This window comes from Ochotona curzoniae, unplaced genomic scaffold (genome assembly GCF_017591425.1).
Source record: "Ochotona curzoniae isolate NIBS_2020 unplaced genomic scaffold, NIBS_Ocur_1.0 scaffold_2587, whole genome shotgun sequence".
NCBI classification, from domain to species: Eukaryota; Metazoa; Chordata; class Mammalia; order Lagomorpha; family Ochotonidae; genus Ochotona; species Ochotona curzoniae.
In genome coordinates, this window is record NW_024467096.1 from 5711074 (window position 1) to 5853729 (window position 142656).

Consider the following 142656-nt stretch of genomic DNA (forward strand, 5'->3'; position numbering starts at 1 on the left):
AGTAGAAGTTCGCATGTTGTACACAATAGTTTTATATTTACCAGAGACATGCCAACCCCCCTTCACTCAACGCATAGGGGAGTGAGTGACCTGTGTTTATCTATCCACAGCGGCAAAAAAGGAAGACGCTACTGATACCAGCAACAGCATGGCTGAAGCCCAAATGCTTTATGCCAAGTGAAGGAAGCCAGGGTTCGAAGGCCATGAGCCCATCTAGATGAGAGTTTGGAAAAGAAAAAGGTATAAGGGCAGAAAACAGGTCAATGACAATTACCAGGGGTCACAGTAAGGAAGAGAAGTTGACTACAAAAGACCCTGGCAGAATTTCCTGGGGTGCAGGTTGTGGTGGTTACAGGTGCATACACTTGTCAGAACCTAAAGACTGTACACACTCAAAAGGGTCAAATTTTACTGCATGTCAAGTATTTCTTGATAAACCTGACTTTTCTACCATGGCTCCCAGGTTCCACCACCTGACCTGGGCTTTTATAGTTTGGTCATGCCCACAAAGTCCACCTAATTGCCCGAGCCAGCTTTTTAAGTTTAGACCCTCTGCCTCTGCAGGGTCAGCACTATGGGTCCCTCACCTGCAATAGCCAGCCCTCCTAAGTGGCTCATCCTGAATGTCTGTGCTGGCCCAATGAGGTCCAGGCCTCAAAATAACTTGCACACAGGATGCCCCAGGTGCAGGCACCCAGGAGGGGGGCAAAATTTGTGTCTTTAGGAGCCAAAACAAGAAGGACCACGGTGATAGCACTCTCAGGGCCAAGGGCAACAACAGAGGAGCAAGAGCAGACATCTTAGGGAGTGGGGTCAGGGTCTCCCCACGGGCTGCAGGTACCTTGCCCTCGTAGGAGCGCTCAGCCGCGCTCACCGACTGGGACTGGATCATCAGCAGCAGGAACAGCGGCACCAGGAATCCTGCGGCAGGCACAGCCACAAGGATGCTGCAAGGTGCTAAGGAGAGGCTCCAGTGCCCGGCCAGCCACCCCAAGCTAAACCTCACTCCATCCGGCCCCGCCTCTCCTGGCATCTGCTACTCTCTGATTCTTCAGGCTTCCTCCTGGCTTCAACCCTTCCCTGATCCCGCCCCCTTAACCTTCACCTAATCCCAGATCTGTCCTCCCACAGGCCCATCCCTCTCTCTGGCTTCCTCCTTCCTCCCCCACCCCGGACTCTGCTCCTCCCTTGGTTGTGTGCGAGCCCCAGCTCCCAACGTGGCCTGTGTGTTGGATACGCCATTGCCTTGTCAAGGCAGAAGGGCAGATGGCTGGTGTGCACCAAGAAGAACAGGCAGGTGGCCAGCAAGGCGCCCAAGTAGAGGCAGAGGGACAGCACGAGCAGCATGAAGTAACGGAAGTTGCGCTGGCCGATGCAGTTATTGACCCACTTGCAGTGATGGTCAAAGTCCTGGGTGACAGAGAATACAGGCAGATCTCAGGATCTGTGGTCTGGCCCGGCCTCCATCATCTCTAAATCCTACTGCCTTCCACACCCTCTTTAGAACACCTGCCCGTGCCTTTCCCCACCCTCACTGGCTGATGTCCTTAGGAAGAATACCATGAAATCTTTGGTATGAGTATTTCTGCTGTTGGAGCACAGTTAGGGGCTCTATGGCTCCGAAAGTGATTTGTCCCAAGACGTTCCCTGTCTTCTGTGACACACAACCTACTGTAACTTGGTGGTGGTGGTGGTAGCAGTGGGAGCAGGGGAAGGGCACAAAACCCCTTGGAGACTCTACCTTGTGACCTGTTGGACGAGGCTGAAACTGTGGCCTGGGCAGGTGAGCCTGTGCAGAATGTGCTCATGGGAAAGGTTGGGCGCTCAGAGCTCAGGAGGCCCAGGGAGACCAGGCTGAGCTCCCCAGACCAAGATGCAGCCAGCCCGAGGGCCTTGGGTACCGACCAGCAGCAAGCACAGATGTGAGTGCCGTTTGTGCAGGCAAGGGTTAGCCTGGCATGGCAGATGTAAACACAGACGCAATAACCAAGGAAGCCTGGGTGTTACTGCCCTCTTCGGCCTTTTGCTCTGGGAGATGGTTTTACTTCTGCCCTGACTGAAGTATGTTGGGCATGGGTGGCACTCACCTCCACGCAGATGTTGCACCAGGGACAGTGGCAGGCCCGGGGCGGGCGATGGAAGCAGCATTTGGGGCACCACTGCAGGCGGAAGGCTCTGTGGTTCACCCACACCACATGCACTGTCATGGGACTCTGCTCCACAGAGCCTGGGATGGGAGGAGGGCAGGAGAGGGGAATGTTGAGTAGTGTCACAGCATCACTGGGCACAGGAAGGATGTGGAGATGGTGGCAGAGGACTCTGTCCCCTGGGAGCAAGCTGAGCCCATTGAGCAAGGCTGGAGGTCAAGGGAGAAGATGCTGTAACTCGGGTCTCTGAAACAGTGATCCATGCTTCTGGGCATGAGTGTAGCAGCAATTTTTAGGAGAATGCATTGGCTTCTTTCCCCACCTCTTGTCTAGCTCTCCCCTTAAGGCAACTGGTAAACCTTTAGCACTATGTTTATCTATACCCTGGCAGACTGGGAGATGGTATGCCAGGACCTGAGCAACAAGTGTAAGGGGGTGAAAGTGTGCTGAGGCCAGAGGAAGAGTGGTAGGGAGAGCACTCTGGGAGTCATCGCTGCAGACTCCAACCCCTAGGGCAGCTACCTCCTTCTCCCAGGAGACGGAGGCCTCACCTCGATGTAAGACGCCAGGGTCTGAGAAGTTGAGCCAAACGAGGCTAAAGAAGGTAGGGATGAAGAGGAGGCCTGTGACAAGGGCAAAGGCCCAGTTCCCATGCTGAGCCAGCCACCTGCAACTGAGACCAGAATCAGAGTCAAGCCTGATCTGCAGCAGCCCGAAGCTCCCCTTCCCTGACCCAAGGGCCTGGCTTACAGGGGGTCGGCATCCACAGGGGCTCACTAAACATCTCCAGCAGTATCAGCCACCTGCAAGGTAGTTCCCCAAATGTGAAGTCCCCTGCCTCCATGTGGAATCTGTTCTGGGCTCCCAGGCCGTGCCCCTGCCTCCCTGCTCTCATGAGCTGTTCGCCCCACAGTCTGTCAGTGGGAAGTCTGACAGCTTGCATGGGAGACTCACGGGAAGGCGAAGAAAAGGCCGCTGAAGACAACCAGCAGCACCACATTGAAGGCGGCGAACAGGCTTGGGAGGAACCAGCCGAGTGGGCCTGGAGGCAGATGCTGCAGCTCCTTCCCCATGGGCACCGCCTCCTTCAGCAGTGGCATGGCTGGCTGTCCCGGGTCCCCAGGGTAGATTAGAGTCACCAAGCACCCTTCCGTCTGATGGTGCCTGCAGCCCCATGACCACAGCAGCCTCGGAAGCCACAGTCCAGGCTAGAAGGAAAGGAGTGGGTCTGAGTGTGACATCATAGAGGCTGAAGAATGGGGGCTCTGGCTGCTTCCAATGCCTTCCAACACCAACTCCTCTGCTCCCTCCTCCCAAGACACATACACAGAGGAAGACGGCCTGCCCCTGTGAGTTTGGCTTCATGACTGACTGCTAGGATTTGTCCCCAGGAGGTCCACTTGGTCTTCAATGCATCCATGTTAAGAAGTCACGGATGAAAAATAAGAAAAAAAAAAGATTTAAGAGGTAGTGCGAGTCCTCTCACCCCCAAGGAGTGTGGTTCCCATGAGACCTCCTTCCTGGGAGACTAGGTTGTTATGGAAGAGCAAGATAGCTCTTGTGTGTGTGTGTGTGTGTGTGTGTGTGTGTGTGTGTGTGTGTAATTCACTACTGCTGCTGGAGCATGCCTGGGGTGCTTGTTCAAAACTCAGATTTTAGTCAGATTGAGCGTTCTCCTAGGTGGTTACCAAGGAGATCCAGCCATCTACCAATCAGGGGGTATGTTTTGAATAAGACATTTCTTTTACCTCTTTCTCTCTCTTTCCCTTGCTCTTCAGTCGCTCCCCTTTCCTTCCTTCCTTCCTTCCTTCCTTCTTTCCTTACTTATTTGATGTAAGCAGAGAAGCGACTAGCAAAGAAGAGCCGAGGTTGTCAGTCCTTCCCATTAACCCTACCTGCTCCCAACTGCCCCACCCCTCCACGTATCAGACCTTCAATGTTAACACTGTCCTTTAGACTTGACCTTGGCAGTAGGAAGCATCAAAAATGATCAGAAGTCCCTGACTTCCAGGCTTTCATGGCACTCTCCATAACCCTCCCCAGAGCTGATGTTGCACTATCAAGTGGCCCTCCACCAGCCAGGGTTCCACCACCCCAAGCTCAGCCTGTCCCATCCCCAGAATCACCTCTAGAGGGTGCTACGTCCTCTCTGCTCTCCCAAGCTCTGACCACTCCCCCCCACCACCACGCCCAGTGTGAAAGCTAGCAAGTGTCCCTCCAGGGGAGGACAGCTGGGATCACATGCAGTGGGGCCTGCTGTCACCCAGCACAAGTAAGCTGTGTCCTCAGAGAGAGGTGGTTAGCAGAGATGCTGGGACAATCTCAGCACATGTGTGCTTGCCCATGACGGCCCTGCATCCATATTTAAAAAGAGAGAGAGGAGGTTTGCAGATAGTCCTATGAATCTGACTGAGGAGTTTCAGGCCCCAGCTCTGGCCTTCAGCCCACAAGTAGTCACAGAGCTTCATCCTTACTGTCACTGAGTTCTTTGTTCAAGAACTGCTGATACGGCATGTATGTGTGCAGAGACACGCTTGAGTGAGCATGTGCGTGGTGATGTTCTGCTCGTGCTGGTTTCCTAGAACAGTGCCTGGCACATAGGATCACGTCATGCATTTCTGTGGAATAGAAGGATGAGTTAAAATGTTAATATTTATTTAGCCAAATTCTAGTAATAGACATCTAGGTTGGTTCATCAATTCCATTGTTTACACTACTGTAATTCGGAATCTTGTAAATTTACTTTTCCTTATAATTCCAATTATTTCCTTACAATGGATTCCTTTTTATTACTTCTTTATTATTATTATTATTATTATTTTATGATACAGTTCCATAGGCCCTGAGATTTCTCTTCTCCCCAAATGCCCTCCCAACCACTGAGTTCCTCTATATTATTACTACAGTATAGTTCTTCATAAACAGTCATACGTCCATCTTACAATGGATTCCTAATGATAGGATTTAGGTAGCTCAATGCATAATTTCCACAAGTTTTCCAGAAATTTTATACAAGTTTATACACCTATTCTAAGCATACCCATGTTATACTGCTAATAAGTAATTAAAGATTTACAGGTGACAAATGATAACTTTTAATTTAATTTCAATTTTAATCTTTTAATTTAAATTTCTCCTTATTTTTGAAATTAAATGTTCTCATATACCCATAAGTCATTTTATTTTGTTTTGTGAATTGTGTTTTTTTATTTATTTTTGTTGGGCAGGCAGGTCTACAGAGAAAAGCATCTTTTGTTTGCTGGTTCACTCCCCAGATGGCTGCAACTGGAGGAACTGAGCCAAACTGAAGCCAGGAGCCAGGAATTTCTTCTGTGTCTCCCATGTGGATGCAGGTTTCCTAGGCTTTGAGCTGCCCTCCACTGCTTTTTCAGGCTATAAGCAGAGAGTTGGAAGAGAAGTGGAGCAGTCAGGATTAGAACGAGCACCCATGTGGGATCTCGGTGTATGCAAGGTAAGGACTTTAGCCAGGCCCAAGGTGTATTTATTTTATTGGAAAGGCAGATTTACAGAGAGAAGGAGAGGCAGGGAGAAAGAGCTTCTGTCTGCTGGTTCACTCCCCAGGTGGCCGCAGCGGCTGGAGCTGAGATGATCCAAAGCCAGAAGCCAGGATCTTCTTCTAGGTCTCCCATGTGGGTGCAGGATCCCAAGGTTTTGGGACATCTACTGTTTTCCCAGGCCACAAGCAGGGAGCTGGATGGGAAGTGGAGCTTCCGAGACAGGAATTGGTGCTCATATAGGAACCTGGCGCATGCAAGATGATGGCTTAGCCACTGGGCTATCATGCCGGGTCCCTGAATTGCCTACTTATGTCTCTGTTCACATTCCAATGTTGAAGATTTGGAGGCTTCATTATCCTTTCTTAACTAATCTTTTTTCTGCATTCAGCAAGTTTCACTGTTAAAGTCACATAAATGAGCTGACAAAAGTACACAATCGAAGGACATCACTGGCTTGACTCACAGTGTAGCACACGCACAGAGGACTGCTGGGGAGGGTGGAGGTTATCAAGAACAGATGCTTCCAATTAGTAGCATAGGCCAGTCACAGTTTACTCCCCAGTGATGTGAAGCAAGTTATCTACATGCCTGTTTTTTTAAACTTGGGGGGCAGAGTAGAGTTATTTAAACATGTGTTTAGCTAAACCCTTCCCAAACTTTGTGGGGGTTTTTTTTTTGTTTGTTGTTTTAAAAGTAATTTTTGCTTCCATTTGGGGAGTGAATCAGGGGAGAGAAGCTCTCTCTCTCTCTCTCCGTCTGTCTCTCACGGCTTTAATGTCTCCATAATGGCCACAATGGCTGGAGCTAAGCCGATCTGAAGTCAGGAGCCAGGAGCCTCTTCTGGGTGTCCCACACCGTGCAGAGTCCCAAGGACTTGGCCATTCTTTCCAGACCATAAGCAGTGAGCTGGATGGGAAGTGGAACAACTGAGACACGAATTGGTGCCCATATGCGATGCCAGCACTTGCAGGTGGAGGATGAACCAGCCCTAGCAGCTGTTTGTTTCTCTAGTTGAAAATGAGTCTAGAGATATGTTGAGGCTACCATTTTGCATAGCATTACAGTATGTTTAGGAAGACAGATTTGGGCACTCAAAATTAATTCGGTATGTTTTATATTACAGGTGATAGAAAAAAATACAAACCTGTGCTTCCAAGGGCACTCCTAAGAGAAGGTGGTCAGGAGCTTAAAATGGTGACTATGGAAGTTGAGGTGAGGCCAGACATTGTCTTGGTCGGTTCCCAGGTGATGTGATCTTTCAACAGGCTCTGTGATGCAGGAAGCGTCTCCTGTGCCTTAAGGATCAGCTCTGTCTCCAAGCCAAGGGAGGGAGAGCGATCCACAGTGCCACCTTGGGCTCTCCCCACAGAGCCCAGTCAGACCTCAGTGTTCACGGCTATGACAACCACACTCACCCTGTAAGAAAAGATTAAAACCTGGAACCAAACTCCAGCCTGTGCAACAATGCATTCAGCTCTTTCCAGGTTTAACTTGTATATTCCACCCATACTTTTACTATTTCAGGCAACAAAAGTAACAAGAGAACCCATGAAGTGAGAGAAAACCCTTAGCGAATCATGTCTAATAAAGGATTGTGATCTTGGGCCCAGCACAATAGTCTAGAAGCTAAATCCCTGCCTTGTATACTTCAGGATCCCATATGGGCACAGGTTTGTGTTCTGGGGTCCCACTTCCCATCCAGCTCCCTGCTTGTGGCCTGGGAAAAGCAGTAGAAGACAGCCCAAAGCCTCAGGACACTGCACCCATATGGGAGACCCAAAAGAAACTCCTGTCTTCAGATTGGCTCAGTTCTGGCTGTTGGGGCCACTTGGGGAGGAACCCAGCAGATGGATGATCTTTCGCTTTGTTTCTCCTTCTCTCTGTATTTCTGACTTTCCAATTAAAATAAATAAACCTTAAAAAATAAAAAAGATTGTGTTCTGGGGCTGGCACTGTAACTCAAAAGGCTAACCTCTACCTACAAGAGCTGGCATTCCATCTGCACATCATTTGGTGTCCTAGCTGCTCCATTTCCCATCCAGCTTCCTGCTTATAGCCTGGGAAAGCAGGGGAAAAAACGGCTCAGGTCCTTCAGACTCTATACCCACGTGGGAGACCCGGAAGAGGCCTTGACTCCTGGTTTCAGATCAGCGCAGCACTGGACCGTGGTGGTCTATTAGGGGGTAAGCCAGCAGAAGGAAGATCTTTCCATTTCTACTTCTCTCTGTGAATCTCTGTTTAAATTAAAAATAGTTAAATTCATTTTTAAAAAAAGGACTATGGTTCATAATATAGTCAAGACCTCCTGTAACTCCACAGTAGATCAGTAACGCTGTTGCCACACTCACTATGCCTTCTTCTCCCTCAGTAGTTGCCATAAGCCAACTGCTAACCTTGTGTCCGATGAGACTGTTTCTGCAACCGACGCTGGCTCAAGCACATCATACACAAGGAAGGACTTTAGCACCACCAGCTGAACACATCCATGCCGAACACCCCAGAAGCCTCCATCCAGGGCTCATCACGTGAACCCTGGAAACCTACACCCTTCCCAAACTGTCTTCTTGCCAATTTGTGAATGCAGAAAAGCTCTTTAGAGAGTGCCAACATGAAGCCCCATGAATAAAGCTGTTCCCTTGTATCAACTCTTTTCTTGGGGGAGCTGGCAATCCGATCTTGAACAGCCCAGACCTGATTTTTAAAGGTATCCATGTTAGCCAAAAAGTTAAAAATTAGCCTGTGTATGAGAAAGGGGCCTCCAGAAAACAAAGTATGGAAAGCAAGCTAGCAGCCTCCAGCAGCCTGGGAAACTGCAAAGTCCTGCCCAAGTCCCAATCTTTTTTTTTTTTTTTTATAGATTTATTTTTATTTGAAAGGCAGATTTTACCGAGATAGAGAGAGAGCTACCATCCACTAATTTACTCCCCAAACAGCCAAAATGGCCAGAGCTAAGCTGACCTGAAGGCAGCAGCTTCCTCGGGTCTCCCACCGGGTGTAGGGGCACAAGGACTTCAGCCATCCTCTGCTGTTCTCTCAGTCCATTACCAGGGAGCTGAATCAGAAGTGGAGCAGCTGGGACAGGAACCCATGCTCCTACGGGATGCTAGCACCACAGGGCAGATTACTCTGCTGTGCTGCAGCATTGTCCCCAAGATCCCAATAACTTTATAGGTGTTCCTAGCCTCCTTGCCCCCAAATAAGAACTTCAGGAAGTTCTTCTCTGCCCAGCACCAGGAAGGCTCCCTAGTCAAAAACACTGCATAGTAGAAACTCAGGAGGAATTTTACTTATTGCACACCTGCCAAATCCTTCATCTGGGAGAAGAGGGCGAGGTAAAAGGAAGGAGACATAGCAACAGGATGAACTGAGCCCTCTTCCCACACAGGCCCCACTCAGAATGCAAACTGTGGCCTCAGCTCTTTTCTAAGCTTCCTGCCCAGCCTGGCATGTGCACTCTGTCTATGGCGCTGTGACCCTGCTTGGCACAGACTGCATAGCTGAGTACTCACTCTCAGATGCTGCCAAGAAGGGCGCCCATCTGTTCTTACGGGTGCCCTGCCCCACTGAACTTTGCCACCTGGTTTACCACTCCTCTCTGGGTCACGCCTCAATACTCCCTTGTGTGAAGACATGAACTTCTGTTCTCGCCACCTCTCCTAACATCAGCACAAGTTTGAAGCAGGCCAGAGGTTCAGGTGCACATTTCTCCAAAGATAGGACAGGAAAAGGTGCTCACAGCCTCCGTCATTAGAAAAACACAAATCAAAACCAACATGAGATACCGCCTCCCAAATAGTAGGATGGATAGAATAAACACGGCAAAATAAATTGCTCCTGGGAACGTAAAATGGTTCTGAAAAACAGCTGGAGGGCCAAGCACTGTGGCCTAGCAGCTTAAGTCCTCACCTTGAGCGCACCAGGATCCCATTAGGACGCCGGTTCTAATCCCAGCAGCCCTGTTTCCCATCCAGCTCCTTACTTGTGGCCTCAGAAAAGCAGTCAAGGACGGCCCAAGGCCTTGGGACCCTGCATCCACGTGGGAAACCCAGATGAAACTGCTGGCTCCTAGTTTTGGATTGGCTCAGCACTGACAGTTGCTGCTCCTTAGGGAATGAATCAACGGACAGATCTTCCTCTCTGTATCTCCTCCTCTTTGTATGTTTGACTTTCCAATAAAAATAAAATAAATCTTAATTTTAAAATACTGAGAATGAAATAACTTTAAAAGTGATAAAACCTCAAATGTTTTTTTGATATTTCAAAAACAATCCTGAGACATAAGGGGGTGGGGAACTTTTTTTCTGCCAAGGGCCATTTGGATGTTTACAGTATCACCTGCAGGTCATAGAAAATGAGCAATTTAGAGATCAGCCTGCTGTGCAAGATTTATTGAACTCAAATCCCTCCTGTGGTGGCCTGGGCAGCCCTGGGCTGAAGTCTTAGGTGTCGTATGATGCCATCGGATCATTTTGTGGGAAGACTTAGCCCCTGAAACCAGAAACGAAGTCAGAGCTACAGACTCTGCTGTCGCCCAGCTCCTCTCTGCCACGCCTCTGTCTTGGCCCAGGGCAGCACCTGCCGCGGAGCTAGAGCCTTCCTCCTTGCTATTGCTACTTTCTTTGGCCAGCGTCCCTGCGAGGAGGGACGGTCCCCTGGGACATCACCACCTCCCAGCCCCAGTCACGCAGTGCCCGCCCACGGAGGGCCCCACCCACCCAACTGTTCCTTCTCCCACTTGTGCCCCTCCCCTACTTCCTCAGGGCCCAGGAATCGCCTCTCTGCAACGTTATCTGCTCCCTGGGGAAGTCTAGAGTTCAGGGCCCAGGGCCATTAAACCCAATGTCTCTCACTGGGCTAGAGAGGAATGACCCAGGGGACGTTCTGCACCAGCGCTTGGAGGAGGCTGAGTCAGCCTGTGCCTGCCAGGGAGGGGCTGGGCTATTGACCCTCTGGGAGGCAGTGCCCCTGCCTTCCTCCTCCTGCCCTTACCTCCACCTGAGGGGTCATCAACCCCCCAAACTCTCCTCACATCTAGCCCCTAGAGGAGGATTCCACTGGATCCTGACGGGACACTGGAGCAGGAGGCGGGAGTTCTGGTGGTCCTGGAACTGTCTCCTCTGCTTGCATCCACTCCGCAGTTCCAGAGGGTCCCCCTTAGGGGCCGGGGTCTCACCATCTCAAGTCTTCACCCGAATCTACCACAGCCCTCTCTCAAGTTCCTATGTCTCTCTACATATTCCCACAACTCTCTAACTAGTTTTGTAACCATCTAGGCTCCATTTTTTTATCTGTGAAATGGGAGTACAGAGGGCCCTTCACTTGAGAGCGGTTGTGAATTTAAATGAGATAAGGAACAGCTTGCACTTCCATGATGTTTGTGCACAAAAGCATTCACTGCTGCCCTGGCTTGGATTTTCCCATCTCAGTGTCAGGAAGACAAATTCCAATAAGCATATGGCATGTGTCCGCCTCCCCGCCTGGAATTTGTGAGTGCTGTAGTACAAGATCCCATTTGTCTGGCCAGCGTAATGATTCAGTGGCTAAATCCTCACCTTGAACGTGCCAGAATCCCACATGGGCACTGGTTCATGTCCCGGCTGCTCTACTTCCCGTCCAGCTCCCTGCTTGTGGCCTGGGAAAGCAGTAGAGGACGGCCCAAAGCCTTGGGACCCTGCATGCGTGTAGAGACCCAGACGAAGTTTCTGGCTCTAGCTTTGATTCAGTCCAGCTTTGGCCATTGTGAACCTTTGGGCAATCAATTTGAGGGCAGAAGATCTCTCTCTTTCTGTCTTTTCTATGTCACTCTTTCAAATAAAAGTAAAATAAATCATTTAAAACTACATTTGGTTGGGCTTGGCACAGTAGCTTTTTAAGTAAAATAAATAGTTATTGATTTTCTTTTTTGTTTCTTCAGTGACACGTTAGTCATTTAGTAGCATGTCATTTAACTTCATGGCATTGTAAATTTCTATTTTTCTTCCTGTTGTTGATTTTGTATTGTGGTTTTTCATATAAGGGGATGTATAGTAATTGTGTAATGGAGATTATCATATCCAGATGTGAGGATACAATGTAGTATGCATGTCTACTTCCAGACAAAGATGGACTCCCAATGAAACTGTTTACCATATCTTTTTTTCTAGAAGATGTATTTATTTTTATTGGAAACGCAGATATATGGAGAGGAGGAGATACAGAGAGGAAGGTCTTCCAACCAATGGTTCACTCCCTAAGTGAGCGCAATGGCTGAAGCTGAGCCAATCTGAAGCCAGGAGCCAGGAGCTCTTCCGGGTCTCCCATGCGGGTACAGGGTCCCAAGGCTTTGGGTCATGCTCAACTGCTTTCCCAGACCACAAGCAGGGAGCTGGGTGGAAAGGGGGGCCACCTGGATTAGAACCAGCAACCATATGGGATCCCGAGTGTGCAAGGCGAGGACTTTAACCACTATGCTATCGTGCCGGGTCCTGTTTACCATATCTTGACAATAGGATGCTGGACTCTGTTGTTGTCCATGCTGGAAATGATGGACATATGACTGTGTAGGGAGAACTATACTATAGTAATGATACAGGGGAACTCAGTGAGGGTAGAGGGAATTGGGGAGGGGATAAGGGAAATCCCAGGGCCTATGGAACTGTATCATGTAATGATAATAATAAAAAGAAGTTTAAAAATAATTAAAATAAAGAAATTAATATTTTTAAAAGAAGAAGAAGGCCTGGTGCAGTAGCCTAGTTGTTGAAGTCCTCACCTTGCATGCACCAGGATCCCATATGGGTGCCAACCGGTTCATGTCCTGGTGGCCCTGTTTCCCATCCAGCCACTTGCCTGTGACCTGGGAAATCAGTCGAGAATGGTTCATATCCTTGGAACTCTGCACCCACGTGGGAGACCTGGAAGAAGATCCCGGCTCCTGGCTTTGGATTGGCTTGGCTCCGGCCGTTGTAGCCACTTGGAGTGTAAATCGTCAGACAGATCTTTCTCTCTATCTCGCTTCCTCTCTGTAAATTTGCCTTTCCAATAAAAAAGGAAATAAAATAAATCTTTGTAAAGATTCTATTTGGTTGGAAAGAGAGAGGGAGAGAGAAAAGAGAAAATACCAGCCAATGAGATAATTTGTAATCATCTAATTGGGCAATTTTCCAAACCCTGTCAAAATGTCCGGAAGCTTCATCGGGTAGCTCTGACTCTTAAATGCAGCCTCTGCTACGCTGTGAATTCAGTCCTGGCTGTGGGCTGGGTAAACCCTCATGAAGACATGCATGACAGGCACTGCAAGGTAGCCACCAGCTGTGACACTTGGCGTCACCCATCAGAATCTTAGTTGGATCTCAACTGCTCCACTTTAAAAAAATATATTTATTTATTTTTATTGAAAAGGCAAATACACAGAAAGGAATATCTTCCATCTGATGGTTCACTCCTCAAGCGGCTGCAATGGCTGGAGCTGAGTCAATCTGAAGCCAGGAGCCTTTTTCGGGTCTCCCACACACGGGTGCAGGGTCCCAAAGCTTTGTGCCATCCTTGACTGCTTTCCCAGGCCACAAGCAGGGAGTTGGATGGGAAGCAGAGCCACTGGGATTAGAACCGGCATCCATATGAGACCCCAGCACATTCAAGGCAAGGACTTCAACCGCTTCGCTATTGCACTGGGCCCAGCTGCTCCACTTTCAACCCAAGCTCCCTGCTAATGTGTCTGGAAAAGCAGCTCATGTGTTTGAGCCCTGAATGGGGGTTCCTGGTTGCTGGTTTTGGCCTGGCCCAGCCCCAGCTATTATGGTCATTTAGGGAATGATTCGGCAGAAGGAAGATCTTCATCTCTATCAGTGTGTGTGTATATCACAGTGCATTTCAAACAAGACCTATTTTTTCAAAAAATATTATGATGGGCTTAGGCTTGGGAACCCACGTATTTTTGCAGTCTTCCATTCCTCTTTTCCAGCCAGTCCTTCATTCCACATACAAGCCAAACACAGCAGCCCAGGCCAGGGCCTCAGCCCTGCTGCCCCCACCTCCAGGGGTCCAGAGTCTAGGGGCTGCTGACCAGGGGACACGGCTGGGAAGAGCCAGGACTCGGTTCCCTCCCTGGCTCCAGATGGTCAGACTTCTGTCTTGGCTACATCCAGGCCTAGAAGGCTCCTTAAATATGGGGTGTTGAGGATGAAGGCAGGCTAGGGACAGTGAAAGCAAAGGACATTTGTCTGGAAGAGCTGGGAGGAGCCACACCTGTGGGCAGGGAGGGTTCAGGAGCCCGGGAAGTGAGCCAGCCCAGAAGGTCAAATTCCTCTGGGGTGAAGTGTGAGACAGAAGGTTGGCAAGAGAGGTCTGAGCAGCTGCGAGAGAACCAGACGGAGGGAGACTAGCTTTTGCACCTGAGCTCAACTCCGGAACCTCTCTTTGGAAGAGGCCGGCAGGCAGTCAGGCAGTGCAGAGGGGCTGGGCAGGACGCTCTCTCTCAGCCTCCACCTGCCCAGCCAACTGCTTGCCTTCACCCTTTGGTGCCAGCTGGGAGAGCCAGAACAGAGAAGATGGAGCTGGGCAGGACTCACATAAAGCTTGACCCCAGGTAAGTGACGAGAGCAGGCCCTGGGCCAGGAGTTAGTTGCTAAGCAACAGTGGTCCCTACTTACTGCACCTGCCTGGCTCTCCCTTCCTCTCTCCAGGAGCCCTTTGGCTCCCAGCAGCCAGAATGGGACAGGGACTGAAGAGGCTCTGGTGGTACCTCTAAACCTTCAGATGTACTATGTGCCAGATGTACCAGGGTCTGAACTTTGGTTCTGAATCTGGGGCTGTGGAAGGCATGCCCAGAGGGAATGTATAGAGGCCCTGGCCACTGGGGAGCCAGCCCTGGGGGCAGAGGCATATTTCTTCCTCTGCCTGATACTTGGGCTGCCACCTGGACAGCAGCAAGGACAATTGGCTGGGAGCTCTTTGGACATACCGCTGACCAGTAGACCGGGTGCCTTACCACGCTAGACTGGAGCCCTGAGGGGAAATGGAAGATCTCTCTGCATCCAGGAGTGTTGCCCGAATAGTAATTAACTGTGGTCCAACCTACTGCCGCCACCAACTGCCTCTAAGTCCTCCAGTGTTCTGAACACGCACTGGTATCTCCCCAGGTACACGGCGGAGCTCGTGGAGGTGCTAAAGACCAACTACAGCATCTCTTCTGCCTGCTTCTCTTACCCGCCCTCGGCTGCCCAGCTCCTAAGAGGTAAGCAGCGGGGTCCACTCCCCAGAACGACCCCCAGGGAGATGCACAGCCCCAGGGGGCAGTCGGGGCAGCCAGGGAACCTGGAGTCAACATCTGGGAGGAGTCAGAGGGCCCAAGGCAGGAGGCCGCTAACATTCTAGGGACTGCTAATTATGAGTGGTGGACTGTAACCATGGGCGAGCCTGGGAGAGCACCGCAGTGTTGGCCCCACAAGATCCTGTTCTGGCCTGGTTTTGAACGTCAAAGGCATTGGCTGTGAGACTAACCTAGTCCCTGGACACTCAAAGCACTGAGAGTCAGATGGCCGCATTGTCTTTCTGCCCAATAGGACTCAACACGTGTAGTTTATTTTGTTTTCCTGCTCCGCAGGGACCTGCCTCTGAGATGCTGACCAGGGATCGGCATCTCAGTGGTACACTCCTACCCAGCCGGCCCTGCCACACGTGGTCTCCTCCTGGGACAGTCCCAGTGTGAGCGGCAGGACACCATCAGCACACTAGGCATGTTAGGAGGCAGGTATGGGTCTGTCCTGCCTGCCAACAGCTGCAGGTGCTCCAAATTACAGTGAGTGCCACATGCTGATGTGTCACTTCTGCCCATCAGTGGCAGTGGATGCTGCTGCCTCATAGTTGGCAGCCCAGGAGCTCTCAAGCCAGGGGATAGCTGGAGACAGTTGTAGTTGCACCAGTGGTGGCTGCCAACTTCCTCCAGGACCCAGGGCAGCCCCTCCTGCCCCCCTAGCAATGAGCCAGGCCAGTTCCACACAGCTCAGGTAGAGAAGCCTGACCATATAATATCAGAGTGGCCCTTGTGTTGTTTTGTTCTGTACAGAGTACACACATAGAAACCTAGAGACTCTCAGAGTGTGCGATGGCCCTGCCAGTGAAGGCAGCTGCTGTGTTACAGCTAGAGTGGGTGGGATTTGGGGAGAGTGCAGAAGCAGGCAGTACACACTCCTGGGGCAGGGATAATGGTAAAAGAATCCGATGAAGCCTCCAGACCCTGGGCAGCTGGCTCTGGTTGGATTCAGAGTTAAGAGTCTGGGACCCTAGGGAGGGCTGGACTGGTGAGGTAGGGCCTGATGAATGTCGGGCCCTGGAGCTGTGCTTTATCCTGCAGACAGAAAGGGGTGCAAGAGCCATGAGGGCTCCGAGGTGGGGAGGAGCCAGCTGAAAGGAGACTGCAGGATCATTACTCCATAATCAGAATGGGCTGCCCGGAGAAGCAAGCACAGAAACCAGAGGCTATTCCCCAGACACTGCAGGGCTGAGGCAACCAAGGGAAGCAAGGACTAGAAACCACACAGGCAACCCAGAGAGCAGGCAGTGCAGTAAGTGTGTCCACACTGCAAGGGCAGGTTCTGGGCAAGGGTGATGATGACACAGCCAGGACTAGAACCAGGAAGTAGATGGAGGATAGATGGCAGAAGTCCTTCCTGTTTCCTTTATGAATCCTTTTGCTCTTAAAGAAGATGCTACTTAAGAAAGCATTGTTCTGGAAGAAAAACAGAATCTTTCACTCATCCATTTTTGAGATGTCTGGGGTAAAATTGTGATTATACTCCATCCAGGAGTTTTAAAAATGGACTGAACAAAAAGTGCATACAGATACATAGAGGGACCAAGAAAACCCAAGACAGCTTTGAAAGGGAGGAAGGATTCCCTAGCTGAGATTAAGGCTTCTGAGAAGACAGTGGGAAGGTGAGCACTGAGGTGCTGATGGCAAGGCCCTGGTGGAAGAAACATAGAACAGTGAGAGGGCTTGGAACCTGAGTGTTCCTACTGGAGGACTGGACCTGCAGAAGGATGCTCCCCACGCTGGTGGAGCAGGATGGATGCTCCCCGGGGTGGGCTACAGGTTAAGCCACTGCTTGGGGCACCAGCACCCTAGATCAGAGTGCTAGTATGAGTTCTGGCTTCTCTAGTTCCGGTCAAGCTTCCTGGTAATGTGCCTAGGAGGGAGAAGAGGACAGCCCAGCAACCTGAGTCGATTCCACCCATATGGGTGACCACACGCTGTTCCTATTTTCTGGCTCTGGCTTGGCGCAGATTTGGATGTTGGGGTCCCCCTGGGGAGGGAGCCAGGGGATGTAAGATCTCTCTCTGTTTCTTTCTCTGTCACTCTGCCTCTCAAATTAATAAATTTTTTTTAAAAAAGCTGTGAAACAATTGCCTTTCCCAGTAGCAAATAAATATATGCAAAAATAGCTCCGAAATAGCTCTAATCCAGACAGATTAAATGCCTCAATACAAAAGGCAAATATTTTCACAAAAGAAAATATGGAAGGATATCTGCGTGATTGGGAACAGAAAAAATTTCTTAAACCACAGGAAAGCATGAAGGTGGATCACACAGAGTAAAAATCTTTTGTATAAACTGAAAGTACTGGGGGCCATACTGTGACATAGTTAAGCCTCTGCCTGCAGTGCCAGCATCTCATATGGGCACTGGTTCAAGTCCTGGCTGTTCCACTTCTGATCCAACTCCCTCCTAATGTAACTGGAAAACAGTAGAGCATGAACCAAATGTTTGGGACCATGTACCCATATAAGAGACCTGAAAGAAGTTTTTGGCTTCTCATTTTGGACTGGCCCACCTCTGGCCAATGCAGTCTTTTGGGGAATGAATCAGTGGGTAGAATACCTCTCTCTCAATCTGTAACTCTACCTTTCAAATAAACAAAATAAATCTTTAAGAAAAAAAACCACTAAACTAGGAGTAGTACAAACAAAGTTAAAAGCCAAGCTACAGAGTAAGAGATATTTTCAGATCTCTAGCCAACAAAGGATTAGTAATCAGCACAAGAAAAATTAAGCAATAAACATTGAATAAAATATATGAGCAAACAATTTGTGGACGGAAAACTCCAAATAGTAAGTACTCAAAAAAAAAAAGTTTGCCTTCACTAGTAATCAGGGAACTATGAACTTAATAATACTAGTTGCCAAATAAATAATTATATTTGCAGTGGTTAGACAATCATTTCCCAAAGTGCTATTAAACCAAAACTCTTGAGACTGAGGGATCTCTGAAACAAAAGGATTTATTGAAGAAAACACAGACAAAAAGAAAAAACCAGAACTGGGACTGGGACAAGTTAAGGCTGGATAGGAGCGGGGGAAATGTCTGCTACAGCCAGGTTGTGAATGTCATAGTCTAAGATTGCAGAAAGAGGAGTGGGTAGCAGGTGCAGTGGACTGAGATGCTACTCAGGATGCCTCCATCCCATCCTGGAGGGACAGACTGTGCTCAGGATCAAGCTGCACTGATGATGGCTCAGGGACTTGGGGCTCCACACCTGAGGAGCATACCTGGGTTGAGTTCCTGGATCCTGGGTGTTGCTTGGTTCAACACTGGCTATTGAAAGCATTTAGGGAAATGAACCAGTGATTGGGAGATTCTCTCTTTCTCTGTTACTGTGTGTCTGACTTTCAAATTTTTAAAGATTTATTTATTTTTATTGGAAAGTCAGCTTTATGGAGAGGAGGCAGAGAGAAAGATCCTTCATGTGCTGGATCACCCCCCAAGTGACCACAGCAGTGATCTGAAGCCAGGAGCCAGGAGCTTTCTCCAGGTCTCTCATGTAGGCACAAGGTCCCAAGGCTTTGGACCATCCTCTACTGCTTTTCCAGGCCATAAGCAGGGAGTGGATGGGAAGTAGAGAAGCCGGGACACAAACCAGTGCCCATATGGGATCTCGGTGCATGCAAGGCGAGGACTTCAGTCACTAGACTACTGTTCTGGGCCCTGATTTTCAAATTTCAAAAGCATATTCCTAATTCAGCGAAAAGAAATAAAAGTTATCTAGGTAGATCCTACACTGGCAGAAGATTTGGATGCCTGTACAGTACAGAGCGAGGGAAGCATGGGGTGGGACAGTGTGTGAGGTGGACCTATTGGTTGGGATCATGGGCAGGAAGCAGTGGTGTCTGTGTGGAATCATGGTGGGAATGACATTGGGTTGAAGCCATCTCAGAATGTCACTTGTATACATGTCTTCCTGGAAATATTAGACGGGATGGTGGTCCCCAGGAAGCATGCTGATAACAGTTCTGTGAAAATTTGTCATAAAAGTTACATTCCATGGCCAAACTTTTGGAAATGAGCAATGCAAACGAATGAGTAAATTGAAAACTTTCTGTGTGCTTTGCAGGAAGGAACCATGTTCAACTCTGTTTAACGCATAGTCGGAAATCCTTCAGCCATGGATGCTTTTAACCCATAGTAACTGCTGGGGGAAACTGAGTTAGACCATGCCGGTAAAGGAGGGGTGGCCATTTAGGAGTAGGATGAAGAGAGGCCATATCAGGCCATGAGTACCCGGGAAGCTTCTCTCCTTTCTACTAAGAGTTTGTGGTATGGGCGTGGTTATAAAAGCCTGGAGCTGCTGCCAGAACCAAGCACAGAGAGCAGCAGTTACATGAAACACAGAGGCACTTTCCCTGTGATAGGGCACACCCCATCGCCTCTCCCTGGGTCAGGACACCAGCGTGTGGTCAGAGATAAAGCAGACCAGAGAAGGCAGACAGAAGCAAAGAGAAATAGGAGAGTGCCTTAAGCAAGAGTAGCCAGGGTCCACGCTGCCGCTCTCATTGGTTATAAATGGTCCCGGCTGCTGCTTCCCACCCACCAGGAATGAGTGAGCAGCAGATATGTCGGGTCTTCCTCCTTCAGCAGCTGCATCTGAGTTGTCCTCTCGCCTCTCGAGGTTTCCTCCACCGGCACCCTAGGCGGGTGCCCTGCGCCCTGACAGCCTTTTCTCCTGTGCTATCCCTTGTCTAAGCAGTGGCAGGTGCCAAGGGGGGGGCATGTGCCAACTAGAGAAGATACTCAGACAGAGGGGCACAGGCCCTGTCTCTGAGCACACAGAACTCTATTGAGAAGCAGCTGTTGCCTTAGTGAGTCATGTGTACAAGTGCAGGTGACTCCATTCATCTTTTCTGTTAGCACTGGGGGAGGTTAGGTTCACAGCGTGCTGCCCTCCGACCGCGGTCAGTGAACTTGTACAGAATACAGTTGATGGGGCCCACCCCAGATCGATGGCTGCTTTTATTAGCAGCTCCCCAGAGGATTCTAACCAACACTGAAGCTGGGCCAGGTGGCTGTGCAGCCTTTATTTACACCTGTTTCTCTTCTGCGGGTGCCCAGTTTCACTCATGGTTCGATTTGGGTGAAATCATAGGTGAGTAAGCACTAAGGCATGTCAGTCATCACACACTGTTTGGCTCACAGTCCATGTCTGCTAGGGTAGCATCCAGCACGGGAGGTAGCAGAGTGGATAGGCCCTGCTGGGGGCCTCTTGAACCAAACTTTGGCCAATGATATAAAAACTTGTTTGAGTGTCTACACCCCTGGTGCAGGAAGATCTTGCCACCCCCGGGGAGCAGCCGATTTGGGCTCTGATTCACAAAGCAGAAGGACTATTTATTAGTCACACGTTGGAACCTCTGAAGTCTAAAATCAAGTCATTCTTCTACAATGATGGGAACCCAAATTCTAGATTAAGCAGTTTAGGTCCAGGTGAGGAGGGCCACATCTTTCCATTTCAGTCTCATTGGAACCTGTCTCCTCTTCCTCTCTATAGCCTTGGGCCCTGTAGAAATCACCCTCTCGTGTGCCCTGACCTGTCTTGCCCTGATCTCGATCATCATCTACTTGGAAGATGCCGTCTACCTATACAAGAACACCAGCTGTCCCATCAAGAGGAAGACCCTGCTGTGGACGAGCTCCGCCCCAACGGTGAGCGCCCTGCCTGGGCTTTATAATCTCATGGTTTTTGGAAGTAGGATCCTTGCCTGGAAGGCCAACAGGCACAAGGAGTGGGGAAGTGGTAAGACTGACTTAGAAAGGTTGGAGCACTTGCTCCGCCCACTCCTGCCTCCCCCCCAACCTGCCACCCAGGGTCCAGTCCCAACCTGCCGCTCCACACCCACTACCCCAGCCTGCAGGCAGGGCTGTCCTCAACGCTTTTGGCCTTTTTAACTCACTCCGAGAGCCACCACAGAAATCCTGGGTTAGCTTGATGTAACTGGTGATTCTTCCGGCTGGTGACTGTTAGAGAATGGGGCCTCAAGTAGACAGGTTTTCTTCCTGGAGCCATGACCACGAAAGGCCCAAGCTTACTTCCCACTTCCGGTGAGCAGGTGGTGTCTGTGTTCTGCTCCTTCGGTCTCTGGATCCCTCGATCCCTCACGCTCGTGGAACTGATAACAACCTCGTGAGTGTTTTCCCTTCCCCCTAGCCCCAACTCTGGGCTGGGCACTCCTCCAAGGCTCCTTCCCTCCCCACTCACCAGGATGCCAGAAACCACTCTTCAGTCCCAGGTGATGGAAAACCCAGCATGTTTTCCATCATGTTAAGCTGGAGCTCCTATTCAGGCAATGCCATGGACACATCCCCCAGCCACCTCTTGGTCCCCACAGCCTCCCAACTCCCCTCACCCTGGCCCTTGAATCACACCTAGGGAGTGCCCAGCCTCTATTCTTCTGCCCTCAGTAAACCCCATTTCTCCCCACAGCCTTTGTCCTTGGTGGTAAAGTTACGTCCTGCTTCCTCTCCAGATTTTACTCTGTGTACTTCTACCTGCTGATGATGGTCATGGTGGAAGGATTTGGTGGGAAGGAGGCCGTGCTGAGGGCCCTGAAGGACACACCGATGATGATCCACACGGGCCCCTGTTGCTGCTGCTGCCTCTGCTGCCCCCGCTTTGCGCTCACCAGGTAGGACAAGAGGACCGAGTGAGGCATTTGCAGCTCGTGGGCCTTGCTTTGAGGTTTTTGGAATTAGTTTTGAACAGAACAAAGCCAATAAACAAGCAGGCATGCAGCCTGCAGCCGGGACCTACAACAGGGGCACCCAATCCCAGGGAGAGGGACTCAGAAGCAGGGGTACTCCTGAGTTTCCAGCTCACAGCATAGCCCTGCTGCAAACTATTCAGACAGGGGAGGCTGGCTTTGGGCCACTGACTCCTCCCTTTTGGCTAATATGGTTGAGGTCAACATGCTGGCAGCTCTTTTTCAAAAGGCATTGGCTATGGAGGTGGGCGGGCAGCACTTCAGTCCAGAAGCTCAGAGAGGATGTGGGCATGGTTGGGGATTATCTTTTTTTTTGCAGGGGGGAAGGCAGTTTGTGGATCCAAGTTCCTAATCCTCTCTACACACCCCACCCTCAGGAATAAGCTGAAACTGCTGATGTTCGGCCCATTCCAGTACGCTTTCTTCAAGATCTCGCTGGGTCTCGCGGGCCTGTTTCTCATCCCTGATGGCATCTTTGACCCCTCAGACGTAAGCAAGGGTCTCTGAGACACAGAAGGAAACAGCTGGAACCCAAACTCTGGACCCAAGCCCCAGGGGCAAGGTGGCTGGGGAAACTAGGCCAAGGCTTGGAGGCTTTTCTTTCCCAATCACTCTTTGGTGCCAGAGTAGAAGGGAAAGAAGAAAAGGACTGGCCCTCCTCAATGCTACTTTCTGGCCTCCCCCCAGATTTCTGAGAGGAGTGTAGCTCTGTGGATCAACGTTTTCCTCGGTGTGTCTACTCTACTGGCGCTCTGGGCCCTGGGCATCGTTTTCCGTCAGGCCAGACTACACCTTCGAGAGCAGAACATGGGAGCCAAGTTTGCCCTGTTCCAGGTAACTCACCCTGGGAGATAACAGAACTATGAATGACTTGGGTGAGGTGAGACAGGTAAAAATGAAAGTTTACTTGCCAGCCCAAGTTTCTTATGAGGTTTACAAAAAAAAAAAAAAATGCTTTCAGCTCTTTGCCTTTCTGGTGTCTGCCAGCTATACTTCATTGCAGCTGCATCCCTCATTTGTGTCTTCATCATGTGGCCTCCTCTCCTATTTTAATGATTGACTTGAAAGTCATCAGAGTTACAGAGATAGGAGAGAGAGGGATCTTCCATCTTTTGGCTCACTCCCCAGATGGTTGCAAAGGCCAAGGCTTTGCCAGGCTTAATCCATGAGCTAGGAGCTTCTTCTGGGTCTCCCATGTGGGTGGCAGAAGCCCAAATGCTGGGACCATCTTGAGCTGCTTTTCCCAGGCTATTAGCAAGGAGCTGGAGTGGAAGAGGAGCAACTGGAACATGAGCCCACACCTAAATGGGACACCCGTGTCACAGGTGGTATTGTTACCCACTATGCCACAAGACTAGCCCCTCCTCGCCTATGTGTACATTAGTCATATTGGATTATGATTTCATCTCATGAGTATCAGCTGCAATGAGCCTGTTTCTACATCAGGTCACATTCTGAGATATGGGATCAACACTCCACCGATAGTATCATACTATCTGCTACTTCCCAGAGTCCCATAATCCATGAGCTCTAGCAGAAGCAGCAGATGGCAACTACCAGTCATTACCTACACCCTGTGCCAGGCATTGTTCACAGAATACACTCACATCTTCACAACACTCCTAGAAGTCTTTACTATTCCTATTTTACAAAGGATGAAATGGGATCCAGAGAAGCTATGAGGCTTGCTCAGTGGCACTTAGGGGATGGGGCCATCATCAAACCAACATTCCTTCGTTAACTCATTGACCCTTCATCTTCAAACTTCTAGAAATTCTCTCAGAGGCACATTTTGTTATCTTTGACATTTTGTATTCTCTGCACCCAAAGGTGACTTATCTACCAAATGCAGTGGCTTCAAACCCAGTCTTATTTTCTTTCTCTCTCCTTGGATTCTGTCTCACTGCTGGACCCTTCTACTCCCAAAGCATGACATGAGCTTTATAGTCCAAGAGGGATTTCACATACGTTCTCATTAGATCTGAGCCCTCGCCTCCCAAATGGGAATCTCCAGGCCCATCTCCAGATACTTCTCTTTCTCCTCTGCTTCTGCCAGCATCTTTTTTGGCATTCTCCATTTTTTCTTAGTCTTCAACTTCTTTTATTGTGGGAGAATTCACAATGTAAGATTTACCTTCTTCATGATTATTTAAATGTATATTCACACCATCCATCTCTGCCATTTTTCCAACTTCCCAAAATGACATTCTGTACCCATTAAACACGAAGTCCTCGGTGCTCCCTCCCCCAGCCATGGTGTAAAATTTTCAAATGGCATTTTTTTTTTAGAAATACTTATTTATTTATGAGGGATTAAGGGAGGGAAAGGAGGAGAGACGGAGGTGAGGAAGATGGGGAGGGAAATATTTTCATCCACCGATTCACCCCAACGCCTGCAAGGACTAGGGCTGGGCCAGAGATGCAGCCAAGTGCTGAGAACTCAATCCAGGAACCCTATTACTTGAATTATCATCCTTCCTGCGTGAGTTAGGAATCAGAGGTGGGACTTCATCCCATCCCTCCAAGGGGGGACAGAGGTATCTAACGCACAAGGTTAAAGACCTACTCCCAGAGGTCATTTTAATGGTTAACTGTGCATTATTCTAGGAACAAGAATCTTAGGTGTTTGGATTAGATTGAATTATTCTTCTGTGATTATCTGCTTTTTTCATCTATTAAGCACTTACTAATAGCCATGCCTCAGAGATAGAAATAAAAATAAACCTCAACAAAAGATTGTTAGGTAGATTATCATTTGCATGAAGATGAAAAATACCACACATTTTTAATCCATTGCGAACCTTAACCTTGTGAAACTGCACACATAATGGAGGCCAAACCTGCCATGGAAGGAGGCCCAGCAGTGGGCCAGCTGGCCTCAGAACACGAAGGCGGGGCCCAACCTGCTTCTCTTTTCCGTTGCGCAGTCCCTTCTTATCCTGAGTGCCCTTCAGCCCTCCATCTTCTCCGTCTTGGCCAACAGTGGGCAGATTGCTTGTTCACCTCCCTATTCTTCGAAAATCAGGTCTCAAGGTGAGTGCATAGGTGACATGGGAGAGGGTGAGGGAAGAGGACCTTGGAAAAGAGGTTAGACCAGTCTCATTTGTGCTTAGGACATTTCTCTGAGAAATCTATGCTGAAGCTTTAATGAGAATATGACCTCTGATCAGAGAACTACAATCCCTGAGCTTGAGACCAGCCACAATACCAACCAGGAAGCCGCTGGTCCATCATCAGCTCCGAGAATGGACGTGGTTGGAAAGTGGAAGGTCATGCTGATTAAACCCTCCTAAGAAATGGGTCTTCAAGCCCGCTTCAAGAGCTCAACAAAGAGAGCCAAATCCCAGTGCTGGCTCTACCATTACTCTGCTCTCACAGTATGACCATTTGGTAATTCTAGGTTCTGGTTTGTGACACATTGGAGAAAACAATTGTCTGACTGATACAGCAGGGCTGCTGGTGGGACACCATCTCTACAACTTACCATAACTTGCATTATATTTCATTCCACATTCTAGTGATGAATTGCCACCTCCTCATCTTAGAGAGTTTTCTGATAACTGTGTTGACACGAAAGTACTACCGCAGGAAAGACCACAAGGTTGGGTATGAAGCTTTCACTTCTCCAGAACTGGACTTGGACCTCAAAGCCTGAGGTAGATGGCTTGAACAATGGAAAAGAAACTGTACTCATTAGGAGAGCATAAGATTTCTTCACTACTCAACAGAAAGGACTCCTGTCACCCACCCATGCAAGCTGGTAGATTGTATATTTGACTTTAGGAGATGAAGGCATATTATGCAATAGTTTGAAAATGTTTGAATATTGCTCAGGGAAAATTTTTTTTTTTTAACAATAAAGAGGATGAATTCTGAAACTCTATGATGGAGCACATAGCCTCTGTGGGTGCCACTATTGGCCCTTTATAAGCTTGAATACTGAATGGCTACTTAGCTTTCCCAAAGCAGACCAAAGCGGGGAGAGAGCCTGTATACAAACAGGAGTGGTACTTGACCAAACAAACCCACAGCAGTTCAAACAAAGTCTTAAAGGAACCAGGGAGATCTGGAACTTCCCTTTGTGTGTCAATGCCTTTTCTTTTTTTGTGTATGTTTGTCTATCTGCCACACTGTAAAAGGAATCACTCAATAAGATGACCCATGAAGACAGTTTTGAAGACAGGAGTTAGGAAGCAAAAGCAAAGGAATTGAGAGCATAAGTAAAAATCCCCAATACATAAAATGTGTATACATCCGTATACTAAGTCAAAAACACGGGAAATGGAACATTAGGTAAACCCACATTTGCCTTTATTTGGCTAAATGACAAAAGCCAAAAAAACTGAACAGATGAATAACTCTCAGACAGGAAAATGATACACTGATTTCCAATCGAGGAAACTTCCCTGTGGACTCATACTGGTGTTGGGTAAACACTCATGCCAAGGCCAGCAGTTTTCTCCAAGATTTTTTTTTTTTTCCTTTTCGGGATCCCTAATACAAAAGAGCCAACCCATCAGGTTTCTGTGCTCCCATCAGCACCTCCCTAAGAAGGGTAAAGGCTCATCCAAACGCAAAGGCACACAGCCGAGTCATCTTATCTTAACCCGTGTTCTAACTTAAACCTTTGGCAGACTGAAAGATCTTGTTTATTTCTGAGAAAATGAACATTTAGTAGTATAATCCCAGGAACACGTTCTACTACTTCCTTTGGAAAAATAGAAGCTAGGACACATTTTTTTGTGCTCCATGACAATCTATTTTATAAGAAAACATAAAACCAATCATTGCTGTGACTTTTAAAAATATAACTTTTAGAAATACTTATATTGATGAGCTTAAAAATACTATTATTTAAAAAACACAGTCAAGGGAGCATTTGTCTACCTATGTTGGTTCACCTTCTGGTGAGATGACATAAAATACTGGAACTCTGGTTTTTAAGGAATTAAAGAGCAGCATAATAGATTGTTCTGGAAAGATTTTTAGACAAGAGATTTGAAACAGGATTCAAAAGGCAATGCCTTCCAGAAGATAAACTGCTCACAAAGAAACAAAGCCCTGGGCAGAACCATTGAACAGGATCTAGCTAGAGACTGATGAGTGGTGGGGGCCACAGGTAAGCTGAGTCTCACTCAGGTGCTGCCTAAGATGTTATCAGTGATCTTGAAGAGTCACGAGCTTTCTCGGCTTCCTTCACATTTCCTCTTCACCACATCCAGCTTCGGATCCGAGTCTCTGCAAGTCATCGTCTTGGCCCCAGCTATCAGCAGCAGCTGCTGCAGCACTACAATCAATCCATTTCTGTTCCTCTGAAGTTTCCACTTGGGTTCTCAGTGTCCTGAGCCCAGTGTATGTGAAAAGGGCAAGTTTCCTGCCGGCCCACCTCAAGGGAGCAGCTGAAGGGGCATCTCCTCAGAAGCTATGGGGCCTCTGTCTTGGACTTCCTTCGCTGTTGCAGATGGAGGCTGCAAGGCCAAGAAACTTCTATAGGCTCTCCTGTCTCTGCTGACTGTTTCCTTCTCTGGGATTCAGAGAAATGGCTTCCACAGTCTCAAACATGAATATTTGGAGAATTACAGATCACAGGCATGGTCATGGTGCATAGACCTCAAACTTCATTTAATTAGGCACAAATGATCAAATAGTGTATCATTCCAATGACTTTCTCCACCTGCTCACCCTTGTCCAATTCTTAAGATCACATTTACCTCTAAAGGGTTGAACACATCACATTATAAAAGTTTTTTGTTTTCAGTCAAAATTATTTGAAAATACACCAGTGTTGGTAGACTGAGGCAGTAAGGGCTTACCAGAAGGGGCGAAGGAGCCTTCCAAGACCATGGGCGTCAGCTGACCCTAATCCCAGCAGTCTCTCAGACCTGGTCAGCCCGGAGGTGCCAGTCCAAGTGGAGAGCAGACCAAGCGCGGCCTGCTGGGAGTTGAGAGGAAGGGCGCAAAGCTCTGGGATCCAGGCAATACATTAGAGAGGCATCTTCCTTCCCACCCAAATACGCCAGGGCAATGTGTCCTCTCTGGGAAAACAGCAGGATAGGCTCAGCGATGACCTGGCTACCTTTCTAGACTACAGAGAATAAATTAGATAGAAACAGGTAGAATTCCTAAAAGGGAAGATGGAAGCTGAAAACCTAAATCTAAGACCAGATGAAGCTGCACCATGTGGGAAATATCAATCACAACTATTTCAAAGAAAGGATTCCAAATTTGGCAATGAAAACAGCACTGCATGAGCAGAGTTAGAAATGTCATTTTCATGGGCCATAGGGACAAGAGGCTCCCCCCGCCTTGGTTCCTCTCTTTGACTTCCCTGGCACCAAGGAGCTGAGCTGCAATGAGGGAGAAGCCGAGGTTACCCTGCAGTGCTGGCAGGCAGAATGGCAGCTGTTGGGGCTCAGACAGAAGAGCAGCTTTTCCTAGGGTTCAGAAGGGACCATGAGATGAGATGCTCACAGCTCTAGCACAGGAGCAAGAAAAATGTGATTTTCTTTGCTGAAAACACCAAAACTCCCCACTGACAAGGGATGTTTATGAATGAAAGGGGGTGAGACCCGGATCTAAACCACTGTCTCCTTAATCCAGTTACAGGATTACTGACAGATGGTAGTATACTAGTCATGTAACTGACGAGATACAATGCTGGACAGCAAATGCTAAGTATCAGTACTCTTTGATTTGCAATTCAAGTGCTAAATCCTCTTGGGCAACCTAACAGGGGAGGTGGGGCTACAACCAACAGGCACAACTGGGAAGGAGGGAGGGTGTCTGGTGAGCCCATGCTTTGTGGCTTGCGGCAGGAGAGCTGGGCAGAAGTCCTTGACAGTTACAGCTTGTACAGGTAAAGAAACACTCCAAGGCATATGGTTCTACTTAAAGAACCTTCTTAAGAGGGTCAAGGTCAACATAAGGCTGTTGAAACAAAGAAGCATCTTTATGCTTCCTTATGCGTTAGCCTCTTATGTTCTGTGCAAATCTCTCTAAATAGTTAATATGGCCATGAGCAACACAAATGAACAGATCAAGTCCAAACTGTAAAGTACTCTCTGTAAAGAGCTGACAACACCAATAAAATAGGAGCAGCAGGGCCAGGGACTTCCTTCCAGGAGGAAACGAATCTAAACTGACTTGATATGGGCTTGAACACTGTCTACTCCCCTCCTCAATCACAGTAGACCCTCAAAGTGTTCCTTCCTTTAAAGGTAGATTGCAGGAAAGAGCTCCCAAATAACTGGGCAACAGAATGTTCTGAGAAGATGAACACAGCAGAGAGCAGCTGATGATGCCGTGTGGTCTGGTTCCATCCCCATCAGTGTCTTCATGGACCCCATTGGGTCCAACAAGAAACTCCTCAGGGAGTAAGAGAATTCGGCTCTGATCTCCTTCTTCCTATAGCCACACTGAGACCTGTGCCAGTGCACGTTTGGGGGACTGGAGACTGTAGCTCAGTTTTGTTTTCTTTTTTTTTTTAAAGGAAACAAAAAGTTAGGTATTTCCCCCCAAATCACCCACCATTAGCATGGCTCATGGTCTGAAAGGCTTAGTGCGAGCCGCTTTGCTTCAAAGGGCAAATTCTACAGTGTGTCAGGAAGAAAAGGCCTCTGGGTAGTATACCACTTCCTTCTTCTGCCCACTCCTCAGGGGCAAAAAATTAGTTCTACTTATTATATTTGAAAGACTAATCTTTTAAAAAATTAATAAAAATGACAATTTCCCTGTCAAGATCACATGAACATAAACAGTAAAGCAAAGTCCTTAGGGAGGGTATATGGATGTAGAAGAGGCTTCTAAGGTACAGCCAGCCTCCTTCTCGGGATGGGTGACAGATGCTTCCTGGAAGACAGGCTGCTTTGCTTCCCCCATTCCCAGGTCCTCTTTCTGCCCCAACTGTCTTTTCTTTGCAGCTGTCCTTAGGTTTAGTGTTGGTATCACAATGTGGGATTCAACAGAGAGCCTCTGAAGGTGATGGGACAGAGAGGAGAGGAGAGGAAAGCAGGAATAAAAACTTAGTCTTCTTCATCCTCACTGATATCATAGGCTGCAGCCTTGTGCCTGGAGAGATTTGCCGGCGAGGAAGTCGGGGAAGTCTTCCCAGAGAAGGGCCATCGGAAAGAGGGTGAGGGGGAGCGTTCACGGGTTGGGCTGCTGCTGGGGCTCTGCCGGGGACTGATGGCCTGCAGCATCCGGCCTTTCCCTTCTTTCAGCATATGTTTCTGGGGAGATCAAAAACAACAGTTAGGAGACACCTCTGAACCATCCTCCTCACCACTGGAGTATCATTTAGGTTATTATGAGTCTCCTCCTCAATGTGAAAGGTGAGGAAACAAAGCAGGGCAGGGACAGAACTAGAATTCTAAGCAATTCCCTCCATGGAGTGGTCTATGTATGCTATTTATTTATGAGTTTTTTCCAACTTGCTTATTCACAGTTATCAAATCCTTGATTGTTAAGTCAAAGGAATTAGTCGTGGTCCAAATTCCAGCTAAACACAAAAGGACTCATGCAGATAAAGATAAACCCTTTACAACCCAGTTGTAAAGTTCTCTAAACTCCATCTTCTTTCTAAGTAAACTATTTTAGTATCGAAAAGCCCCTAACAGAACCATCCTAATAGCTAAGAGTCTACTTGCTGATTTTTAAAAATTGGTTTAAAAAGACTGCTATTCTTCAAGATGAGAATGATCATCTTTTCCTAGGGACCCTGCAGTGGCTCTATGTGGTGGGACAATTTACTTTTTCCTGTTCTTTATTTAAATTTAAAATTCTATTTAAAATTATAATGTAGAAGAGTAAGCTGGTCAAGGCTACTCATTCACCTTGTCATCAGATTTCCAGGTTGATGGGGAGCTGGCAAAAAAATATTTAGGATCATGTGTAGCCTCTTTCTAGAAAGCTTATAAAGAACTTCCTGGGGAGAGCTGAAACTTAGTTTTCCCTAGACAAAGGGAACTGACAAGATAACTTCTGAATGTCAACATCCCTTTCTGCTGAAGGATTTACTAATTCCTCTCACACCACTGAACTTCTCCAGATTCTCCTAAAATTTCATACTCTGCCTAATGGAAAAGAACATACCAGGGCTCCTTCTGGACCAAACATTTCCAGGAAACTTCCAATGAATTCTCGGGATTTCTCTTCCCATTTTTGAATCAGGTCAATGCTTTTTTCCTCCACCTTCTGAACAAATTCTTTTGACTTTTCTTCCACATCTTTCACCTTCTTCTTTACTTTATCAACGCGCTCTTGCAAGTGGTACTTTTTCTCCTAGGTAAAGAAATAGTGCTTTGAGAAATAACTTTTCCAACCAAAAGACCAAGGAAAAAAAGGCTCAAGCATTCTACTGATGTTCTTCTCAGACTTGACTCTCTGGCTGTACTTTAGTCTACTGCACACTTCTTTAGCAGAATGGGTAAGACATGCTCTGGTTAGTGATTTTATACAAAAAGTATAATAATTTTAACGCCGTGTATGCTTGGGACTAAATTAAGTGTACAGGGTAGGCTTACTCATGGATAGATATATAGCAACCAAAGTCAAAGTCTAGGTGAGGGATGAATTCTGTGTGATTCCAAGCAATGGGGTCACAGAACTTGCTGGCAAGCATGGGGACTGAAATCTGAGGGTTTGGAGGGGAGAGTCCATAAGTTCTATTTGGGCCAGACTAATTCACCAACCCACGTGGGAATCCTTAGATGGACTGTTAGCATAGGAGCACCACTGACTGCCACATACCAGTCCACACGAAAGCTATGGTTGGGGGCCTGTCTGGCAGGGGTAGGTACCAGTACTTGACTGAGTGGCGGAACAAGGGATGGGTCACACATGGCAGGGGCAAGACAACTAACCAACATGTGAGAGAACCAGATCCATGGGTATTCTCTGGGGGAAGTGTGGGCCCAACCCTGTGGAAATACAAGTGATTAGCTCATGAGCAGGGGTGTTGATGGGCTGAGCTAGGTGTGACCATGGAACCTGCCATCACTCACGGGTAAAGGAACCCACAACAGTCTGGGCAGGTCAAGGCAGCAGCACCCGAATATGCATCCTAAAACAGGATGTGAGGTGGGCCGAGCTGCAACTGGAAGGAGGAGGACTGGGCAGGGCCAAGCAAACCTTAACTCTCAAGAAAGAACAGAAATCAGGATGGAGCATAGGTCATGGCACACTAGGCTCTTACACTGACTGGTCTGCATGAAACAGGGATTCTAGGCCACAGCATCAAAGGCTAAAGCCAAGACAGGTGAGAGGCTATGCCAAGCTGGGACAGAGCAACCATGGCATACATGCAATCTATGGCTGGGAATAGGCCCTATTGGGAAGCTAAGAAGATACCCTAACTGGGTTGGGGTTCCTACTGGTGAGTGCGGGGACTGCAGTGAGGGCTGAGTTCTGGTCTGGACATGGCTGAAGTCTTCCTTGGCACAAGTGTAGACTGGGACTGGACATACCAGGCCGGGCTAGACTCCAGCACCAATCGGTGTTCTGGAGGAACAGGGTAGATGTAGGATGGACTAGGCTAGGTCATTGCCCCTACTAAACCATGTGGTTAGCTGTGTCTGGGTATGCATGAGCCTTGGCTGGGCTGAAACATCCAACAGTAAGAATCAGAATGGCTTCAAGGCCAGTCAGAAAAAGCCACTGTTCCTGTTAAAACAGGAGGTGGACTAAGTAGAGCTGGCTCATGGACTACTGGTATGCACGAGATCTGGCACTGAGAGGTTCTGATGGAGGAGCCTGGGCAACTCCTCTGGCAGGACACAGTCCCTGCAGGTGAGTGCAAGAAGCACGATAGGGAGCAGCCCAGACCAGGCCAGGGAAAGGTGCCCACCAGCATACATTTGGCATAGGTTGGGGGGCAGACCAGGCTGAACAAGTTCACATCAACCACTAGTGCATTCAAGCATCAGAACAGAGTATGGGTCGGGCCAGGTATGGTCGCAATACAAACCAGTGCACATTACGGCTGGGATTGGATGCCTGCTGGCTGGGCTAGGCTATAACCTTCACCAGCTGGAACTGGGGATGGGCCGGGCCAGGCTACAACACTCACTGGCAAATGCCAAGGTGAGGTGAGCCGTACCAGACTGGGCTGCAGTGCCCAAGCAGCACATGTAAGAACCAAGGAGGGAGGGGACAAAGCCAGCAGGAGGAATGTGGAGGGCTCCTCTGCTGGACAGCTACTCCCACTGGAGAGTATGAGCTGGGATGGGGGCAGCCCAGACTAGGCAGGGCTGCAACACCTGTGGACCTCATGTGGACTAGATCAGGGAAAAGCAAGGCTGGGCTGATTGTTCCTATTGGTGCAAACATAAATCAGAGTGGGTGAGGATTTTTTGGGCTTATCCACAGCATCAGCTGGCAGAAGCTGGCACTGGGGGCTAATTCTGTCAAGTTAAACCACAGAACCAGCTGGAGGAGAGTGCATAATCCGGGAGTGGGAGTGGCTTAGGAGGGAAATAGTGGGCTTTTCCTGATCTTATTACTCTCTTTATGTAAAATTATCAAAATAAAAGAATTAAAAATAAAATAAAACAAACTTAGAATCTAAACACATTTGACAAGACACAAAATTTCATCCTAGATGAAGACATAAAGAGAGTAATAAGATCACTGTACAGTATTTTCAAGAATGAGCCAAGTACAATAAAATAAAAATGAAAGTACTAGATTTTACTTTTTTATTGTCCTGGATTTTTCCTCCACATCAATACCTTATTCTTTAGATTTTAACATGAGGGGTGTGTATGTGTGTTTTAAGATTTATTTTTTAATTGAAAAGTCAGATATAAAGAGAGGAGGAGAGACAGGGGAAGATCTTCTGACCGTTGATTCACTCCCTAAGTAGTCACAATGGTCGGTGCTGCGCCAATCTGAAGCCAGGAGCTTGGAACTTCTTCCGAGTCTCCTTCATGGGTACAAGGTCCCAAGGCTTTTGGTCGGCCTCAACTGCTTTCCCAGGCCACAAGCAGGGAGCTGGATGGGAAGAGGCTGCTGGGATTAGAACTGGCGCCCATATGGGATCCCGGCGTGTGCAAGGCAAGGACTTTAGCCTATGAATTGTGTGTTTTATATTTGAGTATTTCAAGGTATGCTTACCTGCAAAATACAAGTTATGCTCTTAGATCTTATCTGATGTGGGGGCAGGTATGGAATTTTTAGTCACATGAAAAGTATGTTCATAATTCCAGACTACTAAGTACAAAGGAAATGTTTAGAATTTTTAAAAATCTGAATCTTTTGAGAAAACAGATAATGATTCTGTGGGAGGGAAGTTAACAGGATTTAACTGAATACTCAAATGAAACTATTTTACCTACTTTCATAGCATAATTACATAGAAGATTTGGTTAATAACCTTCTTTTTAAGATTTACTGGGGTATAATTTACATATATAATATATAGCGTTTTTATAGGATAATATTGAGCTAAGGAAACTTAAGATCTCAAAAGTAAATTCTCATCATTTTGGTTCATGTGGGGAAATTACAAGCAAAATGTTATCACCTGAGGGGTGAGAAGCCACAGCTGTCATCAGAAGATCCCATTAAAAAAGGGAAAAGTAAGTATCACTGTTAAAAGTATCTTGATATAAATACTGTACTACAGAAGCCACACATCCTCATTTGTTTAATTGGCTATGTGTCCTTGTATAAATATGTTGATGCTCGACCAAAGGGCAGAAAACTCCCTCTGCTTCTGTGAAGAGCTCAGCACAGTGTTACCTACCAAGAGCGATTCATTAGTTTCTGGGAGTGATCATTACAACAGACAGAAAGGCAAGGTTTACAGTTGGAGGCAACAGGAGTCCTCCAGGGTCAGGGAGGTGGGACTCACGTTGATAAAGCTGACGTTGAGCTCCTTGGCCGTGTAGCCTCTCTGCAGGTTTCGTCTTGCATACACATCATAGTCACGGACAATTCGGGTAATGATGTCTGATGTGGAGATGCCTTCGGTCCTCTGCGTTGGAGCAAACATGCCTAACTCAAGAACACATACAAATACTGTGATGTTCTGGAATCCTCAGGAAGCAGATGGAAACTGGGCAACAGTATCTTCCTTAAGAAGTGGAATTTATTATTACAGAGTCAAGCATAGAGATGCTAACATTACATGGAAGACTGCATCACAGACTAAAGGAAAGAAAGGAACTACGTGGCCTTGTTAATGAGAAAAATATGGAAGTGGGGGAAGTTTCCTGAATTAAGAGAGACACTAAAAATAGATATTCAGGCTAAAAAGTAGCAGATGTTGATGCTGTGCTCATCTTTACCTTTAATCCAAAAGGTGACCACAAAGAGGATGTTGAATTTCTCAGTGTATGGATTTTCCTCTAAAATGTAAGATATAGCTGAATTTCCGTAGCCACTTTGAGACTTCATAAAAATGAGACTGTAGAGCCAGCACTGTGGTTTAGTGAGCACAGCCAATGTCCACAAGGCTGGCATCCTGTATGCACGCCAGTTCACTTGTTCTGTTTCTGATCCAGCTCCCTGCTAATGGCCTGGGAAAAGCAGCAGAGGATGGCCCAAATCTTTCAGCCCCTGCACCCACATGTGAGGTTTAACGAAGGTCCTAGCTCCTGGCTTTCACTTTGTCCAGCACTGGGCACTGCAGCCATCTAGAGAGTGAAGTGGCAGATGGAAGCTCTCTTTCATTCTCTTTCTCTCTGTGTGTCTCCGCTCATCTCTTTCTGTAATTTTAACTTCCAAAATAAATGAATAAAGCCTTTTTAAGAAATGAGACTGCACATCAGTTTACTCACCTGCTTCCTTGATGTGCTTATACACATCATCACTCCCAGCAGAAGAATAAGGGATATCATCATGTGCTACAAAATCAATCTGAAAATAAGGAAACATCATTCAAAACCCAGAATAACTGTCATTCAGAAAGACTCAGAAAATACCCTGAGGCCCCCAAAAAAGAACAGTAAGCAGAGACTAGGCCCCTCATGAATTTTCTGTCTGTATCTCTCATTTTGCTCATCAATTCCATGATCCATCACATACCACCGAGCTAAGTTATTTACTGATTATAAATGTGAAGCTAGTCAGTTTCTTTTCCAGCCATTCTATAGCACCTTCACGGTACTCTAGTCACATTATGCTCAGCAAGGCAACAGTATTTGCTGCTGAGCTAGTTAGCAAATGGAGCCTTGGAAAAAGGAAATCGTCATATCCTCTTGTGATTGGCCATATAAGGGTTTCTAGAAGTATGAAAACATAGTCACTTCTTTATTAATCATTTCCTTTTTCCAGTTTATGAATAAAGGGGAAACTTACAAATCGCACAAGAACCCTTTCCCTGGAATAGACACATCTATATTCTTGGGAAATTCAAAGCCTCCAAAGATCATTAGGTCTCATGATCTATCACTTTATGACTGTCAACACTTTTTGCAAGAGGGAGAAGAAAGTAATGGCACTGGGATCAGTAACCTCTCTGGGAGATAAACTAACTCTCCCTCTTTTCTGAACAGGCTAGCACTACATCCAACTCCCAGAAGCCACTGCAGTAGAGTGTGCTCATCAGGACCTCTCAGCTAAAATCTTAATTACCCATGACAATCTGTCAGGATCCACAGGCAGCACAGTCAAGAGTGGGGGGCATGCAGACTCATGATTGGGTATCTACTGGTAACATGGGAAAAGGAAGTTGTTAGTCACCCTAACCACATACTCTGCTTGGGCCTGCTTGGCCGTGTGGTTGAGAATTTTGCTCATCACCTTTGGTGCCATTTGGCTACATTAAGTGCTGATGCAGAAAAGCTAGAGGACTCTAAGAGGTCTGTCCTGATCATAAACAGCTAGAATACATTACCCCTAGCTTCAGACACACATAAATATTGTTTTAGAAATATCTTGGCTACCTTTATTCTATGCTTACAGAACAAGTCACCTTAGCATCCCACCTAACCCTATGGAGGGCTAAAAGGGCTTGCTGGTTCTTCAAGCTGGAAGGCTTCCAACTCAGCCTGGTAAGTCCTTCCTATCTTCTATGCCCACCTTTTACAGAAACCCTACTGCTTTAATGTGCAATAATTCACAGAGTAACTCAGAGTAAGTGTGGAGAACATTCTTCGTTTCTAATCCTACACAATTTCTAACCCAAAAGCGAAATCCTGAAACTAAAATTAAGTCAAACAAGAGAAGTCTGTGTTAACAGTGTGAGTCGAGCCAGGTTTGGTCGCAACAAAGATTAGTGCACAATACGGAATGCCAAGGTGAGGTTGCCTGTACCGGAAGTGACCACAGCGCCCAACCAGCAAGCGTGAGAACAAGGAAGGGAGGGGGCAGAGCAAGCAGGGGAATAAGGGAGGGTTCCTTTGCTGGACAGCTACTCCTGCTGGAGAGCGTGGGCTGGGATGGGAGCAGACCAGGCTAGACAGGGCTACAACACCTGTACACCTCATGTGGACTAGATCAGGGAAAACCCAGGCTGGGCTGATTATTCCTACTGATGCAAACGAAATTAGAGTGGGTGAGGATTTTTTGGGCTTAGCCACAGCATCAGCTGGCAGAAGCTGGCACTGGGGGCTAGTTCTGTCAAGTCAAACCACAGAACTATCTGGAGAGTGCATAATCCGGGAGTGGGAGAGGCCTGGGAGGGAAACAGTGGGCTCCTCCCTCTTGGGTTACCACTTCCACGGAAAGGCATAAAACCAGGACAGGGGTTGGGGTGGAATGGGGTGGGGGACAGACTGGACTATTGCTACACATACTGGCAAACCAGGGTAGGGGGCGGATCTAGTGGGGGTTATTGCGGGTCGCTCCAACTAGGCTGCAGCTCCCACTGGTTTATGTGAGGGCCGAGTATGTGCTGGGTAGAACCAGGATGGACTGCACCACCCATTGGTTCCAGTGGAAGTCGGGAGTGAAAACAGAACCAACCCAGCAATTGCAACCACCAGCTGATTGGGGCAATGGACTGTGCCGCGCCCTGTACTTGCTAGCACATACAAGAATCTGGTTTGAGAACACCTCAGACAAAGTTTCTTTGGAGATGTCCCCAATCAAAATGCTGGACTCAGAACCCTAACCAAGAAAAGAGAGAAGACAGAACAGGTCAACCAACTACCTCAGCCATATCTTGGCAGCGAAATACGGGGCAAACAGAGACTGTATGATGGACTATGTCAATCAGTGGATTCTTCAAAGACCTCATAGTGCTTGGAGTGGCAAGATTGGCAGCGATTCATAACTGTTGAAATATCAAAACCACTCGAGCAAGAACCTCAGAGCATACCCTACATCCGGGACCTTGGGAGGGTGGGAAATTGGGTGGGCCTTCTCCCTTAATACCCTCCTTTAAACATGCAGGAAGCAATATGCAAAAAATAATAGTCTTACCCACTTTCCTGTAGCCCTTGAACCTTTTTACCCTAACTAACTATGTAAGGATTGTCAAAATATAATAATAATAAAAAAAGAGAAGCCTGTGTTAACATGCTTTGTTTGCTTAGAATGTGAACTTCCTGAGGGTATGACTGGGGCATGAATAGTCTAAAGAGACTGGCACAGCATGCTATAAAAGTGAGGGTATCTACAGTGTGGGGGAAGCATCACAGAACTGAACAGCTCAATTCCTAGTCCTCTTAATAATAGTGGGACAAGTTATTTGGTTTCTCTAGGCCTCGTTCCTCATCTGCAAAATAGAGATACTAAGTTATACCTGGTACGACTGTTAGGTAGGGCAAATGGAACACAGGGATGTAAAGGTTCTGCAGATCTTCAAACCCCATAAATGTCAGGGATGACCACTCATAGCAATAACACACCTGTCATCTCCCCTGTGTGAAATTTACATTGAGGTAGAAGTAGAAAATGAGGCCAGGTGCCAGAACCTTGAGCGTAGGAAAGATTCCAGAAGAAGGAATGGAGACGTGTGCTGAGTTTCTTACCCTGTGTTCTGCCAGGAACTCGGGAGTCAGGGTCCAGGGGGCGTTTCTGACCACTTCATCCACATAGCGGCAGTGCTGCACTGCGTCGTAGCGCTCGTTTTCATTCATCACCGTAAAGCCTTTGAAGTTGTGCGTCAGCTCGTCACTGCAGACTGAGTTCACCACATCACAAAGTTGTGAGGTCCCCTTTGCTTAGCCATTCCTCATTGACCAACCTCTCCCAGGTTCTCCCACCTTCTAGGACTGTAACCATCCTCCCCACCTGGAGAAAAATCTAGATGTAGCTCAATCTGGGAACAACTGTTTCTCATCATTCACACACCTGCAACAACACTCAATGAACAGAGTATCTACACTTCGGAGAAGAGCGAGTAAGACAGAGGACTAAGATCCTTGAAATGAGCTGCCAGCACATTCGTGCATTAGTTAAATTTCTAAAAAAATGTTTTATTTTCACAACAGTTGGCTGGCCCACACAGCTTTGGCTTTAGCAGCCTTTCACATCCCAGTGGATTTGAAATGATAAGCTAAAAACTAGAGCAAATGTTATTCTTCAGCAGGCAAAAGGGGCCAGTGTCGCTCTCATGCCTACAGAAACGTAACTGCAAACAGGGTGGCAAATGCTGGGCAGCTCAAGGCAATGCATGACCTTGGAGTTCCTCTCTCCCAGCTTATGTTGCCAGGACTTCCTGTACTTCCTGTTTGATTCTGATACAAGGACTAAGGTACAAGGCAGGAGAGAGCAAGCAATCTCTGTAATCTTCTAAATGGATAACACTTAGAGTCTTTCATATGTTTTCTTACCTCCCACAATGAGGTATGTATTAGGGAAAAGGTTCTTTGCTTGCATCAGAGCCCGGGCATGACCAGAATGAAATAAGTCAAATATTCCATCTGCATAAACTCTCACAGGCCGTTCACCTGAATTCAAATGGAAGAATTTATCATAAAAACATTTCTTAAAGGTTTCATGTCTGACAAATGAAAACGGTACCACGTGACTGTCCTACAGCTGTATCCATCTCAAAGAATTTTCTAAGCTTTCACCCTAATTCTGGGGATGTTTTGGAGTTGTGCACAACATCACATACATCCTTGAATAAAAAAATGTCTTCTTGATTTCCTCTGTACTGTTATATAAAATTTTCCCGGATTAAAAGAATCAAAATGTGATTTTTTAACTTAAAATTATTTTAGAAGTAAAAGGAGTTATTAAAAAGATTTAAGTGTTAAACTTAAAAATCTTCACCTTTAGTTTGATTCTTCAATTATGTTAAAACACAGTACACAGAAACTTCAAAAGATTTGTAGAAAAATGAAATGGACAGCTAAGTTTATTTTGTTGCAAAATTTTGAAGGCTATGAATATTTTTTTTCATAATATACATTTAATGGCATTTTGAAGAGTTCATATATACATGCATTCCAAAAGTTCTTGCACCAAAATAAATTAGTTTTTTTAAAGTACTGATTTATTTGAAAGTCAGAGTGACAAAGAGTAATTGTGACAAAGAGGAAGTGACAAAGAGGAAGAAATATTTCGTCAATTGTTGTACTCCCCAAATGGCCCAAAAAGCCAGAGCTGGGTCAGGCTAAAGCCAGAAACTTGGAACGGCATCCAGGTCCCACACATAGGTGGCTGGCCCCCTGAATTCTGCCATCTTCTGCTTTTCCAAGCACGTTAGCCAGATTAGCAGAGGGCAAGAAGCAGAGCAGTTGATACTCAAACTGGACCTGGGTTCTGATAGAGGGTGCCAGCAATGCAGAGGCTTATCCTGCTGCATCCTAACTCTGGCTCCTAGGTTTATCTTTTAGTTTCATTTCTTCACAAACTTTTTAAAGTACCCTTAAACAATCAAACTCTACTCTGACTACCCTGTCTTCTCTTTGCAAGCTGCCTTAATTACTGATAGTTCAGGCTTTGCTCTGAAGACACTCTCTGCCTTTACCATCTCCCTATTCCCCCGGCCCTGGCACTACAGCCCAGAGAAAGGATGAGTCAGAGAGGGACAAACTGAAAAAGGAGAGCAAGTTCCTAAACTGGCCAGTTACCAACTTACTGCATCTCAGCTCCAGATTTGCCCTCAGTACCTGGTCTAGCATAACAGAACTCCTTGAAGCACTCCTTCCTTTACAGCGTGCATATAGCTTTAATAGAGGTAATATAGCAAATAGTTACAAGTCAAATGCAAATATTTTAGAACTTTTCTTCTCCTCTCCATTGGTGAGAATAATGGAAAACTGGCAATTTATTTTTAGTGACAATGGCCTAAAAAAGATAAGCCAGGAAACGATCTCCTAAGGTGCCAAACTAATTAGCACACTGATAATGAAACTGATAGAATGGTTTAGCATGTTTCATATATTAAATTTAAGCAGTTCAAAACATGCTCCCATGATGTGAATAAAGGAAGAGATACTTCACTGTAGCAGCAGAAAATTGATAGCAGGAGTGTCTACATCCTTCTGGGCACTACAGCCAGAATCTCATCAGTCATTGCTGACTGATGGCAGGGATGGGAACATCTCCCTCCTGTCCTAAGCAAGGAAGAGGAAATTGGTTCCTTGCAGCTTTTAGACTTTTTAAATGGCTTGATCTACAACCATGTAGCTTTTTTATTTTTACCCATGTAGCTTTTAACCATGAATCATACATTGCGAATGGGGATATCATCAATTTTTAAGACAGGCAATTAGGTAACATTTATCAAAGAGAAAATGATAAATGCTTACATTCTGACTCAGCTACAACAATTCCAGGAACTCATCACTGCAACTCTGGCAGCAAAAGTTCAGAGACCATCCAAATTGTAATAGAAGACTGAACTACTATAATATACCATCGACAGGCAGGAGGGTATACAAACTAATTACTTAAATATCCACAAGGAACTGGTAATATAGACTGCCTATAAAAGTGATACCATGTGGTTGTAAGAAAGAAGATAATTCCCTTTATCCTTTTGTACTTTATGGATCTTAAACTATAGGGATGCAATGATTTTATAACAATGGAAATAAACACACTAATATAATAAAAATTGAGATAATATAATGGACTTAAGAAGCAGAAAGTTTGTAGTTTAGGCTTGCCAGATAGCTTTCTCTTAAAGCCTCAGATAATGCATTTTAAAATGATGCAAAAATAAGCTAAAATTTGATCAGTATAGTCCTTTTTTTATCCTAGAAATCATGACCATGATTATGACAAAAGGTAGAAAATAAAATGTATGGATAGGGCCTAGCACGATGACTCAGTGGCTAAATCCTCACCTTGCATGTACTGGAATCCCATATGCGTGCCAGATCGTGTCTCAGCTACTCCACTTCCCATCCAATTTGTTACTTATGGCCTGGTAAAGCAGTGGAGGATGGCCCAAAGCCTTTGGACTCTGCACCCATGTGGGAGACTCAAAAGATGCTTCTGGCTTTGGATCAGCTCAGCTCGGCCATTGCAGCCACTTGGGGAATAAACCAGGGTTTGGAAGATCTTTTCCTCTGTCTCCCCTTCTCTCTGTAAACCTTCCTTTCCAATAAAAATAAATCTTTTTTGTTTTAAAGGTTAAGGATATGTTGCTGTTTCTTTGCTATTAGAGTAGAGCAAGTGTGAGTTCATATGAGGCAGGTGTGGCTCAGGAATCACACTGCCTGGAACATTGTGGAGTGCAGTTTGCCGGGATAGGCAATTACCACATACCAGGCTAAGTACAGCATGGACTCCTCTCTGCCAGGAACCTCAGACACACCTCCTGCCCACTTCAGTGTTTCCCCAGACTCCCAACATTGGAATTCAATGGTTTCAGCCCAAACCTTGGGCGACCTCAGGTTGACTTATCAACTAAATGACCAGAAGAGGCCACTGAACTAGTCTGGGGAGAAAGCAGGCAAGCCATTACTTCACCAAGTGGCTATTAGCCAGGAAAACCAGCCCTGCTCCCTCCCACTTACATAGAGCACATTTTTTAAAGGAACTTCCCTTTACTCTCTAAGATGTCTTAATTTGGATTAGAAATTATACAGTCACATGACTGCTGGCTAAGTAATCACATGTTCTCCTTCGGGTAGAACAAACCAGAGTTTCAATGTATTCTCTCTGGCTACCTTCTCTCAAATATATATTCTCAAAACATCCTGTCCCAAACAGATTATCATGGCCCTGCAGACTCTCCCTTTGTCACCCTTTCTCTGAGTGAAATATATTGTTGATTTTTTTTTTCACTTTCCAAAAGATTTCTAAAACTGATTTTCTCATCTCTGGAGTCTTACTTTTCCCGGTGGATAGAAAATTTTCTCCTAATTATGCAAATATTCCCCTTGAACTTGCTTAACCTCCCTTGTGAAAATCTGGAGAGTAGGAGGGGTGAACTTGTTACTGCTTAAAGTCACTAACTGGGCCCAGCATCGTAGCCTAGCAGCTAAAGTCTTTACCTTATATGCGCCAATATCTCATATGGGTACCAGTTCTAATCCCGATGGTCTTGCTTTCCATCCAGCTCCCTGCTTGTGGCTGGGAAAGCAGTCGAGGACGGCCGAAAGCCTTGGGACCCTGTACCTGCAATGGGAGACCCTGGGAAGAAGCTCCTGGCTCCTGGCTTCAGATCGGCTCAGCTCTGGCCTTTGCAGCCACCCAGCAAGTGAATCAAGGAACAGAAAATCTTCCTGTCTCTCCTCTCCTCTGTATATCTGACTTCCCAATAAAAATAAATAAATAAAAATTTTAAAAAAGGAATAGTTGATAGATAGAATGGGATGCTGGAAATAATGGGAAAGCAACAAAATAAGTTGGTATGTACTTACAAGGAGTTCCTTTGCTGGCTTCTTCCATAGTTACCCTGACATACGGTTTACTTAAGTCAACTTCAATTTCATCAGAAAAAGGAGCTGGCTGCCGTAAACCCTTAAGAAGCAGAAAAGAAAGAAATAAAAGTTAAACACACACCAATCGAGGTTTTGCCTAGCAATGTAAGATTGGTTTAATATTCTAAAATCAAATATACCACAAGTAGCAGGATTTCCACTAAACCAGTCTTCTGTTGCTTTAAAAAAAAATCGAAGTATGTAATGGCACTGGTGTGGTGGCTCAACAGACTCATCTTCTACATGCTAATGCCAACATCTCTTATGAGAGTGAGTTCATGTTCCAGCTGTCCTACTTCCAATCCAGTTCCAGGCCTGTGGCCTGGGAAAACAGTCGAGGACGGTCCAAAGCTTTGGGACCCTGCACCCGCGTGGGAGACCCAGAAGAGGCTCCCAGCTCCTGGCTTCAGATTGGCTCAGACCTGGCCATTGCGGCTGCTTGGGGAGTGAATCATCAGATGGAAGATCTCCCTCTCCATCTCTCCTCCTTTCTATATATTTGCCTTTCCAATAAAAATAAATAAATCTTTTTTAAAAAAATAAATCTTTTAAAAACATAAGAAATGTCTGGCTTTAGAACTTCCTCCCCAAGTAGCTACAAAAGCTGGAGCTAAGCCAATCCAAAGCCAGGAGCCAGAAGTTTCCTCCAGGTCTCTCACATGGGCACAGAATCCCAAGGCTTTGGGCCATTCCCTGCTGCTTTCCCAGGCCACAGGCAGGGAGGTGGATGAGAACTGGAGCAGCTGGACACAAATTGGTACCCATATGGGGTCCTGACACATGCAAGGTGAGGATTTAGCCACTGAGCCAGGCCCCACGATTTTTTTAAATTTTTAAAGGTCAACTGAATAGGTTCAGAAAGAGAAACAAAGAACTAACAGCAGTTGTAAAAGAAGTAGAGATAGTCTACATTCAATAGAAGGAAAAAAGTGAAGAGCTCAGGAGAGAAAGGAATTTAGACAGTCCTCTGAAAATTTTAAAATGGGAAACAAGTTTGAGAAAGGATGCTCAACTTCGGTCTTCAAGGAAATACAAAAGAAAATCAGAATAATCAGCAATGTGACAAGTGAAGCGTCTCCAGGTGACCCAGCACTCTGCTTCTGACCCAGCTTCCCCCGATGCGCCCCAGAACACTGCAGATGACTACTCAAGTGCATGGGTCCCTGTCACACACAGGGGGACTGACATGGAATTCTGGGCTCCTGGCTTCAGCCTGAACAAGTGTTTGCTGTTGCAGGCACTCAGGAAGTGAACAAGGAATGTAAGATTCTCTCTCTCTTTCTGTGTGTGTGTATAACTGTCTCTAGCTCTCAGTCTCTCTCTCTCTCTGGCACTCTGCCTTCAAGTAGAGGAAGGAAAATATCTTGGAGAGGCAAGGGTAATGGAAAAAGAAGACTAGAATTCTACCCGAGTCTATCTGTGTGACTGGAGCATAAGTTCGCTCTTAAAAGGTCTCCAAATGGTTATGAAAGAAAAAGCTATGTTCATGTTTGGCCATGCAGCTATTTATTCCCCATTCTTTCCTCCTTTCAGTGTATTGTATCCAAATGTTTAAAAGTCCATTTCTTCTTTTCTTCCCTTGCTGCTGCTAACCACGAAGTGGAAAGAAGTGACATATGTGATGCATTAAAAAAAAACAAAACACACAAACACACACAAAAAAAAGAAAATTTCTTTTCTTTCTAGAAAAAAAGACCCAGGATGAGCTATGAGCTGTGAGCTACCACGTCACACCTACTAAGATAGCTATAAACACAAAGACAGGCACATACTAACTTTGCTACTATGAACATAAAACGACACACAGCTTTGAAAAATAGTTCCTCAGAATGTTAAAAACAGAATTACCAAATGAGCTACAATTTATACGCCTAGGTATATGCCCAAGTAAATTTAAAACACTCAATGGGCCCAGTGCAGTAGCCTAGTGGCTAAAATCCTCACCTTGCTCACGCTATGATCCCATATGGGTGTTGGTTCTAGTCCCAGCAGCCCTGCTTCCCATCCAGCTCCCTGCTTGTGGCCTGGGAAGACAGTCAAGATCGGTCCAAAGCCTTGGGAACCTGCACTCATGTGGGAAACTCAGAGAAGGCTCTAGGCTCCTGGCTTCGGATTGGCTCAGCTCCGGCTGTTGCAGCTGCTTTGGGAGTGAATCAATGGACATGGAGATTCTCCGCTGTCTCTCCTCCTCCCTATATATCTGACTTTGCAATAAAAATAAATAAATCTTAAAAAAAAAAGACACTTAAAACCTTTTAGTACATTAAAAAAAAGTTCATGTTGCATAATTCACAATAGCTAAGAAGCAGAAACATCCCAAACATTCACCAAAAGATGAATGAACAAAACAGTAAGTCTATACATTGAAACATAATCACCTATGAAAGGAATAAAGCGCTGGCACATAGTACTGTGTAAACAGGCTTTGAAAGCCTGATGCAAAGAGGTCAGACACATATGTTATGGATACATTTACATGATATGGGTACAATAGGTAAATCCATAGAGACAGGAAGGATATCATGGTCACCAGGGGACAGAACAAGCAGTAACGAGGAGGGGTTGCTAAATGAGGACGGGGGATTTCTTCTTGAGACAATGAAATGTTAAAACATTAAATAACTGGCCCTGGCTTGGTAGCCTAGTAGCTAAAGTCCTTGCTTTGCACGCGCCAGGATCCCATATGGGTGCTGGTTCTAATCCCAGCAGTCCCATCCGGCTCCCTGCTTGTGGCCTGGAAAAGCAGTCAAGGATGGCCCTACGTCTTGGTACCCTGCACCTGCGTGGGAGACCCAGAAGGAGCTCCTGGCTTCAGACTGGCTCAGACACGGCTGTTGCGGCCACCTGGAGTGTGAATCAACAGACGGAAGACCTTCCCCTATGTTTCTCCTCCTCCCTGTATATTTCAGTTTCCAATAAAAATAAATAAATCTTTTAAAAAAGGTTTTAAAAAATTAATCATGATAGATGCACAATCATGTGAATGTCACTGAACTGTATGTTTAAAAATGGTGAATAGGGCCTGGCGCGGTGGCGCAAGTGGTTAAAGGTCCTCGCCTTGCACGCCCGGGATCCCATATGGGCGCCAGTTCTAATCCCGGCAGCCCCGCTTCCCTTCCAGCTCCCTGCCTGTGGCCTGGGAAGGCAGTCGAGGACGGCCCAAAGCTTTGGGAACCTGCACCCACGTGGGAGACCCGGAAGAGGCTCCTGGCTTCGGATCGGCATAGTATCGGCTGTTGCGCTCACTTGGGGAGTGAGTCATCGGACGGAAGATCTTCCTCTCTGTCTCTCCTCTCTGTATATCCGCCTTTCCAATGAAAAAATAATAAAAATAAATCTTTTAAAAAAAATGGTGAATATTATGTTATTATACAATTTTTTCCCAATTTAAAAAATGCATTAAATAACCTTTCACAACTCTGTTTCTGTCATCTTCTTCATATACAGTGTACCTAAGCAGAGGTCAAATGCAGCTCTCCTCACTGAGCAGGCCTTATGCTGAGTCAATTTCTCCTACGTACAGAGAATGAAATCCAAGTTTCTATAATTACAACAGATCAGCAAAATCTTGATCTTTCCAGGGCTGTCTCCAGATAGAATGACAGGTAGTTTTTTTTCAAACTCTGATATTTTCTTCTCGGTTGGAGTATGGTGCTTCTAGAAGCTGAGGTTTATAGGGCTAAGTACTTCCTGAAGCATTGCTCCATTTCAATGTCAAGAGAATCCTGCTGTATTGTTCTCAAGGCTTTTGACTTCCAAGTAGTGAGGCAGGCAAAGGGAAAAACCTAGGACTAAGTTTTAGCTTACTTAATAGCTACAAAATCACAGCAAACTTCTAAAATGGCACAGTAACACCTGCCCCACAAGTTTACTATTCAGGATTAAATAAAATTGTGTCTCTGAAGTAACTAGAATAATATTTTACATATAGTTTGTTATTAGCATCCCTCTTACAGGGACCCCAAGTTTCACCATGCTAACAAAGCTAGCTAAATTGAATTGATCCAAGGGGTGAGTGTGTTTGTTTTTGTTTGTTTGTTTGTTTGTTTGTTTGTTTTTTACAGATGTATTTAGTTTTATTTGGAAGGCAGATTTTACAGTGTAAGAATGGTAAGATATCTTTCTGTACTGGCTTACTCCCACATGGCTGCACTAGTCAGAGCTGAGCTGATCTGAAGCCAGCTTCTTCCACGTCTCCCACATGAGTGCAGGGTCCCAAGGAGCTGAGCTATCCTCTGCTGCTTTCACAGGCCATAACCAGGGAGCTGTATGGGATATGGAGCAGCCAGTGATGTATCTGGAGGATTAGCCTGCTCACTACTGCACCTTAGGTGTTAGCTTCTAAATGCTATGGGAAATTTTTTAATCTATGCATCTAAAAATTGTAATAACAACAAGTCACATTCTCAAAATTATGAATTGTCTCTTAGTGCAATATTGCTTTCAAAACAACTTTTACTAGTTATACTGACACGTATTAACTCACTATTTCTGAAAATTCCAGTGAAAGAGAAGAGGAAATTCTGGAGAAATGGATATAAGTCAAATCATAAGACACTAGAACTCGATATTAGCTTCTTGGTAATCTTTCTATTTTCCAAGATTCCTGAATGCTTTTCACCAAAAACATCCTGAATGCACAATGAAATATTTTCCTTTTATTCTGCATAAATGTTAATGGGTCTTCCAGGGATCCCAATTCTTTCAATAACACCAGGAAAATGGTTATGGAGTCAGAATGAATAAATATTATATGGTATGAGAAAGAAGAGGTAATAAATAGAGCAGAAGATTCTGTAACCGCACCCCACCAGGGATTTGCTTAGAAAGAAAAAACCAAAAAAACTTCCTCCTATTTCATTATTTACACTGCTGAAGTGTAAATAATGAGCCCATCTGTCCAATTACTATTCGGATGCTTTGTAGGCCTTCTAAACTGTACACCAAATTCAATTATTTGTCTTCCTCTAGCTTTGTTTCTGTGCTTCAGAGAGCTCTCATGTGCTGACAGTCTCCCCAAATGCCTGCAAGGGCAGAGGCTGAGCAGTGATCAAGCCGGGAGCCAGGAACTCAAACCTAAGTTTCGTATGTGGGTGCCAAGGACCCAATTACTCCCAGAGAATCCTTGGAGAGCAGAAAGAAGAGTACTCTCCCTGGGCAGGGGCCACAGTCTGCCAGGGTCAGTGTTAAACAGAAGCTGGAGTCAGGAGCCAGAGTGCCTATTCAAGTCCAGATATTCAAATGTGGGACACAAGCATTTTAACCTAGCATCTTAACCAAGAGAATAAATGCCCACCCTCCTACATTTCTTACATCCAAAAAAAAAAAAAAAAGGCACCATGCATTTCTAACACCTACCTAAGCTGAAATCTAAGTCACCCTTAGTATTTCTGATCTCTATTTCCCAAATATCTCCCAATGGTCTATTTTACCTCTTAGAATTTTTAAAATTTTTATACTCCTATATCTACTGTGGAAGCTTAAGTCCTCTTCATTTCCAACCTAAATAACCATAGCAGTCTCCTAACTAGTCTGACTTAAAACAATCAGAATGATCTCCCTAAATCTGACCATATTATCTATAACGATAAAGTTCAAACTCCTTAGCACAGCATACAAGATCCTGTGATTAGGTCCTTGCTTTCTTCGTTCTTGGCAAATCCTTATTCTGAACTTAAAACTCTACCAGTATTATTTGCAGTTTGCCACAGATACTATTACCCTGCACTCCCACGTTTCTGAACTCTATCTCTTGTCCATTCACTGAATTCTTACCCTTCCAAGTTCAGCTTGGAAACAACCTGCTGGATGACGCTCTTTCCAAACCACGACCCTACCCTTGGTCACAGTCAATCTCCTGATTCTCTACACCCTCACTGTACCTCTAATTTCCTTCTGCTTAACATGTTTCATATTATATCATTAATTATTTGTTGTTATCTCTTTCCTCTATTTGTCTGTCAGCTTCTAACAGCAAAGCATCTTTTCATCTGCCTATCTCCAGTGCATAGCAACTGGCTTACAGGAGTTCTCGATATATGTTAGTTGGAAAAAAAAATAATAATAATATGAGATCTGGTTGGCAGAACGGCTACTTTTCCCAAGACTTAGGGACTTCTGTGACTCACCTGTTCATGTAATAAATATTAACATAGGCTAAATGTCTTACTAAATGTTTCTATGTTTCTTTGATGATGCAATTAGAAAATCCGTGTTAGTAAATTATTTATGGATAAAGTAGTCATACGTTATTTCTTCATTTTTCCATCTTAACTCCTTTCTTTCTTTCCACTATCCCCTTCATTCTGATTCACCATGCCAGTTACACAAAAGACCACATGTAGTATGAAATCACTTGGAGGTAATATCCAAACTAAGCAGATTTACAGAGACAGAGATCAGTGGTTTCCGAAAGGCTGCCTGGGGATGAGGTGTTGTGGGAAAATGAGAGGGATTGCTAAATGGATGCATGGCCACCTTGGGGGTAGTAAAAATATCCTAAAATATTTTGTAGTGGTGATTATACAGGCATACATATATTAAAAATCATCTAATTGTGGCAGGTTAAGGCACTGTCTTGCAACACTGACATCCCATATGTGAGTCATGGCTGCTCTACTTCCAATCCAACTCCCTGTTGCTGCATATAGGAAGGCAGAAGAAATTGGCCCAAGTAGTAACTTTGATTGTATCTAAGTGCTCTTTGATATGTATTTTAGGAAAACTTTAAGACAACAAACAGAAAAAAGACAGGCAGTATAGAATGGAAACTTTCACTTAAAGCATCGCACGAAGTACGAAGATAATATCCTAGGAGTTAAAGCAGGTAGCAATGAAGCAGGTTCTTACCTATGATAGACACTCAACACAGACAAAAGAAAATACCAAGAGCAAAGCACTGGCTGGAGTCCAATTTCTCCATTTCATTAGTTTCAACCTGATCTTCAGTCTAACATACACAAAAATTACAAATTTTCCTAACATTCTTTTTTTCCTAATTCTAATGTAAAAGCTCCTAAAACTGAACTGTGGAATTCCTGAAGTGGTAAGAAAGACCAGAATTTCCACAGATAAAATGACTACTCACACTTTCCATTCTTTCCACTATTTTAAAAAACTGTAACACCACAATTGCCAATACCATATCTGGTTTTTTTCCCCTCTGTCTGCCAGGTTAACACTCTTATAAGGAAGCTGCTTCTTTACTTACCACTGCACAGCGTTGTACTTTGGAAGGAATTCCATCTTCCTCTGTTGCCCCGTTGGGTCCAAGCGCTTCTTTCCTCCTCTTCCTTGCATTGATTTTGGCTGAACTCTGCACATCCATTTTCTTTTAACTGGTCACAGAAAGTGAGAAATAACTGCTTTACTCATTAGGCTGCGAAAAAGCATGTCACCAGTGTTCAATGACCCTAAAATACTGCCCAAAACATTACTTCCATAGCATACATGACACTAAGATGAGCCAATGGCATCTGCAAAAGCCACACGCTTCACAAAACACCAGGTAGGAGCATCAGAACGCCTCTCTGGGGAACAACAGCTACAATTAACTGCCTGATCTTGGAAAGTAGTACCCCTGACAAAGGAACCTATATTCTAACTGATGATTTCATATCTTGGCTATCTGCAAAAGATTAGAACAAGGGCAAATATACCTTAATGGAAATACTTGGGCCCAGAACTGTTAGGTTTCAGAACTTTTCAGATGGTGGAATACTTGCCTAGACTTTACTGACTGAATATCCTTAATTCAAATATTTCTAATTCAAAATTCTCCAAAATCTGACACCTTTTGAAGAGATTACAGATATTCAAACTGTACAGACTGCCAGCGATCCTTAGGTCATTTCTGAGAAGGTAGGTCCAAGGCAACGTGAAAGGTGTGACTCAAGCCTTGTTTAACTGGGATACCTATCAACAAATCCTGCTTTAACAAGGAATGAGGTTTCTTAACAGCAAATGCCCTGAAAATTTCAAGAACCACAACCACCAGGGCGAGCTCTGAAATCTGTGGAGTAGAGGCCCGGCGTGGCCTAGCAGCTAAAGTCCTCGCCTTAAACGCGCTGGAATCCCATATGGATGCCAGTTCTAATCCCAGCAGCTTCACTTCCCACCAAGCTCCCTGCTTGTGGCCTGGGAAAGCAGCTGAAGACGGCCCAAAGCCTTGGGATCTTGCACCCACATGGGAGATCCAGAAGAGCTCCTGGCTCCTGGCTTTGGATCGACGCAGCTCCGTCTGTTGCGCTCACTTGGGGAGTGAATCATCGGATGGAAGATCTTCCTCTCTGTCTCTCCTTCTCTCTGTATATCTGACTTTCCAATAAAAATAAATCTTAAAAAAGAAAAAGAAATCCGGGCCCGGCACGGTGGCGCAAGTGGTTAAAGGTCCTCGCCTCACACGCCCGGGATCCCATATGAGCGCCGGTTCTAATCCCGGCAGCCCTGCTTCCCTTCCAGCTCCCTGTCTGTGGCCTGGGAAAGCAGTCAAGGACGGCCCAAAGCTTTGGGACCCTGCACCCGCGTGGGAGACCCGGAAGAGGCTCCTGGCTTCGGATCGGCATAGCATCGGCCCGTTGCGCTCACTTGGGGAGTGAATCATTGGGCGGAAGATCTTCCTCTCTGTCTCTCCTCTCTGTATATCCGCCTTTCCAATAAAAAAAAAATAATAATAAAGAAATAAATCTTTAAAAAAAAAAAAAAAAAGAAATCCGACCTAATTCCTAGATAATGAAGGTAACTCCCCATGAGTCACAGCCAAGCAGTAGGCTGACTTGAAAAACATGTCAGTTCAAAGTGAGAGATGAATCCTACCCAGAAACTTTCCAACACAAGCGCAAACAAAAATGGAAGAAGGTCACTATATACATTTAACACCAGTTGTAGTTCTTCCAGGGCAATGACCAGAGCTATTCTCTCTATGATCATTCATTCTTTCAAAATACCCAGAGTACTAAGAGTGTCTAATGCTCAGAATGTCCAATCAGTCCAATTGATGACAGCTAATAATTTGCATTACAGAACTTCTCTAAGTGTCCATTAAATTCTTCCCAGGATAGGAAGATGAAAAAACCCACTGCTGGATATTTAAATCAGCAACTTGGTATCGGACAAATCCAGATCAGGTGGTCAATTATGGAAGCACTTACTGTATCCAAAACATTACAGCTTTCTAAGCTATAAATGAAATCTGGAGAACATTCTGCTGAGGAAAACAAGCCAGGCACAGAAAGATAAACATGGCATGATCTTACTTACATGAAGAATCTAAAAAAGCTGAACTCACAGAAATAGATTAAAAGGCTGGTTAGCAAAGGCTGGGGCAGAGGACTGAGTGAGGGTGGGGAGACATTGATCGGTTAGACAGGAGAGCTACATAGTGATGTGTTGTACAAAACGCCAACAATAATGCACTTTGTAGTTCAAAACTGCTTTTAAAAAGGTATCTCTCTCTCTTTTTTTAAGATTTATTTATTTTTATCGGAAAGGCAGATATACAGAGAGGAGGAGAGACGGAGAGGAAGATCTTCCATCCGATGATTCACTCCCTAAGTGAGCGCCACAGCTGGTGCTGCGTTGATCCAAAGCCAGGAGCCAGGAGTTCTTCTGGATCTCCCATGTGGGTGCAGGGTCCCAAGGCTTTGGGCCGTCTTCAGCTGCTTTCCCAGGCCACAAGCAGGGAGCTGGGTGGGAAGTGAAGCTGCCGGAATTAGAACCGGCGCCCATATGGGATCCCGGCGCGTTCAAGATGAGGACCTTAACCATTACGCTATCACACCGGGCCCAAAAAAGGTGTATCTTTAACACATTCATTACAAAGAATAAACACACAAGGTAACAACTTTATTTAACTTCACAGTGTAAATAACTATCAAAAATATGACATCTTACCCCATAAATACATGTCATTTCTATTTGCCAGTTAAAAATTAAGCAATGAATTATTTTCACAAAGAACCTTTAAGCAAGGCCAGGAAACCACCCACAAAGCCCACATTTTAAAATACTTATGACATAAAGTGCTTGTATTCTAGATCCCCTGGGCAAAAGTTTGCTGATGTAAGAGATATATATATAGTTCCAAAGTATCTCCCCATAGATTATACAGTAATTATAAAGGGAAATGAGTTACCTGGATAATGGAAAAATCTTTGATGAGGAGCAACGAGGACACAACATTATGTGCCAAAAATATGTAACCTGCATTGATTTGTGAGGAAACAAGCAGACAAATCCGAACTAACAGACATTCCACAACAAGCCCATTTTCTGCAAAATACCTCAATCACAGAAAACACTGAATGGCTGAAAGACTGCTCCAGGTTGGAAAGGACCCAAGGGAGGACATCTAAACGTAACGTATGATTCCAGATTTGGGAGAAATCATTATGAAGAAAGGATAGCTACCCAAGACAACCAATAACATCTGAAGACGGACTGTGTGTCAGACAATGGGCACCAACACTAAACTTCCTGTCCTAACCACACTGCTGTTTGAAAGGCTGTCCTTGGTTACAGCAGATAATGTGCTGAAGCATCTAGAGACAAAAGGTCATGATCTCTGTAGCTTACTCAGGAAAAAGAGAGGGAGTGGGAGGAACAGATATATCACATATAAAAAAAGGTAAAGAAAATGTGGCAAGATGCTGTCAACACGTGAATCCGTAACTGTTTTCCCAGGCCACAAGCAGGGAGCTGGATGGGAAGTGGAACAGCCAGGACACAAACTTGCGCCCGTATGAGATCATAGCGTGAGCAAGGTGAGGACTTTAGCCACTAGGCTACCATGTTGGACCCTGACAACTTTCTATAATGTAATTTTAAATTTTTTTCCAAAATAAAAGTTTATTATAAAAATACTCACAACATTTTCCTAGATGGATAGGCCCTTGCAAATGATTGTCTATTGAAGTTTTCAGAAACAAGATTTTTGGGAGATGAATTGGAGAGACAGCTCAATTAGCTAATCCTCCACCTTACAAACACCAGGATCCCATATGAGTGCCAGTTTGTGTCCTGGCTGCTCCACTTTCCATCCAGTTCCCTGCTTGTGGTCTGGGAAAGCAGTCGAGGACAGTCCAAGGTCTTGGGACACTGCACCCATATGCAAGACTTGGAAGAGGTTCCTGGCTCCTGGCTTTGGATCGGATCAGATCATGCTGTTGCAGCCACTTGGGTGTGAGCCAGAGGACAAAAGATCCTTCTCTCTGTTCTCCCTCTCCTGTAAATCTGCCTTTACAATAGAAATGAATAAATCTTTTAAAAGAGAGAGACAGATTTCCTCTCCTTTGGCTTTGAATAACATATACCCTAAGAAGTACGGTTTGGTAAGCTAAGAGTCTTACAAGAAGTAAGATAATAAAAGCAACACTTCTAACAACAGCTTTGTTTTTGAATGTTTACCATATGCCAGGTACCAGAGAAGGCATTTTATGACATTAACCCCATGTAACCCTTAAAACCTCAGAGGCAGATATGATTAGCTCTACTGACAAATGAGAAAAGTAAGGATGAGAGAAGCTAACCTACACAAGAGACAGAACAGCTAGCTGGGAAAGTGGGAGGGACAGGGTTTAAATCTAGAACTGTCTAAAATTAAAGACCTAATCACTATATTTTTATGTTTCTCAGAGATCCAAGATTTTTTAGAAGGTATTTTCCACCATTACTGTGCCTCCTTCTATCAGAAACACACTCTCTCTGGCATGGCTTTCTTAAGTGTTTTCAGACTCAGGCCGGCCAGTCTAACTAAACAGTAGAGTAAAAAGTCATGGTTGGGCCAGTGTCGTGGTGTAGTGAACAAAGCCACTGCCTGCAATGCCAGCAACCCATATAGGTGCCTGTTTAAATCCTGTCTGCTCCAATTCCAATTTGGGAAAGCAACAGAAAATGGCCCAATTATTGGGGCCCTTGCCTCCCCTAGGGGAATCCTAAAAGCTCCTGACTCCTGGCTTCAGCCTAGCCCAACACTGGCTATACCAATCATTTGAGGACTAAACAAGAAGGAAAGGCTGACTCTCCTACTTTAACTCTACTTTTCAAATAAACAAATAACTTTTAAAAAAATCAAACTGACAAAGTTTGGCCTGATTTAGTCAGCAGATGCCAGTCAGACAGCTGTGCAGATATACAGATCGGGTTCCTACTGGGTGACTGTGTTAGCATTTCCCAATAAACTTCCACATTAAGTAATCAAGAATTTCATCTCTCTTCCTGCCTCTTCTGACACTGCGATAGGTAGCATTTAAAAAATCTTGTATTTTTCACTTGTAACACAAAACAACTTTTCAGAATACCATAATAAATCAAGTGGATATCATGTTTTCCCCAGTTACTTAATATCTCAAATTGATGTTAAAGTCTCCAAATGACTTACAGAAAGACATTTAACACATCCACAGACACATTTACTGGGGCTTCTCAGAGGTGCTTGCTCTGTGTGTGCAGCAGGTGCGCTGTGCTTTTACAGCTTCATTGAGATATCATGAACTATATATTTAAAGTGTATTTAATGAGTCAATATATTTATATGCCTATAAAATAATCAAAATTAGGACAATGAGCATATTTATCACCTTCATTTCTTCATGCCACTTTACAGTCCACCCTCGCTTTTTCAGTCTATTTTTTATATTACAATAAAATACTCATAACAAAATTTACTATGTATTTCAGCTACTTATTTCTTTAAAGATTTATTTTATTTTTATTGGAAAGGCGGATATACAGAGGGGAGAGACAGAGAGGAAGATCTTCCGTCCGATGATTCACTCCCCAAGCAGCCGCAACAGCTGGAGCTGAGCCAAATCAAAAGCCAGGAGCCTCTCCCAGGCCTCCGAAGCGGGTGCAGGGTCCCAAGGCTTTGGGCCGTCCTCGGCTGCTTTCCCAGGCCACAGACAGGGAGCTGGATGGGAAGTGGAGCTGCCGGGATTAGAACCGGCGCCCATATGGGATCCCGGGAGTGCAAGGCAAGGACCTTAACCACTACAGCATCGCGCCGGGCCCAGCTACTTATTTCTTAAAGTATTGTTCCATCTTGTCAGAATTCAACTTCAGCAGCCAGAGTCCTAGTTGCTGTCTTTGCACTAGGTAAGAAAATCTGAAAGTTAAATTATGGCCAGTGTAGCCAACAAAAAAATTTTTCTAAGATTTATTTATTTTTTATTGCAGAGTAAGATATATAGAGAGAGAGGAGGAGGAGAAACAGAGAAGACCTTCAGCCCATTGATTTCACTCCCCAAGTGGCCACAATAGTCGGAGCTGCACTGATCTGAAGCCAGGAACCGGAGCCTCTCCCACGTCCCCCACATGGATGCAGGGTCGCAAAGCTTTGGGCTGTATTCAACAGGGAGCTGGATGGGAAGCAGGGCTGCTGGGATTAGAACTGGTGTCCATACGAGATCCTGGCATATGCAAGGTGAGGACTTTAGCCGAGGGCACCTCACTGGACCCAGCATGGTAGCCTAGTGGCTAAAGTCCTCACCTTGAACACACCCCAGGATCCCATACGGGCACTGGTTCTAATCCCAGCAGCTCCACTTCCCACCCAGCATGCTGCTGGTGGCCTGGGAAAGCAGGTGAGGATGGCCCAGAGCTGGGACCCTGCACCCATGTGGGAGACCCAGAAGAGGTTCCTGGTTCCCAGCTTCGGATCGGCGCAGCACCAGCCATTGCAGTCACTTGGGGAATGAATCAATGGATGGAAGATCTTTCTCTCTGTCTCTCCTCCTCTCTGTATAGCCGCCTTTCCAATAAAAATAAATAAATCTTAAAAAAAAAAAAAAAGAAAAAAAAAGTCCTCACCTTGCATCCGCCAAGATCCCACATGGGTGGTGGTTCATGTTCTGGCTGCTCCACTTTTTACAGTTATAACTGTTTGGGAGAAGTTTAAATATAAGGAATACATGTAGAGACATATAATAATAAAAAATAAAGGTGCTTACTATATGCCATGTGCTGAGCTAAGGCTTTATCTGGGTTATTCCATTTGAACCTCATTGGATAGATGATGACTAAGGCTTAGAGGAATTTGTCCAGCTACCAAGTGGTACAGAGGGGATCAATACTCAAATACTCTGAGTTTTTAAAAATTTCTTAAAAATCTACTTATTTTTATTAGAAAGTCAGATCCACAGATAAAAGATTCACAGATTTCTAGCAAAGGCTAGAAAAACCCGGCATATGCTACATCTCGCCCTTCCCGCCCACTATCCCACTTAAGAATCACCATTCCAGTAAGAACTCTTCTAGAATCTGATGCTAAGGTAACACGAAGAAAAACATATTACTACTGTTACTAAACGTGAGCATTTAGATAATACTTATATTCTAAAAAGCACTTCAAAATATTAAACTACCCAAATTCTCACATTATGTATGCATTTCTTCTGACACACAGAAACTAAACCACTCACTATGTTATAAGGTGAGGAAACAGAACAGAGGATAAGAACATAAATCCAGGGGCCCGGTGGCGTGGTCTAGTGGCTAAAGACCTCACCTTGAACATGCTGGGATCCCATATGGGCACTGGTTCTAATGCTGGCACCTCCACTTCCCATCCAACTCCTTGCTTGTGCCCTAGGAAAGCAGTCAAGGACAGCCCAAAGCCTTGGGATCCTGCACCCGCGTGGGAGACCTAGAAAGAAGTTCCTGGTACCCGGCTTCAGATCGGCACAGCACCGGCTGTTGCAGTCACTTGGGGAGTGAATCATCGGATGGAAGATCTTCCTCTCTGTCTCTCCTCCTCTCTATATATCTGACTTTCCAATAAAAATGACTAAAATCTTAAATTTAAAATGTAATGATAAAAATGGTCAATATATAATATTTCAAGATACTTATAAGAAGTACGATATGAAATATTCATGATTTCTACTGATGATAAAGTCTGTTTTTCTACTAAGCCTACTATTGCTATTGTGACTCGTTTATGAAAGAAAAAGGTGATTTGTCAGAGTTTGATGAAAACAAGGACAAAATATATTTGTTTCAAATTCAGATTATGTGAATGATTTTTTTTAGAGATTTATTTTAGTTTTTTAGTGTCCTTTACATGGACACCAGACCACCCTGCAGAAGAATTCTAATTCATTCAGGCATTGTTTGCTACTGTAGAGTTGGCTTTTTTGCTCAATGTGAGCTTGGAGGTTAATTATTATTCATACTGTCTTGGCTGTCCCCCTTGACCTTAAGCTAATGTAGGGACCTGTATATAGGGTTTCATTCTTTCCTTGATCTTTAGGTTCTCCTTTTCTTTGTGATACAAAATTGAGTTGTAGAATAAGAATTGTAGTAGGAACTTTTATTGTTTTTAGGTAAAACAAATGGCACAATTATCCTTAGAAACACCCACTTGACCATGACATAAAAACTCTGAGCCAGAGTATGACTATTTCTGTATAAATAAAGCAGACAGCTTTCCCGCATTGTCCATTATGATCATGAAATCATAGTGGTCCATTTCTTTCTTCTTTATGCCTCATCCACGCACCCTTCAGAGTTCCAAACTCAGCTGGAGCTGGACTCCGTCAATTGGCGCCCAACATGGGGCTCGATGAAGGTAGGTCTTTTCTTTCTTTCTCTTTGCAGAATGGATAGGACAGAAGGTCAGGTTAGGAGGGGTGAATAGTCAGAACTTATATTGAGAAGCTGTGTACTGTCTGTGCTGTAAAAATGGGCCAGAGTGATTCTAGTGAAAGAAGTTTATATGCTGATATTATTAAACATACCTTACATAGGAAGAGCATTAAAGTTAGCAAGATGCAATTATTAGAATTTTTTTTAAATATTTATTTATTTTTATTGGAAAGTCAGATATACAGATAGGAGGAGAGACAGAGAGGAAGATCTTCCATCCGATGATTCATTCCCCAAGTGAGCACAAAGGCCGTGCTGCGCCATCCAAAGTCAGGAGCCAGGAACTTCTTTCCAGGTCTTCCACATGGGTGCAGGGTCCCAAGGTTTTGGGTCGTCCTTGACTGCTTTCCCAGGCCACAAGTAGGGAGCTGGATGGGAAGTGGAGCTTCCAGGATTAGAACCAGCGCCCATATGGGATCCCAGCGCATTCAGGGTGAGGACTTCAGCCACTAGGCCACACTGCCGGGCCCGGCAAAGTCCTTTGATAATGAGCCAGAGAGTAAATTTGCTAGGCTTTGAAGGTCATGCAGTCTTTGTTTCAGCCACCCAACTCAGCTGTTGTAGCATGAAGTTAGCATAACAGTGAATGAGCAAAAATGGTTGTGTCCTGATAAAACTTTAATTATAAACTGGGTCCTGGGCCATTTTTTGCCTGACAGCTGTACTTTGCTGACCCTAGTCTGCCATTTCTTAACTCCAATCTTCCTTCTAAAGTCTGAATTACCCTTGTCTTCCCTCAAGCTTCAAAGGACTTTAACTTTAGGGATTGGGTCACTGCTCTGTTATCTATGGAAAGGTCAAGATATATAGCAGATGACAGGATTTGTGTATTACATGTACCCCTTGGAAGATGGAGCTGATAAAATGAAGAACCACCATGATCGAGGCAGGCAGAGATCTCTGATATGAAGTATGCTTGCTCACTCAGCTTTGGAAGCCAACAGTGGTAGGCCAACAGAAAGATGTTGAGCATAGACAGGGTTTTACTAGGGGAGATGAAATGCAAGTCCGGGGATGCGGGAAGCAGGAACAGAATTCAAAGCTGAAACTCGTACCTCCTGTTCTGGCAGAATTCTCTGGCAAATTCAAGTCTGAATTTGAAATTTGGAATACTATATGTGGTTGCAGCTTGCTACTACCTACAGTGTTAGCTGGCCTAGGAAGCATGGCCCATTTCCTGGCTTCCCCTAGGATGCTTCCTAGGATAACCACACTAAGTAAGTAGAAGAGAGGGGACTGGGAAGGAGTTCTTAAAACTGTCCTTACAGGAGAAAGAAACCTTTCATCTTCAGGTCCTTGGTTATTGCCTGGCAGCACCCAGATTTTGTTTCTGAACATTCATATTGGTAAGATGCTTGACTTGGTTGTCTCTTGTTTCTCCCCATGGTCACCCCACCTCCTCCACCAGTACATTTCCTGCTCACATAGCAGCTGATGCATCCAAGCAGGCATCTGTTGGAACACTGAGGAACAAGGCGGGCAGTGTGTCCTGGGAGGTGATTCAGCAGAAATAGAGCCAGATCTTATGAATCTGAGTAAAAATCCTAGGCACAGATACTACATTCTGTATTTTGAGAGCACTTTGGAGACAATTACTAATATGCTGTGTAGGCTGCGTGGATGTTTATGTTCACATTTAGAGCTTGTGCTTGAATGGAGGATTGAAGTGACCAAGATCTGGTGACTCTTTTGCAGTGACCTGAATAGGCAGCAGTGTTGGAAAGATCAGGCCTTGCAAATGGTGCATTCTGGCTGTCAGATTCCATGTCTCATTTGTTATAGCTCTTTTGATTAAAAAACAAAAACAAACAAAAAAAACTTTTCTAGAGAACAAATTACTAACAGAAAAGAAATTTTGGTACATCCCAGTAGTTTTCATAAGGGAGGTTCTGCATTCTCTCTCCAACTGCTTTTCATTCTGACTCACCCTGACTTAATGTGGGTGCTGTGGCTTGAAGCCATTATCCACATTAGGCATTAGGTAATTTGCTGCCCCATTTTGACCTCCTACTGTTATTGACTCTGGGGAGGTGCTATCGTTTTCCAGCTCCACTGGACAAACGTGTGTTCCAGCAGCGTGTGTGTGTGTGTGTGTGTGTTTTCTCCCCTGACTTGAGTGCAGACATTTAAAGTGACCTACTTTACCAGGGCCTGCACCTTTATTGGAACGCTGTTGGTTGACTTTAAAGGTACAGTTATAAATGAAGTCTCAGGGCCCGGCGCGGTGGCGCAAGTGGTTAAGTCCTCGCCTTGCACGCCCAGGATCCCATATGGGCGCCGGTTCTAATCCCGGCAGCCCCGCTTCCCTTCCAGCTCCCTGCCTGTGGCCTGGGAAAGCAGTTGAGGACGGCCCAAAGCTTTGGGACCCTGCACCCGCGTGGGAGACCCGGAAGAGGCTCCTGGCTTCGGATCGGCATAGTATCGGCCCGTTGCGGCTCACTTGGGGAGTGAATCATCGGATGGAAGATCTTCCTCTCTGTCTCTCCTCTCTGTATATCCGCCTTTCCAATAAAAAATAATAAAAATAAATCTTTAAAAAAAAAAATAAATGAAGTCTCAGAGGTTGCTGGAGCCATACAAATGGTTATAGAGCAATTATCAATGGTAAAGATGATATGGTTTTGGTATAAATTAAAAAGCTGTCATAGGGGCTGGCATTGTGGTATAGCAAGCTAAACCTTCAGCTGTGACCTTGATATTGCATATGGGTACTGGTTTGGGTGCTGAATCCTCCACTTCTGAATCAACTGTCCACTGCTACTCCTGGGAAAACAGTAGAAGATGGCGCAAGTGCTCGGGCCCTCTACACCCACATGGGAGACCCAAATGGAAGTTCTTGGCTTCGGCCTGTCCCAGCCCTACCCATTGTGGGCATTTGGGAAGTGAACCAGCAGATGAAAGATTCTCTATTTCTTCTTCTGTAACTCTACCTTTCAAATAAATATACAATAATTTAAAAAAAAAAAAACTTTCCTGGTTTATCCAGTACTGAAGGGTTCCCCAGGATGTGGAAATATTTATTTTTTAATAATAAAAATTATTTTTTTATTATTTTTACTAGGTTGAATAGACAAATTTCTTTAAAACAAAGCCATCATGATGTATTTATGGTTCTTAGTCTGCCTTCCTCTTCCCAAATACATTTTCTCTGTGTGTTTTCTTATATTGTTGGCAATCTTTACATAGTTAATTAGGGTAAAAAGGTTCAAGGGCTATAGGAAAGTGGCTAAGACCATTGTTTCCACATTGTTTCTTTCATGTATCTGAGGTAAAGGGGATTTTAAGGGAGAAGCCCCACCCAATTTTCCACCCACCCCAGGTCCCTGATGTGGGCCATGCGACATGAAGAAACTCCTAACATCAAGAGTCTAACTCTAACCTATGGAGACCTCAGATTGAATCCTTGTACCTTAAGTCTCAGCACTCAGCTTCCTGCTCTACTATCCTTTGTACTCTTCCTCTGTGGCCCAAGCCCCTGGGGGTTCTGGATGGTCTGCTGGTGATAAGTTTGGTGGAAAGGGAACCCAGTCTTTATGAAAGGTAAACTTAAATTCCTACCTGACTCAAGGTGCCATGGTCATTGTGCAATAAGCAGTTGTGATCAATGTCTCATTTATTTGCTAGGCAGTAAGTGTAGTGCTTAAGAACACAGACCCCAGAGCAAGAATACCTGGGTTCAAATCCCATTTTTACTTTGTACTAGGTATGCAACCTCAGTGAAGTCTTTGATTTCCTCATGTGTAAGGAATAATATCTGCCTTGCATGATTGTTGTGGGGATCAAATTATTTTAGTGTATATGATGCTTCAAACTTCTTGGCACATAGGAAGTGTTCTGTTATATATGTACTCTATAAATACTATCATCCCTTTGGGACTGCAGTGGAGATGCATGGATTAAATGATGACATTATGAAATAGGTTTACATCCTATTGAACACCCAAATGATTAAGGATTTTAAATGCATTTTAATTTATTTTTTACACTTGAAATTAGCCAAAAGGCCAAGAAGCAATGTGTATTTATTTTCTAAAGAGTAACTTTAGGGCCCAGCGGCGTGGCCTAGCAGCTAAAGTCCTCGCCTTGAACACTCTGAGATCCTATATGGGCACTGGTTCTAACCCCGGTAGCGTCACTTCCCATCCAGCTCCCTGCTTGCGGCCTGGGAAGGCAGTCAAGGACGGCCCAAGGCCTTAGGACCCACAAGGGAGACCTGGAAAGAAGTTCCTGGCTCCCAGCTTCGGATTGGCGCAGCACTGGCCATTGTGGTCACTTAGGGAGTGAATCATTGGAGGGAAGATCTTCCTCTCTGTCCCTCCTCCTCTCTATGTATCTGACTTTGTAATAAAAATAAATACATCTTTTAAAAAATGAGTAACTTTAGATATAGAAATGATATAATTGTGTTCAATTTTTTGAAACACTTGATCCATTCTCTTGTTTATTTGTCATAAAATATTTTATTTAGAACAAACATGTTGAGAGAGAACATTTTTACTGTGGTTCCAGAATAGTTTCAGAAATCTCTTTTGACTGGTGAAACATTTACCCACTTTCATGCTGTTTTCCATAATACAGTCTTCTTTAATATTGTTACACTAATTTACACTCCCACCAGCAGTGTATGAGAATTGACCTTTCTTTAAATTTTCACCAGCATTTTATTTGTCTTTTTTGTAATAGCCATTGTATAGGGCAAGTTGATAACCTTGTTCTGATTTGTATTGCCCCAATAGCTAGCGATGCTGAGCATATTTTCATATACTTATATGAATCATTTTTCTGTTCTTTTAAGTAATATATTTAGGTCACTCATCCAGTTTTAATTGGATGATGATGATGATAATTATTTTGCTGTCGAATTTTAGTTCCTTAGATATCCTGCAGGTTAATACCCTGAAGGATAAGTAGTTTACAAGTATTTACTTACAACTTGTAGGCTGTCTGTTCCCTCTGTTGATTATTGCTTTTGCTGTGAAGAGCTTTTTAATTTGGTGTATTCCATTTTATTAGTTTTTTATTTTGTTCCTTGAGGTTTTAGCATCATTTGGAGAAATTCTCTTCCAGTGTCCACATGGTCATTTCCTTGCATTTTCTTTTAGTAGTTTCATAGCTTTGAGTTTTACGTTTTAAGTCTTTGGTCCATTTTAAGTTGAGTTTTATATACGGCAAAAGACAAAGAGTGTGCGGTTTCTTCTATATATGAATATCCAGGTTTCTTAGCACCATTGCTGCCTTTGTTGGAAACCAGTTGCATGTCAATGTGTGGATTTATTTCTTAGTGTTCTATTCCATTGATTTATGTGTCCCTGCCTGCAGGGAGCTGGATGGGAAGCGGGACCATTGGGATACAAACCGGCATCCATATGGGATCCTGGCACATTCAAGGTGAGGACTTTAACCACTACACTATCGTGCCGGGCCCAATCATTACAGTTTTAAGAACTGCTGTGAGACCTATTGACAGTAATATTATTTACTATCTTAATTAAAAAAAAAAACATACAGGGCTATATCATGTACCTTATACTTGCCTTCCTTTCTAATTCTATGTATTTTATTTTGCACATAGGAAAACATTCCAAAACACACTCCCCAAGGTTGCGTCGGTCTGCAAAAATGTCCATGATGAAAAGAGACAAAAAGGAGATTTAGACTCCTATGCTAGGACTGAACAGTTAATACAATCATGTCTAAGGTTATTCTCTGCACATAAAAAGCCACCTCTGCTTTCTGCTAAGATTCATACACTCATTTTGTTCTCTAGCATACAGCAAAGACTACATGTCACTACATTTAGCAGCCCTCCCTGCAAAACTCGGAAACAAATAGTTTCTGTGCTCTATAAGCCCAGCGGATCCAGGGATTCTTGTGGCCCACTGGCAGTCATCCTAATCCAAACATAGCTTCAAATGAATACAGCTTTCAACTTGTGTTTACAAGAGTTAGCACAAGAAGAGGAAAAGGAAACAAACAAAAAATAAATAAGGAAAATAAAGCAAGCTTGCTATATATCTACCTACTAATCTGGTTCGCAAAAAGTAAAATACAAACAATTTCATTATCTCTGTTAATAAGATGATGTATGTAAACAAACCTAGCACAGTCCTAAAAAAAATCCTGCACTTTCTTTTTTCCTTTTGGAGTGCAGTCCTGGCATATTCCACAAAATTATGAGTGCAAAAAATTGTGCATTCCATGAATTCATGGTCTGAACTGCAGAGGGAGTTAGGATTTAAATTTTGCCACAAAACATCCGTAAAGCAATTAACAAAGCAAATCCCATCGGAAACTCATGTCCAAGCAGCTAACTATTTGATAGGAAACTATGAAACGAGCATTATAGGCAGAAAGGTTTACTGTAAGGAGGAGGGCAAAGGGCTCTGAAAGCAGGAGGTGCCAGAAGTCACAGAGAAGACAAGCAACGCCTACAGTTACCACACATTGTCTTTCTTCTAAGAAATTCAGGTTTTAAAAACATAACTGATGTGTGATAACATAACCTGTGCAGAAGCAGTTTCAATCTAGAACAAGGGAAAAAAAGAGAAAGAAACAGAATTCTCACCATCCAGCAACATTTGACAAGTACATTGATCTAGTATTTCTCTAACTGGCAACAAATCCAAAATAAAGATGATGACTTCTAGAGAAACATGCTCATTCCAATCTAACAAACCTTAAAAGTTTGTGTTTCTTTTTGATTCAGAACAGGGAATTATTCCTCTGAGCAGAAAAGTTACAAGATTTGGCTTCAGATCAGAGCCATACAAATTCTTGGAAAGAAAAGCATGTCTATGAATGTTACTACTATTAATAGAATTTTGTGATTAATAACAACAGAAGATTATTATGCTTGCTTTTTCTGTGAGCATTTTATAAACCAATCCTCTGAACACAGTGTGTCTAGGAGTGATTGTCACATCTCTGGGGATCAGCTCTAACACAGAGGTCAGGCAGCGTCTAAGGGAATCAGGATGGGATCTGATCATTTAGAAACTCCATGAGAGAGTATGCAACACTTGCTGTAATATATAATATAATATAATATAATATAATATAATATAATATAATATAATATATGTATTTCAGACTGTTAAAGAGTTAGCTAACCTGAAGAACAGTTACCTGTGTCATAGTTAGAAAATCTAAACAAGAGAAAGCAGTAATGAGCACCATAATCATAGAGTGAGTCAATGGCACATCAGATAAAAGAACCTGGGACTAGTGTATCCACGGATCCCTCTCCTTTAGGGATCATGTATCCAAAGAGGAGATAACCTAGAAAAATAAAGCCCCACCTGTTCATAGAAGGAGAAATCATAGGCTGTGGAGAAAATAAAGCTAATTTTTTATCCATCAGGCCGTCATATCGGCTTTCCAAGGGAATCTGCAAAGCAGATTAGGTCAGGAAGAATAATTTCCTTCTGCAAATACAGAAGACCCTAGAGAGAGTGCCATGGTCCCCAAGCATAAGTGTCTTCCCTTCTAAAATAACCTCAAGGTGTATGTTCTATTCTAGATGTCCTTGAGTAGTTCCTTTTAGTTACCTAGAACACAAATCAAGTAAACATCTAATGTTCTAAAGAAATGTGCAACTAACCATTTAAAGCCAAACAAGACTATTCCTCACCATTCCCAACTCATTCCACCCTTTCCAGAAGAAAGAGTGCTGTGGTGCAGTGGGTTAAGCTGCCACCTGGAACACTTGTATGGCATGTTGAAGTGGCTGTTTGGGTCCCAGCTATTCCACACTTCTGATTCAGGTTCATGCTAACAGACCTACCTGCCAAGCAGTGGATGAGGGCCCACATACTTGGGCTCTTACTACCCACATGGTAGACCCAGAAAGTTCCTTGATGACGGCTTGGTCTACCCCAGCCCCTCCTATGGTGGGTTTTTGGAGAGTGAGCCAGTGGACAAAAGACCTCTGTCTCTTTCAATAAAATAAATAAATATATTTTTTAAAAAAGTACTTTCTAAACTCTCGTCCCAAACTACAAAATATATGCATGTGGGCCTGGCACAGTAGCCCACCTGCTAAAATCCTCGCCTTATGCATGCTGGAATCCCATATGGGCACCAGTTCCAATTCTGGCAGCCCCATTTCCCATCCAGCTCCCTGCCTGTGGTCTGGGAAAGAATGCCCCAAGGCCTTGGGACCCTGCACCTACGTGGGAGGCCCGGAGGAGGCTCCGGGCTCCTGGCTTTGGATTGGCTCAGCTCTGGCACTGAAGCTTCTTGGAGGGTAGATCAGCAGATGGAAGATCTTCCTCTCTGTCTCTCCTCCTCTCTGTGTATCTGATTTTCCAATAAAAATAATTAGAACTTTAAATGTATATATGTATATGTATGTATAGAAAGGATGTGTATAAATTAGATGAAGACAGTGTTTGATAACTTTAAATGACCCCAAGCTTCTCCTATTGCATCATTTTAAACATTGTTTATTTCTCTGAAAGACAATTACAGAGACAGACTGTAACTGCTGGTTCACTCCTCAAATGGCTGCAACAGCAGGAGCTGGATCATGCAGGAGCCAGTTTCTTCTGGGTCTCCCACACGGTGCAGGGCCCAAACACCTGCATCTTCTCCTTCTGCCTCCTCAAGCACATCAGCAGGAAACTGGATCGATTGAAAATGGCAACCAGGACTTAAACCAGCACCCATATGGGAGGCTGGCATTCCAGGCAGGAGCCTTACCCACTACACCACAATGATGATACCTATTAAGTCTTTGTTAAAAAGCATTGAGAGGCACAATTGGTAGCACTTTTTTAAAAGGGCTGAAAGAGAGGAGTAGTAACACTCATTTAGTTAATTTCACCTGCATCTTTACTCCCCTAAGGAAAGGGAATAAACAGGAAATAAAGCCAGCAGCTAAAACTGCACTTGAATGAATCAGTGCGGTCTGTCTCGGCCTCCAGTGTACAAATCAGAGGAGTTATACATTATCCTCTCCCCCAGGTGTCAGTCTAGTTACCATTGTCCCCATTCCAAGTACCATCCTCTTGTCACCTTTCTTCCCCACAGTGGTCATCTACTGAACCAAATCGTTCTTAATTTCTGTTTTATTACCAATTCTTTGTACTTGAAGATCCCTACAAGTCAAAACTGAACAGGATCTGAAGGTCTTATCTCTCTACCTCCATTTTATTCTCGACAGGACCTTTTTGGTTTCTATCTTCAGTTCCTTTCCCAAGCCTTGTTCCTAACCCTTGCGCTTTCCCCCTTTCTTCATGCATATTCCTAGCCATTTCTCCTGAATCCTTTGCCGTCTCCATAAATACCGTTGTCTCGACTTTAATGTAACTTCTCCCAACTGAACTCTGGTCTAAACTAGCCAGCTTGACTACAATCAGGCAGCCTTCTCCAGTTAAGATCATGATAGAGACTCCCCACTTCCCCAGCCATAGATCCCGAACTCCCAACTGCATCTCTGTACTTTCAAAAAAATCACCTCATCACAGAATCATGTTATTCTGGATCGGAGAGGAAAACGCAGAAGTAAAGCTCCAAAGCTTTTCAAACGTCTTTGCCTTTTACATCGCACCCTTCCAGATGTGCAACATGTTTTACCTCACAATCTCAAAACATACTTTCCCTTGACCCTGCCAGCACACGGACAACGTCTGCTCTCTTCCATTTTGGAAACGTCAGTAGCCGTTGATTTCACAATCCAGTAACAGGATGGATGGAACCCACGCGTGGGGAAGACAGTCATGCAACCCACACTTCCCATTCCCTGAAGAAACACCTGTTAACACTGGCGGAAAGCTACGTTTCTCAGCCTCAAGTTGTGTCAACACAATTCAACTCGAGTCCGGGACCAGTTCTTTCCGCTAAGGACTCTATCCGCCCAGTCGCAGCCAGTCAGTCACACACCCCCGTGCCCAACACGACCCCACGGTACCATTCCCCGGGACAGGCTCCACGCTGTGCTCCGAGTCACTTCCCCGCTCCTTGATCAAAGTCCCCGGAGGTCAGAGTCCCCGTCACAGCCACAGGTCTCCATCGGAGCACTGCCCCGTGGCCCCAGTAACCTGAGCAGTCGCTGCCGCCCACATCCTCGGCCCTCGGCTTGCACCGCGCCTGGTCGCAGCCACACCTCGGGTCACCGTCCCCTCGCTGTCACTGCCCCTCGGTCACACAAGCCTGGCTCGCCCCTGCTGCCCGGTGCCCCTCCCGGCTGTCACCGACCCACTGCTTCCTTGCAGCTCCAGCCCCAGCACTTTCCCGAGACACAGCCGCCAAGTTTGGGCAGGGTTTGCTTTTTTTTTTAACCGGGGGTGTTTCTCACCAGCAGCAGCTCACGCTCCCCGGCCGCCCTCGTCCCGTCGCTTTTCTGCCGGGCGCCGCGTCACCCGCCGGGGGAAGTTGAAGAGGTTGCGGGGAGACGCCCGGGAAAGACAGCTGACGGAGCAGCAGGCCGGAAGTCCCGCCTAGCTGCCCGCCCCCTTGTCAATCCGACCACGAGTTCTTCCTGAAAACCCTGACCCCCCAACACAGTAGTTCCGCTGCGCAGGAGGCCCGGGGAAGCCGAGGACGACGGAGCAAGGACACCGAGGAGACGCGGGACGCGGCAGCTCCGGGTCCGTCGTCTCCGCCCGGAACCCGAGGGTCACGGCGGGCAACGGTCTCACGCGTGCTCGCTTGCAGTCCCGTCAGGAAGCGTTAGCTGGCCACCCCGCTTCCGCCCAGCTCCGGGCTGGGCACCGCGCAGGCGGACCTGCCCGTGGCTGTCCTTGCAGCCCGCATCCGCAGCGCCCAGCGCCTCGGCGTCCACTGTGCGGACCGGCCCGTCCTCCCCACCCCCGGGAGCCTTCCCCCGGCGACGCCCCCATCTCTTTGGTGATGTAAGAATTTACGTCCACCTGCCGGGGTAAGGGAGGGGAACCTGCGCCGGCCCAGACCCTCCCCACGCCCGCAGTTACACCTCACCCCGCTGGACCCACTGCCACCCGCACCCGCAGTGATTCCCAGGAATTCACGGAGCGGCGTGTAAGGAGGAGAAACGTTTTCTAGAATGGGCCTTTGAAGAGATTTGTTTTTTGTGGGTTTCTTTTTTTCTCATTCATTGATTTGAAAGGCAGGGACAACAGAGATAGGGAGACTGAGGTTCTGTTTTGGTTTTTAGTTTATTATTTGAAAGGCAGAGATACAGAGAAAGGGAGAGGAGAAACAGATCTTCCATCTGCTGGCTTCCAAACGCCCTGACCAGGTGAAGCCAGCAGTTTAATCCTGGTCTCCTGTGTCAGAGTGCCTAGGCCATCCACTGCTTGGATCTTCTTCCTGGGTCTGAAACCGTGCCATGACCCCCACCAGGGAGAGGGGGAGAGTGGAGGCAAGGGGTCAGGAATGCAGAGGCAAAGATGGTTTAAGAGTATTCTCTTCCTCATTTTCTGATATATGATTCACTTAAAGTGGCTGAGAAGAAAGGGTCTAGGTAATTGTTATATCTGCTGAGGAGCCCCATTTCTAACCCCTTCTTTTGCAAGTTTCAAATGCGCATTTCAACATGGCAGATAACGTGCCTAGGGCCAGCTAAGCTATAGAACACCTTTACAGCAGAACATCATTGCAAATGTAAGTTGGAGTTTGGACAGGACCGATATAAGACTCTCAAGATTGTTGTAATTAACTGTGGTATAGCAGGTAGAGCTGCCACTGAGGACACCAGGTTCAAGCCTGGGCTGCTCCACTTCCCAACCAGCTCCCTGCTAAATGCCCCCTGCAGGAAAGCAATGGAGGATGGCTCAAGTCCATGGGCCACCTGCACCTGCATGGGAGACCCACAAGAAGCTCCTGGCTCCAGATTGTCCCAGCTCCAGCTGTTGCAGCCACTGGGAGAGTGAACCAGCAGATGGAAGATCTTTCTCTCTGTCCTTTTCTCTATAAATCAAGTCATCTCTTTTTATAATGGAAGAAATCAAACAAGTAGTCCTTTGGGAAAAAATGACAAAAATAAAAGAATAAACCTAATGGAACAAATGACACTGAAAATCATGATGCAAATACAATGACAGAAGAACTGCTGACATGAGAAATGAATAATCAGGGCTCAAAACTGCATTCTTAAAACCTTACAAGGCTCAGCATGGAAGCCTAGGGGCTAGAGTCCTCGCTTTGCATGCACCAGTATCCCATATGGGTGCCAGTTCATGTCCTGGCTCTTCCACTTCCCATCCAGCTCCCTGCTTGTGGTCTGAGACCCTTGTGCCCACCTAGGTGACCTGGAAGAGGCTCCAGGCTCCAGGCTCCTGGATCCTGCCTTTGGATCAGCTCAGCTCTGGTCATTGTGGCCACCCTTTCCAGGGTCTCCCACACAGGTGCAGGGTCCCAAGGATTTGGGCCGTCCTCCACTGCTTTCCCAGGCCACAAGCAGGAAGCAGGATGGGAAGCAGGGCTGCTGGGATTAGAGCCGGCGCCCCATGGGATTCTAACAGGTGCAAGGTGAGGATCTGAGCCATTAGGCTACCACGCTGGGCCCTCAATTTTTTTTTTAATTGGTAGAAAATACAAAACATTTACAGTTGGTTCTGATACAGCAAATGAAATAGATTCTTTCCTAATTTATCTTTTGAAATGTCCTTAACATATTATTACAAATCAAAACACATGTTCTAGAAAACACCAGATTAAGTTGCCAAACTGCTAACTCATCTTTATTTTTGTCCAGTTATTTGACGATTCAAAAAAAGTTCAAAAAAAAGTTCAATTATCTTCACGGTAATCTCTTTACCAGCTTCTCAAAGAGTCAGTAGTAGAAACAGCCAAATGCTGCTACAACGCAGAATAAACTGTCCTAAAAAAGAAAAAAGAAAAATACACAAAAGCCCAGAATGTTAGTAATATCAGAGAATAAGGGCAGCAAAAGCAAACGAAATTTACCACCACAAATTTTGCCAATTTTCCGTCAATTTATAAAATTGTTTTTTCAGAAAGAACAATCTGTCCTGGTTTGTCACAGCAACAACATAATACATGAATTGGCGCCAGCACAGTGGTGCTGCCAGTGAAGCTGTCGCTTGCCACAGGGGCAGCCCATGTGAGTGCTATTCCTGGTCCAGCCCCGGCCACTGTGCCACTTTAGGGAGTGAACTTGTAGATGGAAGACTTCGCTCTCATTCTCTCGTCTCTCTGACCCAGCCTTTCAAAGAAGTAATCCATGAAGTAATCCAATGAAGTTCTTGAACTTATCCGACCTCAGAAACAATAGCATTGTCACTGATAACAGTGCCTTGTCATAAATTCTACGTAAGAGAAATGGTCCTTAGGTGGTTTTTTTTTAAATCAATATAATTCACTTGCCCATCTTCAGATCAGAATCTGACATTGCTTTCCAGAGCCGTTAACCCTGTTAGAACATGTTTTTAGGTTCTTACTATAGGAAGTTCACTTGCCTTAGTGACCTCTGACTCACCAGCCTCACTTCAAGCCTCATACTAACTGGAGAAAAACTGAACTCAAGGACCTGATTACTAGCGGAAGCTAAAGTCTTCGGTTAACCCAGCTCCCTGGTTCCTTGCTGGATAACTGAGCTATGTTCTACAACAGTTCTGTTTCTGTGGTGAGGAACCTGGTTTTATTATTTTGTTCTAATTTCCAGTGGGCTAATACTTTTGTAAAAAAAAAAAAAATGAACAAAAACCCAGCAGAATCGTAAGGGGAACCGTCAGTCTCACAACCCCTGGATCTTTTGACCACAATCTCCTTGAGCAGGGATGTGGTATCTCTACCTTATAAAAGTTTTGTGGGAGATCACCCTTGGATCGTTGCCTGCTACCTGGTGGGCGTGGCTCACAGCTTGCCTGCCAATGACCAGAGGCAGTTTCCAGCCGTGCCTGCTGACCATTATCTGTAACAGGAGAATCTAAAGGGATAAGGTGTGCCTTGTAGCCAATTACAGTGTCACTGTTGGAAGGAGGCACTCTCCTGTGCTCCCCATTCCTAGTCTATATAAGTTTATATTTTCTTCACAATAAACGAAGATTCTCCCACCAGATTGTCCCAGGTGGTTCTTGCAAAGAACACCGTAGCTTCACCCCTCAGGGGCCTGCTGGCAGGTTTTCCCCAAGAAAGTTTCCCAAATCCTTCTTAGGAAGCCACAACCAGTGTTCAGGAAAATCCTCTACATCTTTCTTGTGCTCCTGGCACGTCCTGGTGAAAAGCCCAATGACTTATTTAAAGCCATTCAGTTAGAAAGCGCAACAGCGACAGGGCCCCGGATGGAATCAGTCTCTCTTCCTACCTGACCCAGCTTCTGTGACGCTCTAGTAAATCCCAACCAGGGTGTAGGAGGACAACTGATTGGATATCATTTGTAGGGGGACAAGTGGATATACAAAACTAAGAGACTGTGTGGAAATAATTGATGGGTTCCATAGATAGGCTTACAGGAGCTCCATAATCTCAAATCAACTCCCTGTTGTAGATATGTAAACCCAAAGCCTCCTCTTATTCTGTGACCCTCAGTCTATAAAAGCCTGATGCCACTAATAAATTTCAGCTATTGACCATCAGTCAGTAGTCCACACATGTGATTATCAGTTCTATGCACCAAGTCCATCGCTGCTGGACAGTAAATGGAGAATGCAAGTACAAAGTAACAGCATATAATTAAAACACAGACAATGTTTGGACCAGGAACTGACCAGGGTGTAGACAAACCATCTCTTAAAGATTCCTCTTTATTCTTGTTTAGTTTTGAGGAATAGCTTTGAGATAACACAATTTTGCTAGCGAAGGAAAAATTGCTTTTGTTCATGCAATCCCTGCTAATCCAATTTCTTTGCAAATTAGCAAAGCATGGTTTATTCAAATGAAGAAATCTGTAATTAAAAACTTCAGGTCACAGCTATGACTTTCTAAGATGAGCTTTTAGAACATAGTTGATTGATGGGTAAAGTGGCTAAAATATTTTCAATAATGTGCCAAATATGGGCTAGTCCCCAATTCAGACCTTTTCTTGCTCAGGAGCAGAACTCTAGGTTTCTTCATTAGCAACAACAAAAAAAGCAGTAGTAAAATCATCTGGGGCCTGGCTTTGTGGTGGAGCAAGTAAAGCATCCCATGGGGTACCGGTTCAAGTCCTGGCTACAATTACTACCTAAAGTTTTTAATTACAGAGAATGAAGTGTCTTCTCATCTTAGTAAATGCTAAATCATTTGATTTGCAGTGTTCAAATGGCCTTAGAGAATAAAAAGCAAATACATACGTTCATGAAAACATCATGAATGTAGTTGTCTGTGTCGGCATCCCAGAAACATCGGGCAGCCATGCTAAAAAGACAAAGCATGAAGACCCGTCAGCAGTGTGACAAGGACTGGAACACAACAATGGGCAGTTTTCCTAGAAACATCTTGACAGATCAATGTCTTTAAACCTTTGCACAGGCTGGCATTGGGAGAAAACTCTGTTTGTACTGTAGAGTTTACTGGGTAAACTGGAAAGACAGGTGTCTAGATAATGCTAGAGACAACCAGACCCTGACCAGCTGGCTGTCTGAAGACTGGGCACCCTGGGTGGGAAGCGCCATTTTGGACTCCGTCAGCAGATACTTCATGACTCCATGAGAGCAACTCCTGAACAATAACAGAAGAAGAAGTGCAAAGGGGACATGGTTTATTAAATCCAACCTCCTAACTTTATAGAGCACCAGGAAAAAAAAGGGTGATAAACTCTGAACTACAGTTCAGTCTTCCACCCAGTTCCCAATCCAGTATTCCCTCTTCCAGATGACACAATGCCGCTAAATCCTCAAACTGGCCGCCATCCCCTTTTCTATTAGACGGAAAAGCAATATTTCTCTCTACCTTTCAAATAAATAAATATTTTAAAAATAAAAATAACTTAAATGCTTCCTAGGACTAGATTGGTAAATGAAATTACAATGTCTCCTGGCAATGAAATGCTATATAGCTATTAAAAAGATATTTGAGGGCCCGGTGCGATAGCATTGCGGCTAAAGTCCTTGCCCTGAATAGAATCCCATATGGGTGCTGGTTCTAATCCCAGCGGCCCCACTTCCCATCCAGCACCCTGCTTGTGGCCTGGGAAAGCAGTTGAGGACTGCCCAAAGCTTTGGGACCCTACACCCACGTGGGAGATCCTGGAAAAAGCTCTTGGCTCCTGGCTTCAGACTGGCTCAGCTCCAGCCACTGTGACCTCTTGGGGAGTGAATCATCGGACGGAAGATCTTCCTCTCTCTCTCCTCCTTTCTGTATATCTGCCTTTCCAATAAAAATAAATAAATCTTAAAAAAAAACTTTTTTGAAAAAAAAGCTTCAAGAACATGAAATATGTCCACAATATATTAAATGAATAAAGCAACTAAAAAAGTTTTACGGGGGACACATATGTGCTACAGTTGAAGCTGCGCCTTGAGGCATCCCTTGCCTGCATCTGAGTGCCTGTGTTGATACTGGCTCCCTGTCTCCCCATCCTGCTAATGGTCATGGTGGGAGGAAGCAGACGTGGTCCCAGCACTGGATCTCCACCACCCACACAGGACTCTGACTCAGCACCAGGCCTCAAGCTTCCACCTGGCACAGCTCTGGCTACAGAAGGACGTCGGGGAATAAACCACAAGACAGTAACTCTCTTCCCCTGTGTTTCTCTGCCTTTCAAACAAAACTAAACTTGAAGGAGGGCGTGGGGAATAAGGCAAATCAAATCAAATTTTTGTATTACTTTTAAAATTTTAATTAAATGTATTTACATTTTAATTAGGTGTACTTATGACTCATCATCATGAACATGTATTGAGTGGTTACTTTGTGCCAGCAGCTAGTCTAAAAGCTTTACATTAACTCATCTAATCTCATGAGGTAGATACTATTATTAGTCCTATTTAACAGACGTGGAAGCAGAGGAGCAGAGAATTGCATGTGCTGCTCCAGGTCATATAGCTAATAAATGACAAAGCTTGACTTTGAACCCAAGCAGTTCTGAGCCCAAGACTGCAGAAGAAAAGATACATATACAGCTTTGCTTTTAAAATATTTTTTAAGTTTAACACCTTAAAAAGTTCCCTCATATTAATATTTCACTTTTTCAACCTTTTATTAATTTAAAAAATTTAGAGCCACACATAGAAATAGATAGACAGGGGCCTGGCAGTGTGGCCTAGCAGCTAAAGTCCTCGACTTGAACGTGCCAGGATCCCATATGGGCGCTGGTTCTAAACCCAGCAGCTCCACTTCCCATCCAGCTCCCTACCTGTGGCCTGGGAAAGCAGTTGAGGACAGCCCAAAGCTTTGGGACCCTGCACCCATGTGGGAGACCCAGAAGAAGTTCCTGGCTCCTGGCTTTGGGTTGGTGCAGCACTGGACGTTGCATTCACTTGGGGAGTGAATCTTCAGACGGAAGATCTTCCTCTCTGTCTCTCCTCCTCTCTGTATATCTGACTTTGTAATAAAAATTAAATAAATCTTTAAAACAAAAAAAAAGATACAGACAAAGAAACAGCTCCTACCTACTAGCTCACTTCCCAAATCTCTCTTAATTACTAAGCCCGGCTCAGGCTAAAGCCAGGAATCAGGAACTTCATCCACATTTTCCAATGATAGCAGGAGGCCATTTACTTGACCCATTGCAGCTGCGTCCCAGAAAAAAGGCTGGTGTCTGAAGACAGAGCTGGGTAGCAAACCCAGGCCCTCTGACATCATATAGGATTATCTTAACTGATATCTTAACCACTCTTCTAAATGCTTGTCCCTCACATAACTCTTTTTTTTTTAAAGATTAATTTTTTTTTTTTTATTGGAAAGTCAGAGAGCGAGAAAGAGAGAGAGAGAGGAAGATCTCTGTCCGCTGATTCACTGTCCAAATAGCTGCAATGGCCGGAGCTGAGCTGAATCAATCTGAAGTCAGGAGTAAGGAACTTCTGGGTCTCCCATGCAGGTGCAGGGTCCCAAGGGTTTGAGCTGCCCTCAACTGCTTTCCCAGGCCACAGACAGGGAGCTGGATGGGAAGTGGGGCTTCCAGCATTAGAATTGGCACCCAAATAGGATCCCGGTATGTGCAAGATGAGGACCTAGCCACTAGGCTACAGCACTGGGCCCTCACATAATTCTTAAAACAATCTGTTTTCAAACTGTCAGAGTAATAATATGATGTAAAATTAACCTACTTAATTAGTCAATCAAATAATATTTATTTAACAATTATCTTATCTCCAGAGAGATTAGTATCTGGCCCTATCTTAAATAATTCTGTTTAATTAGGTAAGAAAAATTAACACCCTTGAGAAGAATATGATAATGTATAGTTGGTAGTCTTTTATAAGTTACTAACAGTTTGTAAAATCTACCTAGTCTAAGCCTCCAAGTTATGAAGTAATTTGGATTAAATTAGAAGTTCTAGAAAAGTTTAGATAATTTAGAATAGATGCCAGGTGTTACAGCATAGTGAGTAAAGCCACCACCTTCGACACCAGCATTAAGACTCGGCTGCCGGGCCCGGCGCGGTGGCGCAAGTGGTTAAGTCCTCGCCTTGCACCCCCGGGATCCCATATGGGCGCCGGTTCTAATCCCGGCAGCCCCGCTTCCCTTCCAGCTCCCTGCCTGTGGCCTGGGAAAGCAGTCGAGGACGGCCCAAAGCTTTGGGACCCTGCACCCGCGTGGGAGACCCGGAAGAGGCTCCTGGCTTCGGATCGGCATAGTATCGGCCCGTTGCGGCTCACTTGGGGAGTGAATCATCGGACGGAAGATCTTCCTCTCTGTCTCTCCTCTCTGTATATCCGCCTTTCCAATAAAAAATAATAAAAATAAATCTTTAAAAAAAAAAAAAAAAGACTCGGCTGCCCCACTTCCCAACCAGCTCTTGTCTAATGACCCTGGAAAGGAATGGAAGGTGGCCTAAGCATTTGGACCCTTGGACCCATGTGGGAGACCCGGAAGACGCCCTGGGTCCTGGCTTCAGCCCTGGCTATTGCAGCCATTTGGAAAATAAACCAGTGGATGAAAGCTCATGTTCTCTGTCTCTCTCCCCTCCTTTTCTCTGTAACTGCCTTTCAAGTACATTTTTTAAAATCTTTTTTAGAAAAGTCAAAGGAAGATTTAATAAGGAAATGGTACCTAAACTGGGCAAAACCTAGTGAAAATAAGACTATATCACACAGGAAATGAATCAAATGAAAGCTGATATACCAGAAATGAAGAGTACAGTGGAGAAAATTAAAAGTACAGTGGAGAATCTCCAAAACAGAATGAAACAAGCAGAAGAAAGAATCTCAGAATTGGAAGATATTTCCGTCACCGGGGGAAACAAACAAAATGCTGGAAGCAGAGCTGGATCAGGTCAAAAAAAGTATTCAAGAATGGAAAGATACTATTAAAAGGCCAAATATAAGAGTTATGGGAGTTGCAGAAAGTGCAGAAAGAGAAGCTGGGTTTAAAATGTATTTAATGAAATAATAAGGGAAAATTTCCCTAGAGAATGAATTGGGAACAACATCCAGGAGGGGTACAGAACTCCCCACAGGGTTGACCAAAAGCAGTCTTCACCAAGACACATAATAATCAAGCTCTCTTCAATCGAACATAAGGAAAAGATCCTTAAATGTGCACGTGGAAAAAAATCAACAGACATATAAAGGACTGTCAATTAAACTCACAGGAGGGCCTGGCACAATGCTGCAGTGGTTAAGGTCTTCGCCTTGCACGCCCAGGATCCCATATGAGCACAGGTTCTAATCCCGGCAGCCCCGCTTCTCATCCAGCTCCCTGCCTGTGGCCCGGGAAAGCAGTCAAGGACGGCCCAAAGCTTTAGGACCCTGCACCCGCGTGGGAGACCCGGCAGAGGCTCCTGGCTTTGGATTGGCTCAGCTCCAGCCGTTGCGGCCGCCTGGGGAGTGAACCATCGGACAGAAGATCTTCCTCTCTGTATATCCACCTTTCCAATAAAAATAAAATAAATCTTTAAAAAAAAAAAAACAACTCACAGGAGACCTCTCACAGGAAACTCTACAGGCAAGAAGAGAATGGAGTGGGATTCACTCATTTCCCTTAGCATTATAGTTTCCAGTTGTGCCCATTTAGCCACAAAGAACTGCATTTTGTTTTTTTTAATAGCTGAGTAGTATTCCATGGAGTAGATGAACCAAAGCTTTCTTATCCAATCTTCTGCTGATGGGCATTTTGGTTGCTTCCATGTTTTTGCAATTACTGATTGTGCTGCAATGAACATAGGGATGCATGTTGGTTTGTCGTAAAACAGGTGTTTCGGATATATTCCTAGGAGTGCTATTGCTGGGTCATATGGTATGCAGATTTTGAGTTGTTTGAGTGTTCTCCAGACTGATTTCCATAAAGGCTGTACCAATTTGCAGCTCCACCAGCAGTGGAGTAGGGTTCCCTTTTCCCCGCATCCTCGCCAGCAAGCGTCGTTGGTGTTCTTGTTTATGTGGGCCAATCTTGCTGGTGTTAGGTGGTACCTCATCGATGTTTTAATTTGGATTTCCCTTATTGCTAGGGAGCTGGAACATTTTTTCATATGTTTGTTTGCCATTTGGACTTGTTCCTTTGTGAAATGTTTGCCCATTTCCCGTAAGCAACAATAAAAAAAAAAAAAAGAAGAGAAGGGAGTGACATACTCCAGATTCTAAAAGCAAAAAATAGCCCAGGGTAACAAACCCAGCAAAACTTTCCTTTGTCTTTAAAAATGAAATAAAATTCTTCCACAGTAAAGAAAAGCTAAAAGAATATGCCTCTTCCAAACCTGCACTACAAATGATACTTAAAGATGTTCTCTTGACAGAGAAAAGGAATAGCGCCCACCAAAACCAAAGGCAAATGCAAAGAATATCCCAGTGAAATCACAACAGAAGACTAAATCAATGAACAACCCATTGCTAAAATGACAGAACCAAATCACCACCTATTTGTATTAACCCTGAATGTAAACAGCTAAACTCATCAATCAAGTGTCATAGATTAGTAGACTGCATTAAAAAAAACAAAACCCATATATTTGTTGCCTACAGGAAACATATCTCATCAACAAAGATCAGTGGAAACTATATCTCATGGATTTTGATGTTTTTGTTAGTTTCACCTCTTCAAAACACTTTCTTCTGATTAAATTTTTCAATAGATCATACAGTACCAACATTTTCTTCAGGAAGCTTCTTGAATTTCATTTCTTCAGCGACACATTATTCATTCAGTAGCATGTTATTTAACTTCATGGTATTGTTAATTTTTTTTTCTGCCTATTGTTGATTTTGTATTGTGGCTTTACATTTGAGGGGATTTACAGTAACTGTAATGGAGGCTATCATATCCAGATGTGAGGACACAATGCAGTATGCATCTCTACTTCCAGACAAAGATGGACTCCCAATGAAACTGTTTACCATATCTTGACAATAGGATGCTGGACTCTCTGCCATTGTCCATGCCCACAATGATGGATATATCACTGTGTAGGAAGAACTATACTATAGCAATGACATAGGGGAACTCAGTGAGGGTAGAGAGAATTGGGGAGGTGATGAGGGAAATCATAGGGCCTATGGAACTGTATCATGTAATGATAATAAAAAGTAAAATTTTAAAAAATAAAAATAAATGCTGAGCTACAAAATAATCATTTTTGAAAAGTCAAAAGAAGACTTAATAAATGGTACCTAAACTGAACAGAATCTAGTGAAAGTATGAATCTGCAGATTTATTTAGCAACATTTGTTGAGTGAAGTATCCATTATTATTATCTCAGGCAAAGTGCTGGGTACAAATAATTCAAACATGCCTAACAAAACAATCCTTGCCTTCATATTGAGGTCTCCTTGTACCATTTCCCAATCCAAAAGAGCATGAGTGTCTAAATCTTCACTCTGCATTCTCCAGGATCCCATATGGGTGCTGGTTCGTGTCCCAGATGCTCCACTTCCCATCCAGCTCTCTGCTTGTGACCTGGAAAAGCTGCAGAGGATGGCCCAAAACTTTGGGACCCTGTGCCTGCATGGGAGATCCAAAGGAAGCTCCTGACTGCTGGCTTCAGATCAGCTCAGCTCCTGCCACTGCAGCCACTTGGGAAGTGAACCAGCAGACAGAGGATCTTTCTTTCCTCTCTGGATAGATGGATGGATAGATAGATACATAAAGAAGACTCCTTAGAGAAATGGCAATGCCAGGTCAGGAGACAGAAATCTGGAGCCAAAGTCACACCAAAATCCTGGGTTACACAGTAAGAATGCTACATATGTATCAAAACGATTTTTTGTAGACATATAATGACTAATACTGAGAGTAGTCTGGAAAAAAAAAAAAAGGAATGAAAGATTAAACAGCTACAAGAACAAACAGGCCTCCAGACACCAAAATCCTCGAAGGAAGTGGCTGTCAGTAGGAAAGCCGATATTCTCTAGAACTTTCTCTGACACACTGATTCTGGACAAAGGATCGAGGCTGAGGATCCTGGCTTTGCCGACGTACAGGATCAACTACTGAGAGAAGCAGAAGCTAGTGGGTCTGTGTCTGCCAGCTGGAGCCTGGAAGGAGAAAGATTCCGGACAAAAAGCAGACAGTAGAGTAGAACTGAGCCCATCACATGGCCATTTTTAAGACATGCTCAGTTCCTAAGTGAAAACCCTAAAAAGCTGATGATGACAGACGAAATCATGGACACTCAAATATGCTTCTGTCCTAAACCCCAGAAGCTGGGAGTGCAACATCTGTTTTATTTAAACATGGCAAAAAGGAATTCTGCAGATGTTGATTAAATAAGGACTACTGAAATTAGGCAAGCATCTTCGGCCTCACCCAGCCTGACTATTGCAGCCATTTGGGGAGTGAACCAGTAAACAGAAAATCTGTGTGTATCTGTGTGTGCTTCCCTTTCTTCCCATTGTTCTGCCTTTCAAATAAATAAGTAAATCTGAAAAAACTAAATTAAGGGAACACCCCCCAATATTTACAGTTGGAATATGTCAAAGGGATAAAGAGAGCCAATAAAGGATTCTCAGTGGTCAACACTGTGACCATTCAAACACAACACAGAAGTAGCACTGGATAATAACCCAAAGGATAAAGCGTCCCTGAGCTCATGCTGAAGAACACGACTGAGCTGATAAATGGGAGAGATGAGAAAGCCCTGTGCCACTGGATCCCACTCACTCCAGGAGACAAAGCACACCTTCCTGCTCTGAAGTGGGGTGCACCCAGTGCTTTTCTTACCAAGAGGACCCCACGAAAACAGGGGAAGAGTGGCTGCAGTGAAGAAAGCTGACAGCCCCATCTCAGTCACATGTCATGCAGATAACATGTGGCTAGGGGCAAAAAATCATTTTCCTGGTAGTAGTAATAAGGCTTACAGCTGACTTCCACTGGAGGAAGGAGAAAAAAACAGAATACAATGTAACCACAACTCTAACACCTGAAAGCAGGCAGAGGGCCACCCCAGCTCCCTCTGCCTCCAATCCCGAGTGGGCTTCAACCATGCTTCAGAGGATCTGCAGAGCATCAGGACAGAGTCACCTTTCCTGCAGCCTGGACACAGGTGAGGCAGCAGCCCAGGCTTGGAGTCCTATCTGGCGCAGTTTATAAAATAAAAACAGGAAAAAATAATCCATCGTTAACTTGAAGAAGCAGATGAGGACAGTGTGAGCACTGATAAGGATGACAATTTGAATGCAGCTAAACACATCTACATATATTAAGTCAGGAATTCAGAGATAGGAAAAGAAACTCATGCTACAGGACAAAACATCACTCCGAAGATCAGTAAATTTATCCTGAATAAAAGCAAGCATGTAGAGTCCGGTGCAATGGCTCAAATGGCTAATTCTTCAACCTGCAAAAACCAGGATCCCATATAGGCACTGTGTCAAGTCTTGGCTGCTCCGCTTCCCTTCCAGTTCCCTGCTTGTGGCTTGGGAAAGCAGTGGAGGATGGCTCGAAGTGTTGGGACCTGCCTACATCTCTTGGTTTCAGATCGGCTCAGCCCTGGGCTGTGAAGCCATTTGGAGAGTGAATCAGCAGATGGAAGATCTTTCTTTCCTTCTCTCTGTAAATCTGCCTTTCCAATAAAAATAAATAGATTTTTAAAAATACTCATGTGGCCCTGGCATGATAGCCTAGTGAACTAAATCCTCGCCTTGCATGCACCAGGATCCCATATGGGTGCCAGTTTGAGTCCCAGCTACTCCATTTGCCTTCTAGTCCCCTGCTTCTGGTCTGGGAAAACAGTCGAGGACAGCCCAAAGACTTGGGATCCTGCACCTGCATGGGAGACCCAGAGGAAGCTCAGGGCTCCTGGCTTCAAATTGGCTCAATGCCAGCTGTTGTGGACACTTGGGGAGTGAATCATTAGACAAAAGATCTTTCTGTCTTTCCTTCTCTCTGTAAATCTGCTTTTCCAATAAAAATAGTTAAAAAAAAAAAGTCAAAAAAGAAAAAGTAGACATGTACCCTCTTGTAGAAATGTTACTTCAAACAGCAAACAGCTTAAAGATAACGAAGTTATTCATGATCCAAGCAATTCCATTTAATAGGTGAATAGTAACTATAACAGAAGATTACTATTTTGTAACCCTTGACGAATAAAGGATATAGGAGGTGGGCAGTGAAGACCCCATTTGAGCCGCCTGCATCTCACACTGGAATGGTTCCATTCCCAGCTTCCTGCTCATGCCCATGCTGAGAGGCAGTGGTCCCTGTCACTCATGTGAGAGACCCAAATGGAGTTCCCGGTTCCTGACTCCTGGCTTTGGCCTGACCTGATACTGACTCTTATGGCCGTTTGGGTGTGAAGTAGCAGAGAAAATTTGTGCTGGCTTGCGCTTAATGCTCTCTCTCCTTCCCTTTCAAATAAATTCAGGACATGAGTAATTTTTAGAAAAAAAAAGTGATTTATGACATCCTGTTAAAACTGTTCATGGTAAATCTAACGGAGAACTTTACAATGAATGGAGCCAGGTGATAATATCCGAAGCCATTGTCAATCACCAAGATAAAAAAAGACAACCAGGCCCGGCGCGATAGTGTAGTGATTAAAGTTCTCGCCTTGAACGCGCCAGGATCCCATGGTTGCCGGTTCTAATCCCAGCAGCCCCGCTTCCCATCCAGCTCCCTGCCAGTAGCCTGGGAAAGCAGTCGAGGACAGCCCAAAGCTTTGGAACCCTGCACCCACATGGGAGACCCAGATGCGTTTTCCTGGCACCTGGCTGCAAGGAACCCAAAGCCCTTGGCTATAGTGGGTACCTGGGGAATGCACCAGCAGATGGAACATCTGTTTCTTTGTCTCTGTCACTCTTTCAAATGAATAAAACACCTTTTTTGAATGACAAATTAAGGAGGTAGAGGGAAAACGAACAGGGAAAACCCTATTTGAACATGTTGAATTTGACGTGATAAAATAGTAGTGTCTGGGGCCCAGCGCGGTAACCTAGCAGCTAAAGTCCTCACCTTGCCTACACTGGGATCTTATATGGGTACCAGTTCATGTCCAGGGAGCCCTGCTTCACATTCAGCTCCCTGCTTGTAGCCTGGGAAAGCAGTTGAGGACTGCCCATAGCCTTGGGAAGCCTTGGGAACCTGCACCCACATGGGAGACCTGGAAAAAGCTCCTGGCTCCTGGAATTGGATCAGCTCAGCTCCGGCCATTGTGGCTGCTTGGGGAGTGAACCAGCAGATAGAAGATCTTCCTCTCTGTCTCTCCTCTTCTCTGTATATTTGACTTTCCAATAAAAATAAATAAATCTTTAAACAATAGCAGTATCTGTAGCCTCTTTTTTTTTTTTAAGATTTTATTTATTTTTACTGGAAAGATTTACAGAAAGGAAGAGATGGACAGAAAGATCTCCCAACTGCTGGTTCACTCCCCAAATGACTGCAACAACCAAAATTGGACCTATCCAAAGCCAGGAGCCAGGAGCCTCCTCCTCCAGGTTTCCCACGTGAGTGCAGGGTCCCAAGGCTTTGGGCCATCCTTTGCTGCTTTGCCAGGCCACAAGCAGGGAACTGTAGCCTGGTTCAGATGGGAAGTGGAGCAGCTGGAACATGAACTGGCGCTCATATGGGATGCCTGTTTTTGTAAGGTGGAGAATTAGCCAGCTGAGTCAATGCGCTGGCCTCATCTTAGTCTCTTCATGGTAAAGAAAACTGCAGCCTTTTGGCCAAATGGCAGAACACCTTAGAGTAAAGAGTACTGTATTAGGAGTCAGAGGACTGGATTCAATTCATCACTTTGACACTGGCAAGATATTTCATTTTTAGCAAATCATGTCATTCATAAAACATGGCAACAAGACTATAGAAAATTATCTTTGGTGCTTTTCAGATCTAATATTCTACAGTGAAAATCCTCAACAATGTTGCCTACAAGTCTTTTTTTCAATTCACTCAACACATATTTCAGTACTTTCTTTAAAAATATTAGGCACTGGATTCATCACAGTAGCCTGGTGGCTAAAGCCTCACCTTGCATGCGCCAGGATCCCGTATGGGCACCAGTTCGTGTCCCAGCTGCTCCACTTCCCTTCCAGGTCCCTGCTTCAGGAGAACTGGGAGAGCATTCAAGGATGGCCAAAAGCGTTGGGACCCTCAACCTGCATTGGAGACCAGGAAGAGTCTCCTGGCTTCGATTGGTTCAGATCCGGCCACTGCAGCCACTTGGGCAGTGAACCAGCAAATGGAAGATCTTCCTCTCTGTCTCTCCTCTCTGCAAATCTGCCTTTCCAGTAAAACTAAATCAATCTTTTTTAAACTGTTAGACACTATTTATGAAGGAAAACAGAGTAACACATAGGCACTTAAGAGGATGGAGAAAAAAATTTTTTTAACTCCTCAATACAGCAATGATGGTTTGAAATCATAAGAATGAATAGGCTCATTGAAAAACCCTGAGAACAGAAGAGCGAGGACATGGCCTCAAGGCCTTGAAGACAACAGGTAGCTGGGGCTGCACGGGAGAGAAATGAACCAGCGAAGGGAAGGAAATAAACACTTAGACCAACGAGTCAGACAGCTGACAGTGTGACCCAAAAGACCACTAGAGTCCATCTTAAGAACCAGAAGCCAATGCCAGGAACAAGAGCCAAAACAGCCCGTTAGAAGTACTAATAAAGGAGGTTTCGAATAATTTTAAAACAATTCATTTAGGAGAGAGAGAAGTAAAAACTGACCACAAAGAATATGAAGAGAAACATACATAGAATTCCCCATTATGCACAGAAGCAGGCCTTCATGAACTCTAAAGTGCTCAGTAGCCTGCAGATACCCTGACAGTGACACAGCTCCTGGAGGAAGCTCACTCCTCCACACAAGGACCTCTTCAGTTCCCAGTGCAGCCTGTTCCACTGTCTCCTCACAACCGCAAAGCTCCAATCCTAGTGAATGCCTCAGGGGAAACGTGTAAATAAAAACCAACTACTCACAATACTCCTTCTCCTCTTTGTTCTCCAATCACTACTTGCACCACCATTTTATATCGATCAAATCCCATTTCTAGAAAGAAAAAAAAATGTTGTCTGTAAGTGAATGCACAATAGAACTGTTCACTGAAGGCCCAGAAGTTGACACAGCATTCAATCCATGAGTACTTAAGGAATGTGTGGAAAAGCATGGGATTCAGAGAGGCCTAGAGGCTGACCCTAACTGCAAATGTACAAAGTGTATCAGCAAACTCAAATTATTTAACTTTCCAGCTTTATTCCTCCTCGTCTATTAGGTGGGAATATCTTCAACTGGCTTGTAGGGATGGATGTGGTAAGGTGGGCTATGATCCAGGACTAAATAAAGCACTTGGAATGGTAGGCAAAACAGGCAAACTTTCCTGCCCCCCACTCTAAGTCAGGTTCTGAACAAGCCCTCTCAAGATACAAACAAGACACTCCTCTGGCCTTCTAGAACTCAAAGAGTCGAAAGGCAGGCAGACTCCCAAGATGAAAATATAATGCAGCCATAATTCAAGGAGAAGCACGTGTAAGTTCAGAGCTCTGGGACCTCCCTTTGGGCGCTGGGAAGAGATGGAAGATCTGATAGATAAACAGGTAGAGACCTGAAGGATGAAAGAGAATGTAGCAGCCCTATGACACCTCTCCAGACTGTGGGGAGGGACCCGCCAAGGCATGGGAGCCCGGGACCTGCAGGGAACCAAGATGCTCAGTAATGCAGCAAAGAAAAAGATAAAGCCACAAGATTCCAGAGTATGCTAGGAGCCCCAGCACAAGTCAGCTACATGTCCCCAAAACAGTCCCGTGAAAACCCACAAAAGCCTGAAAATCGTCATGAATACCCACTCTGGAGAGAAGAAAACTGAATAGGCATCTTTATTTTTCAACTTGTCAGGCCAGGCAATGGTGAAAGGAGGCTTTTTGTTTTTAAAGTGAAATGTGCCCTATTGAAACAAGACCAGTTCTTGGTGATGCAAGTCAAAACCCCAGCGTTGCATAATTCTCAAAAACTGGGCAAGAAACCCAGACACCACAGGTACCATCCCATGTGGAGCACAAATGCTAATTCGGAATATTCAAGAAAACTTAAAGAAATAGAGCCCAGGTTTTTCTTTTTACAGAACTGCACACAGTTCACCTCAGCTGCCTCCACTCTCCCGAATCCCTCAACATTCTTCAACCCAGCCCTTAAATAACTTCTGAGGGAAAAGTAAGCAGGCCCAAATGACAGTACCTCAAAAAGTTCATGGAAAAAGGAGTTAAATGTGTTTTTGATCCCAAAGAAACCTTCGGAATCCATGTACAGTGTCTTCATAATGTATATTGTCCATGAAGTTTTGATGACTCTTCATATATGTAGGCTTAAATTCTATTTGCATTAAACAGATTTTTAGTCTATGTCCCAGGAACTATTTTTGTTGGTTTTTTTTTTAAGATTTATTTATTTTTATTGGAAAGTCAGATTTACAGAGTGAAGGAGAGACAGAGAGGAATATCTTCCATCCACTGGTTCACTCCACAAGTGGCCGCAATGGCCAGAGCTGAGCCGACTTCATGCCAGGAGCCAGGAGCTTCTTCTGGGTCTCCCATATGGATGCAGAGTCCCAAGGCTTTGGGCCATCCTGAATGTTTTCCCAGGCCACAAGCAGGGAACTGAATGAAAAGTGAAGCAGCTGGGATACAAACTGGCATCCATATAGGATATTGGGTGGGCAAGGCCACTAGGCTACTGTGTCAGGCCCTGGTTTATTTGTTTAAGAGGCAAAAAGAAACACTGAAAGAATTCCCACCCACGGGGTCACACCCAAATGCCTGCAACAGCTGGAGCCAGAATTCAGTCCAGATCTCCTACCAGTGGCAGGAAGCTAATTACTTCAGCTATCACCGGCAGCCTCCCTGGTACACAGGCATTATGATACGGATATAGAATATATTTTTTAAGAATATAGTTATTTATCTGAAAAGCATCCTTACAGAGAGAAAGCGAGAAGCAGAAATCTTCCATTCATTGGTTCACTCCCCAAAGGCCAAAACAGCCAGAGCTGGGCCAGCCTAAAGTCAGGTGGCAGCCTTACCAGCTATGTCCACAGCACTGGCCCCTGGTGATGTAGGTGTCTTAACTGGAATTCCAGTCGTTTGGCCAAATGCCTATTCCCTCCACAAACTTTCTAAAGTATTTTTGTCCTGTGGGAGGAATGCTTAAAATCACCAACATCACATCAGAGCAATTATGATGAATGAACACAGGAGCATCAACAAAGACTGAAAGGCAACATCCAAAGATGCAACTGCAAAAAAAGAGTAACAAGAAAAAAATACACTGCATAAAAGGCAAAAAAAAAAAAAAAAAAAAAAAGGACCCGGCAGGTAGCCTAGTGGCTAAAGTCCTCGCCTTGCAAGTGCCAGGATCCCATCTGTGTGGGGAGCCATGCAGTTGGGTTGGATGGCATGGGTGTGTGATGAGCACCGCTTCTCAGTTAGCAAGGCTGCGAGGAGTTTCTGGCTGTGAGGCAAAGCCCAGCAGAATGTCTCTGATCACCTCATTGCTGCCTCACCCCATTGTATGGACACTCAATCACCTCTCTGATGTTTCATAGAATTCTTCTGAGGGTGTTGTTGTTGTTTTTCTGCTAATGTGAAGTGATTCCTGTAACTGGTATGACACCTCAAATTGATCTATCATGTTATGATAAAAACACCTATAGTAACAGTAAGGCTATAACACACAGCTAAAAGTATACAATAGTACAATTGAGCCCACTATGTTTCCAAACATCCTGTTATGTGCCCACTTTTGTCCTAAAGTTTGCCCTAGTATAAGTAATGTTTTCCTTAAGAAATGGCTTGATAATATCTTGCAACAGATGGCAATCATGGAGGTACAAAGATTTTGTTTACCATGCATGTCAAACTGTTACAACACATGATATGACGCATTTTAGTTTCTTACCACAAGAAAGCAAAAATATATGGGGCATCTTCTAAAAGGAAACAAAACAAACCCCCTCAAATTGCCTTAAAATCTCCATCTTATATTGGCACTTATATTTAGGGAAAGAAAGCAGTTTATATAGATGAAAGAAAGTTTCTTGTAAAGGCCCTCTGTAGATTGGCTGAATTGCCTTGATCCTTTTCACTGCCCTTTAACAAAAGAATAAAAAACAATTGAATCAGCACTAGGTGAAGGTGACCGTAATTAATGCATGATTTGATTATAAGATTTAGCAAAGAATCTATGTTATATGCTTTTATAAAATCCTTTCATTTATGATCTTTTAATTCTGTATTCTTAATATTTTAATAAATATTAGTTTGTAAAAATTGATTTTGGGTATAAGTAAACTTCTTGTCACTATGTAACTGCATGTGCTGCCAACCGTGGAGTTCCTGGCTTCAGCCAGGTGATTGCAGGTTTCAATGAGTAATGGTTTGTTAAGAATGTTTTCTTTGAAATAGAAAAATACTTTTTAGGATTGCTTCTTGCATTTTCATAACCATGATGTAATGAAAAATGAAACAATTGGATGCTGTGCAAAAACTTGTGATGATTTATGTATAAATAAAGAAGGCAACTTTTCTGAGTTGTCCATTATGAGCATCAAGCCATAGTGGTCCGTGTCTTATCTCTTCCTATCATCTCGCCGATCCACGCATCCTTTGCAAGCTCTCAGTCAGCTGGAGCTGGTCTCCGGCACATCTGGGTGCAGGTTTGTATCCCAGATGCTCCACTTCTCATCCAAGTCCCTGCTTGTGGCCTGAAAAAGCAGCAGAGGACACCCTAAAGCCTTGGTACCCTGTAACTGCGTGGGAGATCCAAGAAGAAGTTCCTGGCTCCTGGCTTCATATCAGCTCAGCTCTGGCCATTGTGGCCACTTGGGGAGTGAACCGGTGAATGAAAGATCATTTCTCTGTCTCTCCTCCTCTCTGTAAATCTGACTTTCCAATAAAAACCAAAACTTTCAAAAATAATAATAATTATAAAAGAAAACCATTCGTGTAACATGTCTATTTGGAAAAAGGCTATGCATAGATTTCAAAATTCTTAGCATGACAATTGCCCTTTAAAACAAACGCCAAAAAAGCGCGGGGGGGGGGGGGTGTAGGCGAGCTGGCATTGTGGTATAATGGATTAAAGTACAGTCTACAATGGTAGTATCCCAAATGAGAGTTGGTGTGTGTCCCAGCTGCTCCTCTTCTAACCCAGCTCCCTGTTAATGTGCCTAGGAAAGCAGTGGGAGGTGGTCCTAGTCCTTTGGCCCCTGCACCTGCATGGGAGACTCAGAAGCTCCTGGCTCGTGGCTTCAACCTGACAAATCCCCAGCCACTGTGGCCGTTTGGGAAGTGAACCAGTGAATGGAAGGCCTCTCTTTTTGTCCTTCTAACTCTACATTTCAGAAAAATAAAATAAAACACCTTTTTTTTTAAAAAAGAAAAGGAACTTTTCAGACGCTATAACATTAATAGCAGTAATATAGTAACGTTTTTGCTAACATTAGTAATAAAACAAAGAAAAGAGAATGGCAAGAGCACAAAACCTGTCCGTGGATGTCATGTGCCAGCTGCTGGAGGAGTGAGTGCATAGCAGCTATGGATGACGCAACGATGGACTGAGGGGAAGAAGTTACTGAAAGCTGGACAAATCATGAACAGCTGGTGCAAAAGCGACCAAGAATCATGGAGGAAGGCAGCCTCCGTACTCTGGGCCTCTCTGAATACTCATTTTTTTTGGACAGCAGTTTCTTACAATATTTTATTTCACCTCTTTACTCTTTCCCACCATCTTTAAAACCCTGAGTAACTCATCAAATAATTACAGACACTAGACACTGAGAGGCAAATTTGTCTCTACAGATAAAACAAAGTTTATCCTTTGTTTAAAAATGGGAGAGTGGAGTGGGCGGCATAGTAGCGTAGGGAGCTGGGTGGGAAGTGGTCTGGTGTGATAGCGTAATGGTTAAGGTCCTCACCTGGAACACGCCGGGATCCCATATGGGCTCCAGCTCTAATCCTGGCGGCCCACTTTCCAACCAGCTCCCTGCCTGTGGAATGGGAAAGCAGTCGAGGACGGCCCAAAGCCTTGGGACCCTGCACTCACGTGGGAGACCGGAAAAGATCCTGGCTCCTGGCTGTGGATTGGCTCAGCACTGGCCACTGCGGTCACTTAGGGAATGAATCATCAGACGGAAGATCTTCCTCTCTGTCTTCCTCCCCGCCCCCCCCGTATATCTGACTTTCCAATAAAAATAAAATAAATCTTTTTTAAAATGCAGTTTAAAACATAAATGAATAAATAAATAAATATGGGAATGGGGACAATGGGTAAGATTGAATTTTGGAAAGGAACAAATCACTTCTAGGGCTAACCACAATTACCTTTTAACTTGTCTTTAATGGTCTCTGATAAACGTTTCGTGAGCTGAGGCATTTCATCTGGAGAATATTCAGCGTTGACCAGCTCCTCCTTGAGCACAGCATGAATGCATTCTTTAACCACAGAGGGTCTGAACCTAAAAGAAACCATATGAGAACACCACAGCCTCACACCTCTCTTCCCCTAGGTGTCTGAAGTTCTGTTCCTCCCTGTATAGGTCTGGCTCACTCTCACTTTTTTCATCTTTGTTCAAAAGTTGCCTTCCCAGGTACTCTTCAAGCTGCCATCCTCCCACATCACCCCGTACTCCTCCTCCCAGCACTAGGACGCAACACACACTTCCCTGATCTTGCTTGTTTTGTGCACTACTACGTCTCCATTTCCTAGAGCAATGACCAGCACACACACTCAAATAAATATTTTAAAGGTGTGAATTATTGGGGGAAAAAATGAACAGAGAAAAAAAAAACTTCTCCCTTAATTTCACCAACCTAACAATACCATTAACATTTGTTGACTAGGTCCAGTGCGATAGCCTATCGGTTAAAGTCTTCACCTTGAACACACCAGGATCCCATATGGGCGCTGGTTCTAATTCCGGCAGCCCTGCTTCCCATCCAGCTCCCTACTTGTGGCCTGGGAAAGCAGTTGAGCACTGCCCAAGGCTTTGGGAACCTGCACCTGCATGGGAGACCTGAAGGAGGCTCCTGGCTTCAGATTGGCTCAGCTCCAGCCATTGCAGCCACTTGGGGAGTGAATCAACTGATGGAAGATCTTCCTCTCTGTCTCTCCTCCTCTCTGTATATCTGCCTTTCTAACAAAAATAAATAAAAATCTTTTTAAAAAATTTTGTGGACTGTATCATAACACTAGGAACTAATTCCAGGCTGCATATTCTATTGACTGATTTGTGCATGTGCTGGTTCTCAGAATGGTTCCAGTTTTGAGATTATCCCGTGACTCAACATTTAATAGTTATGTTATTCCCTTATTACTCATTTCTCCCTCATTTACTACCTTTAAGCTATTCTTTGCACTCTTGCCTGATCACTTGCTCAGATGAATCCAAGATTTATCTTCACCAAATTTCCAACATGTCAACTGTTCAAAACAGTCTTTCTATTAACACACTCTTTCTAGCTCTTGCCTTGAGCCTTTTAATCCTCAGTAAAATGTTCTTCAAACAAGCCACACATGATCTCACAGGATTGCCCCTACAGCATCCTCATTTGTTAACTTGGTTCTGCAGTTAACAGAAACACAGCTGAATGGGATCCTATGCGCCGAGAACATATTACCAAGATAACTGAGCCCACAGAAAAATTGCTCCGTGAACTTTATCACATATAAAACTTCCTATTTTTGACTACCGCTTTCAAACAAAAGACAACGCGCTTGGGAAACCTTTGTTGTTGCTGCTGATCTTTTTCTTGTCAGGATAGGGTTAGTGATCTGCACCCCGCAGATATAGCAGACTGCCCTCTCCCGGCAGGTGCCCGGAGAGCGGGGCAGGACTTGGCATCTACAGCGGTCCCAGGACTGGAGTAAGCACCCCCGTGCACACGTTAACCCGGGACACACCCGGAACACACCGAGGAAAGGCCCTGCTTTTCCACTTGTCCCCGCTCAGGTTTGGCAGAGCTAACCAGCGGGGCTGAGCCCCCTTAAAGCTCTTCCCAGACACTGCTGCCCTCTCCTGGAGACGGGTACGCTCGTCGGAGCAGCACCAGCGTCCTCCGGCCCCAGGAGGTCCCCACGCCCGGCCCAGCGTTCTCTTCGGACGCTCGGCCTCCCAGGCGAGCTCTCTGCCCTGCCGACACAGCGCTCTCGAAGTCATCCCCTGCCACCTCCTGCCCGTTACCTGCCTTTGCTGGAAAACGGGCCTCAGAATATAGGTGTTCTCGGGCTCGCCCGCGTTCCTCTCCGCCTCAGGCAACCCGTCGCCCAACGAGAAAGACATGCCCTTAGAGACGGACGCGACTCTCGGCTTGGCCATGGCCAGGGCCTATTGGCCTGGGCCTACGCGTTGCCGAAAGCCTGACGCGCGGCGGCTGGGGAAGCGTCGCCAGGGCAACAGCGCTCAGGCCTCACGGGACGCGGCCCGAGGCCCCGCCTTTCCCCGCGCCTGCGCAGGCGCTGCGGGGCGAGGGCTCCCTGAGGTGGAATCCATTCCTGACAGGCGGAGCCATTGAGCAGGAACCGCTGACTGACCGCTATCCAGTCTTGTGGAGAAAGCCGGGAGTAAAGTTAGGATGGTTGTTCAGTCCTGGAGTTTGCGGCTAACGAGCGGCAGGGCCGCGGTCGAATCACAAGTTTCTCAGTGACCTGCGGACCCTGCCCAGCCTTCCTCCCTGTGTGTGAAAGACTTGGAGCAAAAGACAGCTTTTGCATGGTGTCAGTGATTAAAGAAGAAGCAAAAGAATACTGACATTATGTGACGTATGAAGAAGATAGGAAGTTAGAATTTCAGTGTCCATAAAGTTTTATTGGAACACAGGCACGTGAGTTTAAAGATTGCAGGCTTCATCTGCTGCTTCACTTGCCAAATGCGCACAACAGGCAGAAGTGGGCTAAACTCCAACCAGGAGCCAGGAACTCCGTCTCCTGCGTGGGGGGCAGGAAGCCAAGGACTTGGACTACACAAGGTGTTTTAGCAGAAAGCTGGAAGCAAAGTGTGGGGGGGCTGGGACCTGAGCTGGCACTGCAACGAGGGATGCAGGTGTCCCGAACACCACTTTAACGTGCTGCACTACAATGCCCAACTGGTCTCCTCCAGAAAGTTTTCAAAGCCCTGTTGGAATCTGTACTTGCCAGTTTACGATACCTGCAAGCGACCTTGCGTCACCTTACCCACACAGCTGCTTCAGTTCAAAAATCAGAGACGAGTAGAGGGAGGGACACTGCCTGCTGATAAGCACAGGTCCCTGGTCCTGTTTTGGAAGGATATGGTATCCTAGCGCCTGTCAGCTTCGGACACTAAGAGTATAGCATCCATTCGTGTGTCCTCTCCACCTATTCATTAATGGGTTTCAAAACTTGTCTTCTGTCAGATGCTAGAACTCCCTTGGTAGTTCCACTACAGACTAATTTTACTGCTTCAGACTATAGTTTGCAAAGTACCTTCCTGATGATATGTCCAGACTGATCTCCCTGACTCCAGCAAACTCCAACCTCACCTTCCAGTCCACCTTTCTAACTGCTACCAAAAGTCGCTTTCCTTTGTCACTGCTTGAAATTGTTCAGTAACTAAATGTGGCTATTCCCTCAGCACTCACATTTCTTTGCTTGTAAATAAAATTCTTTGTGACCTGGCTGGCTTGCAAAGGCACAGGCTCAGGGACACATCTTATACCACTTCAGTACAGCCCCACCTCCTGCTGCTACCCCTGGATACCCGTGGACTCAACAGGAGCTGCCATATCTGGCATAAGTCATGATCCAAAGGTAAGCCCAAATTTCTTTTTTTTTTTAAGATTTTTTTTTATTGGAAAGGCAGATATACAGAGACGAGAGACAGAGAGGAACATGGATCTTCCGTCCGATGATTCACTCTCCAAGCGGCCGCAACGGCTGGAGCTGAGCCAATCCGAAGCCAGGAGCCTCTTCCGGGTCTCCCATGCGGGTGCAGGATCCCAAGACTTTGGGCAGTCCTCAACTGCTTTCCCAGGCCACAGGCAGGGAGCTGGATGGGAAGTGGAGCTGCCGGGATTAGAACCGGCGCCCATATGGGATCCTGGCGTGTGCAAGGCGAGGACCTTAACCACTGCGCCACCGCTCCGGGCCCAGTAAGCCCAAATTTCATCTGGTACAGAAGTCCATTGTCTGGTTGGATTATGCAGTATATATTTTTAATTTATTTTTTATATTCTTTACATAGCTAATTAGGGCAAAAAGATTCAAGCGCTACAGGAAAGTGGATAAGACTATTATTTCCACATTTTTTCTGTCATGTATCTGGAGTAAAGGGGGAGATAAAGGGAGAAGCCCCACCCAGTCTCCCACCCATCTCAGGTCCCCAATGTGGGGCATGTTCTGAGGGTCTTGCTCAAGTGGTCTTGATAGTTCAACAGTTATGAATTGCTGCCAGTCTCAACATTCCAATCACAAAGAAATCGCTGAAGAAACCACTGGTTGACATAGTCCATCTTAGAGTCTGTCTGCCCAGTTTTCCACTGCCAACATGGCTGAGGTAGTTGACTGACTGAAGTAGTTGACTTGTTCTGTCCTCTGTCTTTTCATGGTTAGGGTTCTGAGTCTGGCAGTTCGATGGGGGGGATCCCCAAATAAACTTTGTCTGAGGTGTTCCCAAACCAGATTCTTGTGTGTACTTGCAAGTACAGGGCCCGGCACAGTCCATCACCACAATCAGCTGGTGGTTGCAATTGCTGGGTTGGTTTTGTGTCCAGCCCTGTCCTCCTCTGGAACCAATGGGTGTTGCAGTCCAGCCTGGTTTTGCCCAGCACACACTCAGCGCTCACATAAACCAGTGGGAGCTGCAGCCTAGTTGGAGTGACCAACAATAACCCCACCAGGCCTGCCCCCTACCCTAGTTCCCATGCTTGCCATTATGTACAGCAGACTAGTCCAGTCTGTCCCACATCCCGTTCAGCTCTCATACATGTCAATGGGCATTGAAGCCTAGTTCAACCCAACCAGCTCCACTATAAGCCCACACACATGATGTTGGGTGCCTTTCTGTTTAGCCACCACAGCCCCAGGAGCCCACTATTTCCCTCCCAGGCCACTCCCATTCCCGGATTATGCACTCTCCAGGTGGTTCTGCAGAGTAACTTGACAGAATTAGTCCCCAGTGGCAGCTTCTGCCAGCTGATGCTGTGGCTAAGCCCAGACAACCCTCATCCACTCTAATTTATGTTTGCACCAGTAGGAATAATCAGTCCAGCCTGGCTTTTCCCTGATCTAGTCCACATGAGGCCCACAGGTGTTGTAGCCCTGCCTAGTCTAGTCTGCCCCCATCCCAGCTTATGCTCTCCAGTTGGAGTAGCTGTCCAGCAGGGGAGTCCCGCCCCACATTCCCCTTTCCGGGCCGCCCCCTCCCTCCCTGGTTCTCACATGTGCTGTTGGGTGCTGCAGTCATATCTGGCACAGGTCACTTTACCTTGGCATTCTGTAATGTGCACTGGTTTTTGTCACGATCAAACCTGGCTCGTCCCACACTCTGTTCTGGTGCTCAGACTTGCCAGTGGGTGATGTGAACTGGTTCGGCCTGGTCTGCCCCCCACCCAAAGTACATTTTTTTTTTCTTTGCTCTTTAACCAGACATGAGAGAGAAAGAGAATGCCCCTAGGAAGAAGACTTTCCCTGACTTTTATGACTTCTTCAGGAATATTTCGCAGACTCTACCCATTGCAGTCCATCAAAAAAACACAGACTTTAGATACATGATTCAACAAACATTTTATTTAACTATCTGTGCTAGAGGTTGGTATAGAAAAATGAATACAATTAAGTTGGTACCTTAAAGAGACGAACAACTTTGGGGAGCAGTGGACTAAGACAGTTATTACAAAAGTGCCACTTGGTATAAGAGCAGGAGCAGAGTTGTATGGAATACAAACATTAAGTTGTATATCTGAATTATACAAGTTGTATGATTCTTGTTTTATTTTTATTAGAAAGTCTGATACACAGAGAAGAGGAGAAATAAAGAACAAGATCTTCAGTCCACTGGTTCACTATCCAAGTGACCACAATAGCCAGAGCTAAGCCAATCTGAAGCCAGGAGCCCAGAGCCTCTTCTGGGTCTCCCACATGGGTGCAGGGTCCTAAGGCCTTGAGCCAGCCTCGACTGCTTTCCCAGGCTACAAGCAGGGATTAGAACCAGCACCCATATGGTATCTGGGCACATGCAAGGTGAGGACTTTAGCTGCTAGGCTACCGTGCTGGGCCCTGATTATATACTTGAATAAATCACATTTTAAATATAGTGATGTACAATATATACCCTATAATAATATGTAATACATAACAATATAATAACAATATGCAGTCATGTGAGAAAATCTTCCCCCAAAAAAGAATTTAAAAGTTTTAGCAATAACTGTGATCTTTATAATTCTTTACCCATGCAGTTTTCCTGGGCACGTGCTTTAGTTTCCTTCCCCAAAATTTTTTAAAAATTAAAACTTAGGAAAAAGTTGCAACTCCAATACATGAACTTTTTCCCCCTAAACCATTTGAGAGTATATGGCTAAGCCTGTCACTTCCAATGCTTTTGGGTCTCCTGCCACAGGGACATTTTCCTACTTAACAAGACTACACCATCAAATTAGGAATGTAATACTGACACATTCCTATCATGTAAAGTTCATTTCCATTGGAAGATTGCCCACTGCCCCACGTGTGTCCTAGTGAAAAAGTTCATTATATGAGTATGTGTTGGACTGAGCATCTCATTAGTCTTCTGAACCACAATGCTGGATACTAGATGCATGAGAAATACCCTTTAACTTCTAAACTGAGAGCTGAAGGTCAACCCGTCCTGAAGACTAGCCTACGTTTCTCTAGCCAGTCTAATTATTAAAAAAAAAAAAAAATACACTTGTTTTCCCAGGATGAGATTCAAGAAGGCACACATAAGGTAAGACCCAGCTTTTCACCTTAATTTACTTAACATTATCCCTGTGAGCAAAGGACAGTGTCAAGTCCTCTGCCTAGCACCCTGGTTGGAAGCCAAACCAAGAGCCAGAGGTAGTGTTCTGCGGAAGGAAAACAGAGTGAAGGCCTATTATTTTGCATGTGAGGTGGTCCTGGGATGGAGAAGGCAGATAGAGGATGGCAGGTGCTCTCTGGAATAGTTCAGGGCAGCCAGCAGCCAAGTATGGAGAGCCATGGTCCTATAGTAGAGAACTTCCTTCCTGTTGCCTCTCCATAGCCCTTCCTTCCCTCTATTCTTACATTAAATGGTCTCTTAAGTTAAATGGTGAAGACAGAAGGTAAACGAGTTATTCAGATAGATAAGAACATCTCTGGGATTCGGGATGTTGCACCTTCACCTGGAGGAACTGCGCTTCAAAATTAGAGAAGTTGATTCCATCCCCAAATTTCATTTTCATACGTGTACTTGAGAGACAGCAAGAGACAGGTACAGAGCCCTTACCTGCTGGTTCACTCCCTAAATGTCCTTAATGGCCAGAGTAGGGGGCCAGGGTTGTTAACTGAAACTCAATCCAGGTCTCTCACTTGGGTGACAAGAACTCAACTACTTGAACCATCAGTGTTGCACTAGCAAGAAACTGGAACCAGGAGCTACATCTAGGAATCAGAGCCACGTACTCTAGCACAGGACTCAGGCATCCTAACTAGCACCTTCCATGCTAGACCAAATCCCACCAACCACCAGCTTCCGTTGTTGAGCCTGTGTACTTGTAGACCTAGGAAGCAACCAACTATAAGAGGAGCCACACTCTAGGGACAGACTTCAAAGGCGAGAACCTTCAATCTCTCTGAGGCAGAGTAGTCCTTTGAAGACTAATCGGACTCCATATCTGAAACTGCTGAAAGGATAGAAGCAAAGGTCAGCTATCCACTGTGAAATGTCTTGGCGCCAAGGATGAACCCTTCTCACCTGCAGATCCTGCTGAGCTGCTGAAGAGGCAGCTGGGGTGGGAAGAACTACGTGGACTTGGTCAGTGTGTATGAGTGCACATGCATCAGCATGTGAGTGTGCATTCATCCATGTGTGCATGTGCCTCGTGGTCCAAAACTAGATAGAAAGTATCTCTAAATTCTCTACCAATTGTGTGAAGGCCTCAGTCCTTCCTCCTGCACGGAGAGCTTTTATGGATCAGGTGGGTCCCAGTCGTGAACCTGAAATTAAATCAGCCAACAGGAGAATGTGAGACAAACACAGGTGACGCTTACTGGACACAGTACGTGGACCTCAAGACTCCCTCACCTCCTTCTGTCCCTTTTGTCTGTCCATCTCTCCATTCTGACCTCCTTTGGTTCCACAACCTATGTGGCAGGGCCAGGCACACAGTAGGCAATCAGTGTATTCTACATCCTGAACTCAACTGAATGCTTAACATTGATATATTATTCAGCACGGTTACCACAACACAATACCATTCACTAACTGGCTTCAGCAGTAGAAATTGAGGTTTGTTTGTTTTCACAGTTCCATAAGCAGGAAGTCCAAGACCAAGGTACTAGCAGCTTTGGTTTCTGCTGAGGTCTCTTTCCTTAGTTTGCAGATGACCTTTTTTCTTGAGCTGCTGTCTCTTCCTCTTTTATTATCAGGATATCAGTTCTATTGGACAAGGGCTTCACTCTTCTGACTTTATTTAACCTTTATTACTGCCTTATTGGCTTTTTCTCCCAGTGAAGTCACACTGGGGAGTTAGGGCTTTAACCTACAAATTTGGGGACAACACAATTCAGTTCTTAACAACTGATGAAATAAGCTTTACCTTATTCCAGCAATGTGCTTTTTTGGGGGTAAGTCTGTTGCCCTCCGGGAAACCCAGCTTCTGTCTATCTGTAACATGTGGCCAGTTTTCTGGGGGTTGTCAAGTAGCTGAAATGGCATCATGACTGAGGACATTTTCTCAACTATATGTTCCTACGCAACCATCATGACTTGATGTTTCCTCCCATTAGGGCATCTTCTGAAATTTTACTATGTGGTTTAAAATGCATGGTATTGGGGACATGGGGGAACAGGAGAGGGTTGGAGGAAACATCCCTGAGCCTAAGGAACTATACTATGAAGAATAAAAAGTAAGAAGTAATTTAAAAATAAAACAAGCAGGGGGGGAAATGCATTAGATTACTCCACCTGCCAGGAATTACTGTTGTCATTCTAATTACAGGAACGCCTAAAGAGGGAGCTTGTTTACAGTTCATGCTTAGAACTTGCTGAAGGGGTCAAGGTAGCTAGTATAGAGGCTTTACCTATCGCTCCTCACAGAGGCTGCAGAAGATGCCCAACAGGCTGTTGATAAGGTGAATGACCACCAGGAGAAGCTGGAGGAGGCTGATGCACAGTAGGACAGAGAAGAAGGACACGTGCCAAACCACAGCTCCAGAAGGTTCCAGACACACAGAGGTCCACAGCGAGTGGTCATACAAGTAATTCCTGTCCCCACAAAATATGAAGATCAGTGATTGGGAAGTAAGGAAAGCTTGGAAACGGGGACCCCTGCTATCCTAGGTCATAGGACTGGATTCATTTTATTTTATGAGTTATATGCACACGAAAGGGGCAAGATGCTAGACTATGTGACCCCAAAGGAGTTTTCCAACCATTTGTGAATTTGGAGAAGGGAGCTGCAAATTCAAGTGTCCATCCATTTACCTGTTATGAAGGTCTTTGAAAGGGTAACCATATTTCCAAGCTTGTGTCTGATTGGAGGATGAGACGTCAAACATGCACAAAGGACCATCTTTCAGGGCTACTCCAGAAGTGATAAAGCAAATCATGGCTCCGAGCAAAGCCAGGCCACTTGACAACAGGGTAGCAAGCATCTGCAGAGGGGACAGAGAGGAAGCAGCTAGCTGAGACTGGTGACTTGGGCTGAGCTGGACAGGTGTGATTGCTTTGGCTCCCAGATTTTCCCCTGTTCTATAGCAGGGGGTAATGGCAACCCCCTGATCTGCAGACTGTGGACTTTCTCAGGGTGGTGTCAAAAACCTGCGCACACACACACCCCAGTCATTCAGCCTCGGGTTAAAGGCTCAAACTAGCTGTCATGCCCACCTCTGACTTTTCTAAAAAGCATATTTTTTAAAAATTACTAAGCTTCCCATCCCTGATTCCTCTCTTTCTCAAATCAAACATGGATGGATATTGGGGAGAGTGCTAGTGGAGAAGGAAAAATTGTGATCACATTCTGGCATGACTACAGTTCCAACCAACCTAGAGTGCCTTTGCTTAGGAATTTATGCTCTGCGACTCCCTCCCCACAAAATAACCTGAATATCTTGGCTGGTATCTAGTCTGCTTTGCCTCTGGCTTCCTAGGATATTAGAATTTTTTTCTCCACCCTTAACAATATGTATTTTAATAATTTGAAGAAAACTTATGAGACTAGTGCTTTGGCATAGCAAGTTAAACTTTCACCTGCAATGCTGACATCCCATTTAGGTGCCAGTTCAAGTTCCAGGGTGCCAAGTATCAGGGTGCCAGCTCCATCACAATGGGCCAAGTATTTGGGCTTCTGTACCCATGTGGGATAACCAGAAGAAGTTCCTGGCTCCTGAGTTTGGAAAGACCAGTGCCAACTGTTGCAGCCATTGCCATTTGGAGAGTGACCCAGTGGATGTAAGCTTCTCTCTTCCTCTCTGTAACTCTGATTTTCACATAAAAATAAATAAATCTTAAAAAGAAAGCTTGCAGACCCAGTGCTATAGCCTAGCGGCCAAAGTCCTCACCTTGCAACAGCCGGAATCCCATATCGGAGCCGGTTCTAATCCCGGCAGCCCTACTTCCCATACGGCTCCCTGCTTGTGGCCTGGTAAAGCAGTCGAGGATGGCCCAAAGCCTTGGGACCCTGTGTCCACATAGGAGATCTGGAAGAAGCTCTTGGCTCCTGGTTTCAGATTGACGCAGCATCGGCCATTGCAGCCACTTGGGAAGTGAATCATTGGATGAAAGATCTTCCTCTCTGACTCCCCTCCTCTCTGTATATCTGACTTTCCAATAAAAATAAATCTTTTTTTTTTTTTAAGTTATGGTTCACTAAACTCTTACTCCTTTGACTTAACTCCCACTTACAAATGATACATGAAGCCAGAGAAGCTAAGCAACTTGCTCAAGAACTTAGAGCTATCAAGGAGCATGATCAGGATCTGAGAGCAAACCTATAGACCACAACTGCCTCTTCCCATTCTGCCTCCAGCACAGCAGGCTTGGGGGAACGTTCGTGGTGTGGGCAGAGTAGAATCTTATGCTTACGCTTCGGCAGGGCCCGCTCTTACTGAAGCAGCCATATCTCCAGCCCATCAAGGAGATAAGGGTAGCTGCCATGAGGACCTGCAGAAAAAAGTTGAGAACACATTGAATCATTTGTGTTTGCACCAGTTTCTAGCTGCTACCTGCAACTATTGATATCGAGTTGGTGACCTCCATGATGCTGTTGGCTTTGACCCCTGGGACCCAATTTTGTAGGATGAGCCCGATTTGAATCAGGATGCTCACATTCACACCCAGCCTATTTAGGCCCAAGCTAACTCCTGCAGCCCTAACCCCCCTGAAGCTGCTAGGGATCCTATTTCAGCTCCCAGCACCAGGCTTTTTTTTTTCCACAAGAAATCCAAGCCTTCCTTGCCTATCAATTTCTGGCCCCATCCCTGGGGAATACTTTGGATGTTCACACCCAGGAAGTCCTAGACACTTACCATGAGGCCTCCTCCCCAGAGCCCAGAGCCCAGCATGGCATGCCTGCCAATGAGGCCCCTCAGCAGGTACATCACATCCCAATTAGGAAAGAGGAGTGCCAGGTTGGCCCCCATGGCAAACAAGGCTGAGGTCCCAAGGCTGAGCCCCAGGATGCGGGAGCAGGTCCGTGAGCATGCCATCCTGCAGGGAGAGAACAGCGTCACAGCGGAAGTCACAGCACACCTGCTGGCAGCAGTGTGAGGTTGGAAAACCCTAGAACCACAGTGGAATGGGGAAACACTATGGACATTGTCAGCAGGTTTAGACACCAGTCACCAAAATCAGCCGCTACCCTCATCCCCACCGCTGACAATCCCTTTCAAGGCAAATTTTCCTAGACAATCACGCGTAAAGGGAATGCCAGCTTGAGAGTTGCCACTGGGATGAGTAGAGTTGGCAGAAGGCTAGCCAGCTGGACTATCTTAAAGACAAGCTATGGCTTAGCTGGGATTTCACTTCCTCAATCTACCTCAGTCCCCCTAGAAATGACAGCCGTTTGAGACATGCTTCCAGTGCCGGCTAGATTGGAGAGCAGCAAAGAGCGTGGCTAACTTGGTGTGTAAGAAGACAAATGGAATTGGAAGGTGAAATCTTAACAGTAAAATATAGGGGAGATTCCAACAGGCCAACATTCCAACTAGCAACTTCCAAGCGATGAGGCTAAAGTGATGGAGGCAGAAAGAGATGCAGAGGTCCCTGTGTGTCTGTTTAGTTGGCTGCTGCCAAGGTAGCTTTCCTTTCCAATCAGATATTATTAAGGGACCACTAGGGACTGGGGACACAATACTGGTAAAGACGGGGACCCTTTTCCTGAGGAAATTAGGGTCTAGTGGGAATACCGAAAATACAAAAAAATAAAAAGTGATGATAAAACGTGACAATCATAGGGTCAGACTTAAAAGAGCAGGGCAGGACGGTAACCACACATCAGGAGACAGCTAACCCTGGGCAAGGTAAAGCCTCCTGGAGGGAAGAATTGGCAGGAGAGGCTAGACTAGGAGTACTCCTTCTTGGCGTGTGCCACCGTGTGGCTTGGAGGCAGCACCTGGCCTCAGCGGGTTTGACAGTTCGTGCCCCGCCCGCCCGCTACCTCTAGGACCCTTTGGTTACCTGTCGGTGGCAGCGAGAATCCAGATGAGAGAGCTTGGAGATGAGTGCTCCCTGCAGAAGCCGTCCTGGGGTCCCTCAGCCCCTGGGGCGGAAAGCCTGAGGATCCTCAGGAAACCCGGGAGGCCCCAGTATATACGCAGCTGTCACCCGCGCCTGGCTGCAAGAGCGCGCGCCTCCGCCCCGCTGCCCCCGCGGTCACCCACCGGAGGAGCTGCCTCCGCCTGGACGGCGCTGCCCTGATGACCCACCCTCTGCTCATCTCCATGTGACTCTCGAGGGAAGGAAACGGGAGACAGTCTCGTGAACCGCACGACCTCAGTGAATCACTGGGCGCAGCCGTGAAAACACAGCCCCCTCCTTGCTTCCCCCCACGGACTCATTCCTCTCCTGCGCGCCGGCCTGCGGCTCCATCCTCCCCCTCACCCCCACCATATCACTCCTAGCAGAGGGTAAGGGTCTTGGGAAAGAAGAGCATGCAGCTCAAGGCACCTGTCGTCTTGTCACCCTCCACGGCTGGCCGCGCTGGCTACGTGTCCTGAACTGGCCCTCTGGTCCTTTCACACTCCAGGCCACCATCATCTCCTACCCCAGTCAGGCCGGTTTCCTGGTAGTCTGTGCCTTGGAGATCCAAAGCATCTTTCGACAAGCTCCTCCTCAAGATCAACTGGAACATCCCTGGGAAAATATTCTTGGATGTCTGCATTCAGAGTTCAGCACTTCTTCCTCTGTACTCTCCCTAGGAAAATGTTGAAAATATGTATACGTACATGCAATCACCTGCTTACATGCTCTTATACAATCGTTATTCATCCTTGATTAGCTTGTTGGTTTTTCTAGAATTTCATCTAATGGGATCCACACAATATCTCTTTTCTATCTGGCTTTCTTCACTCAATACTTTTGTGAGATCCATCCATACAGTCCTTAAAAAGAAAAAAAAAAAAAAAAGGATTTTATTTGAAAAGTAGATTTACAGGGCCCAGTACCATAGCCTAGTGGCTAAGTCCTCACCTTGCATGCACTGGGATCCCATAGGGGAATCAGTTTGTGTCCCAATTGCTCCACATACTATCCAGCTCCCTCTTTGTGGCCTGGGAAAGAAAGGAGCTGGCCTGAAGACTTGGGACCCTTACAACCACATGGGAGACCCAGAAGAGGCTGCTGGTTCCTGGCCTCTGATCGGCTTAGGCCTGGCCATTGCAGCCACTTGGGGAGTGAACTAGTGGGCAGAAGATAATTCTCTCTATATCTCCTTCTCTTTGCATATCTGCCTTTCCAATAAAAATAAATAAATCTATTGGGAGGGGCGTGTCAGATTTACAGAGAGAAGAAGAGACAGAAAGAGAGATCTTCTATCTGCTGCTTCACTCCCTAAATGCCCATAACAGCTTCAACTGGGCTAAACTGAAGCCAGGACCCTGAAGCCTCTTCCGGGTCTCTAATGAGGGTGCAGGGGCCCATGGAGTTGGGCCTTTTTTTTTTTTTTTTTTGCTGCTTTCCTAGGAGCATTAGCAGGGAGCTGGAGCAGAGAGCAACAGCAGGCACTTGAACCAGCACCCATGTGGGATGCTGGCACCACAGGCAGAGGCTTAAGCTTATATGCCATAGTGCTGGACCCATTGTTTTTCTTGTTTTTAACTTTTAAATACCATTCCATCATGTGGCAATATTACAATTTATTCTTGATGGACATTGATTCTGTCTATCCTAAAAAGTCCTTCTGTAGGTACTCTTTACCCACATACTTTTATAAAAAAATGTTAATTTTTATTGGAAAACCAGATTTACAGAGAAAAGGAGAGAGAAAAATCTTCGATCCACTGGTCCACTTCCTAAGTGGCTGTACATTCAGTGCTGAGCTAAACGTAAGCAAGAAGCTAAGCCTAAGCCACGAGCTTCCTCCAGGTCCTCTTCACATTTGCAGGGTCCCAAGACTCAACCATTCACCACTTTCCCAGGCCACAAGCAGGGAGGATGGGAAGCGGAGCCCTGAGGACACAAACAGTGCCCACATAGGGTCCCAACACTTGAAGCGGGAGGATCAACCAATTCAGTCACCATATTGATCATATATATGCACACACCCATATTAAAGATTTATTTATTTCCATTGGAAAGGCAGATTTGCAAAGAGAAGGAAAGACAGAAAAAAGATCCTCCAGCCACTGGTTCAAGTCCTAAGTGGCCACAATGGCCAAAGATGAACTGATCCGAAGCCAGGAGCCCAGAGCCTTTTCTGGGTCTCCCATGGCAGTGCAGGGTCCCAAGACTTCTGACCATCCTCTCTTGGTTTCCCAGATCACAAACAGGGACTAGATACGCCCACATATTTTGAAGGAACTGTTTTTCTAGTAAATCTACCAAGGAATTTAGTGGCTAGGATATAGGTTAGATGAATACTTTTGGCAAAAATGGCCACTCAGTTTCCCAAAGGGGTCCTGCCAATCCACACTCCCATCAGCAGGCAGTTTCTCCACAGCCTCCCCACAGTCCGAACTTTACTGTCTCTGGTGGGTGTTTCCTGGTTTGCCTCGTTATTTCAGTTTGCAACTTTTGATGAGTCAGCCCTCTTTTTCTACACCGTTGGGACATTTGGAGATCCTCTTTGGGAGAGGTTCCTATTCACATCTTTTGCCCATTTCTTTTTGTCAGTCATCTTTTTCTTACTGGTTTGTAAGAATTCATTTTAACTCTATGAAACTATTATGGATGGAGCCAGACTTGGCTCCCCAAAATTGAACACTTAAGTTTTTCATTTTTAGGTTAGCAGTGAACGGATTATTGATGGTGTTGACAGACATCTGCAGGTCACTTGGGGCTTGTACTGAAAAGGCAGTTCTCAGAGAGGGGCTGGCCTTCTCTCGGGTCGCCAGCACACACAACTCTCCCTCTGCACATGTCCACAGTTAGCCACCCCTGCCAGATGCCAGTCTGTTGGGAACCTCCAAGCTGGAAGCCAAAAGCAAATCTTTTGTCCTCCTGAGTTGTTCCTCTGACTGATACAAATAATTTAGATAAAGATTTATTTTTAGTGGAAAGGCAGATTTACAGAGGGAAGCAGAGACAGAAAGATTTTCCATTCACTGGTTCACTCCCCGGGTGGCTGGAGCTCAGCCAGTCTGAAGCAAGGAAGTTCTTCAGAGTTTCTCCTGTGGGTGCAGGGTCCCAAGGCTTTGGGCCGTCTCCTGCTGCCTTCTCAGGCCACAAGCAAGGAGCTGGATGGGAAGCGGAGCAGTCCTGGATCACAAATCGCCACCCACGTGAGATGCTGGTGCTTGCAAGCAAAGGTTTAGTATGCACTATACTGGCTCCATATATGTAATTTTTATGTATCAGTCTTAAACATAATTTTAAAAAAGATTTTTAAAAGATTTATTTATTTTTATTACAAAGTCAGATATACAGAGAGGAGGAGAGACAGAGAGGAAGATCTTCCATCCAATGGTTCACTCCCCAAGTGACTACTATGGCCGGTGCTGTGCCGATCCAAAGCCAGGAACCAGGAACCTCTTCCGGGTCTCCCTCGTGGGTGCAGGGTCCCAAGGCTTTGGGCCATCCTCGACTGCTTTACCAGGCCACAAGCAGGGAGTTGGATGGGAAGTGGAGCTGCCGGGATTAGAACCCGGTGCCCATATGGGATCCCGGCGCGTTCAAGCCAAGGACTTTAACCACTATGCCATGCCGCCAGGCCCTATTTATTTTTTTATATTGGAAAGTCAGCTATACAGAAAGGAGGAGAGACAGAGAGGAAGATCTTCCATCCGATGATTCACTCCCCAAGCGGCTGCAACGGCTGGAGCTGAGCCAATCCAAACCAGGAACTTCCTCCGGGTCTCCCAGGCAGGTGCAGGATCCCAAGACTTTGGGCCATCCTCAACTGCTTTTCCCAGGCCACAAGTAGGGAGCTGAATGGGAAGCGGGGCTGCCGGGATTAGAACTGGTTCCCATATGGGATCCCAGTGCATGCTAGGCCACTGCACTGGGGCATTAAACATATTTTTTTAAAGTTAATTAATCAATGCACTCATACACTAAATGAAGTAACACATAACTTCAGTGTAGAGATTTTACTTCTAATAAGGAAAACAAAATTGGTGAGGAAGCTTTTGTTGTATATGTATGAGAAAGGGCCCTTCTCATATTAGCTATTTGCAGGGCCCACCACGATAGCTTGATTGGCTAATGTACCACTTTGCAAGTGCAGGGATCCCATAAGAGCACCAGCCCTTGTGGCTGTTTGGGGAGTGAGCCAGCAGATAGAAGGGTTTTCTTTCATTCTCTCTATGCTTCCTTTCCAATAAAAATAAATCTTTAAGAAAAAATAATTAACTATTGCGGTATAATTCTTTTAATAAACTGCATGGAGGTTACTGTCTGTGTAGGAATTCCCATGTATATACACATGTATGTGCATCAAACTAAATCTGATAAATAACCAAGGAAAAGTTCATTAAGCATATAGTTTATATTTTCATTGCAAAAGGTAATCTTTCATGGATTGGTGTTGTGGCACAGGGGGTTGAGTTACCCATTGCAATGCCAGCATCCCACATGGGATGCCAGTACCATGGCATAGGAAATTAAGCCTCTTTCTGTGGTGCTGGGGTCCCATATGGTTACTCGTTTAAATCCTGGCTGCTCCACTTCCAATCCAGCTTCCTGTTAATGTGTCTGGGAAAGCAGAGGAGGATGGCCCGTGAGCATAAGCCTGCCACCCAGGTGGTACAGAAGAAGCTTCTGGCTCCTACGTTCAACTTGGTCCAGTCTTGGCTATTTTGGTCATTTAGGGTCAATTGGGTTTTTGGGTTTTTTTTTTTTTAAGATTTATTTATTTTTATTGGAGAGGCAAATGTACAGAGAAGGGAAGACAGAGAGAAAGATCTGTCCATTGATTTACTCTCCAAGCGACCACAGTGGCTGGAGCTGAGCCAATCCAAACCAGGAGCCAGGAATTTCTTCTGGGTCTCCCACATGAGTGCAGGATCCCAAGGCTTTGGGCCATCCTCGACTGCTTTCCCAGACCACAAGCAGGGAGCTGGATGGGAAGCAAAGCCTACAGGAATTAGAGCCGGCACCCATATGGGATCCTGATGCGTTCAAGGCCAGGACTTTAATCACTACACTATCACGCCGGGCCCAATTTGGGGCTAATTGTTTTAAAATAAATAAATAATTGCAAGTGTGAAGAACATCCTAGTAAAATAACAGAAGACTAAATCAATGAACAACCCTTTACTAAAATGACAGGACCAAAGTACCACCTATTTATATCAACCCTGAATGTAAATGACTTAAATCTATCAATCAAGCTTCATTAATTAGTAGACTGGATTAAAAAAATAACACCCACCTATTTGTTGCCTATAGGAAACATATCTCACCAACAAAGATCAGTGTAAACTATATCTCACAGATTTTGATGTTTTTGTTTTTAGTTTCATTTCTCTAAAACACTTCCTTTCTGATTAAATTCTTTAATGACTCATAGATCATACAGTAGCATCATTTTCAAGAAGCTTCTTGATTTTCTTTCTCATTTCTTCAGTGACACATAAGCCATTCAGCAGAATGTTACTTAACTTCATGGTGTTGCAATTTTTTTGTTATTGTTGTTGATTTTGTTTTGTGGTTTTTCATTTAAGGGGATGTATAGTAACTGTGTAATGGCGACTATCATATCCAGATGTGAGGATACAATGCAGTATGCATCTCTACTTCCAGACAAAGATGGACTCCCAATGAAACTGTTTATCTTGACAAAAGGATGCTGAACTCTGCCATTGTCCATGCCTGCAATGATGGATATATGACTGTATATGAAGAACTATGCTACTGTAATAATATAGGGGAACACGGGGGAGGGGGAGAAACTCTTGAAGGGTGTCAGTAAGATAGGCCCTGGGACTCCCCACATCCCACATTGAACTACTTGGGTTGGAGTCCCAACTTTAGCTCTGGTTCTCAAGTTTCAGCTTCATGTTGATGCAGACTTTGGATGTGTGCATTGACGATGCAAGTTATTGGGTTTTTGTCATCTACGGGAGGCCTGGATCCTATCACTGGCTTCGTGGTTTAACCTTGGCCCATTCTAGCCATGGCAGGCATTTGGAAAATAACCAATGGTAAATGGTATGTGCTCTGCTTATTCTGTCTCTGGATCTCAAGTAAATGATTTCTTTTTATTTTTAAATTTTATTATTTTTTAAAGATTTATTTATTTTTATTGGAGTCAAATATACAGAGAGGAGGAGAAATAGAGAGGAAGATCTTTCATTTGTTGACTCACTCCCCCAAGTGGCTGCAACAGCTGCTGAGCCAATCCGAAGCCAGGAGTTAAGAGCCTCTTCCGGGTCTCCCACATGGGTGCAGGGTCTCGAGGCTTTGGGCCGTCCTCCACTGCTCTCGCAGGCCACAATCAGGGAACTGGATGGGAAGCAGGGCTCCTCAGATTAGAATTGGAACACATGGGATCCCGGCAGTTACAAGGCAATGACTTTAACTACTAGGCTACTGTGCCAGACCCCAAACACAAATTTCATAAATAAGATACCTTTTTTTTTTTAATTGAAAAGTCAGATATACAGAGAGGAGGAAAGATAGAGAGAACTATCCTCCGTCTGATGATTCACTCCCCAAGTGAGCACAACAGCTGGTGCTGTGCCAATCTGAAACCAGGAGCCAGGAACTTCCTCCAGATCTCCCACACGGGTGCAGGGTCCCAAAGATTTGGGCCATCCTCAACTGCTGGATGGGAAGTGGAGCAGCCAGGATTAGAACCCGGTGCCCATATGAGATCCTGGAGCGTTTAAGGTGAGGACTTTAGCTGCTAAGCCACCACGCCAGGTCCTAAGATACCTATTTTTTTACAAAATGTTCAGCTACATTTTATTTGAAAGGCAGAGGGTCAGAGATCTTCCACTTGCAGGTGGTGCCCACAAATCAGGCTGGTCCAGGAATTTCAAGTGGGTCTCCTTTGCAGGGGACAGGGACCCAAGTGCTTGAGTCATTAAATGCTGCCTCCAACGTGCACATTAGCAAGAAACTAGAGTAGAAAGCAAAGCCGGGATTTGAACCTAGGCACTGACACAGGGTGCAGGTGACCAAGTGGCAACTGAGCTGCTACAGTAAACACTTGCCCCTCAGACACCTTTCTAGAAAACTATATCCATGCAATAGTCAAGTTTACTAAATTAACTGCTTTACTTTTCTATGATAAGCCTTCCATGTTAATAGAAGGTTGACCACCGCCCCCAACAAACTAAATATGATCTTTTTACGCATCTGCTAATATTATCTTAGAATTTGGCTAAGTAAACAAAACTACTATTTAATACCTTTGTGGTCATATTTCTAGGGAAAAATAAATGAGAGTCGGAGAACACAGATTAGGAATGGGGTGTGTGTGTAAAATAATCCTATAACATGCTTGAGAGAACAGGGCAGAGGTTCTGTTCTCTGGAACACTGTAGGGACTGGAAGTGGGCCTTGAGCCAGGAATAGAGGAAGTAGAGAAAATGGAATCCACTGAAAGACGGGAAAAGGAAAAGATGACACAGCTCAAATAATTGAGCCGGCTGTTTTCCAGTCTTCTGAAGAGTGACAGACTAGCCAGTTTTCTGTGGGTGACTTCCCATCTCAACTCACAGCTGACAGGAAAATGGCACATTTCCTAATTAGAGAGAGGATAAAAGAGATGTCGAAAGTTCTGTCCAATAAAAAGGAAGTTTGGGTTCTGGCATGATAGCGTAGTAGCAAAAGTCCTCGCCTTGCACACGCCAGGATCCCATATGGGTGCTAGTTCTAATCCTGGCGGCCCTGCTTCCAATCCAACTCCCTGCTTGTGGCCTGGGAAAGCAGTCAAAGATGGCCCAAAGTCTTGGGACACTGCACTCGCGGGGGAGACCTGAAAGAGAGGCTCCTGGCTTCAGATTGGTTCAGCCCCAGCTGTTGTAGTCACTTGGGGAGTGAACCCTAGGACAGAAGATCTTCCTCTCTGTCTCTCCTCTTTGTATATCCGCCTTTCCAATAAAAATAAATAAACCTTAAAAAAAAAAAAGCGAAGTTTGGATCTATCCTCACCCTCTACTCCCAGCATAAAAATACTACGAACCTCAACCCACCCTAAGTAGACTTCTAGCCAACACTACACTGACACGGTTCTTAGTTTCTGAACCTGATGGACACTTCATTGCCCTCGGCCTGCAGGCAGCCCAAGACATAATGGCCTCTAGATTCTTGTCATTCTTAGTTCCTTGGATCTCACTCTGGTGTTTTTCCTGCAGCTCCTTGACTGGGTCTCTTTTTGGTTGTGGACTCTCCTAAATCCCATCTAAACTGCCGATTCTTAAATATCACCTCCAGGTTTTCAGCTAAGATGTCAAACTTTCTATAATGCATCTGCACTAGGAACTATCCACAATTTCTCCCTCACCAAACTGGGTCATCCACCATTCTTGTCTTCCTCAGTAGTGAAACCACACTCCATCAGTGAAACTGGGTCACTTTTTTTTTTTAAAAAAGATTTTATTGGAAAGGCAGATGTACAGAGAGGAGGAGAAACAGAGAGGAAGATCTTCCATCCAATGGTTCACTCCCCAAGTGACTACAATGGCCAGTGCTGTGCCAATCCGGAGCCAGGAGCCAGGAAGTTCCTCCAGATCTCCCACATGGGTGCAGGGTCCCAAGGCTTTGGGTCATCCTCGACTGCTTTCCCAGGCCACAAGTAGGGAGCTGGATGGGAAGTGGAGCAGCCAGGAGTAGAACCGGCGCCCATATGGGATCCCAGTGTGTTCCAGGTGAGGACCTTAACCATTACGCTATCACACCAGACCCAACTTTTTAAAAAAGATTTATTTACTTATTGGAAAGTCAGATATACAGAGAGGAAGATCTTCCATCCAATGGTTCACTCCCCAAGTGACTGCAATGGCCGTTGCTGTGCCAATCCAAACCAGGAGCCAGGAACTTCTTTCTGGGTTTCCCACCTGGGTGCAGCGTCCAAAGCACTGGGCCATCCTCCACTGCTTTCCCAGGCCACAAGCAGGGAGCTGGATGGGAAGTGGAGCTGTCGGGTTTAGAATCAGCATCTATATGCATTCAAGGTGACAACTTTAGCCTCTAGGCCACCGTGCTGGAGCCCCTCACCTTTTAGTTATTTCCTCCTTCATTTCCCCCACATTCAACACCAACTCCTTCCATTTCCATCTTCAAAATGCATCTGTAACACACCCAACACTAATCCAGGTGACCTGTTTTTACTTTAGTTGTTCTTGCCTGCTCTCTTCTAGTCCACTCTCCACATATTAATGGCTTCTCATTATACCCAAACAGTATTCAAGCTCACGATCAGGGTCCAGGACCCTTTTCACTCTCAACCTCCCAATGCCTGAAATCCCTCCCCCACACCACCATCCCACAGCCTTAGCAAGTCTCCCTCCTGCTCTTAGCATGGACTACTTCCTTTTACATTCATTCGGTCATCAGTTCAACTTACCAGCTTCCTATTTAAGGAAGTTTCCATTGGTTTTTCTGCAATATTGGAATCAATTCTGTTTTTGCTTCTTATGCTTATTATGTGTGCTGAACCAGAAAGTTCCTTACAGGGTAGGGACTTTTAACCAACACGCCATCCTTCCCATTTGGCATGTTAAAGGCACTATAGCAAGCTGGCAAGGAACGCTCCACACAAGAAATACAAACTAATCATGGTGGGATGGTGCACCAGCCTGCCATCTCAACCTCATTACAGATGTCACGCTGGTCCTATCTCCCAGCTTTCCTCTTATTAATGCTTGCTCCTTCATTTTTCAATAGTCATTACTGCTGATCTGAGGTCCTGGACACATGACTTGCCCAGAGATCAAAAACAGAATTATGCCTTCTTAACAGGGCCAACCAACCCACGTTTCCATAATGCTTTCACGAACATTTGAACAGTACTCACCATAAATGTCCAGCACACTATAAAGTTCACAAACATTAACACCTGGCAACGGTACTACATATCAGCCTGTCAATCAATATTCAACGTCTTACACAGGAGAACATGAGACATGCTTCTGGAATCTGAATTGCAAAAGTGGAAGTAATATATGCAGTCTTTTTTTTTTTTTCAGACTTATCTATTTTTATTGGAAAGACAAATTTACAGAGAGGAGGAGAGACAGATCTTCTGTTCACTGATTCACTTCCCAAGTGGCTGTGATGGCCAGAGGTCAGTCGATCTGAAGCCAGGAGCCAGGAGCTTCCTCTGGATCTCCAACGCAGGTGCAGGGTCCCAAGGCTTTGGACCATCCCCTGTTGCTTTCCCAGGCCACAAGCAGGGAGCTGCAGGGGAAATGGCGCAGCCAGGACATGAATTGGGATACTGGCGCCTGCAAGGTGAGGATTTAGCTACTGATCTATCATGCCATGCAGGGCCCTACCAAAAGTCTTATCTTAGGAAAACAATGACACAAAAAACTGATACAGAAAAGTTTTTGTTTTTATTTCCAAGATCAAATATTACAACAGGACATTTACATGTATTTATAAAAAAATGCAGCAGTTGAATTTATAGATTAGAGGTTTCCTTGAGTTTGGTCCCTCTCTCAGCACAGTGAGCTGATGTCTTCAAAATAATTATCATCCCACTCCCTTCCCTCCCCACGCTGCTCTCCCACCCACCCACCCCAATTCAAGTTGCAGTATTAATATAAAGCAACTGGGTACAACACAGCAAGAATATTCACAATTTGGTACAGCCAAAACCAGAGGACCACCAAGGGAGAGAAAGATCCTCCTTTAAAAAGCATTTACCTATAGACTACATGTAGCTATAGATATATCACACCCAGTTATTGAAGAGTTCCCTGGTTTTAGAGCAAGTGGAAGTTCCACTGAGTATTAGCTAGCAGTTACAGCTCTGGTTTACCTACAGGCATGCCTTTCTCCTCCAAGATTTTCTACCACTCCACATGTCTCCAAATTTAAGGCTTTCCCTAGCACCTTTGTACACGAGGGTTTCTAGTATCTTAAAAGAATTTAGTGGCTGGTTCAGTTACTCCTTCTCTTTGGTCCTAAAGCCTTCTTCCCACTTTGGGGAAAAGCTGTAGAAACATGTGATTACCTCCTAGCACCACGGAATGAAAGGTCCACAAAACTGAGAACTCTGTGTGCATTTTAGGGAGAACTTGCCAGAAACCAACAATTGGAGCACTGTCTCTGTCCATTGTGTTCTTGTACTGAGTCACCACGTTCCACTACAGATAACACCTAGAGCCTGTCCTGCAGTAAGAATTAAAACTCAGGAAGACTACCACTTTGTCAAGGTAAGGACACAAACCTCCCAGGGAATCTGCAAACACTGTTAGGAACTGCTCGAGGAAACACTTGAAAGCATATATCCCAAGTTGACTTCATTCAACTCCCCAACCCACCCTTACCCCTAGCCCCACACAAACTCCACTCCTTGACCAATCTCTCTGAACGAGATGGAAAGTGAGGTTTAGGAAACGACAGGAAAAAATGTTTTAAAACAGTTAGTGACGACATGCCAGAGCTGGGACATCCTAGAGGATTCAAAACACAGTTCCCACAGAACTCATACAAGGCATGCACAGAGCCCACAGTGTGCTCCTGAAGGCTTCCAGAGAACAATTATTAGCTACTTAAAAAAGGAGGACTTCCTTAAAGGATGGAGTGTTGGGGAAAAGACCCCAGATGTTTAGTAAGTCATTAATAATCAAAAGAAAAACCATCCTTGGAAAGAAAAGATTCTTAGAGGAGTGAAAATCCTGTCAATGCTTGGATGGAAGGCCCTTAGAGTCCAGGGATCATGCTAACTAGCATCAACTGGGGTTCATCTGTTTCAAGGACAAGATGATTATCTCACAGCCTACAGCCTGCTTCCCAACAAGTGTCTTACATTGCCTTTGCAAAAGGTGGGACAAAGTGAGGAAAGTAACCAGGCAAACGTCTCCAGAGAGGTCAAACAGCTCCTACTAGAAGCTGGCTACTCATCAAATGAAAAAGTAGTGGATGGCACATCCTACTTTCATTCTAATTAACAGGAACAATGGGATTTTTCTGCTGACAATGGGTCACTCACTCTATGGGAGGTATAACTTGGAGGGCAATAATTTCTGCTATCAAATAGTTATTAGGAACATAATGTTAGTGTCAGAAACCTACTTATATTTTGAATCACACCATTAACTTACTGATATTCTCCATATTAAGAACACAGACACACTGAGAAAAGTATACTATTATAAAATAATTTTTTTTTGAAGACAGAAAGGTACACAACTCGGTCCAATCCATTGAGATGGATCCTGGTGACAGGCACTGCAAAGCCTGCTATCTTGATAAAGGGGACAAAAGCACGGAATGGTTCCAGGTCAAGATTCTTTCCCATATCAGTGAAGATTTCATGCTATAAAAAAGGCCATTAAGAACGAATTTAAGCAAGAGAGAATTTAATCTGAGGTCTGAATTTATAATTTGAAATGCTGCCCATTTATTTACTAAGTCTAATGAATAAATGATTCAAGGCAGCCTAGTTGGATTATCTTTTGGGGAGGGGAATGGAGATAAACATATTACTTATGCTGCTCAACATTAGGTTTCCTCATTTGGAAACTGGAGTGACCTTAGAAGGCAGATAAAATCTTAGGGCATCCTGGTCTCTACAGAGCAAATACCATTAGACAAACAACAAACACTTGTTGCCACCAAATCAAATACAACAAGGTTAACTTCCCATATTTACCATTGTTCTTAGGCAAAAGTCTACCATTGTATCTGCATCTCTAATCCTACCTGTAAATCTGAATAGTTTAAAAAAAAATACCTCACCACTGAAATGCTAGATTTTGTTTACTTAAAGTAGTTCACCTTGAATTATCCAACTTTGTGATCACAGTAAAGAAGGGTGTACATCAAAAATAAAATTTTGGAGAACAGCTAAGAATCTAAGCAACAACAACCTGCAGGCCAAAAAAAGGGAAGTGGGTATCACAGAGCCAGCTTCTTCCTCCTACTTGGAATAAGAGAATTTTCTGTTAAGTAGAAATAAAATGAACAATAAGGATGCTTTCGCCTCAAATTCATTTCCTGTATCTTAACTTATAAATAAAATGTGAAGACATCAAAGAGAAAAGGCTATGATTTTCTAATTAAAGATTGCATCACATGGAATAATCTAAATGTAAGAAAAATAGCCATCACACTCTATACAAATTTTTTCTTGATTCTCAGTTGACACTAAAGCAGGACTGACGTATAGGTCAGTCAGAACCCGAAATAACCAACACAGAGATCCTAACTCGCTCTATGTAACAGAAGATATCAATATATTGGTACAGTGTTCTGTTGCTTTCCATTTTAAAGAATATATACTTGTCACTGGACAATACTACATTCCAGGGCCTGACAGTAACTGAAACGATCAGCAAGCAAGTCAACTGAGCAGAACAATCATGAGCATGGCTGTGTTCAGTCTAGTCATCAAGGCTGGTATAACGGGAAAACGCCATGTTCATCAGAAGGTTTGGCTTTTCCTATCCTTACTTTCAAGTTTTTGTTTTATACAACACATTCTTATTCATCAACCTGCAATCTATTACTGACTTACTACTAAGTAGTTAAACAAAAGACAGCCAAAAAGAAGATAGAAATGACACAAGGAGGACACACTCCATGGGATAGGAAATGCTTTCCAAAGCCAGCCGAATGGGATACTGAAAAGTTGTACCAAATTCAAGAGACAATTCTGTAACTTAGACAAATCAATTTCCCAACTGCTCAGCCAGTGAAGTTGTTTTAAAGTAACAAGTAAAATAAAACTCCAAAGTTGTGACACATTTAGTTCTAATTACATTTTAGTCTCAACACTAAATTGGCAGTTTAAAATGTAATGAACTGTTCAAAAGATTATGACAAGATCTGCAACTGTGACAGTAACTCTCCTTTTTGGAAATTTCAGTCATCACAGTGAGGCTAGGTCAAGTTGTTGGAAAATAATACCTGGATTAACAGGTTCTCTTTAATTAGTCTAGGAATATACATAAGAAGGAGAGAAACCAGAAGCATAAAGCATAAAGTCTTTCAGCATAAAGTAAGAAAGGCCTTCAGAGACAATCTGTGATCTAGAATTTGAGTTCCTGGGGCTCATCCAAGAAGTCTGAATTCACATGCACACATTTACATTTTTTCAAACTATGTAATTATATTTAACACTTCACCTGCACTATCTTAAAATCACAAGCCCTTCTACTAAAAAGGATCAGGTACTGGTTGAGTTTTCTCACTTTTCCCATGAGGAATTCAAGACTCCCAAGAATGAGACTTGCTAAGGTGACAATCCAGAGTGTACTGATAGCACAGAGTAGCCTCCCAGCAGGGCTCAGAGAGCACACTGCCCATTCCACCCGCAGCTGACAGAGACCAGGCCTTCAATTTCACTTGTAGTGGTTCTGGTATTTTTCCTAAGTGCTGAAGTGAGATTCCTGCTAGTTTAGCATCTTGCGTGTGTGGGGTGGCGCCAACAATTCTTTTCTCCTTAGGTAATGGTTATGCTCTGTTGATGAATTTTATGCCCAAATCTAGATGTAGTTAAAAGAAATATGGATGACTTCTAGGATAATTTGAGCTAGTTAGGAATTGCCTTTTTTCAGCTTGCTTTCTTTGTGGAACCTTCCTAACTACACTTTCCCTTTCAAAATTTATATTATAATTACAGTTCAGTCTCAGAAAGGAAAACATTTACATGCCTTCCAATCATCTTAAGTGCTGTGTCATGTCTAACTGGTTAGTAAAAAGGGGGCAGGAATCAGAACTTAATTTCAAAAATTTCCAAATTTGACTAAGAATTCAATGAACAATTGCTGACTTGTAAGTCAAGGAAACAGAATTTTATGAAAGATTTAAAAACATACTACATAGTTCAATAATCTGGTATGGATGGAACATAGAATTTTTTTTCTGAAAAATGGTTTAAAAAGATAGTTCTCACAAAATTTGTTTCACTTTTCTTGGTAAATAATGTTACACAGTTACTTTCACATTTTCATCAGTATATCATTTTTAAAAGCAATAATTGCTTTTCACAATAATGGAATAAATAAAAATGTATAGGCATACTGTAAATCCCACAAGCTTCACCTCAACTACCACCTATAGCTTAAAAAACTAAAAACACAAGATAACTTACACATCTAAATGAAGTAACACTAATTTGGGCAAATCGATTTCCCTGCTGTATGGATATGAAAAGAGCATGGTCTTCAGATTCTAATTGTGACCTGCCACTTCCCAGCTGTCACATCCAAGACAAATTCTCTGAAGTTCACAGTTTTCTGTGTGCTATTTGATTGATTGATTGAATAATATGGGGGGGGGGGAGGAAACTACTTGCAGGATTCTTGGGAAGATTAAAGGAGAAAGCAAATATGAACACCTAGTGCATGCTTGCTACTCAGAATTACATCCACATTCTTCCTTTATTTGGCACTGTTGTTTCTCTGATTGCTGAATCAAAAATTTTTTTAAAAAAATATTTCTTTTTCTTTGCTATTGTTCATCTGTCACTCTCCAATTCTACCTGTTGCTCTCCTCCCAACATTTTCACACTTTTCAAGCTGCTTCTGTCACCTCCAAGGAATGACTGAACCATCCTTACTGACCCCATTCCATCTCATCTCTCCAGTGAGGAGCAAGGGTACTGACAAGAGTATGGCAAGCTGGACGAAGGATGCTCCTTAAGTTGATGAAGGTCTTGAGCAAGGCAATGCTTCTTATTATTCTTCCCAAGCACAATCTATAACCCCTCCCCACGAGGGCCTCTTTATCAAACCAAGATAATCACACTCCTAGATCAGAATCAAACCAAACAAACTCTCTACAGCTTGTATTCTAAGAATCTCAGTTGTTTGTAAGTTGAATGGATATGTCACACACTGTCCCTTAATTCATTTTATATACACCTGATCATGTCACAAAGCTGCAAGCTACTTTGGTTTCTCCTAAATGAATGTGTCACTGTTGTGAACGTAGTGAAAAGAACTTCATTGTCTCATCAATAAGAGGGTTTGGTCTCGAGTTCTCTGGGCATGTCCTAGTACTTGAGAGTTAAGCAGGCCTACAGGAGCAATTCTCAACTTCCCATTTCTGATTGACTTGGGCTTTTGTTGTGACTCTGCCAGGAATGGAAATGGGTACCCCCACCAAGAGCGCAAAATCAATCAAACCCTCACTTCTGACCCTGGGCCTTGCTGACTTTTGCTTTCTCACTTTGTCCACCACCAGCAGTTTTTTTGCCCTCCAGTGTACCCTTTACAGTACATGGCTCTATTTTTCAGATAGCAAGGATGCTACTCAAATTCAGAGACACACTGAGGAATTAACATGACAACCATGTTTCCTCAACCATCACAAGCTGCTAGGTAAGCCTTGGGAGCTTATGGAAGGAAAAAAAAATCCACACCAAAAGGTATAAAAAACACACCAAAAGGGTATTATTCAGTCATCAATCTAAAGAGAACTTTGACTCAACGTATAAATGAAAGTGTAATTATATAAATATATTTATAAATATTTATACAATTATATACTTATACATAAGCACTTACACAGACTTAGAAAAAATGTAAGAACATTAATTCAAAAGGACTCACTGTAGAATAAACAGAATTTTCCATGATTTTCTGAGGAGATACACAACTTTTTAGTAAGGGTCCCTCAAACTGCAACCATTGGAAACCATATCCTATAATTGTGTACTAGCAAGAGATTTATCTCAAAGTAGGTGGGAGTCCAAAGACCTCCGAACAATGCAATTTATGCTCCTCAGGTAGAACTACTCTCAACCTTCAACTGATAAAATAGTTCCAATTCTAGAACAGTTTGATAACATACTGAGTTTTAATTAGGGCACCAGAATCACTGCTCTTCCTTCAGAGGACTCTATTTAAGGCTCACATTAAGAACTGAGCACAAGTGAAACTTATGATGATTCTGTATGGATTCAAAAGGGCATGTCCTAAGCACTATAGAAGTATCTGCCAACTATAATCTGAATGTGGCTTTTGTTGGCAGAAAAACACCTACATCCGGAAGATGACTGGTAACCTCCCCTATTCTCTACTAAATGTGTTAAGAATTGAGTTTAAAGGCCTTCCCCTTAGAGAATCTTTCTGTTTATGACATCCTTTGAAAGAAAACAGCATGAAGAAGTTAAGCTTGATCAGTTTCCAGAGCCTTTTACAGACTATTCCAACCAGAGGCTAAAAAAATGAACCATTATTTTTAACCCAAGGAATATGGCTAACAACTCTCAGCTACATTCTTTTCTTCTCTTCCCAGGACACATGTAAGTATGCCTTAAGCACACAAGACAATCAATAACCACAGTGGTTACAATCATAAGCCATGGCACTGCATGATTATTGAACTGCCTTCCTACAAATCCCTGTGGACTCAAGACAATGGAAGGGCCAAAAGAACCTACATGCTGTACTGGCAAAAATAGCAAGCATTTTCCTCTCATAGTCACTACAGTATGCTAAGGTTCTACTCTTGGATTAGCAGGATCAATACAGTTAACAGAGTATTAATAAAGAGGGTCATCTCAGGCTAGGACAGACATTCAGAAAAGTCACCCTGTGCTACAAACTCCACATTTAACACTCATTTTGCCAATTACACATATCACAGAAATACTTTCTGTAGCTGGACAGGAATCCTTTGAAAAAAAAATTTAATGCAATGAGCAATAACCCTAAAGATTTTGTTTCCATGTAAATAACACACTCCAGATATTTCTGATATAAAGAACAAAAGAAAATGTGTTAGAGAATTTCTTGCACCTACTAAAAATGTGGGCTTATAAGAAAAGGGTGGGAGAGGGTTGTTCTTATGCTGAAACTAGCCATTCCTCTGCCATATCTGAGGAGTACTAACTTTATCATTTGATCCAAGAGAAAGAAAAAAAAAAAGCTGTGTAGACCACCTATTATTGTAACACACATATCCTGCTGCCAGTACTAGAGGTTTACATTTCCATTTGGTCACCAGTTTAGGTAAGAAAGAAAGACAGAAATAGAAAATAGAAACAAGAAAGAAAGAGCGGGGATTAGGGGAACAGACTGATTATAGTAAGAAAAGAGAAGGAAGGTGACTTGCTTGTCCAACTTTGGCTCTGTGGTCCTGTGAGCCAAAATGCATACTTAGTGACATGGTACCTCACGAAGACAAAGGAAGAAAAGGGGAGAAGCTGAGAGAGGTCAGGCCATAGTGTTAATTTCTTTCCTGCACAAACACAGTCTCTTGAGGACAAAGGCCTGCCTCTTGTAATGTGATGTCATAGTCCAGGTGAGACAGTTTCCTTCGGGGGAAGTTGGTAAGAAGTTCAAAACGTTCATTAGGATACCCTTTAGACTGCACGTGCTTCACCAAAGCCTATGAAAACAAGAGGAAGAAAAAGCTGTTAGTTGGAAATCAGAGTTCAGTAGCAAATCAAGCACACGAAGTATTAAAAAAAATGGACAGCTGAGTTTAAAATATGAGCTTATTTTGATTCAAAAAATGTTTAATAATACACAAGGATTCTGTACTACATATAAAAAAATTATGCGTGGATTTAAAAATTGTTTCACCAAAATAAACTTGTACTTTTAACTGCTTCACAAACTGTGAAAGATACTCTCAGATAACAACATTCTTTAATATCAGGTAAAATATTAACTGTGAGAGTTTTTCTTTCTAAAAACTAAAGCTTAGCCTATGGAAAGGCCAATATAAACATTTTAATGGGGGAGATAATGAATCTGTATCCAGTAAGTTAGGACCATTAAGTAATATTGAAATGATCAGAATTATTGTCTCTCCTGCAACAAATCCAATTGTTTCCTGTAAAACTCATGTCCTAATTTTAAAATATTTTGTCTTATCAGTTCTTTTATCAGTGAAAATATATCTTCCTTCTAGTGATAATCAACCTTGCCACCCATGCAAATTCCTTCCTGCTTTCTTAGAAACCAAATCACTACAGAATATCTCCTTTACAAGTTCTTCAATGTCTTCCTTTTCAGATGTTTCCCAGGAAACAGACAAGCTGTCTCTTCAATCAACTTTTCCCTCTGGCTTCTGTCCACTCATGCTTCTCTCCAGCTTTACAATCATCTCCAAAAATTCACCTAGAGCAGGGCCCCCTTCTCCATGAGGGGAATATGTTCCAATACACTAGTGGATGACTGAAATCACAAAGCACCAAACACTCTACATAATGGTTTTTCCTAAAGTCTAATTTATAAATCAAACATGCTAAGAACTTAAACAATAAAATTAAACAATTCTGGGCCTGGCATGGTAGCCTAGTGGCTAAAGTCTTGGCCTTGCACAGGCTGGGATCCCATATGGGTACTGGTTCATGCCCCACTTCCCATCCAGCTCCCTGTTTGTGGTCTGGGAAAAAGCAGTCGAGGACGGCCCAAAGCCTTGGGACTCTGCACCCACATGAGACCCGGAAGAATCTCCTGGCTCTGGATTGACTAAGTTTCTGCCGTTGCGGCCACATGGGAAGTGAGTCAGTGGATGGAAGAACTTCCTTTTTGTCTCTCCTCCTCTCTGTATATATGACTTTCCAATAAAAATCAATCTTAAAAAAAAAATAAACAATTCTAATAATATACTGCACAATCACCCTTGAGCTTTGGGGTCATTACATAAAATAAGGATTCCTTGGCCACAAGCACTGAGATGCTGTAAGAGGTGATTAGTTGGCTAATGAGCAGACAGTGTATACAGTATTGGTACACACTACCCAAAAGGATGACTCAAGTTCTGGACAGCAGAGCAGGAGACAGTGAAAGATGACATCACAGTACTCCAGAATGATACACTATGTAAAACATGAACTGGACCAAGCATTGTGGCATTGCATGTTAAGACACCATTTGCAGCACCAACATCCCATATGGGTACCAATGTGAGCCCTGGCTGTTCCTCTTGCAGTCCAGTTCCCTACTTAGGCCTGAGAGAGTAGCAGAGGATGGCCAAGTGTATGGACCTCTGCACCTACCTGGGAGACCCAGACGAAGCTCCAGGTTCCCAGCTCTGCCCTGGACCAGCCCTGGCCATGTGGTTACCTGAGGTGTGAGCCAGTGGACAGATTATAGCTCGCTCTGTTAACTCTGCCTTTCAAACAAACCAGTGAGTCTTACGACGCTTATTTCCATTGTCCGGAAATCCTTCCGAGTTATCTGTCCTACAGCTTCCAGAGCTTACTTGCTTTACAGTCACTCTTTGCTACTGTAAATGGCCAGAGAGAAGGTTCCACTACAGATGTGAATTTCCAGTTAGAGATCAAATTGAGTATCTAACACCTACTTTAAAAGCTCATTTAGCAATACTCCCTAACTAGCTCTATTTATTAGTCTCTCTGCTTCAAGCAAATGCTTCCAATTACAAACACTTACTAGCAGTTTCGCTTGTTCTGGCAGAGTGATCTGCTCCCTTTTTCCATCTGGATATCGCAACATCAGCTGTGCTTTTGGTCCTGATCGAAAGGTTAAAAAAAAAAAAAAAAGACACAAATGCTTAAGACAGATTCAGATTAATACATAAAAAACAAAGCTATTCAGCAATGCTCACATTTTTAAGTAAGTCTATAGTGTAACCCACCGTTGACATCTGCCCCCTCCACTATCCCATCTGACTTTTCAGCCGACATCTCCAAGATTTCAGAATCCATAGCTGGCAATCCTTGGTGGTTTGTGGTTGTTGCAGGCTCAGTTCTAGCAGAGGGCTCAGGCAGTGGCCTTCTGTTCTCTTCTTTTCTATGCCCCAAATCTTTGTGGGGAGATTTTCTAGACTTGGCAAGATTCTCGATTTCCTCTTCTTCATCAGAGCCACATACAGATATGAACTCTTCACTACCAGAAAAAAGTTCAGATTCAGATTCCTCATCTGAACGACTATCTTGCTTCGTCTGCGTGGAGTCAAAATGTGTCTCCTGCAAAGAGGCTCTGATGGCAGCTTCCAGCTGGCTGTCCTCACTTGCATCTATCAGGCTTTCCTGTGAGACACAGGCAAAACACGTGGAAAGACAGGGTGAAAAAAAAAGCAATTAAACCAAGGAACAGTCACGTCAAACAGGGCAGAACTAACATAATAACTAGCCATGATTATTTTCTGGTATACTGTCTCTTTCCCGCTGAAGTTTAAAACTACTGGAAAGCAAGGATTCTATCTTAGCTAAATTAGAATGGATATTTTAAAAACAAAACATTAAGGAAGAAATCATGTAACTGGACAAACCAAGGAGGAAACACTTCTTAATTCACTGTGAGGGCAACATTAGCCAAAACCAGACAAATGACATTACAAAGTATTACAAGGCAGAGGGGAATAAAACAAAGTCTTCCATCCCAAAAAACTGAAATCAACAAACTTCATGAACACAGAAACACAAATTCTTGACAAAATCAAATTAAGTAATATATGTATATAAAGAAACTAAGGCTGAGCCTAGAAGTATGGCCTAGCAGCTAAGGTCCTCGCCTTGAACGTGCCGGGATCCCATATGGGTGCTGGTTCTAATCCCGGTGGCTCCACTTCCCATCCAGCTCCCTGCTTGTGGCCTGGGAAGGCAGTCGAGGACAGCCAAAAGTCTTGGGATCCTGCACCTGCATGGGAGACCTGGAGGAAGTTTCTGGCTCCTAGCTCCGAATTAGCGCAGCACCAGCCATTGCAGTCACTTGGAGAGTGAATCATCGGACAGAAGATCTTCCTCTCTCTATTTCTCCTCCTCTCTGTATATCTGACTTTGTAGTAAAAATAAATAAATCTTAAAAAAAAAAAAAAAGAAACTAATGCTTACAACTAAATGATGTTTTGCAAGGAATGCAAAGTTGGCTTAACATCCAAAACCCAACCAATGAAATTCGCTCCACAGAAGCATTTGGCACAGCAGTTAAGATGACACTTGAAACCCTCTGAGAGTCTGGGTCAGAGCCTCAACTATGCTTTCAACTCCAGCTTCCTGCAAAAGTACAAGTTGAAGGCAGCAAGCAGTGGCCAAAGCATTTGGTTTCTGCCACCCATGAGGGACGACCTAAAATGAGTTACAGCTCCTGCTTTGGCCTGACCCAGCCCTGGCTATTGTAAGCACATGAGGTATAAACCAACAAATTTAACTTCTCTCACTCACTCTCCCCTACTCCTCTTAAATAAATTTGTTTTTAGAAAACAGAAAACTCTTTTATTATTCCCACAGATGTAAAAAAAAGAAATGATGACAAATCCATTCTGGATTAAAAACATAAAACTAATGGTAAAAGATTGAATATTAATCATCTCAAACCAGAAACTAAGTAGAGATTTCTAATTTCACAATCTATATCTAATGTTGTACTGAAGATCATGGTCAAGTCTATTGGCTGATAGTACGAGCACAGAAGTAATCAATGAATTTAGTGAGGCTGCAAGCTACACAGCATTCAACACTATAAAGTGTTGCTGCAAGGAGTAAAGACAGGGACACATTCCATGCTTATAGATTTGAGGATTCAATATTACAATGTAAATACTCAAAATGATCCATAAGCTTCTAAAATTCCAATCAAAATTCCAGCAGCTTGCTGATACAAACGGAGAGGTTGATTCTAAAGCTTAACATTAAAATGTAAGGGACTTTAAACAAAATAATTTTTTTAAAGTTGAATGTCTTACATCATGTGATTTCAAGACTTACTATAAAGTTACAATAATTAAGACAGTAAAATACTATTACAAAAGACAGACCAAATGGTAAGAGTCCATAAACAAATCTATGCATACAGAAGACAGAAGGGAATTCAATGGGAAAAGGAAAATTTTTTTCCAACAAATCATTCTGATACCCATATACACCACAAAGTTGAAACTCATATGTAACAAAATAAAAATTAAAAAACAAATTTAATCTGACACATAAAAAATAGTTCAAAATGGATCACAAACTCAAGACCTAAAACTATAAAAATCTTAAAAGTAAAACCTTCGGTTCTGCAAATACTTCATAGGCCCCAAAGCATAAAGTATAACAGAAAAATGTTGGAGGTGGTATTTGGGCCAACGGGTAAGGCATCAGTAAAAAGACTGGTGCCTGGGGTGAATTCCCAGCTCTGGCTCCCACTTCCAGCTTTGCACTAACGTAGACCTGTGAGGCAGCAGCTCAAGCAACTGGATACCAAGGGAGATCCAGGCTCTGTTCCTGGTTCCTAGATCAGATGAAGCTGTTGCAGACACTGAAGGGAGCCACAAGAGGGACACTTGCTCATGCATGCTTGCTCACATACTGACTCGTTCTCTCCTTCCCTCAAGTTATTTATGTTTTGTTTGCAAAGCAGAGTTGCATTAGCAGGGAGCTTGATCAGAGGTTGAGCAGCTGGATCTCAAACCAGCAGCCATACCATATCGGATGTCAGTGTGGCAGATGGTGGCTTAACACACTACACCTTTCCCTCAAATTAAAACATATATATTCTTCTCAATTGAAGATGTAGACACACTGAATATCATAAAATTTTTATTTTTAAAAGATATTTTCATAAGGGTAAGCATAATGGTTCAATTGGTGAGTCCTTGGCATGCAAGCACCAGCACCATATGGGCACTGATTCTGTCTCAGCTGTTTGACTTCCCATCCAGCTCCCTGCTTGTGGCTTGGGAAGGCAGTGGAGCATGGCCCAAAGCCTTGGGAACCTGCACCCGTGTGTGAGACCCAGAAGAAGCCCCTGGCTTCTGGTTTTGGATCAGCTCAGCTCCAGCCATTGCAGTCATTTGGGGAGTGAACCAGCAGGTGGAAGTTCTTTCTCTGTCTCTCCTTCTCTCTGTAAAAATCTGATCTGCCTTTCCATTAAAAATAAACAAATCATTTTTTTTAAGGATCCTCAATATCAAAACTTGGCAAACTTATTAAAAAGAATGAAATTGTACCATCTGCAATAAAATGTTCCCAACTAGAGACCATTATACTCAATGAAATCCCAGAGAAGAAATTGGCACAAGGATTCTGGGGGTCAGCATGCAACTGGACATGGACCCCAGAAAAACAAACAGGACCCCAGCCAGCACACCAGCAGACAGGGTCTGGGAATCCCTGCACACTGACATGGAACAGCTGGAAAACCTGACTTGGGGAACTGTGTTCTTCCGGGAATGGGGACTGTGAATTGCTTAGAGAAGGGGGTATGCAAATGGGTAGGAGAGTGGTGATGAGCCAAGCTAGCATGACCATGAACTCACCAACACTCATGAGTACTGGGACCGGGAATAGGCCAGGCTGCTCCAGGCTATAGCATCTGCAAGTGCACCCAATGGGTGTGTAGGATGGTCCTGGCTGCAACATCTACCAGCATACACAAAGGCTGAGACTGGGGGTACAGAAGGACAGAACATATCGGCTAGAGGCCTAGCACCCAGTGGCCTGCGTGAGATCCGAGTCTGGGAGTGAACCTAGTAGGGAAACTCCTATTAGGCTGTAGCTCCCGCTGGTGAGCTCAAGAGTCAGGGGTGGGTGTGTGCCACACCTGACAAGGCTGCTCCACTTGTTGGCAGGTGTATGGCTGGCTTGCGGGGTGGACTAGGCAAGGCTGAGCCAAACTGTAGTACACTGGTATGCACAGGAGCCAAGATGGGATGTGGGTCATGATTGGCTAGGCTATCATATCTATTAGTTTGCATGAGAGCCAGGGATGGCGACAAGCTAGGCAGGCCTAGGCTGCAAGACCCACCCGTAAGTTAGGACTGGGGATGAGCCAGGCCAGGCTGGGTCAGAGCAACCACCAGCATGCCTAAGATCTGTAGCTGGGAGTGGGCCTGGTAAGGGAGCTAAGGGGAACCTCCTGCTGGGCTGCAGTTCCAACAGTTGAGCTTGAGAGCTGGGAATAAGGGTGGAATGGACTGAACCTGGTTATAACATCCTTCATTATATATGCACTGTGTCTGGGTATGCCAGTATTGGAGCTCACAAGACCAGAATGGGTAGGGGTTGGGCTGACCTAGGTCATAGCACCATGATCAACATGAGATCTGGGTCTGGGGGTAGGGCAGGTAAGGCTTGGTTGTAACATCCACCAATGAGAGCCAAAAAGGTGTGGGCTGCTCTGGTAAAGCCACCATATCTTCCAGTAAATGTCTGGACTGGAGGTGGGCCAAATCAGGCTCAGCCAAACAATGGTGTGTGCAAGAGCTACAACTGGGTGCTGATCTAATAGAGGACTTTGAGGAACTCCCTTGTTAGCATAGCCCTGGCTGGTGAGCACAGGACTCAAGGCAGGGGCAGTTCAGGCCAGGCTTGGCTACAGTGCCCACTGGCATAACGTGAGTCAGATCTGGGGGTGGGCCAGGTTGGACCACTCTACAATACCTTCTAGCAGGTCTGGGAGTCAGGACAAGACAGCAGACCAGGCCAGCTGGCTGCAGCACCCGTGGCATGAGCCAGAAATGGGGAGAGGCCAGCTCATGCCAAGATGAGATGGGCCATGGCACCCAGTGGCACATGCCAGACCCCAGGCTAGGAAAAAACCTAGTAGAGGGCTGTAGCACTCCACTGCTGAAACATTGCTCCCACTGCTGAGTATAAGAGCTGGGACTGGGGGCACTCTGTGCCGGGCAAGGTTGCAACAACCCTTAGCCTGCATGTGAACTGGGTTTTGGGAAGGGCTGGACTAGGCCAGGCCACCGTATCCAATGGCCAATACAAGAGCCAGGATAAGTGCTGATGGGTCAGGCTTTGCAACAGCATCCACTAGCAAGTGCTGGAACAGGATGCAAGTTGTGTCAGACTGGACTGCAGTACTCCCTGTAAAGTGCAAGTTCTGGGATGGGAACTGGGCCTAGTTAGGCAAACTGGGTACTCTGTTGGACTGCAGCTACCACTGATGTGCAAGAGAGCCAGGACTGGAGTGGGCCAGACTGGACAGAAGCAGCTTCCATCAACATACATGCAGACTGGTTCATGGGATGAGCTGGACTAAGCTAAATTGTAACACCCATAGGTGGATGGAGCACAGGCTGGATTAGTCTGCCATACATGTTGGCATGTGCAGGAATTGGGGCTGGGGACAGGCCTGGGCTGGGCTGGGCCACAGTCCTTATTGGTTTGTATGGGATGTACGCTGAAAACAAATCTAACTGGTCAACTATTTTCACCAGCGTGTTTATATGCTAATGCTAATATGAGTGATGGACTGAACTGGACCCTGTACTGGCTGGCATATGCAAGAATCAGGCCTGAGGTCACCCAGGTGAAGTTTCTTGGACCATCAGACTCCAGCTACAGGATGAAATCATAGGATTTGTGGTACAACCACAGAATGCACATATCAGGGGCCTGGCGTGATAGCGAAGTGGTTAAGGTCCTCGCCTTGCACGCCCAGGATCCCATATGGGCGCCAGTTCTAATCCCGGCAGCCCTGCTTCCCATCCAGCTCCCTGCCTGTGGCCCGGGAAAGCAGTCAAGGACGGCCCAAAACTTTGGGACCCTGCACCCACGAGGGAGACCAAGAAGAGGCTCCTGGCTTTGGATTGGCATAGCATCGGCCGTTACGCTCACTTGGGGAGTGAACCATCAGACGGAAGATCTTCCTCTCTGTCTCTCCTCCTGTGTATCAGCCTTTCCAATAAAAATAAAATAAATCTTTAAAAAAAAAAAAAGAATGCACATATCAGGACTAGGCCTCGACTGCTCATGTCTATGCAGTGGACGGCATGCCCAGGTGCATAAGGGGAACATGATGGCCAGCTCATTTGGACCTGCAGAGAACATGAGTGTTATGTAAGAAGATAGAGAACAAACAGGTTGGAAAACTCTTCTGGCCAAGCTTTGGCAGGTGTCTGGATGCACTTGGGTGAACTTTGTCAGCCAATGGACGTTAGAAGTATTTTCTCAACCTTGGAGCAATAAAAGCAACAGTGTCTTGGGACTACCGAAACCACTCAAGCAACACCGTCACAACATTATTCTCCACATTAGAGTTTCTTATTATTATCTTTTTTAATTTTTATTTTTATTCCCACTTATAGAAATGTATAGTGATGGGTACTGGGTTCTGTCATACGGACATGTGGGTATAATGGAACATGCATTCCTGCTTCCAGACAAAAGATAGATTCCCAATGAAATTGTTGGACATGTGTAGACAATGGGATGCTGGACTGTCTGGCATTGTCTGTACCAACAATGCCGGGGTACACTAAAATAAGCAACTGATAGAATTATGATTCCTTATAAAGGACTACACTGCTGTAATAAAATGGGAAAAATCTGATGGGGCGTGGGAGTTTGGGAGGGAATCCCAGCCTATACGCAATTGTACCTCATAATTCAAAAACACACACACACACACACACACACACACACACACACACGTATATATATAAATTTATCGCACAATTCTGCATAGTCTGGGGTTCCCCTCCCTCCAATTTTCACCCCCCGACTGATTTTTCTGATAACGTCACAACTCTTCATAAGGAGTTACAATTACATCAGTATGTTATTTAAGTGTGCTCCAACACTGCTGGTAAAGACAATGTCACACAGTCCATCATCCCACTGTCTAGATACATTGGGAGTCCACACACTGGGGTTTCTAAGATGACCTCAACTGGACATCCTTATCCCTGCGTACCGATGTAGTCTGCCCCCTCCCACTCACCTGCCCATATAGAAGAAAAGGAAAATTGGAAGAATGTGTCCCATCTATTTTCTCCCATACCTCTAACCCTCATCATCCTATTCAGTGATTTTCAAGGGTCTGCATTCTTGTCAACTATGTAAACATCAAAAATTAAATAATTTTTTAAAAAGAAGCCAATCCCAAAAGGACAAATATCATATGTTTTCCCTAAGGTACTTCATGCAAAATACAAAATAAATAAATATATAAGTAAATATGTATATACATGTATTCTCACAGATGAACTGCAGATTGGACACTAGCATACCAAGAAGTGAAGATAAGCTGTAATATTCATCTCCTCTCCAATAAAAGGAGGACTCCCAATGAAACTGTTAAATACATCTTAAGAACAGGACACCAGATTTTTTGTTTTTTTACCACTGTCTATACCTACAATACCATGATAGATTTCATAGCAGAATGTTGGACTTGGCAACTGTTTCTCAAAGACTGTACTTTTACATATATCAGAGGAAAGCAGCTGGGGGGAAAGAAGGGGAATCCCTGTGCCTATGGAACTATATCAAGAAAAACAAAACTAAAATACTTGAGAACTACAAATATGTTAAGTATCCTCTACTAGCTATGTCACAGTATCTTCAAATGCCAGAATGTTAAGCTTGTTACTGCTTAAGATCAAGAAATAGTCTTAAACAAATGAGGGTTGGGAGGAGCAGGGAGAGGAGGAAGGCATCCTTATGTTTCTTCACCTGAATCGTGAAAAAGAGCCTGGGTCTTTACACTCCTACAGGAGAACCCAGACTGAGCTCTGGGATCCTAGCTTCAGCCTAGCCTAACTCTGACTGTTGTGGGCTTCTGCGGGAGTGAATCAGAGGGTGGAAGATCTGTGTCTCTACTTTTTAAGTAAGAAAAAATAATTATTTTTTAATGCCTTAAAAAAGACTCATGTACACTACATCTTAAAGCTTTTTCTTTGGATAATTCAATATTTAACCTCTGGAATGGTTTAATAATACTTGAGAGGACTAACAAAGTGAAAGGGTAAGGACTATTTCTATACTCATGGACATCATCCCAAATAACAATTAGTGTGAAGCTACTGCAGTTTTGAAGATCTACCTAACCTAATCTTAATACCAATCATTACATATACCTGTTCAATGCAAGCTTTCTTTAGAAGACACTAAGTTTAGAAATAATTTTGAGAAGGGGTACAGAGGTTGGTAGTAAGCTACAATTAAACCACAAGTTGTTCTGGTAAATATTTCATTTCCATTGCTAAATCTGGACACCAAAAGCCATTTAATTACTTCCGGAGAAAACAAAAGCCTCTCCTAGGCTTGCTAAGTCAGATCCCCTTCTCTGCCCATTTACATTGTTTATTTCAAGATCCAAATGTTAATTCATGTGCCTAAACCCTAGCTGCAAGGTAACCCATCATGGGATTGCCTTAAGATGAAAAAGAGTAAATATATCATAGGACCAATATTGTACAGTCACAAACAGTAACTGTTCACTACCCTTCATTATTATCTCTGCCATCATTTTACAAGAAACCTCCACAGTTACCCTTATCTACCCATCACCACTTCCTGGTCATACTTACTGAGCGGGCACATTTTTTGGGCGGGCCGCTAGAAAGTCCATCCAGTTGCCCATGTTCACCCAGAAATCCTGTCACTTGATCCAAAAAAGAAGACACATCTAACTGGTGCCATTCCACTAGCTTCTGACCTGAAGATTAGAAACCAAGACATACAGATACAATAAAATCAATACATTTCCTAAACATTCTTATCAGGTAATTTTTTTAGCACATGTATAATTAAAACTTAGAGTGAATCCATATCTCTATCCCTGTCAGGCTAAGTTACCTTTATAACCAGGAAGACATATTAATTTAACTCATTCAACAGATTCCAATCTACCATGATAGGGGAAATCATCTGATTGACACTGATGTTATTTTAACATACAGAAGGACAGAGCCAAAGCAACATCCACATGAAACACACTCAATTAGTAATAGAACAACTCTAATCTCTGTTTCTCTGGTGGGGATTTCAATCAATACCTGAACAATCAATATTTTTGTGATTAAAACCTAAAGGAATCACTTGTAAAATGATGAGAATATCAGTTCTTTTTTTCAAAAATGTTAAAAAAACATTAAAAACATTACCTTCTTCCAAAGTTGTCAGAAAAGTCCTCAAACATACCAACTGGTATTTAAGCATTTAATTAGGAACGAATAGGAATTCTGTACCTAAATTATAATTCTGAAACCAGATCTAGTCAAATATTAAAGGTTCATCATTTAACTAAAGATACATGACAGTTTGAAGACCGTACTGACAGTTCTTACCTGTCCGCGGGTCCAGGATAGAAACATAGGGGAAATCCCCTAGCTTATAAAACTGTATGTATCTCTGACCTTCCTCGCTGTCATGATAAACCTGTTAAATCAATAATATAAAATAAAGAATCAATATAACTTTGCTTTTACAACAATAGCAATTGATTTTACAAATACACCTTTGATAAAATTGCCATGTGCTGGAATCTCATTCCTTTGAAAAGAGAAAATGAAGTTCATCTGGGAGAATTCCCTCAAAATTTTGTCCTCAGTCCCCCTGGAAACTTAGCAATCATCTTTCTCAGTTAAGCAGAGGTACTGCTCTTTCCATTCAAATTATCTGTTTACCTACTTCATTCTCGACTTTCACATATGTATCTTAATAAATCACAATAATATATTAACATTATAAATCTGAGGGCTTAGCACAGCGGTGGACAAAGAAGCTCAATCAATATAAACTGAAAGTTTTTCTGCTTTAAGATTTCTTTATTTATTTGAAAGAGTTAGAAAACATAGGGAGTGACAGATCATTCATTAGTCAGCTGGTTCACTCCCCAAACACTACAATGGCTGAGACTGGGCCAGGTCAAAGCCAAGAGCCATGAGCTTCATATGAGTCTCTTACATCAGTACAGGGGCCTAAGGATTTGGGCCATCTTCATTAGCAGGGAGCTGGACCATAAGTATCGCAGCTAGGACTTAACTGAAGCCCATGTGGTCGCCTGGATTGCAAGTGGCAGCTTAAGCTACTGTACTACAAGGTCAACCCCAATAAAAATGTTTGTAAAGAATGCAATTACTATTAAAAAGATACACAGAATTCAGGGGCCTCTAAACCATGAATGGACAAATTAATACCACTAGTAGTATTATCTTGCAGTACCAAAAAGATCAAATTCATTCAAAAGTTTTTATTTTCTTTAATTTTCTACAAAATTTTAAAACTGATACAAAACCATTTAACCTCAGCTCAACATTAAATATGTCAAGAAACTAGAGTCAGTAAGACTAAGTGACATGTCAAGGACATAAATAGTTAAAAGAATATCTAACTTAGGGTTCCTGCACAGGGAAGATCCATAGCAAGTTCCAGCTCCTGGCTTGGCATAGCCCTAGCTAGCATTGCAAAACCTGGGGGAGTGAACCAGCATATGAAAGATCTCTCCATAACCCCTTTTCCCTCTCTCTCTGTGTTGTCTCCCTCTTTTGCTTGACTTCCATAGAATTCTTTAATCTTTCAAAATACTCATTTCCCATGAACTTTTTAAAGAGCTTTCCTGTTAAACAGTTGTCCCCCATCTCCTGCCCACCATCTCCTAGAAGTTCACTGCCGTCATCTGCTTGCTCTTACTTTTTTATTCATCATGAATGTTAAAAAAAAAAAAACAAACAAACAAAAACACTTCACTTCACCTGCCAGAAAATGAAATGTTCCCGGATAATATTCTTTACAGCTTCATTACTCCACACATCACGGTTGAGACACTGGCATGCAAAGTCTTGCACATTCTGGATGTTTATCATCAGCCACTTATTTTGCATCTGGCCACACTCTTTGGCCTATCAGAATAAAGTTACACAATATTCGTTACAAACAATTTCTATCTGGTGACGTTCAGCTTCAACTCAAAAGCTGTCCCCTTTCCATGTATTTTACATTTTAATTAATATTTAACAAATTCAGTATAATTAATTCTAAGAAAATGACGTCTCCTCCTCCTCATCTGTTCTTCTTCCGCTAACTTCTGAAATAACACATTTTAGACTTATAACAGAAGGCTTAATACTTTACCGAATATGAACAAGTAAAAAGCCTTGGGCCTGCACCCACAGGGGAGACCAAGAAGAAGCTCCTGGCTTCAGGCCAGCTCAGCTTCGGCTACTGCAACCATTTGGAGAGTGAACCAGTGGAATGAAGATCCTTCTCTCTGTAAAATCTGCCTTCATAATACAAATCAATAAAAAGGAAGGAAGGAAGGGAGGCAGGGGGGCGTGTGGGGGAAGGCAGGCAGGTATGCAGCCTCTACTGCTTTTCCAGGAGCATTAGCAGGGAGCTGGATTGAAAGTGGAGTCACTGTCATTACAGACTGCAGCCATTATAGGACTGAACCAGCAGATGGAAAATACTGTCTGTTGTTCCTCTCTAATTTTACTTTTCAAATAAACGATAGTGATTAAAAAAAATATCAAAACAGTAAAGCTTCCAAAGCAAGGTCACACAAAGCTAATAATACAAGAATTTAACAAACAATTTCATACACTGGTAGGAAAAATACACTGTGCATCTTGACCGATGAAATGTAAGTCTTAGTAAGCTTTAGGTATATCATGTACTTAATGCTTTTAAAGATTTTTTAATAAGACTTTGAAAGGCAGAGAGAGAGAGATGGAGACAAACACACATACACATAGAGAATATTCCACTGTTCATTAATACTTCAAATGACTGCAAATAGCTGGAGCTGGCATGGTGAAAGTCAAGAGCCTGGAACTCCATCCAGGTTTCCTGTTTGAGTAAACCTTCCACAGGTTTCCCAAAAGCATCACAAGAAGCTGGACCAGAATTCAACAGGCCAGAACTCCATTAGGGACGCCATCATTACAGGCCATGGTTTAACCTGGCCTATTCCAGAAATTCTTACTAACATTTATTTTCTATATTCTGAAAATATTTTTTTGGTTTCAGAAAAAGAAATGGCATTAAAAATGAAACTCCTGGGACTGGCACTGTGGCCTAGCAGCTAAAGTCTTCGACTTCAACGTGCCAGGATCCCATATGGGCGCTGATTCTAATCCCGGCGGCCCCACTTCCCATCCAGCTCCCTGCTTGTGGCCTGGGAAAGCAGTCGAGGACAGCCCAAAGCCTTGGGACCCTGGACCCATGTGGGAGACCTGGAGGAAGTTCCTGGCTCCTGGCTTTGGATCAGTGCAGCTCCAGCTGTTGCAGTCACTTGGGGAGTGAATCATCGGACGGAAGATCTTGCTCTCTGTCTCTCCTCCTCTTTGTATATATGACTTTCCAATAAACAAACCGTTAAAAAAAATGAAATACTCTCAGAAAGCTTACTGTTTCAAAGCTGCCTTTATGCATTAAGTCAATGGGTGGCCGGAATAAATCTGCAAGAGTAGTCAGTTTCTTATCTATTGCTCCTCCATTTCTTAATTCCTGTTCTTGCCGAACTGGAACACAGGAAGAAAAAGTTTGAATCATAGAATAGTCATGAATGCAACAATAACAACAAACCCTTGCACCAACTGGGAAAATTAACAAATAATGCACTTGACTGCAAACCCAAAAATCGAGAGCTGGCTCGGGGGGGATGGGGAGAACAGAGGGTTAAGAAGGGAGTCTCAAAGCTCAAAGGTGTTCACCCAAGGAAGGATAAAATCATAAAATTAATTAAAACAGAGACACGTGGGTATTGTGGTACAGTGGTAAGTCTGAGTCTTACTTTTTCTGCTTCAGTTTCCTGTTAATGCACACTGGAGGGAAGCAGACGATGGCCTAAGTGCTTAGTCAAGAGACCTGGATGGTGCTCTGCACTCCTGATTTTGGTCTAGCGCAGCCCTGACTGTTGCAGGCATTTGGACGTGAACCAATAGGTAGAATATAATTTCCCCCAAGCTTTCAAGTAGATATAAATAAAAATTAAGATCAAAGACTCCGAATGAAAACAGTTTCATTCACATACACAAAAATTTAGAAGAAAACTTTTAAGCCTCACTTTTTTAGCTCTGAAAGTGATTTTTTTAAATGACCCATTTATTTTTAATGGAAAGGCAATACAGAGAGAAGAGCAGAGTCAAAGATCTTCCATCCACTGATTCACTTCCCAAGTGGCCGCAAAGGCCAAAGCTGAGCCAATCTGAAGCCAGAGCCAGAGCCTCATCTGGGTCTCCCATGTCGGTATAGGGTCCCAAGGCCTTGGGCATTCTCTACTGCTCTTCCAGGCCACAAGCAGAGAGCTAGATGGGAAGTGGAGCAACTGATATATAAACTGGTACCCATTTGGGATCCCAGGCTTGCAAGGCAAGGAATTAGCCACTAGGCTATGGTGTCAGGCTCTGAAATGATCTAATTCATCTCTGTCTACCTTCATGCTCAATCTTTAAGGATTCTGGCAACAGAGACAACAACCTTTTTAATTCTTTAAAGATTCTCAATCTAGGGCCCAGCACAGTGGTCTTGAATGCGCTGGGATCTCATATGGGCACCAGTTTTAATTCCAGCAGCTCCACTTCCCATCCAGTTCCCTGCTTGTGGCCTGGGAGAGCAGTCAAGGACAGCCCAAATCCTTGGGACCCTACACCCGCATGGCCGATCCAGAAGAGCTCCTGGCTCCTGGCTTTGGAACAGTGCTGCTTGGGGAGTGAATCATCAGACGGAAGATCTTCCTTTCTGTCTCTCCTCCTCTCTATACATCTGACTTTGTAATGAAAAAAAAAAATCTTAAAAAAAAAAAAAAAAGAGATTCTCACTCTAACTTATTCCACAGAATGATACATACCTATTCCAAGCAATTGTAGCCAAAATGCTTAAAGTGACTGCTTTGGACAATATGACTTTTTCTTCTAGTTTTCAACCATTTGCAATAGCCATTTTTGATATAATAATTCCATTTTTTGACAGATATCAGGATCCTTGGGAAAATTAGTTTTTTTTACATTATTATACTCAGCATTTCAGTACTCATTTAGAAGCCAATTAAATTCATAAATTAGCAAACTTCCTAATTACAACATTTATTCTATAAGCAAAACATTTTAGAATTTAGAACATTTCAAATTTAGGAACAAGTTAATCATTTTTAATACCTCCATTTGTTTTTTTACTTATCTGAAAGGCTGAGAGACAAAGTCTTTTCATCCACCTGCTGACCTCCCAGATAAAGATAACTGCAACAGCCAGTCCGGGAAACTCAATCCGAGTCTCTCACGTCTATGGTTGGAGACCTAAATATCTGGGCAGGCCCGGCGCGGTGGCGCAAGTGGTTAAAGGTCCTTGCCTTGCACGCCCGGGATCCCATATGGGCGCCGGTTCTAATCCTGGCAGCCCCGCTTCCCTTCCAGCTCCCTGCCTGTGGCCTGGGAAAGCAGTCGAGGACGGCCCAAAGCTTTGGGAACCTGCACCCGCGTGGGAGACCCGGAAGAGGCTCCTGGCTTCGGACTGGCATAGTATTGGCCCGTTGCGCTCACTTGGGGAGTGAATCATCGGACGGAAGATCTTCTTCTCTGTCTAACCTCTCTGTATATCCGCCTTTCCAATGAAAAAAATAATAAAAATAAATCTTTAAATATCTGGGCAATCACCTGCTGCCCCCAGTGTATGCATTAACGGGAAGATGGAGCTGAAAGCAGAGCAGTCCAGGATGGGATGCAGGCACCCTAAGCAGTTGCCGCACCAAATGCACACCTTGGCTACTTCACTCTGTAAATAAGGTGAATCCTCAAAGTAGATTTAACTGCCTAACGTTAATCATCTTTTTCTTTTTAATAGGGCAGGGGAGAGGGAAATAAGTTGGCCCACAAATACGTACTAGTTTCAGTTTGAAAATCTCGGAAACCATCAAATATTGATCGTGCAGGTCGTCGTCTTTTAGGAGCTTTAGGGGAAAAATAGAATTGATTTTTAAATAAACATTAAAAACTTCCTTATTATGTATTGATGACGCGCATGATATTCTCCTTCAAAAACCAAAAAGTTTTTGAAACTTTCGTCATTCTTAATCCAGCCATCTTTTGTCCACTCATCTGTGTCACAAATGAAAAAAACTACATTCCTATTAGAACTGACCAAATAGGTGTGAAAAGCCGGTGTCCAATTGGCAGAATTAGAGAGCAAGATGACTTTCAATCTGACTCCACATAAAATGGAAGCAACAGACACACAGTAAGATGTGATGGGGTGCAAGCAGACTGTGACACAGAGGTTCTGTGCCCACCCTTCCTACCTCCTCTACTGCCACTGAAGTTAACTGAAGGCCTGTGGCTATGGAGGCTCCTCCTTGCACATGCTCCACCCTTCTGCCTCCTGTGCCATTCAACTTAATTGACCCAGGGAAATGTCTCCAGAGGCTGCCCACACCTGACCCCCTCCTGCCACTTCGCTAACTAAATGCATGGAAACTTTGTCATGTATGGCTCTCAATCGCCTGGAAGATGAGAGCTTAAAAACCCCAGACTTCGACTTCTGCCTATGCCATGGTTCCCAGAGCACAATGTGAATGTCTGTCACCAAACTTGGCCAATAAAGACTCCTATTAACATCTACACTTGTGTCTAGTGTAAGCTAACTGCACTCTACAACAAAGGCATCTAACATCATTTGGTGTGTGCTTGAGTAAAAAGGTCATAAACCACAGGTTTAAGGTCTCTAAGTGACTGGATACACAATCAGAGAAAGAAGCAAAAACCCACTCAAGATTCTGTAATAGTGAAAGAAAAGTAAATTAAAAAAAATTTCTGCTGTTTCAGAAATACCTATTACTCATCTTTGAGCAATTAATACAGAATCTTCAATTTAATAACCAAAATGTACCTGGAAAAACTGGCCAGGTCACTCATACATATTATAATACATAAGGACTTTTTTCCTTTTTTTTTTTATTATTTTATGATACAGTTCCATACACAAGGACTTTTAATGATTTTTTTTTCAATATAACCACCATGTAACCAGGTCAATGATCATGTTAATAAATGATTAGGAGCAGGATTAGATGAGTATAAAGTCTCCCAACTCATTGCAAATCCTTTCCCAACAATCTGTGTTTTCTAATACACTGAACACTACTGAGTAAAGAACAAAATGAAAACACAAAAACTGCAGAAGCATATGTTAAAACCTTCAGCTTTGCTAAAAACATACTTGGTTTATGTCTTGCATACTTACATGTGTATCAATGTTTATTTTAAAGAATCACAATATTACTTCTAGAAAAAGTAATCTAGCAAAAAAGTAAAACACTTTAATGTTTCAGCTCACAATGAATTTTTAAAAATTTAAAAAACTTCTCAGCTCGCCCTCTTTCTTTTGTTCTACTTAAGACTCAAAGAATGTTATTTTCAATCTTAAAATTACTGATTAGAAATTCCTATTTCAAATATTTTTGTAGCAGGAATAACAAAGTCTATCAAATAATACAGGTTTTTTAAAGAGTTACTTCTCCATTTAAAAGTAAGAATAATAAAAAAGTCCTCCATTTAATGGTTCACTCCCCAAGTGGCTGCAATGGGCAAAGTTGAGGCAGGCCAAAAACAAGAGCCAGGAACTTCTCCAGGCCTCCTGCACAGGTGACAAGGGCACAGGCCTTGGATCATCCGCATGCTGCTTTCCCAGGCCATTAGTAGGAAGCAGGATAGCAAGTGAAGCAACCAGGACACAAACCAACACCCATATAGGATGCTGGAGTCACCAGCAATATCTTTATCCACAATGCCACACCCAAGTTATGCCTTCTTAAAACCAGTTGTTTGCTATTCCCTAACAATAACAATTAATAAAACTGCATTAGCATTGGATATAAAACGACTGCCTAAGAAAGCCTATTATAGAAGACATAGCAAAAGTTTCCTATACTTCAAAATGCCAAAGACAAGCCCGTTAGCTTTTCACATGATTCACTTTGCTTTCCCATTTCTTCCTTCTCTATTAAGCAGTTTGAGTATTCTCATTGGTTTCTCATATTGCTAGCCAACTACCCAACCTTTTAAAATCCTGTGCTCATAACCTGCTCCCACTTGTAACTCCTGCATCTACTCTAAGTTTAGTCAAGAACCTCGCTTCAGGCCAAAACACCCTTAACCCAAAGACCACTCTCATTGCCTGCCTCTTCAATGTTATTTCTTAGCTCTTCCAAATTATTTGTCACAAGCAAGCAGCAGCCCCTGAACTTAATCTGCTGCCCATGGAATGGACATGTGGTCATGAGGTCTAAGAGGCGAAAGCAACAAAGAGTGAAGAGATTCAAAAGTCAGAATAGTTGAAAGACAAGTGAAAACAAATGGATTTGCAACTCCCTCACTCATATTAAAATAACAATAAATAAAATCCACTTATGTAAAAGGAAGCAGTGTCATTTGGTACTACTTCCCTAATTCAACTAAAACGCACAGTTTTACCTATCATTGTTTCTGAACTCAGTCCAAATGTCATGACAATGGAAACGGCAAGTAGCTTTATATCACTATAAACAGCTGCAGATCTGGAAACTCAATGCAGGATTCTCACATGGTGAGCATATACTCAACAACTTGAGCCAGCATCT

At 44.3% G+C, this 142656-nt stretch overlaps 6 protein-coding genes across 9 annotated transcripts in view; 1 reads left to right on the forward strand and 5 right to left on the reverse strand.

The window, feature by feature from the left end:
- Positions 1-3247, reverse strand: part of ZDHHC19 (zinc finger DHHC-type palmitoyltransferase 19) — a 7179-nt gene extending 3932 nt beyond the window's left edge. Inside the window, exons 1-5 of the mRNA XM_041002568.1 lie at positions 3102-3247; positions 2699-2820; positions 2088-2227; positions 1238-1410; positions 842-947 (exon numbers count right to left, since the gene is read on the reverse strand). Coding sequence (XP_040858502.1) covers positions 842-947; positions 1238-1410; positions 2088-2227; positions 2699-2820; positions 3102-3247 — 687 coding nt within the window. The remainder of the gene's footprint in view (positions 1-841; positions 948-1237; positions 1411-2087; positions 2228-2698; positions 2821-3101) is intronic.
- Positions 3248-14193: 10946 nt separating this feature from the next.
- Positions 14194-25328, forward strand: SLC51A (solute carrier family 51 subunit alpha). The gene is made up of 9 exons (XM_041002652.1): positions 14194-14231; positions 14785-14879; positions 20464-20618; positions 21023-21096; positions 21440-21598; positions 22051-22162; positions 22361-22507; positions 24601-24706; positions 25192-25328. The coding sequence occupies exons 1-9, from the start codon at positions 14194-14196 to the stop codon at positions 25326-25328; spliced, it is 1023 nt and encodes a 340-aa protein (XP_040858586.1).
- A 635-nt stretch (positions 25329-25963) lies between these two features.
- Positions 25964-69423, reverse strand: PCYT1A (phosphate cytidylyltransferase 1A, choline). 2 transcript variants are annotated; one of them, XM_041002651.1, is made up of 9 exons: positions 69383-69423; positions 50657-50783; positions 43387-43486; positions 39394-39510; positions 38590-38741; positions 35452-35530; positions 34524-34666; positions 30764-30952; positions 25964-29901 (listed from the first exon to the last, which is right to left on the reverse strand). In XM_041002651.1, the coding sequence occupies exons 2-9, from the start codon at positions 50771-50773 to the stop codon at positions 29695-29697; spliced, it is 1104 nt and encodes a 367-aa protein (XP_040858585.1). In that variant the 5' UTR covers positions 50774-50783; positions 69383-69423; the 3' UTR covers positions 25964-29694. The 2 variants fall into 2 exon arrangements, with proteins under 2 accessions (XP_040858585.1, XP_040858584.1); XM_041002650.1 differs by lacking the exon at positions 69383-69423 and having other exon boundaries at positions 50657-50862.
- A 2306-nt stretch (positions 69424-71729) lies between these two features.
- Positions 71730-93933, reverse strand: DYNLT2B (dynein light chain Tctex-type 2B). Of its 2 annotated transcripts, none has more exons than XM_041002782.1 (5): positions 93717-93933; positions 91854-91987; positions 86463-86532; positions 74301-74364; positions 71730-71882 (listed from the first exon to the last, which is right to left on the reverse strand). In XM_041002782.1, exons 1-5 carry the CDS (start codon positions 93845-93847, stop codon positions 71832-71834), a joined length of 450 nt encoding a protein of 149 aa, XP_040858716.1. In that variant the 5' UTR covers positions 93848-93933; the 3' UTR covers positions 71730-71831. The 2 variants fall into 2 exon arrangements, with proteins under 2 accessions (XP_040858716.1, XP_040858718.1); XM_041002784.1 differs by having other exon boundaries at positions 71730-71887; positions 93717-93899.
- A 5552-nt stretch (positions 93934-99485) lies between these two features.
- Positions 99486-103403, reverse strand: TM4SF19 (transmembrane 4 L six family member 19). Its single transcript, XM_041002886.1, has 5 exons — positions 103213-103403; positions 102770-102847; positions 101171-101340; positions 100768-100951; positions 99486-99681 (listed from the first exon to the last, which is right to left on the reverse strand). Exons 1-4 carry the CDS (start codon positions 103390-103392, stop codon positions 100768-100770), a joined length of 612 nt encoding a protein of 203 aa, XP_040858820.1. The 5' UTR covers positions 103393-103403; the 3' UTR covers positions 99486-99681.
- An 11424-nt stretch (positions 103404-114827) lies between these two features.
- Positions 114828-142656, reverse strand: part of UBXN7 (UBX domain protein 7) — a 47323-nt gene continuing 19494 nt past the window's right edge. Inside the window, exons 4-11 of one of the 2 annotated variants that reach the window (XM_041003092.1) lie at positions 139927-139992; positions 137457-137569; positions 135803-135949; positions 134396-134486; positions 133637-133764; positions 125024-125417; positions 124819-124898; positions 114828-122800 (exon numbers count right to left, since the gene is read on the reverse strand). In XM_041003092.1, coding sequence (XP_040859026.1) covers positions 122639-122800; positions 124819-124898; positions 125024-125417; positions 133637-133764; positions 134396-134486; positions 135803-135949; positions 137457-137569; positions 139927-139992 — 1181 coding nt within the window. In that variant the 3' untranslated portion in view covers positions 114828-122638. The remainder of the gene's footprint in view (positions 122801-124818; positions 124899-125023; positions 125418-133636; positions 133765-134395; positions 134487-135802; positions 135950-137456; positions 137570-139926; positions 139993-142656) is intronic. The other variant, XM_041003093.1, reaches the window with a different exon arrangement.

Bases quoted from the DNA above. Each gene is read 5' to 3' on its own strand.
- SLC51A (XM_041002652.1), top strand. From the start codon at position 14,194: ATGGAGCTGGGCAGGACTCACATAAAGCTTGACCCCAG. The intron at 21,097-21,439 runs GTGAGTGTTTTC...CTTCCTCTCCAG, and splicing joins GTGGAACTGATAACAACCTC to ATTTTACTCTGTGTACTTCT. The intron at 22,163-22,360 runs GTAAGCAAGGGT...GCCTCCCCCCAG, and splicing joins GCATCTTTGACCCCTCAGAC to ATTTCTGAGAGGAGTGTAGC.
- PCYT1A (XM_041002651.1), bottom strand. From the start codon at position 50,773: ATGGATGTGCAGAGTTCAGCCAAAATCAATGCAAGGAAGAGGAGGAAA. The intron at 30,953-34,523 runs GTGAGTCCCACC...TTCTTTACCTAG, and splicing joins TCAACGTCAGCTTTATCAAC to GAGAAAAAGTACCACTTGCA. The intron at 29,902-30,763 runs GTATGTTCTTTT...TGATCTCCCCAG, and splicing joins TTGGTCCAGAAGGAGCCCTG to AAACATATGCTGAAAGAAGG.
- DYNLT2B (XM_041002782.1), bottom strand. From the start codon at position 93,847: ATGGCCAAGCCGAGAGTCGCGTCCGTCTCTAAGGGCATGTCTTTCTCG. The intron at 74,365-86,462 runs GTGAGTAGTTGG...TTGTCTTTTTAG, and splicing joins CAAAGAGGAGAAGGAGTATT to CATGGCTGCCCGATGTTTCT. The intron at 71,883-74,300 runs GTATGTATTTGC...TTTTTAGGACAG, and splicing joins TTCATGATGTTTTCATGAAC to TTTATTCTGCGTTGTAGCAG.
- TM4SF19 (XM_041002886.1), bottom strand. From the start codon at position 103,392: ATGGCATGCTCACGGACCTGCTCCCGCATCCTGGGGCTCAGCCTTGGG. The intron at 101,341-102,769 runs GTAAGCATAAGA...TCCCCTCTGCAG, and splicing joins AGAGCGGGCCCTGCCGAAGC to ATGCTTGCTACCCTGTTGTC. The intron at 100,952-101,170 runs GTAAATGGATGG...TTGTGGGGACAG, and splicing joins TTCAAAGACCTTCATAACAG to GAATTACTTGTATGACCACT.